Here is a 144179-nt window from a genome sequence, read left to right on the forward strand (position 1 = left end):
CATCTTTGAGAAAGAGGAGAAAATCAAGCTCCACTCTTGCGTCAGATCTCAAAAATCAAAAGGTGTTTCTGTCCATCCTTCCACTGTGAAAAGATAACTCAGCTCTGTGTGTCTGAAAGGATGTGTAGCTGTCAAGAAGCCATTACTGAGAAAAAAGTAAAAACTAGAAGCACATATGCAAATCAAAGAAGCTACTGGTGTTCTCAGAACAATGGACCGGCTACCCCGATGTCCAGATATTAGCATCACCAAATGTGTATAGGATTACTTGGATTGCGAGAAGCAGAAAATACAACCAACTTCTAAGACTGAACTTTGGACATGTGTAATCTCCCTGCATATTTCTTTGAAAAACTGAAAACAAGACTTCTGAAAGGAATGGAACCTGTAATAAAGGCACAGTATATGCTAAAATAAATATTATATTTAGTTGTTTAAGCAATTGTTTTTATTTAGTATATGCTTTCTGCTTTTTTCCGTGATGCTGAAAAACTTGATGGTCACTTTGACTATAAATGAAATAAATGAAAAGTGGTCTGTGCCTTTCACACAGTACTATATTTTGGAAGTGGAAAATTAAGTAAATTCTCTTTTGTACTTTTTAGTGTACAACAGGTACAAAATGGCTCGGTTCTCTTCTCTGTAGTTATATCTCTAACCCCTGGATAGCTTGGTGACCCAGAGATGACTCTGAAGTGAGCCAATAGGTCTGATCATAGGATCATTGAGGAGCCTGAGAACAAAGATGGAAAAAGGCAAGTTTGTTTTGTTGTGTAGCGTTGTTGTTGTGTTTGAGGGAGATGGTTTGAGTCTGAGAACCAAACAAAATGTGCGCCCAGGACAAACTGATCAATGCTCTGAGTTCACACAGGGGCCACAGCAAGGCTCACCAAAGACTGGCTTAACCACCAGAGGAACAAAGACCCACCATACCTTTTCCACTCTGCTGTGGGTGCATGAATGGAAGATGTGATGTATTCACCTGTGAAAATATCCAGAACTGTCTACGTACATTTGCATGTATGTATTCTATGCAGCTGGGAAGACACTGTGTGTATCTATGAGACACCATTTCCAAGTCAATCAAACTACTAACCTACATTGATCATTGGCACATCAAAGTTGCTTTTCTAAATCCAGCCCTTTTTTCAAACATTGTGAGTATTGATACTGAATGCTCCTCCGAGACAGAACTGCAGAATGGAAAGCAATTCTTGGTTTCCAGCGAAACACTGCCATGACCCATCCTTACATTTGGAGAAAACAGGGTTATCTGAGTGAGGAGTTCACACTGGGGAAAAAAGTTAATTGTTATGACTGCAGTTCTTTTTAGCATAAACCTGCATTTTATTTTTTTTTGTTATTGTTTTTTTATTGTTTTTATTCAGTTAGTATAATCTTAAGGCTTATCGTTCTTTAGGCAAATTATCTGGTAACTACTATAACACAAGAATACAAACATAAATATACAGGAAATAATACATATAAAACACATGTAAAATAGTTATAGGAGATAATAAGGGGATAAAGATATTTAATATTAAGTTACATACACAAATTAATTTGCTGGGGTACACTGCAATTTTTAACCCGATCTGTTCTTTTCTATTTTAAAGTTTTGTGCAACTTTGCGAACTCCAAACACTTACGTGTAGGCTTCTTGTTGGTACTAGGAATGACAAGCCTTTGCCTGAAGAACCCTCATGCCTAATGATGTTAGTCATTTGAATGTTTTATGCCCTTTTGTCAAACAGAACATCTGAAAAAGACCATTTATTACCACAAAAAAGACACTGTGGCACTTCATTTCAGCTGTAAAAATAGGTAGTCCAGATCCATTTGAAACTAAACAAAATCTTCTGATATGAAGTAACAACATATTATTAGCTAAAGTCTGCCTGAAATAGTGCTGCATGCAAATCTGCTGCCTAATATAAACATAAAAATTACTCGGGCGTGTGAAGACCAAAACTGCAGTGGAAACATGGCTGTCACATTCACAAACACAACGCTCCTCTCACCCATGAAAAAACACCATCGTATGGTTTAAAAAAAAAGCAAAGCCGTGAACCCGTGCCCCCCTCCGTCACTTGCTCCAGGAGCGTCTGGCCGAAAGTAGCTGTGAGAGTATTTTAGTCGTAGTTCCACTGCGGCTTCCGGGCTGTATTTGTGGTGTTGGTTTCACCCCGTGCTTCCTCTATTGGCCCTGACGTACTTCCTCTCCTGTTTGACTCTTTCCACACACTCTCCAGAAGCGAGATAACACACTAGCCACTCTTTACCATTCTCACCCACTTTTTTCCCCTCTCCGCTTCTCTGTCCGGCCGCCTGAAATCCCCAGAGCAGCTCAACACCAAACCCTTCTTCAGCAGCGCTGACCTCAGTGCAGCCTGTTGCTTTGCTTTCTGAACTTAACTGGAGGAGTTTGGCCTGCCAAAGAAGCAGGAATGCAATGCTGCAGTGGTTTGTAAGTGAGGGGTGGATTATGTAAGAGTGGCAGAGTAGTTTTTAAAACGAATAGTGGCCACAGTGTGCATGGATGTAGTCATTCTCTGCGCGTGTGTATTTGTGTGTATGCCCGTGTGGGACCAGTTTGTATTCAGGCCAGCTGCAACTACTCACCTCTTACATCACTAATGCATGCAAAGAAGCGTTAAATATACCGCCTCAGACTTCATTATAAATACCTTCAGTGGTTTGCTAGTTTCCTTATTTTTATTATTATTTTCCCCTACATACCAAATAATGTTTTAGAGCCCTATTACTCACTCTCAAAGGAAGTGATGAAATCAAAGACTAAGTTTTGCCGATGTTCTTCTAAATACAGGATAGGGTAATCTTTTAAACATACAAATATTTAGTCATCACCGGAAGCCTAAAATACTCTTTTTTTATTCTGGTGGACATGATGGATATTAACAAATTAAAAGTTTCAAATTTTATTTTATTGGACCAGTAATGTAGTCTGTAGTACAGTTACAAAACAAAGTACAATACTGGATCAGAGACAGTGGCGGTCAGAGGTGAAACATGAAAACCAGATCTGAGAGGTCATCTAATCCCTATGGTTTTGGGTAAGGAACTGGAGGGAAGCCACTGGGCCCTCAAGTCCAAACTTCTGCACAAATGCTTGTGGATCCCAGTTCCCTAAGAAGACAAATAAAAAGAAGGAAAAAACTCAATTTAAACAAGTCAGAAATAGCTTTATACATACAAAACATTTTCATATGAAGACCACAATTCACACAAGGATTTATGCATATTTATAGATATTTACAGGGGTTGAGAGAATCGGAGTACAAGTATTCCTCTCTACAACACAGTATTTGTTGTGCTTCACTGATTATTCATCCTTTCTGAGACCGTTTGTGACTTCATTCCAATTCTACTAGTTACTTAATGGGATTTATAAACTGTGTATACTTTAAGCTAAAAAGTTAATGGAGAATCAGTCTTTTTTTCCTTTTGATAAGGAATTTCAAGAAATTCTGTTTGTGATGTGTATATCTTCCACTAAACTGGATAAAAATTACTGACATACTGTTTTTCACATTTACCTTTATCTATAATATAAATATATACAATATACAGTATATATATTTTTTTTCAACTTAGATTCTAGTGCAAGTACTAGGTATCTAGATGGCCGACATTCACATTTAATGGAGTGATATTGCATCATGTTAGTTCTACTTCTACCAAAGAGGAGGATTTGACTACTACTACATTTTAATCATGACTTCTGAAAGTACCATATGTGTTCTTGAAACCACTGTGGTGTCTGTCAGATGGTGAAGATTCCTAAAGAGAACAATAATCTACTTGTTATATCAATGACCAGGCCTTTGCCCATGACGAGATGACAAGTTTGACTTTGATATCAAAAGTAGTAATAATGCTTAATACCAAACAGATACTAATGGCAACAATGTAGGGGCAAACTCGTGGTGTTGCCTGCTTTGCAGTGAAGGGACTGCATTAGTAGACAAAACACGCCCAAATTTCTGCCCTTCCTGCTCACAAGTGGGACAGTGAAATAACTACATCTAGACTAACTAACACAGGAGCTTCACAAGCTGCATGAATTCCTTGTGCCCACTGAAGTCAAATTAGCATGCTAAACTGGCTTTCCCTTTAAACAGAATACAGTGTTAGTGTGGGCTTCTTCAGTCCATCAGTCTTGGCTTCTTGTCATTAAGTCTGAAACCCCACTCCATGTCATGTGCCTTAAATATAGCTGGCTATTAGTACTGCTGATCATTCAATACTGAATCTTCAATGTGAAACTGAACTGTATTTCCTAATGATAGTGTTTCTGAAAATGACAAGTCTTTTCAATTGGAGTGTATTGCTGGGCTTCTCTGGGCTGCAAAACATTGTGATCACATCGTGTCTAAATAAAACACACAGGCTGTTGCAGTGCTGGAGGTGGCAACAGGAGAACGAGGGCTTTTCTGGCAAGACAAGCGGGTAAATACCAGTCACAGCTCCGGCTGCTATGACAATATCTGATTCTCATCACCCCATTCTGTGCTTCCTAACATTAACAAAGAAGTGCATTTGGAACCTTTAAGTTCAGTAATAGATACCGGGTGATTTAATTATTACTGTATACATTTGTAGGCAAAAAGGAAGCATAGGGCCCTATAACATGAGCATAAAGAACACTTAAAGGAATAGTTTGGTGAAAAATCTAAATTACTAAATTAGACTAGGAAAATAAAAATGCCAAAATTACACTAGTTAACCCAGATACAGCTGATCAGTTAAGACGTGTGGTGTTCAAACTTTGCATCTTTAGCGCAGGAGCTACAAGGCTATGTTGCTAAAAACCACTAAAAGTCAAAAGTCACCTAGTCTTGCAAGTCAGACTTCTTCCTGTTGGCTTACAGCCTGATGCTTTTCATCGCACATGGCCAAGAACCGCCTACCTTGTCAGGAGCAGGCTGTTTGACTGACATGCAAAATAACCAATCACAGGCTGCTGTTTTGATGCCTGTAGGGGAAGCTGAAAGTAAAATCTCACAGATGTCGTCAAAATGTATAGACAGCTGTTCACTGTTGCTGACAAGAATTCAGCTAGAAAAACAAAACTATGTTTCCCGTCTAAATGATAAATACACTGCAAGGAAGTGGGTATACATGAACGTGTGGATAACCAGAATCAGAATGCTACTGACTCAACACCATAGTTGTGACAAACTTTGTGTGCAAAATATATCAGATGCTCCATTTCCATGTGAACTGAGTATCTGAGACTGAGATTAAGACAAAAGAACTCTCAACCCGCTCAAACAACATCCAGGTCTTCATTAAGGATGTGGTTTAGGACAGAGTATGACTGTGAACTACAGAAATGAACAAAACTTCACCATGTAGCCAACGCTGCATGTACCCAGTTTAAACGGGTGCTGTGCTAAGGTTCACAATTTCTGTAGCTCCTATTTATAAATAAAGGTTCATCTTGCATTTTCAAACTGAAGATATATGTTTGAAGACAGAAACAACATAATCGGTTTGAGGAGGGTGAGCGAAGGTTTGGGAAAGTTCTTATGGAAAGGATTTGGGTGACTATTGACATCTCTTGTTTGATAGATACGTCTGCCTCTTATCTCCAGCGTAGCCGAAGATGCAAAATTTGGATACCAAACATGTTTTGACTGTGGAAAATTATGTAAATTGGATTTTTTCCTAAACCATTCTGTTACGAAGCCAACCTTTTAAAATATTGTACAAATGATGTATGTAATCTATTGTGAAGTTCAAGTGAAAATTAGCATTTCAAATATTTCTCAGCATTCCATCTGAATAAAAACTACGTATTCGAGGCATCACTGGCCTGGCAAATGGTAAAGACTCATGTTCTTTAACTGGAAAAAATGCATGTGTAATACAAAGAAACCAAATTTGCCCTCAAGGAGAGCAAGAGATAAGACATTGTTAATAAGAAGAGGAGTGGTTCAAAAGTGAAATCTCTACAGCTAGTTTACTCACTGTATGTCAAACATACACACACACACACACACACACGCACACACACACACACATACACACACAACGCAATTCTGAAAACACACATCAGAGACGGAAATGCAACAGTGGTGAAAAGGGAAACCCCGTCAGCTCACACACAGCACAACGCACCACATCCTGGAACGAACAAGGGTGTCTGTGTGGTCGTCTGTGTATGTTTGCATGCAAATAGGTGTGGGAGAGTGTATAAGTGTGAATCTAAAAGAAGAAAGGTCATAGAAATTCTCCGCGGTAGGCCAGTATTACTAGCTTAACTATGACAATAAGTATTACACTGACCAGTTCAGTTATCTCTTACCAATCCACTAGAGAATCAAAAGCATTTAAGTAAAGAGTGAAGCGCACAGCTGGCGTTTTAAGAGAGCTCTACATTTCATTTAGTCAGTTGTTTCAGAGTAAGGTGACTGTATGGGTGGGTAATATAGTAATATGTTAATATTACAGTGATAAATTACATTACAAGATGATGCTTTGCGTATTCCCTGGGAAACTTCACTGATCAACTGCACTTGTCATTAAAAACAGATTTAGACCAATTATAGTGAGCCAGTAGACAACAACCAGTGTAGAGTAACTCCAAACTGCTCAGTTAAATGTAACTGAACCCTTTTAAACTGAACAGCAAATGGCATCAAACCATTATGCCATTATTAGGGATGTGCGTTTTGATATTCAAGTTGATGAATGCGTAATTAGTCAGCCATAGGGAAAGAAGAGAAGAAAAAAGTTTGGCAGAAATAACATAAGGCTGTAGGCTTACTTTTTAGGTCTACGTTCATTTTTTAAAGGTTTCTGTTAATATTTAAACTGATGTGTAAGGCCTTCAGAGCAGCTTCTGAAGGCATAGCCAATGGGAAAGCAGGTTTGGCTGTGTTTACCTAGATACCACAAGACCAAAAAAAAATCTATATTTGGTTGGGTAATTCAAGATTTGTTTCCTACTAAAACAGCGCTGAGCACAGACTAAAAAAATGAGCAGCCCAAAAATGAACAGTATGCAGATAAGAAAATATTTTAAAATATGTATTAGTATTCAAAATACACTGGCTTGCTTATCCCTCTGGGTCGTGGGGGGTGCTGGAGCCTATCCCAGCAGTCATTGGGCAGAAGGCAGGATACACCCTGGACAGGTAGTATTCAAAAATAGCCAAAGGAAATCATAGGTTGCCTGTCAAGTGAGTAACAGTAGCTGCCTCTTCAGAGCTAATGAGCTAACACTAGGGCAAACTAGTACGCTGATGAGGACTCACTGTTTTCTACACGAGGTCTTTTTTGTCTCAGTGGACGATGTGCCAACATGATAGGTTGTCAGAGAAATAACTTTTCATTGTTTCCAGACGTAGCTGACATCAGCAAGTAGTTAGCATAGTTAGCGAAAAAGCTTCGGACTTTTCAGTGAAGTTCTGAACAATGTCTTTTTTGCTACGTGCATGTTAAGGCACTCATGTTTTGTAGAAGCAAACTGTAATACTCGCATACACACATCTTCTAAGCCGCATATCCTTCTGGGTCACGGGGGGGAGCTGGAGCCCAGCAGTCATTGGGTGGAAGGCAGGAAACACCCTGGACAGGTCACCAATCCATTGCAGGGCAAATTGTAATTTAATTGTTATAATTATTTTTAATCTTATTTATTCACAGGTACGAGCAAAACTACCATATTTTACAGTCCTGTTAAAACATAAAATTGACATTTTAATAAACTGTAGGCCTGTATATTTTCTACATGCCCTTTCTAAGCTATTTATCTTTTCTTGCTAACTATCTTATTTTACTGATTTATTTTTGCAAATTCTTATTTTGTTTTCCTCTTCCGTCTTAAAGGAGAAACAGTAAACAAAACTTCCTTGCCAAATAACCTACATATCCCTTGTATCTACCATCTGAAAAGTCATGAAAAGTGAAGTCTCTGCTATTTTACCATATTTCCATTTCACAAAAAGAATATGATTATACAGGCTGTTAGGACGTGCTGCTCGATTCTGTGTCACATCGAGCTAACGTCCCACCCCCCACTCAAACTAACGTGCCCACTCAACTAGGCTGCATATTTTTACTGCTGTCTCTGTCATTTCATTTATGGATGTCTCTGATGGACAGGACTGTATAAAACACTACTGTAATGTCACATATCGCATACATTACATTTCTGTGTCAGTTACTGATTCTGTACACTATGTTTCATTGATGCTAACAGGCTCTCCCTCCACTGAGACCTTCAATGAGAGCACTTGTCACTAATATACAAAATCAACACCCAGAAAATGACCTGTTCTTCACAGAGGAATAAAAGGCAGGATAAATCACATCATACAAAGACTGAAATAAGGTGTTATTTGTTTTATACTCTTCACAGTTCAGTTGTCTTTTAAAGAGCATTGTAACAAAGGGGGCTGAGAGCCAGAACCTATGTGCGAAGTAGCTTTATTAGGGGCTGTGCAACACTTATCATTCAAGCAGGCAGGGGTCAAAAAACAAGTAGCCAGGTACACTAGGCAATTCCATAATCATAAACCTGAAACCAAGCAAGAGCCAAAAAACACAGGAAAATCAAACACAGACGGCTCAGAACTGCACTATAAAATTGGCAAACCAAACTGAGGGACACATATATGTGGGTAAATGAGTCTATGAATAAGCTGCAGGTGTGAATGATAATGGAAAAGTGGAGCAAATGAAGATCTGGAACCGGAGTGGGTCATTATCATTATTACGATACTCATGAAGATATTATATTTTTACTGAATCACTCACCCTTAGGTGAGTGTATTTGAGAGTGTGTGAGGAGTTCTTGTGTGATTAAGTGTGTGAGATGGAGTAAGGGGACCTGGCGTTATGAGGTCACATGACCTTAAGGCCTCCAGGGCCGAGAACAGAAGGAGATAATGTCCCGCCTCTGCACATCCTGAACCGCACCTGACCCTACTAGATTCGGGGCTTCACACACACACACACACCTGTCCCTCCTCTCACTCGACAAATACCAGATATTCACTTTTGCTTCCAGATGCTGGACCACAGGCCCCCAAATGCTTGTAGTTCTTTCTGTAAGGAAAAAACAAGCCTAAAGTCATTAGACACTGGTTTTATTAACCAGCTGCCAGAAGAGCAACTGCCTACCCAAGCTTCAAGCTGCACTGTTGAATCACAATCGATGTGTCAGGACTAAGCTATGCCTGAGTTTAGATTCTGACGTCAGCTAAATACACAGCTAACACTGAGGGGGTGAGAGGGTGGGGAGATTTGAAAATGCTTTCATGCTATTCACACGCCTGACATGAACCTATTCTTCCATCCTGATGTATGTACTGTAAAACACTTCCCTTGGTCTGATTTCAACAATTTAAAGCTAAAGATCAGTGAAAGATAAAATTTACCCCAGATACAGTCATTCAGCCAAGACAACACACACAAGCAAGTATATGGGTTTGTTTAACCACTCAATGTAGTTTGCACAGTCCTAATTGGGGGGTTTAGGCTTTTATTACTTGTTAGCTACATTAGCCTCAAAGCTCTAGTACGAAACGTAACGGCAGCACTTTATTCGGATAACCCACTGTAGAAGACTATCTTGCATTTTACTAACATTCAACTAAATGTCTATTCAATTCACCTTGATCTTTACTAACCCTAACTGTAACCCTAACCCTAACTGAAAACCTAATCCTTATCCAGGTCCTAAACCTAACCCTGGTACTAATCTTAACCCTCTCACTGTTTCAACATAGTTTGTTAATAATTTGAACATCTATAGATAATCTGTTGGGGGCTACTTAAACAAAGTGGGGCCATCTTAAGAAGCAAACTTCATCTTCCGAGCATGTCTTAGCTGAATAACATGTGGAGTAATGAGAACATTATAATGAAATATTGCTTTAGTTCTTGCTGAGCCCTCCCAACAAACTTTTAAATAATGCTGAAAAACCCAATGAACACATATTTAAATTTGGCTGAGCTATGTATGGGTATGTTACACAGATCAGTGCTATGACTTCAGCAATCCATCTGTATATATCACTATTATTGTAGATGTATTCATAAAACTTTTTGACTTTATAAAACTAAGGCTGGCTCCCAGTACCTAGAACCAACAGTTTAGCAAAATGACCTTAAGGGAAAACCCCAGTGGTTTGATATGGAAATCATTTACCAGTTTTAAAGTTCGCTCTCACGTCTGGTTTGTAGCAGGCTGGTGACACTCACTTGTCACTGACCACAATAACGATGTCATCATGGAGTCCGAGGGGCGGAGCGGCAGCTAACACCCAGATTTACACACAGCTCTAAAAATAGTGTCGGTAGTTTGTGTTTGGGCTAATTTCAGCACACAGAGACACACACTTTCCACTTCCCCGATCTGTCGATTCATGGAACACAGAGAGATAGGAAGTGGCCAGTGATGTAGCGCTTTCTTCCTCTCTTCTCCAACGCTCCTCCCTCCTTTCTCTCTTTGTGTTTGAGCAATACAGGAAGTGACATGCCTGCCTAGATGACACTATTACTTTCATGGTACAACAGGGTTGAATGAGGTCATAAACCTCTGAATGTGTGTACACATAAGCATGGAAAGTGCTTTAATGTGAATATACATCACCATTCAAAAGTTTGGAGTCGCTGTTTCATATAAATACATAAAACCAAGCAAATAATTCTAATATGATGGTAATACTCTAAAACCATTCTACATATATACACTAAAGCTAAGGACAGGGATTGTTTTATGTGTTTGTGTGATAAAAACATTGCTTATGTTAATCTGTTAGGTGTTATTTTACAACGCTGTTTTCAAAATATTGGGACACTGTGCAAAATATAGATAAAAAGAACGCAGTGATGTGCAAATAATTTAAATCTTCTATTTAACTGAATACAGAACAAAGACATATCAAATCAAATGTCTCCCATTTTGAATTTGATGCCAACACGTTTCTAAAAAGTTGGGACGGGGGGCATGTTTACCACTGTGTTTCATCACCTCTTCTTTTAACAACATCCTTTAAGCGTTTGGGAACTGAGGAGACACTGCTGTAGTTTTGAAAGTGAAATGTTTTCCCATTCTTGTGTGATATAGGATTTCAGCTGCTCAAGAGTTCTTGGTCTTTTTTGTCATATATTTTATTTTATCATGCGCCAAATGTTCTCAGTGGTGACAGGTCTGGACTGCAGACAGGCCAGTTTAGTGACTCTTTCACTACAGACCAATGCTGTTGTAATACGTGTGGTTTGACATTGTCTTGCTGAAATAGGCAAGGCCTTCCCTGAAAAGATGTCATCTGGACGGCAGCTTATTTTGCTCCAAAACCTGTATATACAATTTAACATTAATGGTGCCTTCGCAGATGTGCAAGTCCCCAATGCCATGTGCACTAATGCACCCTCATACCATCACGGATGCTGGGTTTTGAACTATATGCTGTTAACAAGCTATGTGCAGTTTCAAAATTTGATATGTTGTCTGCACTATTTTCAATTAAATATAGGATTTAAATGATTTTGCACATTATTGCATTGTTATATTTACATTTTGCACAGCTTCCCAACTTTTTTTTTCTGGAAAAAGAGTTGTATTTTGCTTCACTATAATCAAATAATTTATGTAAATTTTTAAAGACTTTTGCATAATTCTATCACATTGGGATGTGAACAAAATATCTCAAGAGTAGTTTGATGTGAAATTGTGCATTGTAGAGAAATTACCAACATATATTTATGAAATACAGACATTTTATTTTGTATCTAAAACAACCAGTGAACCTACACATATCTGAGTTTTTATATGTAATGTTGATTATGGTAAAATACTGAAAAAGACAACATATTTGTAATTATTTTATGTACTAACATGATGTGAAGTAGCTTTTGGAGGCATTAAACACATCAGATGAATGGTTCCTATCACAATTCACATTGGTAAGTTTCTCCAGAACAGAGCACTTCACATTAAACGCTCTGAATGACTTTGTGCAGAAAGTACTGACTTTGCTTTTGCCCTTAGTTGCTTTTGAACTGCTTTTTACCACATTAAGTTTCCACTAAAGCATAACTTCTTGTTGTTCCAAAAACTTGAAATAATGATTGCAGTCTCTAAATTTACACTCTGGTTTAAAATATTTCAATGTACACTGAAATATTACTGTTACAATTACTACTACTACTAATCTGCTTCTACTGTAGAAAACAGGTATCTTCAAACATCTGACTGAGTGTATATAAGGCTGTATGTGTGTAACTGGTATACTGAACATGTGTGTGGATCTGTCCACTGTAAATGTGTGCATATGCTGTGTAAGAGGGTGTGGGTGTATATGCTGGCTCACCTGTTGAAATCCTGAAGCACAGCTCTCTCATCCATCTTGTGTGAAGATGACCTAGTTTGCACCCTCTATGGTAAAGTAACCTTTGTAGGAGTTGTGTGTGTGTGTGTGTTTGTGTGAGAGAAAGCATTCAGGGGGTTTTCAGATGCTAATATAGACCCAGTATGACTCATCAAAACATGGCGGACCACAGTGGCATGCTGCTCTTGCTGCCTACACTCGGCTCCCATTCACTTCAGTGAACAGCTTCAATGCAAGAGCACAGCTGCTCTTTCAACAATACCATTAAGATGGCCAAAGCAGCCTGCAGATCTATCATATGGACTCATTTTTAATGGTTGTATGGAAAAAGCACTTGGATTTAGGCCTTTCAAAACCGAACGGCTTAATATCATGGAAAATCCAATTTTCCTTGTTTTTGAAGTAAAAGTTTGATGTCAACATTAATGTTTCAAATGTTTCAAAACATACTGTTTACTCACTATTATTTTCCATATATGGAAAATAAGAAGCCTATTTTCAGTTCCTAATGTTTGTGATGTCACAACAATGAGCTCATGTATATACAATCACCCATTCAGCCTACAGAGGTTTAGCCCTGCCCAAGGGATAAGGAGTGTTGTTCTGCAAACAGTCTTTAGCAGAGTTTTTGGATGATGTAGGGAAAATGATTACATTTTCAACATTCATTTCAACAAACATTGTGCTGTTCCTGGCTGTTGGGAAGCAAACGTATAATTGCAGCCAAAGTATATGAAAGGAGTGGCTAAGGATTTCAGTCCAAAATTAACTTTGTTCCATACTTCAGCCCAGCCTGCTTTTTGAATGAGGCACAAAACAGGTGAGCCAGTCAGAATTTGCATTTGTCCATATTAAAGGCATGCTAACAAACAGCCTGTTAAATGTCTACTGGATAAAGCAAAATTGGCAAGTTGTCCTGGAAAAACTGTGACTCTTTTAGATACATATACACACACAAATGTTATAAACGGACTGAAAGGAAAAAGCAATAAAATACAAGAAAGATGTATAATAGAATATGGGACATTTTAGAGTTATATTCTGTACGTTTGCTGCACTGATGAAATGTCTTGTCCAGAGAATGCGAGTACCCTCCCAGCACCCTCCCTCAACATAAGACAATTAGTCAACAAGAACACAGAAGGAGCAAAGGGCCACGAGTACATGAGCCCCTGGTGGAATATTGGGACAGGGCCGCTGGGCTGCGCGGTAGAGCCGGGTTTGGCAGTGGCCGTAGCACTTTTGATTAATGGCTGAATCAGTGGGTGGGAGGGAGGCTCCGATCTGCCCATTACCACACTGCACTGCTGCTAATGGCTTCAATTACAGCATAGTCCCTGCTGCTGAGCTCGCAGGATCAGTTTGCTGTGGAGCAGTGCAGGAGTATAAACGGCTAAGGGCTCAGAGTGAAACTACTGGAACACAACTGAACTGCAGATAAATTAGCTACTAGCAACTAAGTCTTCTGAAGGATATCATATTCTGTGAGAATAGGAATGCTTGAAATCAAATTTTTTGGCCAGTGATCTCCTTGTAGATTTAAAGCAGGAATAAATTTACAAGGAGTGCACTGGCCAAAAACTGGTCAAATCTACATGACATAAAAACAATGAAACAAACCATGAATTATAAACACTAGCTGTAGCATGTAATTCAGTAAGCTCTATTTTGAGTATCTATACCTGATATTTGCACAGCTGAAATATCTTACTCTGTGAATCAGCCTCACTAAGAAATGACTCATTCTGAACCGACTATAGCTCCCAAACTAATGACGTCTCTGGGTTTCTGTGCTCCTAAAGCGGAAAAGTGCTGACTTTGAGATGTGCACGCTTGATTATGGGCTAAACGCATTCTTTTGAAGTGCTTACACTTCAAAGACCCGCATTATTCCAACACTTGACTCTGACAGAATCTAGTAGCGGCTCAGCTGCAAGCTCAGAGACGTAGCCAGATGCTGCGGGTTCATAAAGTCAATGTACAGGCTGTGGTATCACTGCAGCCACAGACCAGTTTTCTACACATATTGTTTTTACTTTATGAGATACAGGTCTGTGTTTAACCAAAACATGTAAGATATAAAGACTAAACCTGCTATAATATCAATATCTTTATTGACACTGTACTGCTTCTGGAAACTGACATACTAAAGCACTTGCCTCATTAAAGGCACACTGCATGATATTTCACCCCTAACCACAGAACGTAGGGATGAGCTGGACTGATATTGCTCACTTCCTTGGAAAGTTTGGTAACACTTTATTTGAAGGCTGCCTACCCAAGGATTTCATACATATGTAAGCAATGAATGAATATTTATAAAGTTAGATCAGCAATTGCAAGATGACACAATGTTTTATAAAGTAAATGGCATTGTATTGACATAAAGGGTCTTAAACTGAAGTGAAGGACATTTGCTCTATAATACTGTTATGAAGCATCATTCGCAAGTAATAGAATTTATAATGCAGGGACCTAGTTAAGAACACAATTAAATCCATTAGATGGAACTCCAAAGTTCAGTCTGAAGTTGTTTCCATTTTCTGCTTCTCACAAACCAAGTAATCCCAAATAAATTCAACTGTTTGACAACTATGTCTTGTTCTTCCCAGCAGTGTGCTTGGGGTTGTGATGTTGCTGTAAAATGAACTTCTTCCCATTTAAACATTTTCTAGAGAGTAATGCATTATGTATTAAAATGTTTACACTTTTCAGAATTCATGATGCCTTTAAAAAGAAAAAACAAATCACCATATGATATGTTATCTTGCACTGATCCTTCATCATGCATGATTAGTGTTGCAGTTTTGCAAAATCTTGGTTTTTCTTTTCCTCATTTACAGAAGTGTGGACTCGATGACAAATTTTGACTTGAGACTCGACAAAATCGAGAAAGACTTGTGACTCAACTTTGACTTGAACACCAATGACTCGGACTTGAGCCTCATGACTTGGAAAGACCCAAGACCCAAAGTGGAAGAAACATGTAGAGGAGTCTGAGTGCAGCTGCTTACTTTTCCACTGAATGGATTCATTTCCTGCTGTAAATCTGATATACAGCAATGTTGTCAAATGTCTGTTACTGTGCTTACGCTTGGCTTATGTTATTTCGGAATACACGTTCGCCTCCATAAGCTAGAAACAATTTAAGCATTAACAGCATCAATAAGTCCTCGCTCAGCCTTTAAACTCTTATTAGATAAACTTACCAGGTGAAATGAGCATTTTCCTCATGGTAGCAAAGCAAAAGAAACACAGCTCTCTCCATTTGACTGACTTTAACGGCTTCTGCAGTTACCACAAGCGCAATATTCACCATGAGGCTGAAGTTGACTTGTTACATGCCAATTTCATATTTCAATTTACTGTTCCACCTTAAACGGTGCAGCAGAATGGAACTGCTGCACCATTTAAGGTGGAAGGGAAAATTCATTTAAAAATGAATATACAGCCATACACTACAGGCATGCTGTCATTAACAGGCTATGTTACGGTTGCCATCATTTTTGGTGTTCAATGATGAAATGGCCCTAAATTTGCTTAAGAATGAAGACTAACTTGTTTAGGACTCGAAGATTAGGGCTTGGGACTTGACTTGAGACTTGCATATACTGACTCAAGACTTGAATTGAGTCTCGACTATCTTTACTTGGGACTTGACTTGAGACCCCAGTGTCAGCCTCGAGACCTACTTGTTGCTTGCAACTAAGTGACTTGTTCCCACCTCTGTTTATTTCCCTTTGACTTTCCCCTTCCTCATGCAAGTGGATTATCTTACATCTAATCACCTCAGAAATATGTCCTTTAGCCATTTTAGATGCAAATGAGAAACAAATTCACACAGAGAGTCTGGCCAAGGTGAGTCTGGATAGCTGCTTGTGCGAATGTTAGTGTCAAAACGAACAATGGCATGATACTGTTTGGAACAGCTTTTGCAGGGAGGGCAATGCTGTAACTTGTTGGTTTTAAGACTGGAAAGATGGAGGAGTTAAAGTAGCAGTACAATGCAAAAAAATAAAGAATGGACAAATGACATACTCATAGAGTTGATATACTTAGTGTTGGAGTTTTTGTGTCATTTTCTGCTAAATAGATGTTTCCTGCTTATTTTTACGACACTGAAAAATGAAAAACTTTCTTGCTTCTTCCTGAATCTTCTCTATGCTCCCCTCAAAAATCTGTGCTTGTAGTTGGATTAACCACCCATGAATGACCAGAGAAATGAACAAAAAAGAGCATCAAAATTGGAAAATGCGATTATCTGTAGGCTTTAGACACCACTGGACCTCAAGCTGAGAGGTCGGCAGAGACACCTAGTGAACTCCTTGATGCCTCTTTTAAAGATGCAGCAGTGAGCTGATATCTCACCCCAGACCTCAGGGCCCATTAGATGGTCCACATATTTGCTCCATTCCAGCTCCCAAAACATCTGAGTCAAACCATTAAAAACACTAAATTCATGTTTCAGTTGTACTGGGAGCTATAGTACAGCAAAAATGCAGACTGTCTGATGGACACATGACACTGTTAGAGATACTGTGTTAGCAATATTGTGGTGAGGAAGCAATGGACTCATGCCTCCCTTTTATGTGTTAACTTGGTCAATTCGAGAAGAATTATACACAATATCATGCTGACATGATGTCAAAATTAGCTAATATTCTGGATCTGTGCTTTCAAAGATGGCCTCCGAAGTCTGTGCAATCAAAGCAGCTGTGCTATTGGGTGAATTGGTTAAATTCACATCCAAGTTCCCAGCAAAGTTCACACCAAAGTTCGCAAAACAATTTTTTTTTTGCTACCAAAAATCTGCAGCACGGAAACCTTGATTACGATTTGCATTGAAATATGTGACTGGGCCCTAAGTTAGGAAATGCTCTGGTCAGTGGGCCATTTCCTCAAGCTGTGTATGTATGAATTCTAGCTAAAGACTTAAATTCGGAGTTTATATCCTGTGTTTGTTCAGTTTGTGCCACTAACTGAGTATGGGTGTATGTGGGAGAGAAATACAGCAAGAGCGAGAAAGAGAAAGACACGGTTCCAGCTGGCTTTGAAGGGGACATGAGGCCTTCGTGCTCGTTTTGCCACCTCCGCCTGCCCATGCCCACGGCCTGTGGAACCCCTGGCACTGAGACAGACGCTAACGCACTTGCTATAGAGGCAGTGTGGAGGAGTGGGGATTCCCCACCAACACGTTCTCTCGTGCCTACTGCACACGGCCCGCCTCCGTGCCCCCCACTGCCGCTTACGTAACCACCAGCTGTCAGTGTCCATCCAGTGACCCACATTTCACTTCCTACATACACACACACACACACACACACAGACACGCGCTGCCCTGCAGTCTGGGCGCCAGGCCTGTACTTCACCTCTCGGCGTCTGTGTGGACGGCAGAACATCAAAGCTAAGAGAGCGTCAGTGCTGGAGCTGAAATTGAGTTGAGGGGAAATGGAAATTGACCATTAGGTCCGAACAGACATTATACACACACACACACACCGACTGGGACAGAGACAGAGTGTGTGTTGAGCTCAGCGTCGGGGAAGTGGAACATGATCATTAGACGACTCCACACCCACAACTGAAGGCTCCAAACGCTCCAATCAGATCAATTAAACAATTAATGTCAGAGCAACATAAGAGATGTGTGGTCAGTGACCACACGCAGATGACAAACACTAATCTCCATATATTCTCATTACACAGTGACAGGACTTCCACAACTGCATATGACTTTGTAAAGGCCTGGAAAAGCTAAACCAATTGTGTTTGAGTGACGACTCTCACCTGAAAAGATGCAAAGACAAGGACGTATGATGTATAAAGTTTAGATTACAGTGTGTAACGACCAGGGGTGTAAAAACACACCACATACACTAATGTAATAGGAGGAACTATTTACATAATACAGAAATACTTACATTAGAAACAAAACACCAAGTTTTTATTTATTTTAGCATTTTAAAATGGCTTGAAATTGTTGGGTCAAATAATGGATACATTCTTTACTGAATAATACTACAATTGGACCTGTCAAAGTTAAAGCGTTTATAGCATGTTAGCACGATAAATTCTTAATGATGCTAACACACTTTCCTAGTTTGACTCTGAAGCCCAGCCACTCACGTGCTGCTATGACAGGATCTGCAATTTGTAAATGTAGACCTTACAATCCAAATACAGCCCTAAAAGGATACCTTCAGCACCCTCAGCTAACTACACTGGCCAGTGCTCGTGGGAGACGAATGAGCAGTGAACTAACAAAAGCGAGGCTACAATCACAGAAGAGTCAGAACCACTGACTATATTTATGGTATACCTGATACATAAAGTCAATGGTTGTAACATTCAGTCACTGTTGCTCTCACTGGATATCGGTGATGAAAACTGAAAGCTGTGAAACTCTTTGGAAATCACGTGATTTACATGTTCAGGTTCATGTGAACCCTCATCCACAGAATGAAAATAATATAATTCAACTATTTAAATAATAAACATGTTCTGATGAAGGTTATTTTGTCCACTAACATAACCATAACAAAAAGCACTGCTTTAAAAAAAAAAATGTGTGTAAATAAGACAAATGCAATTAATTACAATTAACTACACCAAATAATGTTGATCAATCATAATTAATCATTTAAAATCTTCAGCTTCAGCTTGATGTATCATGATGCATCAGTGAATTTTTACAGGCCTAGTAATGACGTGAATATTTTAGCTGCTGCCTATCTGAAATATGCATGAATATAGTCTCCATAACGGCTCTAACAGAAACAACAAATTGATAATCTCGCAAATAAAAACAGAAATTTCCATTTGGAAACTTGAGCAGTTCACTAGTAGCACTTTTAGAGTGCTCTAAACTGGGAGAGGACTTTTCTTTCTAAAACGGAGCAAGGCAACGAAGCCTTGTATTTGTAAGACTGAGGCGACAGGGATGAGTCTGTGTGTTTTGGGAATGTCCTGCTATGAATAGCTTCTGGTCAAATGTGGCAACTGCAATTTTTGATGCTATAGGCGTTTGTCTCAATGGTACCTCCACCCTCTTCCCTTGCAAAGATAACTCTCTGCTTAGTATCACAACATCCCTCTAGCCACATCGGGAGACGCAAAGAGCAAACTGCATGCTTTGTATATTACAGGTTGAACATTATTTCACCATGAATATTATTTTTCCTATCAAAAATCATTCCTAAAGAAAAAAAATCACAAAATGAGCTATTATAAATTTACAGTACTATGACACAATGATTAAATAAATAAAAGTTGTTCTTTAAAATTATTGTTATTGTCTGCAGTGAGTCTTGCTTGTTGCAATGAGTTGATAGTTTTTCAACTTCACAATGTATTAGCAATACATTTACTTTGTAATATCACTTAGTATATCCAGGCCCTTTAAAGTATTTTTTTCTTGCTAATTCTTGACAGAATGATCTCAGAATAAACTTTTTTAGCCATACTGTATATATACACTTTCCCTTTTAGTTTGGGATGTCCGGTGGGCTATCAAGGACATCAAATCATTTCCTTCTCTTCAACACTAGACAAAAATAATCAAATTAACAATGATTATCTCAGTGGATTAAAAAAAGTTTAATTGAATTTCCTGCCAAGTGAGTGAGAGAGGAAGAGGAAGAGTTTGGCATTAGATCTGGGTGTTCACCATAAAGTCGTAAAGGGTGGAGGGGTATTATGGGTGCTATTCTAACTTTTTGGACAAATATAAAAGGAAACACAAAAATCATTTGAAAGAAATGCGTGTGAGGGCCAAAGATAAGGTCACAAACTTGATGAAAACATAAACCTTATTAAAAGTTACTGGGAAGATGTGTATTTAGAAATGCAGCAAGTCTTGTTCTTGTGGTGAGGAGCTCAATAATAGTCAATCCCAAGCTTGGAAGGGTGTAAAGTGCATGATATGTTAGCGTTGGACATCATTTGCCAAAAAAAGAAGAAAATGTAACTATTATTATCAGTTTGTTATTTTACAGCTTGTAACTCAGCCCCAACTTGTGCTTACTGAAGTACAAACTAGCTAGCGGTATCCATTTCTGTCCTGTTCAAACTCACTAAAATGGAGCACAGTGTACAACACCACTACCTGACACATAGAAGGCCGGGCTCTTCCATTCCTTGTCAAGGCAAGAGCACCACTATTATAGCAATAAGAGTTCTTGGACACCACACATTACATCCACCTCTGAATGAAAATGTCACATTTCTAGGCCACATATGTCATACACACTGTCCCATTTCAAATTCATGTAAAGTATCCTTTAAATGTGGCAAGGAAATGTGTCCTTCTTTGGCCAATTTATGAGGATGCACAAATGTGTCCTGCTCAGTCTTTGTTTTTAAATGGACATTTGTTTTTAAATGGACGTTGTTCCCATCTGTGAAAATGAGTTACAGTTTAAGCACAATAATTGACTGAAAAGGATGTTATGAAGTGTCCTTTCATTAAATATTAGGTCAGTGGCAGCCATATATGTTTTAGCATTGCTGTCATTGTTATCAGCATATTAGTTAATTTACATATGGAAGGTAAAATGTTAATACTGTAGCAAAGATGAAGAATGAAGTTTGATCCCCGCTGATCTTACAGCCATCCATGGCCAAGTGTCCAAGACAGCACAATTAGCATTGCTCTCTCTGGGTGGATAGGGTGGCCCTCCCTCTCCCCTCGTCAGTGTGATGCATGCTAGCATAGGAGTCAGTTAGCTGATGTAACAGAATTGGCAGTTAGTGTTCTCCTCGAAGCGCACTGAGCTGTCCAATGATGTCAAATTAGCGCCAGTCCGAAAAGATGCAATGGCTGGCTTCACATGACTCATAGGAAGCATATGGTAGCCTTTACCCGCCTAGTGCTGGTAGTACAGGGTGATTCAAAAAGATTCATCCGATTTCAAAATTATTTATTTCACTTGTAAATCATTACAGAATAATGCAGTGAACTGTAAATGGTTTAGTCGAGCATAAAGTTTATTATGTAATTTTACAAGTGGTCAATATGAACCTCCTGCAGCTGTACGGACAACATCAACGCCATAGTCAAATTCATCCCATACTCGATTGAGCATGTCTGGTGTCAACTCAACTCAAGGCTCTTTCAATGTGATTTCAGAGATCATCCAGTGTTGTGGAACCAACGACAAATGCTTCGAGCTGTTGGAGGTTCACTGCTGACGAAAATCATGTTGCACAGTTATGACGGATTCACTCTTATTGAAGTGGAGAACGCACAACGCTTTCTGCTCAGGGGTTGCATCTCCTCGCAGACTGAATGGAGCCATCTTCTGCTGACAATCAGAAACTCTATGACCCCCTCTTGCAATTGGTATGTGATTTGTTCCTAGGCACCACATGGTTGTCAAAATATGGCGCTTTGAAATCGGATGAATCTTTTTGAATCACCCTGTATTGTGTGATTGTGTGAGATCTAGCAAGTGACTGGAACTGGACACAACTAAACAGAAAGGAAACTGGAGAAAATTTTCAAGTTTAACACTTCTGCTCAAATAACATGTTTTGTTCATTTTCTAAGTGAAAATATGTTAACACATACTTTACTGCGAACAAACTTATAAATTTTCTTGTAATTGAAGTTTATTACGCTGAAATAAAACCTAAAACATGCCATAATGTTTTTCATTTGTACTTATTACATCACTCGACCAGGGGTGCCCACACTTTTGCACTCAACCATACGTCATGGCTATGTAAAATTCATCAGTGATCCATTTTTAGACTTTTAATCTGTCTAATGTTCACTGCACTTTATATGTGGATCTCACTGAACTCACTCTGACAGCATTTTTTCCAAAAAGTACACTGCGATGAAAAGATCTTTAACTCATCCTCCCCAAATGCGAATACACCAAACAAAAGCTCTCCAAAGTATATGTGCTTCAACACTTCTTATGGCAGGTCCCACATCAAACAGCCTTCACATTAATATGGTGGGATTGGCTGCTGACGAAGCTGTCAAAACTTCAAACAGAGTGTGGAGTGTGTCTGACAGTGGGCTTCTACCAGTGAGTTAGAAGCCCAAGAAGATATCTGAAAGCCATGCTGAGTGGAGGAGACAGCAGGAAACTCCCCTACTCTGGGCTGGGCTACAGACACCATACACCTGGGAGGGTGTTTCAGGAGTGGGAGTGGAATGCAAAGTCAGGCAAAAAAAAAACAAAACACTGAAGTGAAGGAAGTGGGTTCTAAGTAAAGAAATGTATCAATCTATCAATTAAAGTTTGAAATGGAACAGAAAAGTTTTAAAAAGTCTACAATATAATAAAAAAACTATCAAACGTTTATTATTTAGACTCTTCTAAACGCTTCAGCATGAGCCATGAACAATACAGTTTGCATACTTTATTTGTTTAACAGGGACAATATGCACACATCACTGTTTTATGATGTAAATCTGTTAGAATCAGACAAGTCTGACCACTGATGTCAACACACCTGATAAAATGTTTACCAGCCATGTTTGGTTGAATTTCTAACTTGATTTTCTCACATCCTCTACATGGAATACACAATTACTATTTATTTTTGGAGTTTAACATATTGGACAAAATGCAGCGTAAAGTCTAAAACTTTTGCACAGACCATATTTCATGTTTTATGTTTTGTATTAATATGTTAAATTCAGCAAATAAACATTAATTGTGATATCTCTGCAAGAACTGAAAGAAAATGTTTTGGGGCCATGCAACAGGTATAGAAATTTATTACGTCAACACCTGAAACGAGAAAATAAAATATTAAAGCTAGCCACCAAGCTTATTTAGCTGATACTTTGTTATTGTTACTTGTTAGCCACCTAGCAGATATCCAGCTTAATTAGCTACCTTTTTGCTGCAAAGCAACAAGCTAGCAAGATGTATTAGCTAGCTAGTTAAAGTACTGTCACAAATAATAATATCACTAATTACTAGCTAGCTAAGCTGCCCAACATTATGTAATCAAAAAACTTTGCTTTGGCTTTGTGATTTTCAGATGCATATCCTGGTTCCATATGAATGAGAAATATTACATCGACGAAGTCACTGTCATTCATTTTACTTTCTTTTGGCAAGAATTCTGTTGAGGTAATGTATTTTATTCATATTTATATATTTTAATCAAGAAAATTTAAAGCAACTTTTTTAGTGTATAATGGTGTAGCACAATCTATTTAACCTATCGTCATAGCACTTGTCATACATGTAGTGTGCATAGTACATTAGATTCACAGTATCCCCCAGTACCAAATCTCACTGTAGTACAGTATATTTCTACTATGGCATTAACCCGTTCAGATGTTTATTTCAAGCTTCAAGGAACCTACGTTAATATTTGATAATAAAATCAATATAACACAGGGTACTAGAATGCACTAAACTGAATCAGCTGCCTTTATATTTATTTCCGTTTGATATATTTAGGTGTTTATCACCATAAACTTTAGAGTTTGAATCTCCAACAGTCTGGTGAAGTTTGCATTTCAGTTCGTGTTTACTGGCAGACAGAACCTCATCATCATCATCATCATCGTTAACTGCTTAGTCCAGATAGCGTCGCGGTAGCAGTTGGGAGAGCAGAGAATCCCAGGTGACCCTGTCCCCCGCAACTTCCTCCAGCTCATTCCCGGGGACCCCAAGCCGCTCCCAGGCCAACTTGGAGATATAATCCCTCCAGCGGGTCCTAGGACGACCCCGGGGTCTTATTCCGGTAGGCCGTGCCTGGTACACCCCCCACCGGGAGGCGTCCCGGGGGCATCGGGATCAGATGCCCGAACCACCTCAGCTGGCTCCTCTCAATGCGGAGGAGTAGCGGCTCTACTCCGAGCTCCTCCCGGATGGCCGAGCTCCTCACCCTATCAAATAGAGTGTAGCCTGCCACCCTGCGAAGAAAGCTCATTTCTGCCGCTTGTATTCGCGATCTCATTCTTTCGGTCATTACCCACAGCTCATGACCATAGGTGAGGGTCGGGATGTAGACCGATCGGTAAACAGAGAGCTTCGCCTTACGGCTCAGCTCCCTCTTCACCACTACAGTCCGGTACAGCGACCGCATTACTGCTGCCGCTTGTCCCAGCCTGCGGTCAATCTCACGATCCTTCTTCCCAGACAGAACCTTTTCATTCTAAACACAAAAGGGCTCTCAGACTTAAAAGATTTTATTTGTGTTTGTCCCATTCTGGAAAAGGCTATATATGGCAAAAATGCAATATCACGATACTTCAAAAAGTTTACACAGTACACAGTATATACTTTTATCTGACACCTGACAAGTTGGAAAAGACCATTTTTCTTTAAATACAATACACAATCAGAAAACTACAGTGATATTCATTATTTCACATACTGCACTGCACCAAATCCAGTTAAACAAGACTGACCATGCTCTCTTTGTAATCACACATACAGTAGTTCAGTGTTCATTATGCACTAACGATACCTACAATGTACTAAACTAAGCATATTGTGACACTGTGATGTAATTTATTGCAATAACAATAAAAATCATAACGCCCAGCTCTAGTTAAAAGTATCTCTAAGCAATGACTCTGTTAGGTTATGAAAAGTGAGTGTACAACATGCGAGTTTTGGTACTTAAAATTGTGAAGTCTTTGATCCTCAGTATCTCAAAACTACACTGAACAAAGATAGATCCCTACTAATTCTAAGTCAATTAAATGCTTTAATGATTAAAGGGGAATTCCATCAATTTTTCAGAAGTTCAGAAGTTTTGAGATACAAACAAAACCATTAGATTGGTTTGATGTGAAATGTTCCATTCTAGAGAAACTTAAAGAGCAAGAGTTGTTGACAGTGGTGGTGATAGGACATCTGAATCATTTAATGCCTCTAAAAACTCTTTCACAGAAAGATTTCACATAAATATGCTGTCTGATGCCTGAGACTCTGTTTTAAGCTAGTACTAAAACATTTATAAAATAAATGCCAGGCGGTGAGGTACATAGAGAGCTTTGGGCAAAAGAGTACCGAAAGAAAAGGTATTTTTTCAGATCTTATCATTATCAACATTACATTCAGACTTCTTTTTGCACTGTAGACATAATGACCCCTGGTTCCAGCACTGTAAAGAAATCAGAGTCTGTAACTTTCTCTACAACGAACAATTTTACATCAAAACACTCTGAATGACTTTGTTTACATCATAAATGTCTTCATTGTGCTCTGAGACCGAAGTTCATAAATGTATTAACTGTTATAGATCAGTAATAGTAATTAGGCAACCAAATTAAAATAGTATACAGCATAAGCTAGTCACCATGAATAATGGTAAAGTTATTTATACAGTAATTAAAACAATAATAATAACATATAACACTATTTTTTCTCATCCTGTGTTTTATCATCTGTTTTATCATGTTGTCCATTAAATACTTGGTGAGTGTTTGTACATACAATACAATGCACAGTATAGTCTATCGCTGGAGACTTTTGTTAGACTTTCAACTCTGTGTTTATTTCAATGTGATCAATCAATCAGGTATAAATGCTAAATTATAGTGCAATTATTTATAATAAGTGCTTGGTGGAAATGGCAATGTCTAGCTCTGTGGTAGTTGGCATTGCATGTTGTACAGCTAATTACATGTTATGTTGAAAGGCAAGACTAAGATATTTTCAGGTCAATTTCAAATAGGTGGCCGTGCATGTGTGTGAGCATTGTACAAATGAGTGAGTGGATCATGGTGCAGAATACTTTATATGTCCTCAACACATTAAAATGCTGAGAATTATGCGTATGTGCACACGTGTGTGTGTGTGTGTGTTTTGTGTGTCAATAAGTAAGAAAAACGGAGAAAAAAGAGCAATCCTAAAATATCAGAAACAGAAACATGGCCCTGTCTTTGTAAAGCGCCATTTACAAAAGTTCCAAAGCTTCCTTTTTTATTATTTTTTAAATTTCTTTTTGTTTACTGAAGTTAGGGTTCTCGTTACATTTAGAATATTATTACATTACTCTTTTTTTCATCGTCAAGAACAGAAAACATACATGTAAAAAATTATACAGTAACCTTAACAACTAAATATAATATCAATTGTTTCAGTATTTAGTGTGTCCACCCTTTGCCTTTATTACAGCTGCCATTCTTTTCAGAAGACTCGCTTCTATGGGGCTCAAGTTTTCTCAATAACTTTTAATCTTTTTTCAACCCCAGTTGTAGAAACTTATTTTTCCACTGCAAGTGGATTATCTCATGTCTACTTTCCTCAGGAATATCTCCTGAAAAATTAATGTTCGTAATCAACGGCAGTTTTGACCATTAAATTAATGTAGTAGTCTTTTTCACAGTATTATATATATGATATATATTATTACCAACAGGCAATTACACACACACATATATATATATATATATATATATATATATATATATATATGGGGCATATATTTGACTCCACGTCCTTATGTTGTATAAATACAAGTATGTGTGTGATTTGATATTTTTACTTACCTAGTGAGCTCTTTTCTTGTTCACTGAGTGAGAGGACCTGGTCTGTGGGTTGCTCATAAAGGAGGAACTGGTAACGGTGAAACCCAGTCTGTACAGGCGGCGTAGGACGAGTGTACGCTACAAACATAAGAGAAAAAATGCACGAGTTGCAGTCTCAGAGCTGTGTCACATAACAATAACCAGCAGAGATGTAAATCTCTGACCTTGATTATGTTATGTTTTTTTAGGAAAGGGATCAATGCTTCATTAGATTCAATTATGTTAGTATGATTTAGGATTATTATTAAAAAATACACTTTTTTATTACACTAGAGTGACTGGAGGAAGTATTTACACAGAATATACAAACAATAATAACAACAGACCAAGCTGCTATAGGACTTTTAAATTTGAAAACAGCTTAAGAATTTTATTTTGGTCAAAAACAAAAACAAAATAAAAGAGGAAAAGCAATGTTTATTAAATTATTTGCAATCAATTGTAATTGCAAACATTCCAAAGAAATTATCTATACATCTGTCCATCCATCCATCCATCCATCCCTTCTTTAATTTAATCAAGTAAGCCATTAAGAATTTTTTTTAATAATTGCAGTCTGGCAAGCGCCAGAAGACACTTACGGATAAGGAAACATGGATTTAGAGAAGTTTATTGTAGGTTAGAGTCCCATCTAATGGCCTGATGCCCAGTGAAAAAAATGGCTCTATTAGCATCCAGCATCACTCACCAGATAGTACAGTGCCTTTAACGTCTCCTGCTTTCAGCCCACTGCCCTACAGGTGCAGAAAGAGAGAGTATGTGAGATAGAGAGAGAGAGAGAGAGAGAGAGAGAGAAAGAGAGAGGGAGAGAGAGAGAGAGGGAGGGAGAGAGAGAGAGCGAGAGAGAATGAGAGAGAGAGAGAGAGAGAGAGAGAGAGAGAGAGAGTAAGAAATATTCAGACAACTATTCTACACAGTTCATAATGCACAGAAGGTCTGATGTTCTACGGTGCTGAATTACAACAATGAGGGCCAGGGGAGCCATTGAAGCTTGCTGTCTCTCATTCGTCACCTGGGGGGCTCAAAAACGTGGCTTTACAAGAGCTCAGCCCCAGGCTCAAAGTCAGCCTGTGGTTCTCTCTTTCTCGCTTCCCCACCAAGCCGGGCTTAAACGTGTCAGCCCTGGCCCCGACTGGGATCCGCAATATTTAATATCCTGAGACAAAGCCAATTCCCAGGCAAATTAAGTCAGTGATTGGATTTCAGAATGGCAAATTCCCATATTATTAATTGTATATTAACTTCCTGTTGCCTAGGAACAGGGATTCATGCGGCGCTTGCTAAGAGTTGAACATTTTTTTTACAGTCTCCCCAAAGGGCACTCCTATATTTGTCATGGTTAAACCCATATTCTTTGCCGCTCCTGCACACCAGTGCTTCACTGTAAATAGCCCAGTGGATGTTTGCTTAATGAGGCTGGTTTCTCAATGCTGAAGCCCCACATGCTCTGTGTAGGAGGCTCAAACCTTTAAGAAAAATGCGGTTGGATAGTTGTGCTCAAAACCCAGTTAAAGCAGAGCTCAAAACCCAGGAACAGTGGGAAGTCCCCTGTGTTAAATACCCTTCACATGGTTTTTCAGTGCTCCGTTACGTTGATCAAGCAGTGAGTGGGACACCTTCTTGCTGTCCTAAACTCAGCACTCAGCACTGCCTCCTACAGGCTGAAAGCAGTACTGAAAAGTTCTACAACAACAGATGAGGGAACAAATAATGCATGTGTGGCTGTAATGCTGCAGAAATGTCCCTTGCCATTCTAAAGTATGAATGAATAGCAGTGATTTGCAACTATTATTAAATAAAGTAAACTAAAAGGGTAAGAACTTTGCTTGAAACCTGCTACATAACACTGAAATGTCATGGCAGATGTCGTATGCTGTCATGAGGTGTCATGACAGATTTTGTTCAGCAATATAAAAGTGTCATGCTGCCATAAGCATTAATTGTCAAGACAGTTTAGGCCACATGCTATTTTTTGCTAAATGTACTCTAGTTAGCCAGCATAACATCAATCATGAGGGTATCTGTCATGACAAATAATGTTAAAGGTACATGACACTGATATATTACTGGACATCATCTGTGACGGAAACACATAAGAACATATGGCATCTGCCATGACATGTTTATCGCATGGTCATGTCAATGTCATGTAGCAGGTTTCAAGTAAAGTGCTACCCAATAGAAGTACTGATTTTAATACTTTACTTTTGATTCAAAGCACAGCAATTTGCAGTTGGCATCTTTGGACGAAAATTTCACTTTCAAATATCTAATACGCTCCTGAAAACCCGAGCACTCAACAATTTATGAACACCTACTATGATGTTAACAACTCTTGTATTAGACTAAAAAGTAACATCTGAAAGATTTTTTTTTTTTAAATGACTGATTAATTTTACTGTAAAATTGTCTGGTTTCTGCAATTCTCTATAAAATGCCAAGCAAAACATAGCGATTGTGACTAAATAATGCTCTTTACATACTTTGCTATTTGTTATGAACAGACTGAATGTAATGAATCAAAAAGATCAGTTAAGCAACATAAGCTCCACTAAAATAAAATGGAGATGGCTGCTTTAAAAGAAGCTGCAAGTGGAGACAAAAGAAGAAAAGTCAGTTTCAGCTCTGGACAATCCGAGACAAAAGAACAGCACACTAAAAAGGGAATTTAACATCTGGTGAGCACATAAATATGTATAGACGCCAATGCCCGTCAATGACTTTATTACTTTGCAGGAGTCAGATGTACTGTAAAGTGGCCTTGAGGCAGACAGCCGCAGTGCACAGCCTCTGTCAAAGTTGACGAGGAGCGAGGCATCCGCACTGCTTCATTTGCAACAATTACACTCGAAAGTATGAGGAAGCTTTATTTAGAAAAGCCGAAGAGTTGCATAGCCTGCGGATTCCGGAGCTCCGTTGCCATGACAACAGGTAGTCAACAGTATTTGGAGAGCGAAGCGCGCTCTCTGCTTTCCCACTTGGTCTAGTTGCGTTATTCTTGCTCACCCCCTTTTACAGAATGATCCGCGCCCTTTTGCACTCGTGTATTTTAACATCGCGCAGCGCAGCAGCGAAAGGGCAGAGCCGAAAGGGTTTGGACAGCACAGCGCTGGTAAAGAATCACACAGTATAAGGTCACGGAGCGGAACAGGTCAGAACGATGGTAATGTGGCTGTGAATACAGGAAAGGCAGCAAAAGATGGCATGTGGCTCTGACGCTGTTTTGCAAAATCTGACAGCAATGGTTCGACCGAGAATGACTTTCTGAATGTAGACAATCAGCCACGACATGTTTAGTGTCCGGATTTTGCCTCTTTAACTTTATGCTGAAGCTATGTGGCTAATGTAGCCAACAAGTAATCACAGTTTATACCCCACCATTTAGCATTCTGCACATTGCATGCCTAAATTATCACACAACTATCACAGTGCTTTCTGACACTGTATGTCTGTTATATATAAACATGGACAATGGCTTTAAGATGGCCATTGTTTTTAGCTATGCAACATACTTTTGTATGGCAAGTGACTTGCACAATGCTAACTGGTGAGCTACAAGCTTCCATTGATTGTTAGCTATATAAGCCTCGTAGCTGCAGTACAAAACTAAAATAAGGAAAATTCAGACATCAGCTCTTGGCAGATCAACAACATTGCTGTAAGGGAATTTTTTTTTGGGAAAACCACAGTTTTAAGTGTGTGACTGAACTGAGACGCCAATGATCAGCAAAAGCAGTACAAAGTCAGCACTTTACTCTGAGAGATATGTCACTCTGAGGCCTGCTGTGCAGACTGAGTTTGTAAACCTGAGGCAATAGTCTCCTCAATTCCCCGATCCGACACCCAAGAGGGACTGGGTGGGCGACGTGCTTTTGGGCTAACAAATCCCGGGGTGGCCCCCTGGGGTAAAAGTCACACCTATTTTCCATGACATTTACACCTGAAGGACCGGAATGCCCTGGGGGGAGTGGACATGTGGGTGTCACTCTGAGTGTGAACAAATTGAGTGACTTAACAAGACATGTACTCTCCAAGGGAATTATATCAACTATACAGACAACTATTATTTTAACTCCTACAGTTCAGACCTATCAACAGATGGGCACTGAGGAATTGAGTCAGGAATGTGAACACAAATGTTTCTCAAGAGATATGTAGAAGTGGACACAGTGTGCAAAATGATGCATTTGGCATAAGATATATGTTTGTCAGAGCACCTGTTACATTATATAGGAACATGGTAAAAAGTCAGTAACACAAATAGAGCTGTAATATTTAACTGCAAATTTGTTCAGGCTTTGTGGTAGAGAGAAATAAGCTATTTAATTATTTTAAAACGCATGTAATTGTAATGAGTCTACTGTCTGCATTAGGGCTGCACAATACAGAGAAAAACTGATTATTTTACCACGTTTTGCAATACACCTTGAAATATATTAAAACATTTTGATAAAATAATAATGTGACATATTTAAACAATGACCTGTTTTTATTTTAAATAATTTCATTTGGATTACCAAAATATCTTAATTTATCAAAACATCGTTCAGGAAATGTGACAGGAAGCTCAAAGTAAGGGCTCTGACACACCAAGACTCTGCTGGCTGCTGGTGAGCCCATAGATTGCAAGTTGCGTTTCGCACCTTTGGATCTAGATGGTTCTTGTCAGCATAATTTTGAACTGTTGAACTGGCATTGAGCATGCTGAATCTGCGTAAGCAGTCGGATGAGAGAGGACATGAGAGAGGACAGCAATAAAATGGCATACTCAAGAAGGCTCATGCAAAGTTGCCTTATTTTTCAACGTCAGTGCAGGTACCAAAGTTTTATTACTATTGATGAGATTTGAACTACTTTTGCTATGTCCCGTCCAACCGCGTTTCTCTTTTAAATGTTGTATTACCAACAAGAAAATATAAAATTTTGTTATGAATAAACACAGATGCATGAAAGTTCTGAAGGTGCTCTGTTAACACACTTTTAAGTAGCTTTTTAACCGACTTAGTGCCAAACTAATGATGGTTTACTTTCACTTTAGCTTAAACTCCTGAAACTTGACACATTCAACCAACACCTTCTTCACTTTGTATGTTGAAGGTTTATGGACTACTGCGGCTCCTCCTATATAGAACTGCACACAGCTGTAGTCGTTGCAGAGTGTTTGAGTGCAACTTGCTACAGGAGACGGGGTGCAATGGTGAGCTGATGGTAGGTGATCAGGCGATCATCAGTTGGCCTTGGTGCTAGGTTGTCCTTGTCAGATTGGTGTGTCTGGGCCCGAAGAAACAGTATGACTGATTCAGCAATATCAGCATTGCAAAGGGCAACATTGTGATATCAGTTAACAAACTATATAGTGTACACTCTTAGTCTGGATTATGAATATTCAACATACACAAAATGCTACAAATCATACTTATTCGGCAAGCCATTCACATCATGGAACAAACCCAATGACTTAGCTGCTGAATAACAGCTCAGTTTTTCAGAGTTTATTCAGTCCTTTGAGGGTTATTCTGATAAGCCACGTGCTTATATTTCGAGTGCTCTTAAAATACTCCAAGTCCGCACTGATGCAACACAAAACAATAAACAGCTTGGGAAACACACACCCACCCCCATACAAACGTGCACACACAAACACACACATATACACATATAAACACTGAGCGGATTCTGAATTTCTGGCCTGATTTCTTTCAGTGAAATGTCATACCCTTTTAAACCTTCATAAGGAGTTTGTCCATGTGGAATAACAGTTTTGAGGGCAACCACACTGTGTACAGCACAAGAGCACACAAGTTTCCAAAACAGCACCCCTGAGCTTGACACCAGATCATTACAGAGCTTCTATTAGATCTGGTGAATAAAAAATTGCAGCAGTAGAGCACCTACTCACTTCACGTGGGCCTTTAACTGTTGTGTAAGAGACATGGTTAATCAGAACCCCCTCACTCTCTCTATATGCTAATAAACTTTTGCTTTGTGTCTGTGTGTGGAACGGAATCCTTCACCAGACCTGAACAGGTGGGCGGACTGGGCTGTGGGAGGCTATCAGGGATGCCGGCGATGCCCACCCACCCCCAGTCCTCTTTCTCCTTTCTCTTCCCGTGTGGGAGACAGAGAGAGCATCCCTCTTTCAGCCTGACTTACTCATTCATGCCTCCCTCTTTCATCCTTCTCCTCTTTCCGGCTTCATTCCTGCTGTCTTGCTTGAACATCTCTTCTTCTTAACTAAATCTTGACCATATCCTTCTTTAAAAGAATACTCCATTATTACTCAATCTGACCTCTAAACTTATAAAAATAGAGGCTCCTAAATAAATGTAGGGCTCTGGAAAAAAAATAATTAGTATAGAACTGTGCCTTGCACCCACCCCCCCAGGCCCTGATGATGGCCGCAAGAGCTGCGGGATGGGAGGCGGTACCCAGGAGGCAGGGCTCGGGACTTGTGCGCCGTCCACCACTCCCTCGCAGTTATTCTTTTCTCCCTGCTGTCTTCATGGGGTTTCGTCCTCACTTGGGGTCCAGGCCCTGCCTTCCTGCCGGCTCTTGCGGCCGTCATCGGGGCCCGGGGATGGGCACATAGCAAAAAAACCTTTATAGTATGTGGAGGTTCTCAAAACTTTAAAAGGTTCTTTACATTCACAAATCTAAATTACAAAAATGACTCTCTAAAACACTGACAACCAATTTTTTTTCAGGGAAACATAAATGGTTATTTCATGGCACTGCTCAAAAGAAAACTTTTTAGCAACTTAATTTTAAGCAATTGTATTTCACATCTGTATAATATGGTCAGTTACCATGGATGATCACTTTTAATGCATTTTCCTGCACTTAGAAAAGAACAGAAAACTCAAGAAGCCATGAGGCAGTTGCTGATTTCTGTCAGAACAAGTGAAACATATTTACGTAGAACATTTTCATGACTTTTCCAGTTAAAGGTATTTTATTAGCTGTACATTTGTATAGTTACTTCTTTCAGTCATGGGGTAGCTGTATCTCATTAAAGTCTATTTTAAATTTGAATGAAAACTGCTGTCTATGGCAACACAGATGCGGTAGACTACCACTGCTGGAGCATTCCTTTAGGAAGCCTTTTTTTTCCTGTCGTTTCTGCCTTGCTTTTGCTCCCCTTCATCCCATGGTATGGCCTCTGCTCCTTTGCTTACTGAGGCTGCTGTGTCTTCTCCTTTTTCCTCCAGCAGAGGGAAGAGAGGGGTCCCGCTTGAGCGACACCATAACAGACGGGCAGAGAGAGAGAGAGAGACAGGAAGAGAGAGAGATAGAGATAGAGAAAGAGAGAGAGAGAAAAGGAGAAGAGAAAGAGAGAGAGAGAGGGAGGGGGTAGGGAGAGAACAAGAACGACAGATGGTGTTCACAGCTCTATTTCTGAGGCTGGACCTCCACCATGAGCCTGGTCCCCCCTCCCCCCCTTCTCTCTTACACTTGCTCGCTCCTTCCATCCAAACCCTTCCTCTTCCTAAATGAACTGTTAACTGCTTCCACTCGTGCCCTTTCTCCATCTCTCTTCACATCTCCTCACTCACTCGTTGCTCCAAATCCTTTAAACTGTACCACACTAACTCATTCAAAACTCACAGAGCGCTGCTCTTTCCAACTCTCACACTGCTCCCTCTCTAAATGACCCGTTCCAACGAGCTGTCTGTTTCTCGTTCATCTTGCAAATCACTGCGCTGCTCGCTCGTCTGTGCTAAAGTTTGTCATGTGATTAAATTACATAACCCAAAGCACATGCCAATTAGAATACCATCATTGGCAAGTCTTTGATTCTCATCTTAATGAGATTAGAAGCAACATGGCACGGTGTTAGCATGCCATCTTCTTACATTTCTTCTGTGATCTTTAATGGGTTTATTGGAGGATTAGCTAGCTGGTAGTGCAAGACAACATTCGCAAACTGACGCATTTCCAAAACACATCAACGCACTCTAGCAAACCAAATTCTTTAATTCTAAATATCGTATTCACAATTGAATTCAGCGTATTTTGCCTGCGCTGTAAACCAACAGGATTAGGTGCCACCTCCTAACCTGACGTCAAGTGCAGGCCTGTATTAAAGCGATTTGGTCAAAAAAATAATTCTTTTAAATGTAGTCTACCAGCCAAGACATGTTTGGTGTCTGAAGTTTGCTTCCTCACTGGAGCTACAAGGTTATTAGTTATTAGATAGCTATTAGTTAATGGAAGTTCATGTAAACTGCAAGCCTAAATCATCACACACTGATATCGACAGATATTTGAAAAAAGAAAAATGACTGGCATCGGGCAGAGGTTTAGATTCAACTTTCAGATTTCAAACCCATACGTGATGACATATTTATTGTACGAACATGTGTGGATTTTTTCAGTTTACTGCATTTGCTAATCTTTAGAAGTATATTTTATATTTCTTTGTAATGTTTATCCAGACTAAACTAGCCTCAATGTCTACATTTTATAACTGTTTATGTATCAGCATTGGTATCAGCATCAGCAGACGTGCAAAAAGATATACGAATATAGGCATCAGGCAAAAAATACCCATACTGGTACATCCCAACCTCAAAGACCAAGATTTGTTAAGTAATCTTAAATGGATAAAAAAGCAGCCATGTAAAGAGCCTGTACTTTTGTCCATGTTATTTTTGTCCATATTACAGATTACAGATGCCATACTTTGTTAGAGACCACAGAAGTAAGTCTTTTTGAGGCAAGTGTGTGATGCTTTAGGCATACAGTAGGCACAATGCCAACTCTGGACACCAAGTCTGGCTGAATGGCTACATTTGTGGTAAAGGGAAAATTGTGTGAATGTGTTATTTTTTGCCAAACTGCTCCTTTAAGCTCACAGCATGACCTTTCACTCTGATACAGCTGTGATTCTTTAAATAAATCACCCAGCAAGACAAGCAGCCGAATATTAACCTGACGATGTAACCTCAAGAACTGAACATGCAGACACCGCTACAGTTGCCATAGCGATATTCATTTCCACAATTACCTTATTACTCATATCACTGGCCTCAGAAAATTAATATAAAATCATCAAACTGTGTACTGTAGGAAAGGTCTAAGGAGGGCTCGGGGGCACACTTCTGGACGGTTTTACTCAGACAGCGTGTAGGGGACAGCGGGGGTGTCCAATCTCTGCTCCGCTGACTCCTCATCTAAATTAACTCACCCAACAAGTACTCCAGTAGGCTAATAATTTGGCTGGAGGAAGTCAATTAGCTCAGGTAATAGTCAGAGTTTGGTAGCACAAACAGTTCAGTTCACAAAGCCAAGAGCTCTGAGAAGACCACTTAATGCCTTTCTGGCCCACATGTCGCCCTGGGAGCCCACACACACACACCGTCATCATGGCAGGCTTGGATGAGTCCAGTTATTAACTGTCGAGCTACTTTATTACTCACGCCACTGACTGAAGAAATTAGCACCCAATACACATTAGGGCAGTATTCGGTTTAATGTAAATGGTGAAGAATTAACTAGGTAAAGAAGGTGGACAGTGGATCAGCTGATGCGCCTGACTCTCCATGCCTATTACCGCAAGAGTCTGAGTGTGGCTGAACAAGAAGGCTAATGGGGCGGGGGAGGGGTTGCCAGCACAAAAATTCAATAAATGGTAATTAGGCCCTTGTGTTCCCTAATTACAGCAATAGGCCTTGATTTCTCTCACTGTCTATCTATTGCTATCATATCCTTACATACACACACATTTGTAATCCTATCACTGGGATATTTTTATTGACTTCTGTGTTACTGTAGCTGTGGTCCAACCTAACTTCTGTCTATAAAAGCTATATAAGCAATCTGTGCTTTGGCCTAACCTAACCCTAATCTTAACCATAGAAACTAAAATGAAATCTTTTGGCAAAGCTTTTGACTTTTTCCAACAAACAAACAAACAAGCAAACAAAAAAATGGAGGCTGATAATAACTTATAATCAACACCTTGTTGTGGCCTAGTTTGAACCATTCTTAGCAGTGCATGGTGAAGCTCAGCTGCTTGTGCACTGTTGCTATGACTGAGACTGTAGACCTCTCACTCAAATACAGCTTTAAAACAGCAAATTCCATTGATGTGGAACATCTTCATAAAAGATATTTCCAGCTGCTGTCATGGTAAATTTGTTTAGCATCAAAGTACATCACGTCTGGAGTATCATTTAAAGCAAAACACACTACTAATGCTAGTATTACACACACTCACTCATCATGTAAGCCGCTTGTCCTCCTGGTTTAACGGGGGGTTCTGCAGCCTATCCCAGCGTTCACTGGGCGGAACGCAGGAAACACCATGGACAGGTCGCCTGTCCATCACAGGCCAGACACACAGTCACACCTAGTAGCAATTTAGTATCTCCAACTGGGCTGACTGCATGTCTTTGGACTGTGGGAGGAAACCGGAGCATCCAGAGGAAACCAACGCACAACATGCAAAGTCCTACTATCAGACAGAAATTGCAAATGTAATCAGAATCGTGTTGGAATTTGGCATAACATCGTCAAAATCAGTAATCCGACAGACTATACTAGACAGTGCTTTCAGGATAAACTAATGAGCAGCAAACTTACAAAAACAACAGCAAAATGTAAAGACCTAGTTCTGCTTGAGTGCCTCCACCATAACAAGAAACCAGGAGCTGTACGAATGACACAGAGAGTGGGAATGAGAGGCTACACTCCTGGAGGAGCGGGAATCGTAGACAGTAAATATATATAAAACTTGAATTCACTGGTTGAAACATGCAGCCACTGTTGCCCTCACTGAACGTTGGTGATAAAAATAAGAAACTGTGTTCACTCTGTGGAAAACGTGATTTTCATGTTCAGGTTCATGTGAACTCTGCATTCACACAATGAAAATGTTACTGAATCACTGAAAATAATAAGTACACTATTATGAAGCTTTTTGTCCACTCATAATGCTGTAACAAAATGCACTGCTTTTTAATGAAAAAACATCCTTAAGGGTCAAATTTGAGCAAATAAGCTCATAAAAACTTAACAAAGATGTATAAGTGACTCACTTTAAATACACTGGGGTCAAAAAATCACGAGTGAAAGTGCTTCTATTTTGCATTCCTTTCCAATTCTATACAATATTTTCTATTACAAATTATGTTATCAGTTTAACAATCCGAGTGAACAGTAGAATCTTTGAGATTTTAACATGTATTTCAGAATTTCTTAGTGTTTGTCCAACTTTAGCTTTAATGTCAGCATGCATTCAAGCAGGCACAGACTCTGACTACTAACAGTGGCAAAAGCCTTTGAAAGAATAGAAGGAATTAAAAAATTTGACCTTTTTGTCAAGAGCTTAACATGGTGTCACAAATTTGCTTAATTTTTAATAGTGACCAAAAAAATAGTACAGAATCTTGAATATTTATTCTTCGTTTTACTTGTCATGACTTTTCTTTGTTTTCCTTTTTTTAAGATTCTAAAACTACCTGTTCTTAACTTCCAGGATTAAATGAGAAAAATCCCAAATTTTCAATGCGGTCTCAGCCTTTCAGACCCTACTGTAGCCTTAGCATGGCTAAATAAGACATCATAATTATGGTAAATATTTATGTTTTCCCATCTTTCTGAGAGTAATATATTCTTAGGGATCCACTGCCTGTTTCCTTCCACTGTAAACTTAACAAATATGGGATCACAAGGTTCTTGAATCTTAACTTCAAGTTCTCTTTCAGAAACAGAATTACTTTTGTAATCTTGCTTTTATCATCCCACTCTTTTATAACTATGTTGGATGTACCTCTTCCTCAGCTTCTTCTCCTGTGATAATGTGTGAGCAGGAGCCCAGTGTGTGTGAGTGTAAAAGCTGAGGGAAGCCCCCGGTCTGAGTAACCTAGGTAACCCTGGAGAGAGTGGGCTGAAGAAGGGGGCCGACTGCCTGCCTGCCTGAGTCATTTGGAGGGAATCCTGAAACACGACTACTGCCCACTCCAAAACACCCCTGGCTTCATCAGCAAATAAACACACACACACAGTAAACTGTACAGAGAATCAAACACTCTGGCTTAATCCACACACAGCAGCAGAACACTTTCCTACACAGACATACATTGGCTTTTCATCCCCTAGGTAGCAGCAGGGGAAACCCTGTTGTGTAAGTGTGTGTGTATGTCTGAGTCATACCTGCACAGCTGATGACAAAGATTGAGTGAAGCTGAGAGTGCAGAGGAGTGGCACTGATAAGCTTTGGCTGAGTAACAGGCAACATGAGCTGCAGATGGCTTTGCAGTGTATGATGACTTGACTGCTTTATGAGGCATTGACAAACGTGGGATTTCATCTGAATGGCACAATAAACAGATTAACACGGATGGTCATTCGTCCTTAGGCCTGAAAATGAACGTTTTACACGGAGTCTTACTTGTGCTGCCTTTACATTTCCATTATGTAACATGTAATCCTCATTAATCAGTCTTTAAATACATAGAATAGATTATTTATAATTAATCATAATGCTATTATTTATTTTACAAAAAAAGAACATTTAATACTGTCATTTAAAGTCAGCTAATCTAAGCAAGAGCATTCAACTTACTCTCTGACTTGCTTTCCCTGAACCGATGGCTCTTTTTTGTGGGGGAGGATGAAGTTGTGTGGAAAAAAAGTCTATTTAGAGGCCCAGTACAGCCAATTAAAATGAACAGCAATTAAAAGACCATTATGAGGACTCAACAGGCATGTAATGAACCTTAATTAGTTCAAGGTCAATCAACTTCTTAGGGAGTGTGAAAGGGCATAAGGGGCAAACCTGGCAAAGAAGGTCTTGGGGTAGACTAATGCCTGCAACCATGGAGATAACCTCTAGGCACAGCATGTGATATGCAACCACATAGTGACAAGTAATGAGTAAAGTCACGGAAAAAAGATGATAATTTACCTGATCTATTAATAACATCTTCTTTCTACTTGAAGTGTTATTGTACCAGACAATATTTAATTCTGAACTGGTAGGTTTTAAATTACACCAGCATTATCTTACATTACTTACCTTCACGTTTAATAGCAAACCTCATAGGTTAATTTATGCCAGTGATGAATGGAACAATATAAGCAAAGCTTTGAGTTTTTTAAGTTGCATTAACAGACGTTAAGAATTTTTTTTCCTTCTGCTACAAAGTTTCGAGGTTTTCCTACATCAGCAGCGTTACATTTATCCATTACAGCAGGCTAAAGTGTCACTGTGACTATTTAATCATGCTTTCACAAGGCATCAGCTGGATGACTTCTCATTTGAAATACAAAACATTGCTGTACAGCAGGCACTAAACTGCACTGTGGCTGCGAGTTTTACTCTGTGTCTCTCTAGCTGAAGAGGCACGGAGAGGCACTACTGCCACGTTGCTACAGTCACTGTTTAATTCTTCTATTATAATTGAGATGGAAGCGGCTCAGAGGTTATGGAAACTGTTGGGGAACCGGGCCCACTTCACAGAAAGGTTAACGAACCCCACGGCCCTCTGGGAGATGGAGTATGCTATTAATTTGACGAACGTGGGAAATGAATGCTTTTATGCTTTTATTGACGGTGACCAGAAAACGGCCTTTGCAGGAATGAAAGGTTTTTAGTCTTGCCGGCTTTCTGCTCACCACGGCAAAACAATGACGCTGAATGCATTTGTTGGAAGAAAACTAAGTACATAATTGTTTGAACGGTAATTACGGGGGCAAAATGTTTCTTCATTAATTCCCCTTTTTTCATGGAAATCACACAATGAAAACACACACACACACAAGTATGAGTGGCATGGGTAGTGTGTTCGATTTCCATGTTTTATGCAGTGAATGGGACATTTTTACTTTGATTCTTGTGTGATTTGGCTGGTCTTGCCACAGATGTAAATCTAGATGGGTTATCAAGGGTCAACATATTTCAGTCCTGCATGGGCAGAAGGGTGATTTGGATTCTGGAGAGCTGAGGTAGCATCATCTATCCATGTCATGGTAGTAAAACTCTACTAACACTAAAAGCAATGCGATTCAAACTTTTTGGATATTTTAGAGACTTAATTAAATGAACGACCTACTGTGCTCCAGAGCCAGAGGTGTGTTTACATGGTAACACATCCTGAATTTAATTGCACAGCTTTACTTGATCTGGTATCAGCTCTAGTCTTCATCAGCTTGGACCTATGTGTCTGACTTTTTTTCATTTGGGGTTTGGGGGCAGACAATGTCACACAGAGAATGCAAAATACATTCATACTTTCAATTTGCTAAAGAGCTCAGTTATTCTGAAGTACATGTACTCCAATTTAAACACATCATAGAAGAAAACAATAAATAAATGAATAAATAAAAAGGATGCAGAATGCAGACAAATATGAAACAATCAGTGAGTCACTTACTTTTAATAAAACATTATTATTACTATCATTTTCCCTTCTCCAACTCATATTGTAGTTACTTTCCACGTGTCCAATATTCTCTCAGCCTATAATAGGGTGTAATAGGCTATTTATGTTCCAATAAGTATAAAACACTCTTTTAATGCCATGTTTCATAATCCTTAGAAGCCTTCAGGCTTCAAAATCCAAAACGTTGATGCTCGTAGTGGTAACCTACATCATCGCCGTGGTAACAATCTCTCCATGACGACGCCTTTGTTTCCATTTAGCACTGTGTGAACATTTTTGTACACTGTGGATCAGTGCTGTCCCCCCAGAGATCCCTCTCTACCATCTCCATCTCTTCATGCAGCCCCTTTAACCTTTGGCTCTATGTGTTATTCTTACCTGAGTTATCCTGTGTCTGAAGCTAACAAGCAATGTTTTTATAAATGAGTTACATCCTCCTTGCTTAGCCTTGAAAGCTGGTTCGTGTTTTTTTAGCTGCACGGATGGGGGGAGCGATGAGGGAAAAATAGAGGGAGGTGTGTGTGTGCATGAGGGGTGTTAGCAAAAGAGGGAAATGATTTAATCCCCCCCAAAGGAACTCCCCTCTGAACCCCGTATCGTGAACTCGCAGGCAAAACTCGTCGCCGTAGGCAACACCACACACAATGCGCTGTCTTTTTAATTTCATCAGCTGTGAGAAATCTATACAGCACCCTGGAATTCTAGCATAGCAGCACTCAGGCAAGAGTGAGCAAGAGAGAGAGAGCGCGAGAGAGAGAGAGAGAGAGAGGAGGGGAAGCAAAAGAGACAGAAATAAACTCAAGCCGAGAGAATAAGAAAGTAATCTCTGACTTGTGGTGGTGATAGTTGAGATCACAGTGCAGAGGTTGTGCTAAATATTTCTTTAACTGCATCAACTACTTACAACTTAAACGACAAGCATTTGCATTTGCTATATCACCAGCTAAACATAATTAACTCCTTAAAGGGTCTGTATCTGGGCCTACACTTTAGTTTCTCATGCTACAAGTACATCATTTGCAGACTAGTTTCATAGTAGTTATACTAACCCACATTTGTTCAGAATAGTTGCTACGTGAACTTACAGGTTAATTCCTTGAACTGCAGACTTGCTATTGAGTAACTACTATGGGTTATTTAACACCTGCTATAAAACTTTCTTTACAAAAAAATTGGCAGGTGGCCGTCTTTTGGTTCAAACCTGAAGCTCAATCTACATTGGCCAAATGAACACAAGATACTCACTAGCACATTTCTGGTATTTTCAGTATGGTATTTGCCAAAATAGCAATATAAAAAACATTGTTTTCTCTTAAATTGGCCAAGCTGGAATTTTACATTCTTAGACTAAAAAATGGCTGCCTGTTTAAATAAGATCGATCAAAGTGCTACATCAAAAGTAAGAGGCTATTTAGCTCAGTGAGTCATGCATAAGTATGCCACTTCAGCAGCATTAAGAATGCACTTACCTCAGTCATATGATTTACATCATAAAAATATAAATAATAAATTGGCCAATTGCTGTTTGCATGTTTCAAGCAAAAAAAGTGGGTCAATTCCAGTCTGTCCTAAGCTGGGAAATCAATACTATCTATCTATCACTATAGAGAAGAGGCTATGACAGTGAAATTGTCCTTCCATCAGTTTATTTCTTGTTTAACTGCATGTCAATTTTACATGCTTGCTTGAACATTAACATCTGAAGAGAATCTTCTTCTGTGGTATTTGCTTGTGAGGAAGTAGCTTAAGAATGACACATAGCCATTACACAGACATTAGGGACAATGGCCCATTCTCGCAGGTTCAGGTTAAAGCAAGCTTGCCCCTAGCAGTGAAACAGTACAGGCATAAACTGGTGCCAAAAAGCAGGTTTCTCTGTTGGCACCCATTCAAAAGTCTCAGTGCATTCTGGATAAGTCAGACGGGTAAAAGAGCACAGTAAACACACTTAACCTCTGCATTTCCTTTATGTCAGTATTCATTTACCCATGCATTGATTCATTTTTGACATTTACTTGCATAGAAAAGCATTGCTTTTTGACTGTAATGATTTACATATCAACAGTGAAATGGTGCCATTAGTGCTTGTTCATGTTGCCACATGGAACTTAAGACTCAGATCACATGTCAGACACAGGTTTTTGTTTCATGTGCTGTAAGCTAAAGGCAATTTTTCAGGTATAAACTGCCTGTCCAGACGTTGGGAATGCTTAGCTGTTAAAAATATTTTAAAATAAATTAGCATATTTTCTTTGTAGGTTTGTAATAATTTGTAATAACTTAATATATTAAACACAAAGCTGATTAGATCTTGCAACTGTTTTGCAAAACTAAAGGAACAACAAACAATAGTCCTCTCTTGGAAATATTGTCAGACATCACACATTTCATCCACTTTTCATGATGTCAGTACCTAGCAGCACTTCAATCTTTCAATTGTTTTAAACCAACTCTGGGCTATTAAAAATAGTTTCAATATGCACTTTCAATTATAGATTGGGAAAGAAATCATTATTCACATAAAATGGAAAACAGAAGACACTTCGATAACATTAAGGTATTAGAAAACAGCTGATTTATGTTAACAAAACCCTTTCCAAGTATTGTTCTAACTTAGTGTAAAGTGTTACTGAAAATCAAACATTACTTCTATGATTTCTAAGGGTACTTATCTTAAAAGGCTGCCAGAGAAATATGCCAACCTCTTTTACCAACATACTCGTTGGAGATCTAGAAGAGTAGCCACACAGCAGAAGATGCCAGATTATGACCTGTTTTATCTAGTTTTGTTTCCAGTTGCCATCTCAACCATCACAGTAAAAAACTGGAACCACAAACAGTCGTTTGAACTCGCCCACCTCTGTGGAGAACTCATGGGTGGACTTGCTGGAATGAACAGCTTGAAGCGAGTCTGATGTTCCTCTAGCAACCCAATTAAGCTCAGCAATTTACCCTTACACACTATTCATTTTAGCTTGGGCCATAATGTAGTGGTTTAAGGTATCCATTTTGAAGCTACAGAACAGCTGAGACTTTTGTGGTCACCTATATATAGCTAGATATTGCATAGTATGCATAAAATATATTTAAATACATTGGTGAACCCCCTGATGTAACAAAGGGGAGCCTGTATTATTTACCACATGAATTGAACCACATGAATGCTTTGAATCATCCAAAGAGCCCTCAGGAACTCATCTGGATGATCTGAGGTTTGGTAATGTTTTTCTAATACAACAAAAGAAGCAAATAAAACTGCCGAATGCACTTCATCCAGTTTACACAGCCACATCAGTGTCCTATGACACACACCACAAAGTGAGATGTCTCAGAAAAAAAAATCAGTAACAATGACCTGTTTATAGCAACAGTGTGATTATTTAAGTCACAGTATTATGGTCTTGGTCAGATCTATTAAAAATCACAGTGGAATGGCAAGTTGTCAACTCAAGTCAACAGAAAACAAACCAAACAAAAAAGGACAGCACATAGCTATAGGCTCATACAGCTAGGTGGTTGTCTTGGATGTATAAAGCATCTTATTTTGTGCACTTCTGTGTCATGCAACAATGTTTTAATAAACCTGAAACAAGAGTGAAAGGTCTAAACATCTATGTTACTTGTCACTGATTTTACCATTCAAGAAACTGTCTCTGCCGTTCTGGAGTATTTCCATTTTACAGAAAACAAATGATTCTACAGGCTGTTAGTATTTGTGGCTCGATGCTGTGTCACACCGTACAACTATCCCGGCCCACTGAATAGCCATGCCCAGTCACCCAGCCTTTATACTTTTGAATAGGACAGTGTAAAAGCAGCAATATAATGTCACATATCGCCAACACTACACTTCCAAATGACTGGTTTAGCAGATGTTAACGCTTATCCTTCTGGGTCGGTGGGGAGCTGGAGCCTATCCCTGCTGTCATTGGGCGGAAGGCAGGAAACACAGGTCACCAGTCCATCGCAGAGCAGACACACAGACATATACAATCAGACATAACGACTGTATTACATAATATAATAAAATGGAACAGTCTACTAAGGCCAATTTTCACGTCATCTGAAAGGAGTTGGCACAAAAAAAATATTTAAAGAAAATACTGTTGATGTGAATGGTAAGCTGGAAAGGTGAAGCGCTGACGATGATGATGATGATGTAACCTGGTAGCAAAAAAATTTGTTTGTATTAAAATGCTGTCCTTTAAGCCAAAAACAGTTAAACTTGCCGAAAGCAGGTGCTTTTCACACTCTACATTTAATATACGCCACCTTAAACATACACAACTAAAGAAATATGTTTGTATAATTTTACTGGCCTTTTTAAACAACATGTAGTAGCTGGTTTCATCTGCCAGCTTTTCTCTCAACTTTCATTGAGTCAGATATGTGCACAAAGTATTATGGAACCTAAACCTCAACAGAAGACTGAAAGAATACACACTCCAGTACCATTGAAAATGGTCTGAATGTAGGCTGCATTTGTCCGTTATATTCAAAAGATCCTTCTGATTGGAACAGACTTGTATGACGTAGCGGTCTAGAAATGCAACCCACCTGGACTGCAGCTTAGCTTTTGGAATGCATCTATTCTGTCCTCACTTGAATATGGCTAAGCTAACAGGCTCCAATAATATTCAGAGCCAGGTTTCAAGTTGAAAACTTTACTGAAGGAGACACCAACCAACTGTAACAGCCATATTCAAGTGAGGACAGAATATTGAGGCACTGGCAGAGAGTAAGACACAGAGGCAGCCATGCTTCTGCTGCCAGAAGTGTTCTTCATTGAACACACCGGCAGAAAGGCACATACAGATCACCGAAAACACAGGAGAGGTCACCATTAGCCACATGCTTCACCCTCACAGTGTCCAACCTCCAACACAAAACCCACACCCCTCGACACAGAACAACACAAGTAAAACATACATAACTATAACTATTAAACAAACTACAACAATAAACATCCTGCTAGCTGGTGCTAGCACAATGAGTTACGTGTGGCCGTCTGCCTAGCCACACCTCCAGAGTCTCTTGGTGCTAGCACCAGCTAGCAGCAGGATGCGACAATATGTTGCATGAATATATGTTACAAGCTTCAAATGTCGTGTTTAATATAGTTGTTATAAAATGTAAATATTAACCACTGTTAGCTTGATGCTAATATAACATTGAAATTACTAAGTGGTAGCAAAGCAAAAGCTACGATAGAAATTACAAAATTTCTGCATTAAACATGGCTGTGTATGCCTGGCTGGCACATACCCAAGATTGACAGTAACTGGCTTTCAGCGAAAAACAAGCTTAAAAAGTCAACCGCGTTTGGTCACTTTATTCCAGAGGTCTTCAAATCTGGGTCGTGAATCCAGTTTCCAGTCCTGGATTTTGAAATCACTGGTAGTTAACTGAATCGTTGATGGAATTGATTGGCCACCTAGTGTAATACCTACCATTGATTACAAAATCCAAGACAGGAAATTGGATTCAAGGTCCCGATTTAAGGTCCCTCTACTCTTTACCATGCTCCGCTGTAGCCATGGTTAAGCTTTCCAACACAGCACAGTAACCACACCTCTTATCCCACCTGCTCTACCATAATAGCCAAATGAGAGCTGAGGTGATTAGCATACAAAATCAGCACCCAGAAATAATCTTTTCTTCATAGAGGAGCAAATGGCAGGTTAAACACATCATACAAAGACCAAATCAAGGTGTTCTTTGTTTTATACTGTACAGTTGTCTTTTAATGAGCACTGAGAACTTATATTTAATTGAAAAAGAGCAAAATATGTCTCCTTTAAACTACTTTACAGGACAAAGATGAGCGTCGAGTGATGTAGCTGTCCAAGGTTTCGCTCTATGGTCAGGAGATCACAAATTCAAATTCCGATGATATTGCAAGTCTAAGAGAGCATATCAAATTGAATAATGTTCTTGACCAAATTGTCAATAATGTTTTGCTGGTGCACTGTGTCTGTTTCAACCTCAGAAAACCAAAATATTGTGATATGTACCGTGTATTGTGAATAAGTCACGGATCATTATCTTTTGGCCATATTGCCCCCCATTGCCCCCCATGCTGTCAGGCCTATGTGTAGCTGGTAGGTGAGAAGACCGAGGGCACTGACTAATCCGTGAACAGACAGGCTGTGAGTGTACATGCACTCTTTTAGCAACTAATATCTACAGTACATGAGGGCCAACCTGCTGCCAGTTCTGCTACACCTCTGACTCAGAAGGCCATGTGATGTAAGCCCTGCATATCACTACTGAACAGATTCTACAGTGTCTTAAGATTCTAGTGTCTTAAGTATGCACAGACATGTCTTTTACTGAACTGCACTCTAACTCAAACTAACAAGGATGCTCACAGCCCCTGTACTAATTTGATGCCTGCCTGGTTTAGACATTCAGTTCAATGACAGCCACGAAACATAAATCAGTTAGCGCTGTCCTCCCCCTCCATCCTTTAGTATAACTAGAGTTCCTCTGCTCCCCCTCAGTGGATGGTATTCCTCGACGGCCCTCGCACCTCTCTCTCTCTCTCTCTCTCTCTTCCACGCTCACCACATCCCTCCCTCCTCCAAAGTCAGCAGTCTGTTCATCCCTGCCAGGAATGACCAGCTTATGCAAGAGCAGGTAGGCAGCACCAGCCCACACCAGGCTCCTACTGAGAATCTATCACTTTTGCTCCCCCTCTCTCCTCTCCTCTGTTGCTTTCTCTCCTTTCCTTTTTGTCTTGTAGTTTATCATACTCCGACCTGAATTTACGCTCCCAGATTTTTCCCACACTGTCCCACCATCTTCCTTTCTCGGTCATGTGCCCTTCATCAAAGTCTGAGTAGTTGTTCTTTGCTCTTGGTTTATGCCCGCATTCTCTGCTCAATCTTCCTTATGTACAGAGATCATCCAGCTTTAGGGACTTGTGTGTGCGAGAGAGAGAGTGTGTGAGAGAGAGAGAAAACAGACAAAAAGGACAGCTTGTGAGGGGGTTTCATTGTCTGCAGCAGCGTCTCAGAAATCTACTCGGGGCAGAACAGGATTTGGAGCACAATGGACTGTGGGGGTACTGGAAGAGGGCACGTTTTAGAGACGGGTCTTAACGTATGAGGCTGTGGTGCAAACATGGATGGGCTCCAGTTAGCAGCTCTGCTAGCACTGTCTGGGTAACTGAAGATGTTTTTATTATCCCTCCAAGTCTTCCAGGAGAGGGGGTATATCAAGGATAATAAATGCTGTAATAGATGCTACTTATGTTAAAATATTACAGAGATTATAAGCATTAGGAATTTTAAGATTAGTGGTTTGTTCCAATAATCCTGTTATGGATGACTTCAGGGGCAACAAGTTCATGAAATGGTCTACTCAAAAATATATATAGAAAAAAGCCTCTATAACCAAAGAATGTAATAAAAACGACAATTATAAAGATCTCAAATTACCCTCTTTTTTATAGAGTAGCAGTAACTACTTACAATTACTTCCACTAATATTTACTAGAACACAGGAACCATTTTGGTTCCCTAAAGAACCGTGTTTGAAAGAGGGATTTGTGAGTGTGACAAACCATTTAAAGGTTTAAAGAACCTTCAAATAATGTAAAGGTTCCAAAACAACTTAAGGGTTATTGCTAGAACCCTTACATTATGTGGAGATGCTTTGAAATATGGATCTTCATACTCGCAAATCATTTACAAAAATGGATTGTTAAAGAACCACCCACCAAAAGGTTCTTCAGGCAACCAAATGTGGTTCTTCTGAGGCATCATGCAAAGAACCTTTTGTGGTGCCTTTCCCTTTAAGAGTGTGCTGTGAAAGATACGTTAGGCCTAACTGTTGTGCACCTGACACCTCTGTAATAGTGGATTTAAGGCCAGGCAACCCTGTTACAGCAGAAAACTACTGTCAAAAGTAAGTACCTTAACTTATCGACACCTAGAGCGAAGATGCAGCTACATATGACCAGGCAAACATACTGTGACCAGCTAAGCAGCCTTTACAATACTAAGAGACTAATAGATAGCCATAGTATGATAACCATGCCACTACAGATAGGTGAGTAAGACTATAAACCCGTTAAAATTAACAAGGTAAATGGCAGATTTATATGGCTGGTAAATATACCTCTGAGAGGCCAGACAATCCTAAATATTTCACATGGATTCCTCCACAATGTACACATGCCCACACTACTCCAGAGCAAGGTAAGGCTCGGGAAGCCCCCTTCACTCTGCCTCAGCCGCACACTATTGCATACTGAGTAAGAACAGCAAGAAAGTAAAAATAATAAGTGATCATCTGGTCTATATTGGTGGTTGCTTGTTATTTGCAAACATAATATTCGATATATATTTATTCATATTATCATTATTATGACCACAGTGTTGCTTTAAACACAGTGGTTTGGTGTCTAAGACTTAGAAATACAAATGATCAAATTGATAGCCATAGGCTGTAAAGTGATTAGAAAAATACATACAGTAATAGAAAATGCACACAAGTCTGGATTAACTGATTTTGAGCAGATTCAAACGTACAGTATAAATATCACATAAATGAAAAGAGAAAAAAATCATTTCAAAACCAAAAGCCAGTCAATGTGAGGCCCACACACAGAATTACAGCACTGTGAAGCTCTCTCTCTCTGAAGTTGACTTGGGGGGAAAGGTGAGGGGGAAGCCAGACTAGCCTGATAGAACCTTCTCCCGTTACCTCGCCGTGGCAACAGAATCCGAGCTTGCAGCAAGAGAAACAGTTGTTATAGCGATGGCACGGGGTTGGTAGGCTAAGTGAGGCGAGAGGATGGTGGATGCGTGGATGGAAGATAGAGAGGAGGATTATTATATAACACAGAGAGAGATAACACAGTAACTAAAGCAGCCCACGTTACAAAGGGAGAACCACAGTGACAAGGGCAATCAACACGTGGTAACCATCACAAGATCGCTGCCTCACTGCAAACCATACACAAACACAGAGAACACAAACACATGAACACCCACACAGACAAAGCTGCACCCACGGATATATATAAATGTGTATTAAAGGAACAGCTCAGCCAAAAATCATATTTACACAATTTTCCCAATACAACATAAGCAGTCGATCAGCCAAGATGTTTGGTGCCTGAAGTTTTCTTCTTTAGTTTTGCACTGGGCTAACGTAGCTAACAACAAATGGCAAGTCATGTACACCAACTAGCATTGTGCATACTGCATGCTCTAAAGCATCACATACCTGTCTAAATGTTATCAAGTAATTAAAAAGTAATTAGAAATTCTGACAGGGTTTCTAACACTGACAAAGGTGTCTAATTTTATCCATAAAGTCTTCATTCCAGTCAAGCAGAAGCACGAATTCTACTTGTTTATTCATTTGGTGACAGCCTTCAAACAATCGATCACGTGTGCTCCTGCTAAGCTGGAATGAAAACCTTCAGCCTGGATACCCTGTTGTGTGACATAATGTGAAAAATATTTTAAAAATAGACAGAGGTACAGTCAAAATTCAAGTTTTATGCATTTTTATACATAACAGTATGCCATACAGTGTCAGAAACCACAGAAGCAGATCTATTAGAGATTACTTAATTAATATTCATATCTGAATTTTAAAATTTCCTTTGGTCCATATGGTTCATTCTTTGAACTTGACTGAGCACAAATCTGAAGAATTTCTTCAAATCTATCAAACCATATGGCTATAAAAGTGAGTATTCAACACTTAATTTGTTGTATTAAATTTGGAGAAAATCCCAATTTAATTGTAAATAAAAGTGTGAAAATTCCATGTAATCAAAAATGGATACTGTTAGATATTCATATAAGGTATAACTATACAAAATCTTCTTGGATATTCAGTAGCTCCTAACTGACAACAGAAACAGCTTAATGAAACAAATATATATTTGTCCATAAAGGTGTTACAGCACCAGTGAAAGGTTGGAACTTTCTGTTGTTTTTAACATGCATTTGCCTCAAGACAGTGGATGAAAATGCAACCACCGCACATTCTGTTTGTTGTGACATAAATGTATGAATGTGAAAGCTAATAATTGTTGTATTAAATCCGGAGAAAATCCCAGTTTAATTGTAAATAAAAGTGTGAAAAACCCATCTAATCAAAAATGGATACTGTTAGATATTCATACAAGGTATAACTATACAAATTCTCATTATTTCAGGCCAATCAGAACAGGTTCTGTGGCAATTTTTCGTACTAAATTTAGTTGATGTTGAATGGGTTAACAATTCAACATGGTTTGAGTCAAATGAGTCATGATTTATGCCTGCACTTTAAGTGATGCACTACATTTATTTTTTGGTGCATTAGCCCCGTAACTCTAGTGCAAGGAGTAAAGATGCAACTTCAAATACAAGATGTGCAAAGACGTGCGAATTAGATTTTTGTCTGAGCCATCACTTTAAATATGCATAGTGAACAACTGCAAGTGTGCACACATGTTTTGCAAGTGTACGATAGAGATAACTGTGCACACAGCAGATGGCAAGACAGACAGACCAACATACATGCACATACATCCTCAGCTCGGCTGTAATAATTTCTCCTGCTTCTCCTTTTCGGTCAGGACCTGTGCACGGCTGACCCTGCTTTGTGTGCGTGTGTGTCTATGTGCGTGTATGTGGGGGCGTGCATATGGAAGGAGTGGCAGGTCAGTGAACTGTATATAGCAGCATCTAGCACTGCAGCGGGCCCAGCTGAGTTACACGGCGAGAAACCCCCCTCAGACTGCTTAACAGCTCCAGATGGCCTTCCATGTTAAAGGCCTATTGTCAGCCGTGCTGGGCCAGTCATCAGGGACGAGCCTAAATAGAGACAGCACGAAGAGAGAGCTTTTGAGGGTGTGTGTGAGTGTTTAAGCTCAAGTAGTCTCCCTCCCTATTTAACTTCACTTACATAAACATACAAAAATGTTCCGCTCCTGGTTAAACTCATTCACAAACAAAGAGGTGGTCTCAGCCTTTTCTGTATGACAATACCATGTGCTTATTATTACATACAGCATGGACATACATGCTAGAAATGATATTATACTACTTCTTTTTCAATACCAATACTGAAATACTCGTGTACTGTCAGATACTGATACCATTTCAACATTTTTACTTTAAAAACTGCATCTTTAAAATAAGCTATTGTAATTGAATCACTTCACGCAAGATAATTAGAGCTACAGCTATTTAATATTTTAGTAATAAAATACGATCTTTATTCTATACTTATATATCTTAAGGCCTGTTTTGCTTTAATGACTGAATGATTTTTCTTGTTTTTAATTAAATGTTTGTACTAATGCACACATTATATACATGTATTGTTTTTTTTCTATTTTTCTTTTACTTTTTTTAATTTATTCTGTAGTTCCAGTTAAGTTTCATGAAAATGTAACTTAACTTAAATGTCTATGTACTGAAAAAACACAACTAATAAACAATTGTTTTAATAGGTTGTAACATAAAATGCTATTCCAGCACTTCACATAGCAGCAATAAACCTCAAAAATCAAGAAAATGCTACTGTCAACTTTTCATCTAAACTGGCTAAGCTTGTCATTATCATGACTGTCATTAAAAACGAATGCAATTAACAACTTAATTGTCTTTTTTTTGGTCACTGCATGAAACCAATAAAGTATGAGATTTGTCCATAAAGGTGTTACAGCACCAGTGAAAAGTTGGAAATTTCTGTTATTTTTAACATGCATTTACCTCAAGCCAGTCGGTGAAAATGCACCCACTTACATTCTGTTTGTTGTGACATAAATGTATGAATGTGAAAGCTAATAATTGTGTAAAATAATTGCAGTCAGCTTGAATAACTGTGACCAGCTCAAATAACTGTGATCAGGCATTTATGTAATAATTGCGACTGACCTAACATTGGCTATGAATAAACACATAAATCAGAGACTTTGTGATATTCAGTCAGTTGGGACACTGTATTAGATGGTATAACTATTCATTTTGTGTTTTTTCAAATTATGGTAGACCAATTAGCCAGCTTGCTAACTGCTAGGTTAACTCCTTGGCTGAACAAAGATATACCCCACTGCTGTCAACCACTCCACATATTTGCACTTTTTTTTACTATAACTCAGTGTGCAGTTCTATGCAAGTAAGTAATTATCTGGCATAATTATGTTTTCTTTTGTTCTTTTACTCTTTTTGGTAGGCAAGTTAGCCAGTTTGCTAACTGCTAGGTTAGCTGCTTGGCTAAAAGCAGGTGCACACACTTATTACCCCACTGCTATCAACCTGGTCAGGTATCTATATTTTTTAACTCAATGTGCAGCACTGTGCTGTGGTGAGCTGTAAAAATGATCTGGTATTACGTTTACTATGTTTTTATTGTTTACAGTTAGCGAGTTAGCTAGCTTGCAAACTGCACCAAAATGGTGGATTTTTCTGTTGTCAGTCTTCCAATCCAGCCTTGGCGACGCAAACTGCAAACGTCTAGTGTGACTGCAGCTTAATAGTGCTATGATGCTTAAACCTAATCTATTCTCAGTACCTGAGGCATGTACACACATATACACGTTTGTGTTTGTCTGTCACTCAGCCTACTTTTCCGTCTTTGTATTTAAAGTTTTCGCTTCATTTGATCCGTTATTACTGTTCCTGAGCTGCATGTAGTGTATAATTTCCCTAAGCGCAGCTCTTTTCCTCCTGTTTGATGGACACTTTCCCCTCAGGAAGGCCGCACTCACCTCCATATTTACTCTCTACATGCACGCTTCAAGAAAGGGGAAAAAATAAACTACTTTTCAGACTCATTCCTCGATCGTACACTTCAACAAATGTTCTTTTTGTTTCCTTCACCGTGCATGCACCACAATACCCCCCCACCCCCCCTCGCAGCGACACGCACACCTCAATGGGGGAACATCTGTGTGTGTGTCTGTATGGAGATGCGGGTGCATATGGGCTGGAGGTAGAGGAGCGCGCTTTCAGGCCCGTTAATGATGAGTGCCACTGCCCTCTCTATTTCTTTCTTTCTTTCTCTCAGACGCAGGATGCTGCCACCCTTTCCATTTGCTTTTTCCCCCACTAATGTGCTAACGCCCAACCTGACAGATTTACCGACATATGCAAAGATGTTGTTTTTGTTTATGGGAAAAAAAAATCCAGCGGAGCACGACTAACCTCGAGAGCCACCTGTATCTTCAGCGAGAGAGGGTGGGCGCCGCACGCGAGCGCAGCAAAGTCTGTTTCCCTTCCATTTTTTTATCTAATGCTGTTTTAATTCCACATTTAGGGGATTCGCAGACGTGTGTGAGGTCACAGTGTGTTTGCGAGGTTTTCTGCACAGCTTTGAAAATGAAATGTTTGACGGTGTGTCTACACCCATCACTCTCTCCCCACACACATACACTTAGCTGTGTCTTAATTGGTGATTCGTAGTTAGTTCAGGATCTTTATAATGAAAATAATATCCATCAGATTAAGGCCTCTTCTGGGGTTGAGCAGCTACCTGAAAAAATTTAAGACTGAGTCAAGAACATTGACAACATACAAATTTGAGTGTAGTTACTGTTTAATTTGCACATTAGATTTTAGCATGTTGCAGCTTTAATGTGTGTACAGTACTGTGCAAAAGTCAGAGACCATCTTTCATTTATTTCATTATCAGTAAAACAACTGGTTATTGACTTTTCAGGAAAATAACAAAAAACATATTAAACACAAAAATCTCAAAAACCTCATATATTACATATTTCTTTAACATGTCCAGTCTTTGCCTTTACTACAGATGTAATTTGCATATGCCTTTGTTTTTCAAAGATACCTGTAAGGATTTTTTTCCACACATCCAATGTTCAGTCGTACAAGTTGGTTTTAGCATTTTCTGCTTCTCATAATCCAAGAAATCCCAAACACATTCAATGATGTTGAGGTCTAGACTTTAGGTGGCCAGTCCACTGTTCTGAAAACAGCAGCAGCTTTGCTTGATTTGCAAATCTTATTTTTTCTGTAAAAAAATTTAAAAACTGTTTAAGAACTGCTTCTTGACACCTTTCAGATGCATACTGCTGACTTTCGTTGACTGTTGATTTTTTCATATCTGAAGCAAGGACGGAGCTAGATTTTCTTCTACCTCTCAAAGACGAAAGCTTTCAGTACTGTTTATCTAATGGGGACAGTTTTGGTGGTACCACGTCTTGTACGGTGAGTAGGACTCCTGTTCTGTCTGAATATTTTAATAATTTTTTGGACCTGTTTTATTCAGTTATTTTTCTTTGACAAACCCCCTTTATCTTATATATAATCTTCTCAGAAATATTTCAAGAAAAAATTAATAACATACTTAATGCCTGTTTTGACCAGACATGAAATAAAAGAAAGGGTGGTCTCTGACTTTTGCACAGTACAGTAAACCTAACCTAAACTTCAATAACCAGAAAGAAATCCTTTGTCTCTTTCATCTTTTTTTCCAGGAAGCTGCAAGGTTAAAAAACAGCATGTTTTCAGACAAGGACCAGTTTTTCTATCATTATGAGGACATTTGGATAACACAAAAGACTAAATACACACACACAGTATTCAATGGACTGCCAGACTAAAAGGCTACAATCACTGTAAACAGCACTAAACAGCACCTTGATGTTTTTTTTAATAAGCAACAGTAGCAGTACCCAGTAAGACTTGGCATAACAAACTCCTACAGATTCTCTCCCTGTCAGTGACCTTACAGAGCAGGCCAGGAGTCACTTACAAAGCTTAACAGCTTCTTCAGCACACACATACACACAAAAGAAAAACATTTTGTTTGACATGCCGTTTTCCAGAGAAGCACAGCCCTCCGAGAAAGAAAAACTTAATCCAATCAGCAGTCAAAGGACAAGCAGCAGAGCTACAGCGGGGTATCCCTATAGGCACTCTTCAGAGTGTACTCAGAGACACATAGCGGCACAGAGAAATAAACTATTAAAAAAAGACATACACACAGATGCAGAAATGTGCAAGCTTGAGTCTGACCAATATTTCATTTGGTTGTTAAATCAGGCCGTATTAAGGAATCACAGATTTACTGGCAACGGTGGAAATCCTTCCAGTAAAACACCAATAAAGGTTTGATAAATGTTATAAATAAAAATTCAGGGAAAACAGTGAATCCAATTACAACAACTGAACAGCTTATGTTAGTTTAACATATTTGAAAACTGGGAACTGACACAATCATTTCAGTCGGTAAAGCACTGCTTATCAAAAAAAGTAAGCTAAAATTAGTCCATATAAAATTAGATTGGATTATAGCAGTAGTTATCAATAACTTTATCTCCTTAAATTTATTATTGGTATCCATAACAAAATGATTATATCAGTTAGGTGCTAACACACTTGCTGATGCCGAGTAATACTTTGTCTTGAAATAACAAAGTAAGTGGACGGTTTCATGGCTGCATTCACTATCTTATCCCCACATACCACACACAATGGATTCGGGGCATTGTCATCCCCAGTACATTTTTGTTTTTTGGAGCCGTCATAATATTTCTGTAAAATGATGTTTTATGTTTTTTTTCTTCTTCTTGTCTTCCATGTGTTTTTGTTCAGGGTTGGTAGACCCAGTAAATAGTTTGCTGGTTTCTTCATGTTTGACTTCTTCACTTAAGCAAGCCATCAGATAAAGCAGTCTAGAGCAACCTGCACAAGGCCATACACAGATGTGACACAGGTTGGTCTATTTATAATTACAAAAATATTGTTTATGAACATTCTAGTAATATGAATTAAGCCTAAAATAAAGAATACTTCTATAATAACATTAACTATATTAACAATTATGAAGTTCAGCTTTGGAGCCGAGTTACTTCCCTCACTCATTGGTGCATTCTTGAGGCTGGGTACCAGTCCATGACCTGGTGGTTGGGAACCCCTGGTACCTCCTAGGTACCTCCTGTTTTTCTCTGGTTTTCCTACAATGTCAGGACAGTGTTCTGACAAGGTACAGATACAAACACAGCTGCTTTAACACCAGACACAATACTTCCTCTGTGTGTGACTGAGTGTCCTGAAGATTGCTCTGTCCTGCGAGCCAAGCTGCAGTGAAGCGGATGGACTCTTTCCCTAAGGTGTGCATGTGCAGAATATGTTCAAGCACGAAAACATACACATGGACAATTTCACACACACACACACACCCTCTCTTTCTATGTCCTTTCCCCCTCAAGAGTATCGTAGTATTGTGGAGTTTTGTGTCTGTTAGTGATTAGTGATTAGCCCACTGACAAATTGCTCCACAATGACCCAAAGAAAGGAAGTGAGAAACGGCAATACACTCACACACCCACCTGTCAATGAGCGATCTGTGAGGAAAATCCATAAGAGAGAGAGACAGGGGGAGGGAGGGAGAGAGAGAGAGAGAGAGAGAGAGAGAGAGAAATAAAGTGCAAGAGAGAGTGTATGTCTTGGGCAGTAGGTGTGGACGTCTGGAGCAACACAAGTCAAGACCCACTCAGGATTCCTTCTGTGTGTGTGCGTGTCTGTGTGTTTTCATATACTGTCAGGACAATGTCCGCAGTAAATATGAAAACAAAGAAAAAGAAACAAAACCTCCATGTTTCATTGGTTAAAACTGAAGGTACAAAACCATTGCCTTTTGTTTATTGAGTTAAAGATAAAAATAAGAAATAGGCTTAGGAAATCTTATTGTTATATAAATATACTCGTACATTTAATACATTAAGCTCCACTCCTGCTTTAAATCTGAAAAAATCTGCTGGTGCTTCTGTCCATCTTTCCACTGTGAGAAGACAACTCAGCGCTATGAGTCGGAAAGAATGTGTAGCTGTCAAGAAGTCCCTTACTGAGCACAGAAAATACAAAAAAAAAAGAAGAAAATATGTACTAAAACACTGAAACTGGACTCCTGAGATGAGGATTAAGATTTTATTGACTAATGTGTTTGCCGTTGAGATCTTTGGAAGTAACAGAAGTAGGTAAATCCCCAAAGCAGGCAACAATTCTTGAACCTATGTCTACAACCATCAATCAAGCATGCTGGAAGATCTGTGCAAATTTGGGGAAGTATAACAATATCTGGAGTAGGTGATTTGTTATTGATTGGTGGCATCATGGATGCTGCTAAGTACAAACAAAATTTGATACACCAATACATTTAATACATTGTGCAATACCCTCTGGAAAAATGTTTAATTGTGAAGAAATTCATTTTGCAGCAAGATAACTAACCCAAGAACACTGTTGAGAAGTTGTACTTATCAAACAAAAAACTGCTGGAACAATGGACTGACCACCCCAGAGCCCAGAACATAACATTAACGAATGTGCTGAGATTACTTGAATCTTAAGAAGCAGAAAACGCAACCAACTTCTAAGACTTAACTTTGGAGGTGTGGAAAAAATATCTCTGCTGATGAAAAAACTGATATTATATTTAGTTATCGATGCTTCTGTGTAATTCTGTGTAACATATGTATGACCTCACATCCTGAAAAGATACAAAAACAATTCTGTGTCTGAGTGTGTGTGTGCATGTGTATGTGTGTGTGCTCAAGATGAGTAAAACAAAGCCTCCTGTCTAGTTGCTTCAATTGCACCTCTGGATGGACAGCTGCTCTCAACTGAGATTCAGTGGCAGCTGTGTTTGTATTGCGCTTTCTGAATTTCAGTGAATTAGTTTAACAAAAAGCTTTGTAACAGCTTCGCAATAATACTATAGTGGAGTGGCACATTAGGGACACAACAACATGGTATAGGTAGGTAGAAAGATCAGCATCAGTCTATGCTGAAAAGCCAGTTAAAGCAGACCGGAAAGCAGCAAAATGGATAATTAAACATCCATTAGTGTTTCTTCAACAAACGCTAATGTGAAGTCAGTAAATTACTTTTAGAGACTCAACTGATCAAACACAAGGAAAAATAATTTATAGTCAGTTTAACAACCTTACTCACCACAAAACTTCTCAAGTATTCACATACTTAAGTAATAATGTTCAATTCCTGTGCAAGATTACTGTAAATGATTGTCTAATTTAGGCCCTTCTGCTCTTGAATGATACAATATTGTGATCTGTGGGTGGACCATTAGGGTGAAAAAGTAAATAAGGATTTTTCACCTAGCAGTTTATTTACATAAGTAACTCCTCTCCATTGCTAATGACTCTTCCTCTTCCTCTTCATTACTGTCAACATGGAAAACAAGAACATCTGCATTCGGCGAGAGAGAGAGAGAGAGAGAGAGAGAGAGAGACAGAGAGAGACACAGAGAGAGAAGGTATCGCAGCAAGACGGAGAACAAGAGAGCAAGACAAAAAGAGAGAAACAGACAGGAGTACTAGGAAGGAGGGGGGAGGAGGAAGACAATCTGGAGGGAAAGTTAGTTAGAGGCAGAACAAGCTGTTTGGGGAGCGTTTTTGGTAATGGTCCATGATTGAAGTGAGAGAGTGTGAGAGCAAGAGGGAATTCTGAGCCTGAGCAGGTCAGGCACGCCGGGCGCTAAACTAGGAGGGCATCTCAGCTCCTAAAGCCTCCTCTTTTCATCACCATCTGCTCCACTGGAATTAATAACTTCATTATCAATTCTTGTTTCACTAAATAAAGAATCAACACGCAGGAGTTGTGCAAACATTGCGGACACTGAAGAAGAGAATTTTCAACCTCATTGAGGGTTTTGAGGGAAAAAAATGCTTTTTGGCCAGAGTTATGTGGTTTTGTTGGTTTCTTTAATGTTTACATTTTTCATAGAGCGACATAAAATGTATTAAATTACTAGGATAACTAGCGTTAATATTAAATTACATTAATAAAACAACTAACAATAATAAATAAATAACTGAAGACCCAAGCAGGAAAACTGAAACTGCTCTCTAAGACTAAATAAAGAAGCAACTCGCTGGAGCTGTGCAATCAATGCAGACAGTGAAGAAGAGATTTTTCACGCTCATTGAGGGGTTAAGGGAAAAAATGTGTCATTAAATGTATTCAATTAATAGGATAACACAATGTCTTAATCAAGAAAAGATGAAACTGTGGTAATAATGATTTAGGACTGAGTTTATTAAAATTTCTAAAGGACAGGAAATAGTTGTAGCTGATTTAAAATCACTTGTTTCTGCAAAATGTCTTTTATGAATCAGTTTTCTTTCATGAGTACTAGTGAAAATTTATGAACAATGAAAAAGTGCAAAGTTAACAAAAAGCCAAGAAAGTCTTTAAAGTTCCTTAAAGCACCATGAATGAGTGATGCTCTGCTGGAAGTGGTAGTCAACACATACAAAAGAAAAAGAAAACAGTAAATTGCCAGTATCACCATGCAATATTTTCCCCAGAGATTTGAACCTTACAACAGTCTCTTTAGGCTAGGCACTCTTACGAGAACAAAAAACGAGAAAGGGGTTATCAGAGTATAAATGACAGTGGCAGAGAAAAGAACTGCAGCAACCTCAGAGCAGGTAAGAACTGAAGCACCTTATCTAAAAGTGGTTGCATGGTAACTGTTCCAGATGCAGAGTGGACAAAGAGCTGAAGAGCACGGAGTGATCTGTTAGCAAGGAAAAACATGCCATGAACAATGACACGGGAAATGCTTGGAGTGGGTTTTCTGTTTAGTGATGACTGCCAGAAATCTTGAGTGGTAGCTCGGGCTGGGAGCTGATTGTGAGTGGCGTGTTGGCAGGAAAGTGAGAGAAAGGGTCCATCTGCACAAGATCTGCCAAGCAGAGGAAATCGCTGAATATGGTGTAAATACAGTGATGAAAACACCTCCAATAGGGGAAAAGGTCAGTAATGATACAAAGAGAGAATAACTGAATGGAATAGCAAATGAGTTGGAGTAACTAAGCCAGAGATCGCAAAATGAATGAATGATTGAATGAATGAATGAATGTGCACATTAGGTAAACTAATGAGGAATGAGACTTTTTAACAGATGTTAGCGTAAAGATGCATCAACAAACCACCACAGCCATCATATGAAAAAAAAATTTAAAAGTAGAATGCCTGAGTCCAGCTTTACTATATTCAATTAGAGCTCCAACCAGAACTGCTAACAGCTGCACAGCCAGCCTGTAACTTAGCCTAGAGTTTTCTAACAGAAAGGTTACTGAAGACAGAAAAACAGCCAAGTTACTTATGTCATCAACAAATATAGTATCCCTAGCAGCAACAAAGTAAACACCTACGCACGCATTGTTGCCTACCATTAATTACTTCGACGCGAGCAGTTGTCCTTTACCGAAAGACCACAATCAAACAAGGAAAAAAAACAGACCAAATGTTACAGTGAATGAACATCGCAGCAGATACTGCTGCACTACTATTGCAGCGTTCGTGTTTCAAGACTTCTGTTGCCGAAGAGCCAAAAACAGGCCTGTCTGTTGTAAAGATTCTTGATCAAGGATGTGAGCCAAGGGTTTGGCTAAGAATAAACTGAAAAAATTCAGTGTCACTATGCATTTTTGTGCAATTTTATATTAATTATCTCTCACTCATAGCTCACTTAAAGAAATCATCAAATCTAGGAACTGGACTTGATTAAAAGTTAAGTGCATACAGTCAGACTCCAGAACGTAAACCCAATGTAACTGTAATTCATGGCAAAACTATGTAACCATACTTAAATAGCACAGCATGACAATAAAAACTGTAGTCTTTATACAAATAGACTTACAGTTTTAAGAGTCGTACTGCAAACAAATGTTTCCACTTACATCGTTATCATCTGACATATCTTGAAATTATACATACATATTTTGGTGAAGAACTGGGACATGCTGCAGTGTTCTGCTTCCCTGTTATTTTCCTATGGTGTGGCTCACTGACGTAACAGACATGATCACTTGACCATATATAGTGCCTCTTGTCATTTCTAGCTACAGAGAAGGCTACAACACTGCTGCGCTGTCTTCAAAAATACCCAACCGCAATGCAACAGAAAACGTAGGTGCATAGATACTTATGTCTATCATTGCTTGTGGATCTACAATATAGAATATACAAAGTACAGAGGACAGTTTTATTTGCATCCAGTCCAAGTGTCAACTTTATGTATGAAAAATGAAAAAGTTTTTTAGTGCACAATTTCTGTCTCCTTCACTGCTGAATTCCTAAAGCCTACAAACAAAACTTTCTAATGCCTACAAACAAGAAACAAGCCCTTGTAGAGTGGGCTGTGGTCGGGTGACTTAAAACGATGGAAGTGGACTCTTTGACTCCCACATCATCTCTTTCAGAGAGTCAGACCATGTTTTATGATTTATCTAAGATCCACTATCCAACCACTGGTTACTCAGTTGCTCAGTTTCAAGGTAATACATACAGCACAATAGTAAAATATTCCTGACAGAATTTACCAGTTCCACTTGCTCATGGCACATGCAAAATGTGACTAACTGAAGGAAGCTGTATTTTAAAAAAACCCAAGATCTTCAGTTACGCTTTTTTGGGCCACCCTAAATTTGGCAGCCCTAAATCTGAAGGGTAAAGATTACATCACTTGGAAAGATTTGTACTAGTGATGACACCTAGTCACCACCTAAGTCCATTTTAAGCAAAAATGTAATGGTAAGAACATACTGAAAAGCAACACAATGCCCTATTATGCATGTAAAACAAGTATAATAATACAGCTGTGTCCAGCTGAAAGAAAATTAGAAGATCACTGTACAAGCATCTCATTTGTACTCTTTATTTCAGATCACGGTGTGTATGGTCCAAGGTGTCACCTTTTTTGTTTATTTAATTTCCAGTCAAAACAGCCATTAAGTACAACTTCTTCATTTTTCAGTGTCAGAAAAAAGCAAGAAACATATATTTAAAAGATAATTACATGAAAGCCTCCAATTAAATATAATACTAAGTATAATACCAAATTTATCAGTATTTAATTTGTCCACTCTTTACTTTTATGCTCAAAGCTGCCCTCCCAAAAAAAGCTGTTTGAAGAGGAACATGCCAGTGATTTCTTTGCAAAGAGACACTTTCACACAAGCAACTACACAAACTCACTTTCACTGCCTCGCAAATTTCTTTATCATATGCATCTAAAATGGCTAAAAGAAAAATTTCAGATGAGATTTGATACAAGAGAGTCCACATACTTAATCAAGAGAAAAGTCAATGAAAAATAAATGAAAAAAAAAAAACAGGAGTATCTAAAACTAGTGTTTTGATTTTTTTTTTTTTGTGATTAAACGCAACACAGAAAATGAGACTCCTAACAACTACGCAAGACCTGGTACACCACCAAAACCGTCCCCATCAGATAAACAGTACTTAAAAGCTTTCATCTTTGAGACAGAGGAGAAAATCAAGCTCCACTCTTGCTTCATCTGAAAAAATCCATCTTCATCTGAAAAAAATGTTTTTCCCATCCTTCTGCTGTGAGAAGGTCTGAAAGGATGTGCAGCTGTCAAGAAGCTGTTACAAATGAAAAGACACATGCACAGGAAATGCTTTTTTTGGCTTAGAACACTGAAATTTGCACAAGAATACCTAAACTGTACGGAGCCGAGACCTCAACATCACTGAATGTGTTTGGGATTATTGATCATGAGAAGGAGAAACAGTAACCAAAAAAGACAAGACTATAAGACTGAACTTCCTGCAGATTTCTGTGAAACCTGAAGGCAAGCCTCTTAAAAAGAATAAGAGCTGTGACAATGGTCAATGGTGGACATGCTAAATACTGAAAAGTTTATATTTTAATGTCGGAATTTTCTGTTAAAAATGCTGGAAAATGAACAACTGGTACTTAACGGCTGTTTTGACTGGAAACGAAATAAATGAAAAGGTGGTCTCTGACATTTGCACTGTGCTGTATGTCTCTCCTGCACAAAGAGGAGAACAAACTTTATCTCTATTTACTCACATCTGTTTCCGATGTCAACATAATATATATCTTGTGCTTGGCGAATAAAAAGATATTGATTCTTATTCACTGACATCTGGCACATTAATATTTTTTAGTACTATTTTAGTTTCAGTCTAACCTGCATTTACACCTGTAAGAATAACTGCACTTATCTATGTAGTACACATCTGTACAGTAAAGGTTACAGTATTTGATAAATGTGATAAAAGCCAAAATCAGGTTTACTGTTTCTCTGTAAATGGTCGAGATATGGGTTTCAGCCCTAGATCCATTTAAGACAATGTGTCAACAAACAAACTGGAACAGATGACAGATGTCAGGCCTTGGTTTATCAGCATAAAGCTAGTAAAAGGATCTACGGCTTTACTGGAGATTTGCAAAAAATATTTTTATGTATTAACCCCTTAAAATCTCAGGCTTATTACATACTAAGTGCTATTATAAAGTAACTACAGGGACTTCAATGCAAACTGGTTGAGCTAATCTTAGGTTATAGAAGTGTGTAGTAAAACTTTGGGCCCACCAACCAGCCCAGATAATCAGATACACTTATTATGGTGTGGTTTATAAATTTCTCATGAAAAAAAAACAAACAAACAAACAAAAAAACAACTGAATATCAAATACCTGGCTGTTTTTTTTTGGTTCACAAGTGAAAAACAAATGATGTATGCAATTATTTGCCATACTGTAGACAATGGTCTTTAACACAGTGCTCGGCGTGATATGTAAAAGCACAACTTCTTTTTTTTTACTACAGAGCTAAATAGAAAAAGTAAACATTAAAAACAATAAGTTTCGGTATCCACATGCAATACGCAGCAGACATTACATTTGCTTGTATGGGGGTGTAACAAGTCAAATCATAGTTGTAATTTAATTTCTAAAAAAAGGAATTACAGGGTAGATTTCTAAATAAGGTGTATGAGTGAGAGGGGAAGCGTTCATTTGTGTGGCACCTGAAGCCCAAGAGTATTCCAGGACAGCTAATTCCACACATTCACACGGGACGTTATTATAACTTCAGCGAGGTCAGAGGAAGTCACCGTAGCAATTACTCACCTCCCACCAGCCTCATTAAACCTCTGACCAACCACGGCCACTCATCACACACACAGCACAACCGGCCGGCCAATCAGGGAGCCGACAGGCGGCATGCCGCCGCCCACACAGTGACAGGGTATTGAGAGGTTGTCTGTCTGAGCACCTGAAATACATTTGTTTATTCACAATGTGTCGCCTGGCCAGACGGGGAGGAGACTCGTCTGTGTGTGCGTGTGTGTGTGTGTGTGTGAGAGAGAGAGAGAGAGAGAGAGAGTAAAGCGAGAATAGCAGCAGGGGAAAGATGAGCTTAGTGCTGGAGATGGCCACCGTGAAGGAGTAGTATCGGACACTGCATTTAGACAGGCTATTCGTGTGCTATAGTACTTAGACAGAACAGAATATTTTCCATGGTAACACAGCTATATATTGTTGCTGTCATACTGAAATCTCAAGCTTTTTCTTTTTTTTTTTTGTTTTACACCATTTGTAAAAATGCCATCTGTCCTTGACCTTGTGAGAACATTTTATGATGAACAGACCAATAAAAATGGTCCAACATATCTTGGAATAAAATCTCATTATGTACATTCTAGTTAACAATGTTTTTCTCCTTCCCCAATAAAGTTTCAATTTCTGGCATATGTGGTTTAGTTAAGACAGCGATGACATGACACTGTAAGTTAAAGGGCAAATTCACTTCCAAGTAAAATTAAGTGAATTATAAGTCATTTGCAGTAATTTGTTCATTTAGACATATTTCAAGAAATGAAAACAAGTAGCTAAACACAAAGTGAAATTAAAATAAAATCTAATTAATCTTTCAAGTCCAGCTGATGAACCTTAAATTTCCAGGCTTACTGCATCCTAAGGCTTATTCTTCAGCAACTGTACAGAAAACAATGCAAATGAGAATGCGTTATCTTTAAGTTGAAAGAGAGATAAATGGATGTCTGGACCTGCCGGCGGCTCCTGCCCATTTAAGAGGCTAACAGAAAAAATTAAAGCTATTTCTTCTGTTAATCAATTATTAGTTTCAACTAAAGCCAGTAGGAAATGGAAGAAACAAGTCATATGAGGCCGTATAGGCCTCACAAACATCTTTCCTCCGTTCTGCTGTCTTGCTCCCTCGCTCCACTTTTTTCCAGCATTTGGCTCCCGAGAGCCGACGTGCAATTGTTGCTGTCATGAAGGAGAGACGTACGCCCACTCATTTGTCACAAATGCTTATCATAAAAAATACTCCAGCGTTACGAGTGGGGAAATGTTCCTCAAACTTCATTTTCTTCCCCCTATGAAAGTGATAAGTGTCGTTTTAGGGAGTTTATTTAATCTCTAGGTAAAGATTTGAGGGAACACGTTTGGGTTCTTATATGTATGAATGAGAGTTCCCCATAAAAAGAGAGGGGGGTTTAGAGAGAAAGAGAGAAAGAGAGAGAGAGAGAGAGAGAGAGAGAGAGAGAGAGAGAGAGAGGGAGAGAGAGGGAGAGAGAGAAAAAGAGTGTGTACTGACTGAATGCTGAGTAGTATTTAAAGAGTCTCATCTTGGGCAGCTCAAACAGCAGCTTCCCAAATGCACACAGCCTGCTGAATCTGACTCTACATCCCGGCACAGCGAAGTGCTGATGACTAACGTGATATTTTTATTCAATCATTATGTAACGCATCGGAAACGCAGCACAAGTGTGAAGCACATGGAAGGTGCAGATACAGTCCACACGATCCAGGAATTGTTTGCCCACCAAAGTGTTTTTGACACCTTTTCCTTAGCACATTATGTCCAGGACTGTATGTGCCAAGTCCATGCTTTGAACTGAATCTTTGTCTTTCAGCAATGTAAGGTTTATTTATTACTTTTATTGTTCATTATAAGTGAGATCAATGTTGGTGAGGCCTGAGCATTCAATACTACGGTATTCTCTTCTCACAGCTGACAATTACATAGTAAATGACATAGTATGTAACCTTATTAAACAGAACATGTTACAATACATTCAAAGCCTTTAACAATGGCCCAATTTAAATCTGCTGGCAAAGAATTACAGCGCATGCATGTCTGCATTGGGCAATGTGGAATCAGCGCTTTCTGGGTGAAATTGTATTTTCTATCGCAATATTGAAGAAGCATCATGATCCCTTTATTGTTGGATGGACCGTAATATTTTCCACGCAAACTTATTCAGAGTACAACTGGGATTGGTAAGAGTTTATTATTGTTTTGATTAATCAGTGTAGTGACAAAAACATGTCTGATATGTGACTTGTATTCCTATTCATGCATGTTCTTGTCCAAAAGGCAATTTGTGACACAAACTAAATAAAAATAGACAATTTTTATGCAATAATAGTGTGGTTAAATAACAATCCACCTAGCCACATTTTGGGTCGTCCTTTAAAGGGTCAAAACTCAATAGCAAAAATCCATATAAGAAGCCTAAAGAAGCATGGAAAACATTCTGAGGTTGATCCAGTACAAGTCACGGACAAAAGATGTCTTCCCAAGGTAATGAACCATGCAACTATGAAATTGTAAACTTGGCAGCAAAAGCATAAACTGGTTTCACAGAATTTGAAAGTGGTACCTACACTGACACAGGAAAATATGGCTGGAAACTGATTACTTACCTTTGATTCTAATCAATAGGGATACAAAAAAAAGGCTGGATATACATCTTTATTAAGAGAGTATTTATAAAAAAAAAACTCAGCAGCATCTTATTTTATTCATTTCATCAAATTACATTCAATTAAATATCTATTAAAGTCAACATAACTTTCCTCTAACCTTAAGCACTCACTCTAACCATAACCTAACCTCAACCATAACCCTGATCCTAAGCCTAACACTGTTGATGATCTGATCCCCACCTGAACAGGCCTATTTTTTTTTTTTGTTAATCTTATTAAATCTTACAATTCAGTGAATATTTGAAGGGTAACTACTTTTGGACAACAAGCGATTACAGAGGATCATCACAAAAAAATGTGACCAAAATGTCTCCTACCTCTATGTCAACCAACAACCAGTGTCTCCAGTATGATCTAGTTGGGTTAGTACGTCTTGGGGCATCAGGATCCACCATTATCAGTGTGTATTTCTTCTTCTACAGAGATAAAGAAAAAGAGAGTGAGAGTGTGAGAGAGAGAGAGTACTGAGCATAAATAAAGGAATCCATGTGGAGTATGAATGAAGGAATAAAGGAGACAATAATGAAATGAGGTAAGTGAACTTAGAAAAATAGTAATTTAAATGTTTTCATTACATGGCACTAGTTACACCTGTTTCACATCACCAAAAAACCCATCTACCTCTCCTTTCTTTGTTTCTAAGACAGTAATTTGCTTTGACCACCTGTTACAGAGCTAGCGTTTCTTACATTTGCATCTTGCCCTTGCCATCTTGGTCAGTCTTTATCTTCTGCTTATTGAAACAAGCAGAGAAAAAAATAACAAAACTAAGAAGCGCTTGCAATTCAACTTTTTGGAGAGAGCCAATAGGTTCAACCGAGTTTTATTTTAGCTAAAATCACATCAGCCGAGCCCATTGCAGTGACAGATCAATGGCTCAAGTACAGCTTCCAGTGTCCCCGAGAAACTCATCTAAAATGTGTGATGTACGGGAAAAAAATGCCTTAATTAGCTGCTGATATTTTCAGACCATCTTCCACTCCTCTCACATTCACTACATCTCAATCTGTCCGCAAGTTTTGTTTTTTCCTCTTCCTCTCCTCCTTTCTGTCTTTTTACAACAACACTTTCCCGTAAACAACCTGGCAGACATTTTGGGCGCTATACCACAACAACGACTGACCAGCTTAATTGCTCCAACTACTCAGCTTTTGCATGTCCCCTTAAAGTTGGAGAATTGTGGGAGCAGATTGAATTATTGCGTGAGCACATTTGTCATCCCTGGTGCTGAGCCCAAAATCTGCCAGACCATATGATGGCGTTATTATTATACGCCTCTCTCAGGCAAACAGGCCTGTCAATCACAGCCGTTACCGTGCAACAAGAGCCCCTCCCCACAGTGAGGAGACGAACATGACAATCATGAGTACAGCACACTGTAGTGCAATGATGTGGTACTGTAGAAAAGAAAAGAACTGAAAACTTGAGAAACACGCTGCTTATATATCTATAACTAAATTAAATTTGGAAGTAAAGCCTCACAAATATAGGTATAATAAACTCAAAGAATAGCTTCCAGCTTAAACTATCCTCCAAACACACCATCACAGTTTATTTCACAAGCATGAGATAAAGACAGGGACAAAAAAATGCTTTTCCTAAGGAGGTTCCTTGGTAAACCATTTTTTGTTACTCTATCTTACGCTGCTGAAATAACCCCAAGACTGCTTACGATGAATCATAATCATGCGAATTAAAGCCACTAAAACATGAAAATAAAAAATCCCTTATTTCCCCTCGTCTCCAGAGCCCAAATCCTCTGCTCACCTGACACAAAGCAATAAACCGAAACAACCCTAAGCCTAATAATCGGATGATGTTTTAAGTTTTAGCGATAGTGCCTGCAGGTAATACCCAAACACACAACAACAATGGTGCCTCCTCCACAGCCTGTCACTGGAAACCTTGACTGGAACGTGCTGAGCTGCCACCCCCCATGGGCAGATTAAACACTGTTCTCAGACCTGTTGCCTTAGAGACAGCTACAGCCTTCCGTTCTGAAAGGCAAACTGACTAAAGTGCGTTACATTTATAATTATATGTACGTTACTCATATGCAGTGGATCACTGGACAAATTATTCTACCTGAATGCATACATTACATGCTTGCAAATCAGAGAGCAAATCACAAAATTTCTTGTAACATTTCACCAAGAGAAGTTTGTTATGGAGCGTGCTGTAATCTCAGATATGAACAGATTTAATTCGCATTTAATTTGCGAATAAAATAAAAATAAGATAAATAGCATTATGCATGTGTTTGTCCCTAGAACGCAACATGTATATGTGTGTATAATTAATGTGCATTTAGACAGATGGAGGAAACAAATGTAAGAGAGAGAGAGAAGGGGAGGGGGTGTGAAGCCTCCAGTCTCTCTCTCTCTCTCTGACACCAGCTGGATCAGCAACCACTTTAGGTGCATTTCACAAAGGTGCACAGCAGAAACACGCGCACAGAAATAACTATCCCTGAACAAATGTGGCCGTGGTCATTAAAAATCAATGGTTTTGCCAACAGAAAATAAATTTCTGCCTTATAATTACAGTTTTAAATGCTCATTTTCTGTAAAAAAAAAATACATAGGGTAAGGTTAAGGTTATATAATATAATGTAAATATAGTATATGAGTCTTTAAACTTAGATCTGAATCTTTAAACCCTACAAATTCAGTTCGTCCACATGATCTTGACCCAGTTACTACTTCTCTCCTTAAGATGGTTTTCGAGTGTGTTCACAATGATGTCTTAACTATTGTAAGCTGTTCTCAGTCAACAGGTGCTTTTCCACATGCTTTAAAAACTGCCTTGGTGAAGCCTCTACTAAAAAAGAGTGGCATGGATCCTTCCATACTAAATCATTTCTAACCCTTTTTAGAAAAAAATTTTTAGTTTTCAAACAAGTAAATGTGTATCTAATATTAAACAAGTTATTTAAGAAGTTTCAGTCAGGTTCATGCACTGTAAAATGATTTAATATTTTAATATTTAATATAGTTCAATGAACTTCAAAAAATAAGTTAACAGAATGTAAAACAGCTTATTGTTCTGGTAACTTATTATTAGACTAAACACAATCATTTTTTACATTTTTTACAGTGTGTTATCAATTACCTCAGGCTTAGCGTTGATGCACTAAATCCTTCTATTTTGGTCTTATTGGATCTTAATGCAGCTTTTGATATCGCTGATAACAATATTCTTACCCACTACCTTGAATTCTGGGTTGGCCTCTCAAGCAAAGTTTATATATCATATATATCGTATATAATGAATAGATAGTTCTTGGTTTCACTGGGAAATCATTCATTAAAAAAAATTCTTGTGGAGTCCCACAAGGTTCAGTTTTAGGGCCTTTGCTTTTTACACGTTACAAGTTACTTCTGGGTGATGTCATTAGAAAACATATTAATTTTCATAGCTATGCTGATGACATGCAATTATACTTTTCCATTCCTTTCATAATCAAAACTCAGTTGACAGGATTACCAGCTGTGCGTCAGATATTTCTTAGTGGGTATCACAAAATTTAGATCCGCAGATCCCGGCCTTCTGCAAACACCTTCCACAAAATACAGAAAACGTGGAGAGGCCTCTTTCGGTTATTACGCTCCTAAACTGTGAAACTCAATTCCAACTTTTTTTAGCCAGTTAAGTCAAGTCAAGTCAAATTTATTTATATAGCGCCTTTTACAACAGATGTTGTCACAAAGCAGCTTTACAGAGAATCCGGGTCCACGCCCCCAGTGAGCAAGCCTTGGCGACAGTGGCAAGGAAAAACTCCCTCAACAGGAGGAAGAAACCTTGAGAGGAACCAGACTCAAAAGGGGAACCCATCCTCCTCTGGTCGACACCGGATAACAGCACAGACACAAAACAGTATAAGTGAAGTAACAGTATAAGACAGTTAAGCTCAGTGCACATTTTTAAGAAACATTTAAAACATCTCTTTTACTAAGCATTTAATTAAAATTCTACATCTGTTTTTTTTTATCTTTTTTAATTTGATGTGTCATTGTCATGATTTTAAATGAATACTCATAGTTTCTTCTATTACTGTTAAGCTTTATCACCTGTCTATAAAGCACTTTGTGCTGCCACCAGTATGAAAAGTGCTCTATAAATAAAGATACTATTATTATTATAGGTCAAGACCTAAAGATCAAGATTACGTATTTTGAGTAAATTTCTCTCCATCCAACACATGCTTGGTTTATGTATATGGAAAAAGGTCAAAATGCCTAAGACATCAGGTTTCCATTAACAAACTATTGAAGCCAGCAATAGAAATGAGCAGTGGACTTAATAAGGCCAACAGGGTCAGGTGGGAATTTAGGCATTTTTGTGATTACATAAAATTAACCAATAAAATAAAATATTTTATTGATTATTTTTGTTTAGTAACAAAATAATACAGATTAGCATAAATAATTGCAAGAATTAACCTTAAGGTTTAGCCATGACAGCATACCCTTTAAGCCCACTTTGCAGTGTTTAAACACCAAGATGAGTTTTGAGTACTTCTTTTTAAGAAACAGACCAAAATATCCAACCTGCTATTGGTCACATTAGCCACTAACTCTGGAACGCTATCTTTTGAAATGTGAAGTAATGTCTAAATCTTGAGCACTGCCATCAGAATTTGTTAATCTAAAAATCTGAAAATTAGCACAAGGCTACATCAAAAACAGCTCTCATTGGCAAAGAAGGAATACAGATGTTTAAAAAGTCTTACCGTTATTTGACTCGAAGGCTCGCTGTCAGGGGAGCCATTTAGCCAGCATTGAGAGGACTGCTTAAAATATGTACGAAGTCTGTTGGTAATCTGAATTAAAATATTTTAAATTACTTAAATCTAAAGCCTAGATTTCTAACGCTAGCAATCTCACAAGTTGTTCATCCTAGATCAGGGGTGTCCAAACTTTTTTCAAAGAGGGCCGAAATATTCCGAATGATTCAAAATATCAGCGCACAGAATTGGCTTTCGGTGAGCTACTGCGTTTTCTATCACTGTGTAAAAGATGCATGAGGCTTCTTTTGTTGTTGGATTGTTCTGAGCCATTTGGATCGGTAAGTGCTTATAACAGATAATTACATTGTTTAAGAATAACAATAAAATATGCTTACTGTATTAACTATATGTCTGTCCTTCACATGTCAAATAAAGTTAATATTAACTAAACTACTGAATTTGCTCTGATAAGAAGTTGGTGCTAAGAGATCCGGGTAGCTTGCAGTTGCTTTTCTGCTGTCTCCAGAATATTTATTGCAATGTCCATGCTTTTTTACAGTCCTATGCCTATAATGAATTGAATGTATGAGTCATATATTTGCTGCGGCTCTCGAGAAAAATGATTCAAATTATGGCTGTGGTCTTGACTAAATATCATTCAGTAAATTAAGCTGCATGTCTAGTCAGAGAAGAAAAGCTCTTAGACTTTCGCTAACTTTGTTAACACAGTGCAGTGCATTACATTGTAATTTGTAGTGCAACATGCATCAGTGAGATCCTGCTGGCGTGTTTATTTGCATCTATTCCAGTGATTCCAGTTTCTTTTCCACTTGAAAAAGTTACTTGAGTGCTGTTACATCCCCTTGTTGGGAAAATGGCTTACAAATCAGAGTGAGAGCATGCGAGTTTTCTACATTTACTCTAAAAGTAATCCAGGATTTAAAATGACAAGTTAAATGTATCCCTGATTAATTTTAAACTATGTTTAAAGTTTGGTGCAATAGGATTAATAGATAAACCATAATTTAAACCAGGTTTAAGTTTAATCTCTGTTGGTGCAACCCAACCTAAATCAAACTCTCTCCATCAACCACACCTTCAGAATAAGAAGAATGAGCATCTGTATCCACACATGCCTGCTTTACAGCACTAGAATCTGAGGTTGACTATTCAGAGTTACAGATTTTGGCATTCCACCAGGGTACATCTTAAAATCCACATCAGGGTTTCTGCTTTTGGCCTCAGGGCCTTTTGGAAACTCCACCACAAGAAACGCCATTTGGCGAGTGCGTGCCAGAAGCTCAGCTGTGTGATAAGAGCCGAGCACAAAACGATTTAACAACACAGCAGGGTCTTTGTAGAACAAAGGCGTGTCAGTTCTGAGTATCAAAACATGAGAAGCTCGGCCTTGTCTCTGTGACCTAAAGCCATGGTTATACAAAATGACAGAGAGAGTAGAGTTAACCACAGTTCACAGAGGGTGCCAGTATTGACTACTGTGAATTGCCCCCATGGCTAAAACTTCTACTTTTAAAGTACAAGATGTGATTCCTAAATAAATACAACATATTACATCAACACAATTATTGCCAAATGTAAGCTAACTGAAAGACAAATCTGTATTGATACAATATGTGGAAGTCATGCACATATTTAAATCAAGTAAAAGTCACATTATTCACTGTACTGTTTGTCAGTAAATGCGAAAGAAAGAAAGAAGGAAAGAGAGAAAGAAAGAAATACAGACAAAGACAGAGAAAATGAAAGAATGAAATTAATGTAATTTGCAGAAGAAACAGAAAAGCACAACAGAAAGAGGAAAAGATATATGAGGAGATGCAAAGAACAGTAACATAGAGGGGAAGAAAGCGGGAGAGTGAAAAAGAAAAGAACCAGCAAAAACAAATCCAGTCAGGATGGAAAGAGAGATGGAGAAAGATGGGGAGGAGGTGGAGAGAGAGAGTAAAGAGAGAGCGAGGCCCCTTTGTGAGTTTATAAGTTCATGGTTTATCCCTGACCCGATACCAAACTGTGTCGTCCGTTCAAAAGCCTATAAATATCTCTTCTGCTTTATCCTCTCCTCTTCCTGATTCACACACACACACACACACACACACACACACATACACACAAAACCTGGAGGTAATGGTACGCAATCAATCCCAAATCCCTCTTTAAGCAGTGAAAACACTTGAACTGGTTGGGTAATTAACAGGTATCTGTGTTGTGATTAAGATACAGAGTCGGCTTAAGAGCCATCGACTGTAGCTTAGTGCAAGGTTAGCCGATCGATGAGTAAATACTGTGGAAATCTCCCAGTTAAAAACACAGGAGAGGAATACTGATTTCAAAAGGCAAATGAATGGATTCATCTCCAAAATGTCTGAAAATGGCAAACATACCAAAAAGAATTAGCACAACGACAGCAGGAACAATTTTAAGTATGACAGTGTTAACCCCTTAAATCCTAAGGGTCTGTATATGGGCACACATCTCATTCTTTACTACACAATTTACATATTAGTTAGTAGATAAATGATTAATATTTACTAAATAAGCCTAAGTGAATAATAAACCTAGGTTTCAAGTGGTTAAAGTACATGTGCTGTTATACAGGACTAAGAAAGACGGATTAGAGTAAGAAGAACATGAGATCAGCCACACAGTCTGCAATGAAACGCAAATCTGACGACACACCCATTACAGCACATCCAGGCTTACAGAGAGTAACACTTTGGGGGTGAAAGAGAGGAGAAAATGGAGGAGGTAGAAGGAGGACAACAGAGGGAAAGGGAGAGAGGAATACAGTAGACAGAAACAATAGTCATGTAGTTAACCCCTTGAACTTTATGCTTATTATTCAGTTATTGAACTTCAGATTTTGTATTTTGTAAATACTATGAACAATAATAAATATCAATGAATCCATGGAAGTCAATAGTTATTACTTTCACTTTACTACTCAAAAGTAATTACATTATTACTATTCAGTTTGCATTTCTGACTTCTTTCTATTATTTGATGTCAGGAAATCGCAAAATGCAAAAATATAAAGTAAAACATGACTATGCACAGCAATAACTTTTCATCAAATTCAAGTCAGAACATATCTCCTATTCACAAATGCAAATGTAGTGAATACAAATGACTGAGATGATGAGAAATAATTAACATAAAATCAGGCCATGCTTTTATCATCAACTGATAATGTCTGAGGGTAATATGTAAGTTCCATAGTTATGAGAGTGAGAAATCGAATGATGGACCCACATATAAACTATACAGTTTAAGTAAGGAGCTACATACACATCATATAGTTTAAGTGTGAAGTCACACAGACAATACATTTTAAGTGAGTAGCCACATACAGACCACAGTTTAAGTAAAGACCCACATATAGACACTTAGAGTTTAAGTCACATACACAGCATACAGTTTAAGTGAGAACTCACTCATAGACCATACAGTTTAAGTGAGAACTCACTCACAGACCATACATTTTAAGTGAGGACCCATGCACAGACCCTTAGAGCAGGGGTTCCCAATGCAAGTCCTGGTGACCCTTTGCTTTGCACAATTTTTGGGGTTTCTCTACAGTACACACCAGAGCCAGCCACCTAAGCGCTTGTTAACTGCTTCATGAGCTGAGTTAGGTGTGCTCGACAAGACATAGCACTAAAATGTTCATAGTTGGGTCGCCAGGACTGGGACTGGGAACCCCTGTCTTAGAGTTTAGGTGTGGACGTAGAACGACAAGCAGAAAAAGGGGGAAAGGAGAGATAAAATGGTGGGAAGAGCTGAAGAATGAACAGGACAGCAGCTGAGGAGAAGTGGGGTGCTATCAGAGGGCATACGATGGGGTCAGTCCTGGGGGTCACTGAGGTCATAGGTCAAAGCTTGGGCAGTAATTGAATCCTGACTGAAGAGGAAAAAAGGAATAGTGCAGCTGCTGAGATTAGAGATTAGACTGCTCCCTCTCTCTCTCTCTCACACACACATACACACACACACTTCTGTTTTCCCTCTCTATTTCCCACACACATCACTGTACACACTGCATCACCAGGTCAGTATCTTAGGAGAAGGTGGAAGCGAAGTCTTTCAGGTTAGAGAGGTGTTCTTTACTGCCTTTGTCATCATCAGTGCGCCCTCCTCTATAGCTGAAACAGGCTCACACATACACACGCACACTCAAATGAAACACATCCTCAAACCTCCTTTATATTCTCATTCTCAAAATGTCCGATATTATTAATAGTTAATTAAAAATGTAATCTGCACTGAATTCCCCATACTCCTGACTGCAAATGTAGGTGATTAGTAAAGACGCATCTGGTGTCTGCATATTTTTTCACTGTACCTATGATGCTAATGTAGCTAACCAGTAACGGAAGCTTACAATGTTCACACTTGCCTCAAACTATGTAAAGTTTTAAGTAATTTTAGATATTGTTTTTGACGCTGTATGACACACTGTTATACTGTTAATGTTACCTAAAATGGACAAAGTATGCTGCATAGTAAAAACAGTAGAAGCCAGAGGTTGGAATTTAGGCACCTCCCATTTCATTTTGATTCAGGGTACCAAGTTGCTATTTTAAAATGGTTCTAAACGCATCTTGATCCATCAAAGTGCATCTCCATTTTTGGTTCCTATAACCTACATTATGGATTTTATATCACAATGTAGGTTGTAGAAATACAATTTAATGGAAATCTTGAATTAAAATCACTTAAAATCAATCAAAAATCAAACATTTGTGAGAATTATTTCACCTCTCACTTTGAAAAGTGTGACTACAAACATTTGTTTGTGGATATTTCTTCTCTTTAATTCATGCACACAAAAACGACGTAATGTCTAATTCTGGAGAACCTGGTGAGACTTTAGACTGCAACACATACTCTCCCAAACAAGTGAGTTACATAATAAAAGAAATACATATAAAAAACAATGTGTTTTCTGTTATTCTAGCAGGGCATCTCTAGAATTTGGCTCTAGATGCCAACAGGAAACCACAAAAGATTATATTTTCAAAATGTTATAACTCATCTGAACCATCGGGCTATATAAGATGTTTGGAAAATGCTGAGAATTTTCTCAGGCCATACGTCAAACTCTGGGAAACACCCAACAATTATTTTACTTTGTATGATGCAGCTTTACTGTTAACTTGGCTCTTAATAATACTGGTTCTTAATAATACTGATTAGATTGTTAGCTAGTTAGCGTCTCCTTTGTTATTATCGCCTGTTGCGACTTTGTTGCTGAACAGTCTCATTCCTACTTAGAGTACTTTTGCAATGTTTTTGGACCTTTAACTTCATGTACACCAACATTTGTGACAAATTTATGACTGCAAATAGGTGTGGACTAGAGATTCCTGCATTTCTTTTCTCCTCCAAGCTGGGTTGCGCCAAAGTATCCTACTTTATGATGTATCCGGTAGTGTGTGACTATTTTACAGTGGAAACCCTATATAAAACACAACTATTGAGAACTGCAATGAATATACAAATTTATTATTTTCCCACCACTAGCAGCAGCCATCATTAAGCCTGAATTTTGTCTGTACTTTTATCCATTTTTATAGTTAGAAGTCTGTCAAACTGTGAGATCACTCAACAACTCGACACAGTTTGAGACCAGTGTGAGATAATTTATGCATACAGTTTGAACGATGCTAATTGGTAGTGTATTAGCTTCCATTACTTCTGAGATACTTTAACTTCATAGCTCCAATCCAAGACTACAGAAGCAAACTTTGGACACCAACCACATCTTCACTGACTGAACATATTTGGGGTAAAGATAAAGCGCAAATTCTGCACAAAACTATCACTTTAAAGAACAAAAAAAAGGACAATTCTTCAAGCAGATCAGAGGTGTCTTATGATGATCACTTCAGTATGTGGGTTTTCTATGGCCTGTGCTCAGTAGTTAAAGGCTCACAAAAACACACTACATTCAAATTATGTATGCAACCACTAACAGAAAGAGAGAGAGAGAGAGAGAGAGAGAGAGAGAGAGAGAGAGTGTGTGCAGTCGAGTTGTGTGTGCCAATGTCTGTACAGCTGTAGTGTGTGGGAATACACATAACCATACCCTCATGACTGGAGTTCCCACAGTGCAGCTTCCCACTGTTATAACCTGAACTTAATCTCATCTCATAACGGCTGCACTTCAGCCCATAGCGAGGTGATTACAGTTATTATGGGATGGCTTGTGCTGGCGCTCATGCTGTTCGTTAACGTTCAGCGACGCTGCGAGTGGCATACCTCGAGTCATGCTCCTGCTGCTAACGGACATGTCCCCCGCTACTCGTCTCTCACTAACACAAGTGTGCTGCTTAGAGAAAAGGAACAAACTTCATTACAGACATTACAATAAAAAGTAAATGCCATGAAAATTTCTGGGGTTGAGAGAGAGTAAATACTGCTTTTAAACACTAAAAACCTGTCACTAGGCGCAAAGATTCCTTCTTAACTCGCATAACTGCACACTTTACATGCTATTTCTATACATGCCATTTCATAGTAGTTAATGAATAAAAACAGCTGCAGTTTAAGTGGTTAACAATTTTATTTCTATAAACAATATAAGAAGGATGATCATAAAGAGAAAGAAAAACCTAATTCTAATACATTAATTAGGAGTTTCAAGAAAAATACCAAATTCAAGACAAAGAACTGACAAAGTCAATTCAGGCTATTCTGCAGTAGAACAGACCGTTTATCTACCAAAAATTTATTCAGGAGTAATAGAAAAAAAGAAGGCTTTGTACAAGTTTTTTTGGAATTATGTAACTATATTAGCACAGCTCTGTTTATTGTGCGCATGAGAACATGACAGCTGATAATCAGCTGATTATCTGTGAGGAGATCTACAGGTCCACAAACATCAAACACACAATTCACATTATATCAGCTCTTGTGGCAGCTAGCTTATGTTTTTTGTTTTGAGGCTTGTGTAACTTCAACATTTTCTTGTTTGTTTACTTCAAGCGCCCATAAGGTCTCCGTGCTATGGCCAAACAAACTCCTGCAAAGTGAAATATTATTTTTGTTGCCATGCAACACCTGTCGGGATTTTATTTCCCTCCACTGAATATGGTATTACTACTTTTGATATGTGTTAGGGCCTATAAAATTTCATGAAAAGTTAAAATGACAGAAAGTCATCCTGGAATCAAAACTGACCTTTTTTTTTAACCTTGTTAGTTCATGTTTCTGGAGATGTTAAATAAAATTCATCAAATCGTTTTTAAAAAGTAGTTCCCTGGATTTTTGGATACATAACCATGCACCAGTGCACCAATAACCACCTCTTCCTCCCACAGTCCTCACCTATCTTCAAGTGAAAATGCTCAGCTAGCTCAGAGACCCCTAGCTTAGAGAGCGGATGAATCTGATGATTGGGAGCGTGTTGAAAGACTATCAAAAGAGAGCCCAAGTCAAAGCTTGGTAAAAGATGCGTCTTTTACTTATAAGTAATTGAACAACAATTGTCATCATATCTCCATCAGTATAATGTTGATTCATTTGAGACATAAACATCAATCTGGACCTTGTTTCTGTGCCTGTGCAGGTGATGTTAATACACGAGAGCATATGACGTGGTCTAAAAAACTCCCGCAAAAACCACCCGACACCTCTGACTTTTAATTTATTATTTCAGGCTATACCCCTGCATTTCATGTCTGCACACTTCCAATGTTCAGTCTTAGAAGTTGGTTGCATTTCCTGCTTACAATCCAATTAATCCCAAACACATTCAATGACACTGAGGTCTGGACTCTAGGAAGGTCAGTCCGTTGTTCAGAGAACACCAGAAGCGTCTAGGTTTGTTTGGCAAATTTTCTTTTTTTTCTATTTCCTTTTCTCAGTAATGGCTTCTTGACAGCTACACCTCCTTTCAGTCCCATAGCACTGAGGTGTCTTCTCACAGTGGAAACACGGACAGAAACTCCTGTGGATTTTTTCAGATCTGAAGCAAGAGTGGAGCTTGACGTTCTCCTATATCTCAAAGATGAAAGCGTTAAGTGCTGTTTATCTGATAATGTTTTGGTAGTCTACCAGGCCTTGCACTGGAAAGGTGGAAGTTTTAAAGTGGCACAAATGTGAATGGGTTTTAGGAGTTCCATCTTTTTTATAGAATTTAATCATTTTTTGAACTCCACCTTAAAAACTCTTGTTTTTATTTTCTTATTTTTCTTTGAATTTCCCCTCCCCCTTTTCTTATGTCTCCTCAGAAACATCTCTTAAAAATGTTACTTATTTGCAATTATGACTGGAAATTAAATGAATGAAAAGTGGTTAGATTTTTTCACAGTATAATGTAATACAATATAAAATGTATAAATATATTTTATAAAGCTGGACACCAGAGAAATTATGCAGTTAACATTAAACTTCCTTTGGTTTTGTCAGTTGGCATGACACTGACACACACACACACACACACACACACACAACACAACACAACAATTTCTATTAAGAGGTTGTTCAAAGACCAAAGAAGAATAAGACAAATTCTCCAAGGTACCATGAGGAAGCATGCAGTTAATGTGGCTATGATTTGCTTCAGATAAAACCACTTGAAGAGCGTGATGGGATAAATCTGGCATTCTAAAGTGTGTTACAAAAAGGCGCATGGCACAGATGGAGTGCTTTTCAGTGGTAGATTGAGATGCGACAACTTGGATAAGCTGAATGATCGGCACAGGCAGATAATATATGTAAGAGAACAGAGACTCCCCGATAAGCATGCTAATCCGCAACACTGCCAAACACTCATTGCGTGGACACTGCCAAGTATCTGTGATGAAGCACACACACACACACACACACACACGCAGTAAGAGGGAGAGAGAGAGAGAGAGAGAGAAAGAGAAAGAGAGAGATAGAGAGAGAGAGAGAGCACACACTCTTGCAACGCACTTACAGGCAACCACACACTAACAGAAACACACATACATACACCACAGCTACAGAGAAGCATTAAAGCCACACATTTCTCTGCCACTTTCCAAGTCGTACAATATGAAGAGAAATTACATTTCAAAGCAAAAAAAAATTGCCTGAAGACAATTAAACCAGGTCTATGAAAGGCATCTGATATGCAGCCCCCTTCGAGAGGGATATTCTAAATATAAACACATATTGGAAATGGGATTTTATTTGACTTCAGGCAGCTATATGTGGTTACCACGGCAACGCTTTTTTGTTTTTGATAATGAGGGGGGCATACTGGGTAGAACAGAGCCGTGAAAGAGTATGTACACATTTACAATGCAAGTGTTACACTGGACGGACCACAGAATAGATAATTAATAGTGAAATGCCCAGCGTCTTTTCTCTGCATTCTTTAACTTATTCTTCTCACAGGAGCTAGGTGTAGCATTAGTACATGCAAATGATTAAGTGATCATGATACTTTTTTTTAATTAAGTGCAAGTAGTCAGAGTTAAGGCAGTAAACAACAACATTTGGCGTTTTATCTCCTGAGGTTTCCGAAGTTGTACAAAATAAAAAAAGTTTATGAACTCTGCACAGGCCTACACTAAAGGAGCCAATCTACAAACACATTTAATCTGCATTAACAACAACAATGGCAGATGCAGAGGCATAAGTCCAATTCCCTAGTTAATCACCTACCACATGGTTGATGCAATACCTTTTAACAGCATTTTACTGTTTTAATTCAAACTCAAGCTTTTTTTTTACTCTTGTCAGCTTTTGTCAATAAGGAACGCTTAAAGACTTACATATGCTTATTTGAGAGAGAGCCATGTATGTGTCTTTTGGATTTTATCTTGTTAGTGTTTAACTACATAATTTAGCATTTCATGCAAATCACCCACTTGATCGTCATGGCAGTCTATAAGATGCCTGTATTTCTGTACTATATACAAGCTCACATAATTGACACTTCACAATATGATAATCATGCCTTTGCTGCAGCTGTCTGTGTTCAACTGTATATCCAATTAGGAAAAAAAATTAACCTGCTTTTCTGCCAAGTGAGCTGGAATCATATTAATCCCAATCTACTTTTATTGCTTTATTCTATATAAATAAAAAATTAATCAGAGATCTTGGTGAACCTGGTTAAACCAGTACTCACCAGATGTGTACCCTACGTAATATAAACCTGAATCCCAGCAGCTCCACATGTTGACCATGCCCACGGCCCAGATGTTTCTTAAGCAAACAACTGGCTGCACCCTCATTGAGAGGACACAGTACTAGCAAGCGTACTAGCAAGCTAACATTTGTGCACTTTCCTTTGCGCAAGTAAGGATGACATTATGTTCAGCAGTTAACCCTGAGAAATGGCTGTTAAAGCTCTATGATGTATTTTAATATAAATTATTTCTCACTTGTACTTCAGTGAAACAACCACAGGAACCCTATCAAAAAGTTCAAATTCTAAACTGTACTTAATGTTGTGCATACAGTCCTTATTCCTTTACAGTTCTGCCACAGTTGTGTCACTGCTTGACATTAAAATAAACGGAAATGTCTCAAACTTGTAAATATAGAATGGGAATCAAATGTTCATATAATTCATTTGTTCAACTACGTAATTAATTATGCAATTATGTAATTATATTTAAACAGTAATAACTCTACACTTAGAAGGGTTATTATTTGGTTATTGATCTTAAGCCCTATTACCCAGTAACTTCTATAAATTATTCAGTATGAAACTACTATAAGGTAGACCACTTAAAAATTTGGAATTGCTTGCCACATTGACAATGTTCATTATTTTATATACATTAATAACTTACACCTTGTCCATATTACACCTTTTCCACCATGTTATCCCCATATTTGAAACATGAGGAATTCTGGATATTGATTATAGTATAACTTTCTCAAAATTATACATTTTAGAACAACCTACAGATCAGTTCATCCTTCTGTACACAACCAACATTTCTTTATCTTTTTTCACAGCTTACTAGTATCCTACTAATTATTTGGAACCTGTGAAGTTGCGCATGAATAGCATATTAAAAATATTTTAATCACTTGTATAAGGCGTTGAAGAAGATATGATAGTATTTCTAAAATGTTTGTGAGTTATGAAGTTAAATTTAATTGTAACCAATTCCCCCAACCATTTTATCACATGGTCAAAAGGAAGAGATACAAAAGACGAAAAGCCGCTTAATTCCACGTATCCGATAGCATGTGTTGAGCACACAGATTGCAGAGCGGAGAGAAAGTCTCCCAAACTGATTCTGACACCTCTCCTGCTAGCCCATCAGAGCCGCTAAAGCTAACGCTAGAATTCACAGGCACTGCATGTATCAGCGCAGAGCACATAGCTTCCACTTACTCCTCTCCAGCACGATTAATTATGGCTATTGATGGATGGTGTGTGAGAGAGCGAGTGTCATAAAAAAGAATTTGTCACTCACGGTTATGTCCTCTTTGCGCTCCTCTCTGTGTGGGAAGATGACATTGACGCCATGCGTGGACACAAAACAAAAATGCCCTGTCATTGACACATTGGCCAAATTAAAATCTTACTGAACAGTTTAGCAATGAAAAGTGATGAACAAACAATGTTCTGTTCACTAAAGATCACTGGTACCAATAAAAGGATTGTATCAGATAGTTCACTAGATCTTAAACTGCAGGGTTATTATTTAGTGATTAATCTCAAGACTTGTTATGCTGTAACCACAAATTATCTGGTAACATCTATGAAGATATTATGTTGCTATGAGAGGGAGATATTTAGTTGTGAAACCTCAAATGCACCTGGGGCAATACCTTTTGATGATATACCATACGTATGCCACTATTTCATTTTAATTAGGTTGGATAAACTGGAACAGACATCATGTACCAAGAAAACAGTATTTTCATTTTTAAAATCTATAAGAACCAATTTTTTTTTTACATTTAATGTTTCATTTAGTTAAACAGGGCGAGTTATGCTTTCATAGGCATAGCACAGTTGAGACTTGAACTTGTGCACTGATACCAGCATCCGATACCACCTGATACCTTCTGCCTAGGTATGCTGCTGTGCTAATGCACACACGACTCATACTGGCAGTGAAAAAGGGTCAGCTCTCACAGCGAAGTGTTGCTGTTGCTGAAGTGTTGGTCATTTTAAATACGTTTTTAAACAGACACAAACATGATGACAACTACTTCCCCAGGCTAACAAAACAGAGGCAAAAAAGTCAACATTTGCAGAACCAAAGTCTGTATATACTGACTTTACTCAGTTTGACTGAACGGTTTGAATTGTGAGGTGTAAACATTAATTTATTGATGTTTTTTAAATTGTCTTTGAATAGACAGGCTGTAGAGAGGCTGTACTTTCCTAATCATGTACATCATCACCTGGTTATAGCTGCAATGCACAGTGTGCACAAGTTAGCAAAGGTGCTGTAGCACAGTTTCTCAGTGTGTATGCTCAGCACTCAGATGCAGAGCATGTTATTTTGAATGAAACAGCTTTATTGATAGTTGTTCATGGACAGAGCCATCTGAAGGCCCTGTGTTTCCCACAGCATGTTAATTGGACTGAGCGTTTTCGTACAGTGTGAGCATAAAAGTTGTAGGCTTTGGTTGACCCATATGTATAGTGCAAGTTATAGTGTAAGAACAAGATTTTTAATATGTCACAGTGTATGCCTGGCTTTCGAGGACATTCAAGTACAACTCAACCAACCAAAAAGACTCCAACAAGACATACAACTCAAAACGTGAGCTCCTTAGATTAGCCCCATGTGTAATTCCTGCTGTTGATGTGCTACAGAGACGTATAGAAGAGAAGTATAGAGAGAAGTATAGGATCAAAACTATGACACATAACTTGTCATAACTTAACTTACAGCACAGAAGCACTTGGAACACTTTGACATGGAACAAAACCCTCTGTTCTCCATTGTAAAGCTACTCAATCCAAGGTAATACAGCGAGCTAATGCATTTTATTTAAAATCAGCTAGATTTAAATAATTTAATTGTTAAGGTACACTGTACTCACAGTTACACAACTATATAATTGTTAGTAGGTAAGTCAGTATATATTGGTACTGGCAAGTACAAAAAAAATGTACTCGTATTCATACTCAGCTGGAAAAAAATGGTATTGATCCATCCCTGCTATTGACAGTGTCCATGATTCGCTAAGTAATCCTCACAGTGACAATTTATTGTGCTACTTTGATCATATCATTATCTCCCACCCCTATACAGGCCTGTTTAGTTGAAGAAGGAAAAAAAGGAACAGTCTTCATGGATCACTAGCATGATAAAAAAAGATTTTATCTCAATTGTAGTCTCTTAAGAAACCTATGAACACTTCAGAAAAAAAACTACAACTCCCTGGAATAAGTCTTTTAACTGTAAAGGCGACATGATCCTTCCGCACCCTTGGGTGGCAGTTCACAACACGCCTGGCCCAATGCGCGTGACAGAGGTTCCGTGGAGGCTTTTCGGCAGGCTCGCTTTGACGTATCTGCAGAGCAGATGAGTGCCGTCTGTGTGCCGCTCGCACCAGCCCACCCGTCTGACAAACGGCACCTTACTGATCAGCGAGAGCTAGCGTCAGGGAGCCCTCACGTCTCACCGAGAGCCGGCCTGAGTCAAGACGTCAGAAACACCAGCACTGGCACCATCATTCACAGTTCAGCTCAGCCAAGACCGAGGGGGAACAGATGGAGGCTCGCAGAACATATAATGCATACATTTATATCAGCCTGTGAAACATGTCTTACTGAGAAAATGAAAAGAAGGCACACTATTTAGAGGAACATGGTGTACACTGTGTTGCATACACCAGTTTTAATTTGGTTTGCCATTACTACATTACTGCAAAATCAGTGCGTTATAGTACACAGCAGGCGTACGATAGACTATAAATGGATGTAGACCAAAATACTAGCATTCTTCAATACGCTACATACTGCGATTACAATATGCCTTTTGATGTATTCCAAACACATAAATGAATCAATAATGTGAACTAGTTAAAGACTGGCCTGTATTATTTTGACCAAAACAGTCTACTTTATTGAGTTACATTTACCTTAATTTGTTAAAATACCCCCAGAAACTCACCTGCAACTGGTCAGTATAAGGGATGCAAATTTTGGCAAATTCTTTTGAACAATAACCACTAAATAGCGAGTAATTAATCATTAACTGACACGCCTAAATTAAGGACATAACTCATTCCAAATATCACCAACAAAACAGAAACTCCCAGATCTAAAAGCTCACTCACTGAGCCACATTAAAGCCATCATAATAACCTTGATATAAGCACATGAGAACACACACATTAAATGAATTATGTATTAACGCACAGAGATACTAAAAATGTTCCTTGTATGGACCATGGAATGAAGTAATGACAGGTAAGACCAGGCATAAGCAGGTATATGAAGTAAATGGCCAAAAAAAAAATGTTAAAAATACCCTATGTAAGAATGTTTTAGTTTAAACCAAGACGCTGACAAGTATTTGTTCATGATTATATGACCAAATACTAAAAAGTTAATGAAATGACTGGAGCACATGATGTTCTGCTGAAATATTCTAAAGTTAAAGACATATTCATAACTCATTACGCCAAGTTAAAATAAACATAAACCCCATGATAAGAGCTAGCTTCGGCCCAATGTACCTCAGTAGCTTTCAAAAACCGCTGCCGTTCACCAGCTCTTTTTGTATAATTTTGCATGTTTGATTTCCTCAGACCGCTGTTATTCACACTTTCTCTCAGAGAACATGGAGAAAATATTTGTCTGTGTTATCACTTGCAGATGTTTGCTTTCAATGGGGTACATGACTGTACTTCTGCTATCTTTCTTTTGAAAAGTGGTCATAATTATTTTTAGTTGCGTGCTCCATTAATTAGTAGGCCTGTCTAGCGGAACCAATTGCCTACTACGTCCCCATGCGTACAATTCAAAACAACTTGAATGATAAACCCTCCAATTCACATAGGAACTCTTGTTTATAGAAATACAATAAAATGTACTTTTTATTGTTTGTCATTTAATGGTTAATTGGTTAATCCCTAGTCAGGATGCTCACAGCGAAAAAAATTGCATCCTGCAGCCGTCTGTGACATCAGTACTGGAAAATTATATATTGTTCAAACTCTATTAAACAGTGAATGTTGTATCAAAGGATTTATTCCTAAGGCACAAGTGTGCGAAACACAGAAAAAGAGTGACAAAAATAGGACAGAGAATAAAAAAAAGACAGCAAGGTGGAGAAAGAAGTAAAGAAAAAAGTGTGAACAGCAAATGTAGTGGGTAGGAGGATACATATATACATATATATCCTTGTCTGGTCTGGAGCTAATGATGTCACAACAGTGAGTGTTATCTAGACTTGTTTACTTGTTTTACTAGACCTTTTTACTCCAGACAGACACCCTCTCTGTCATCCATTCTGATAAAGATGCCATAAATAATGCTGACATACACAGTCACACCCTGAAGCACAACCCCAGAGAGCCTATTCAACCAAACCAAGCCTCAGTCTCTTTCCATATGTCCACATCCAAGGCCTCCTCCCATCCCTCCAAGTTAGGCAGCAAACTTCCTCTTTGGATCATGAGCTTAATTTAAGCACACTGACACACAGTCCAAGCAACTATCATTCACGTAGGGGTGATTCCACGATTAGGGGGCCATTTGTCTCCTACTGATATTTCAATAACAAAATGTATGTGAAGTAAAGGTGAAAAACTATTTAAACATAGGCAAAGTCCTCTTCACAGTTTTTTTTGCCTGTCCCAGCCCACTATAACCACACTGTACCTTAAATATCAGGGATGCATCAATACTATTTTTTCAGACCGAGTACATATATTTTTGTACTTGCCGATACAGAGTTCAATACAGTACTGAGTAACCTACTTAAAATTAAGCAGTTGTACATGTAAATACATGCAATGTACCTTAAACTAAAATCGAGCTGATGTAAAACTGCCTTATATAGCTATGCTACATTATTTAATGCCACCTTGGATTGAGTAACCCTACAGTGGAGAGTAGTGGCTTTTCTTCCACATCAGAAAAGCACTTCTGTACCACTGTAGATTTGCTCCTCATCTCTGTCTTTCAACATCAGTCTCAGTAGCTCAGTCTTGTGTTTTGCTGGTTGAGCTGTAGTTGAATGTCCTCTAAAGCCAGATAGACACTGTGCGATTTTAGCAATGTTCTGACTCACACTGTAAGTTTGAATAGACCATCATATATGAACAAAGCCCACAAGTTACATATCTCACGTTGTACGAAAACACTCAGTCCACGCTACATGAAACGCATCCCTTACAGACAGCTCTGTCTACGGACAATTTTAAATAAAGCTTTTTCAATTAAAAATAACATGCTGCGTGCTGAGTACTGCACAAAGAGATATTGAGCAGTGTTGCTAACATTGCGCATTGTAGCTAAAACCAGGCGGTGCTGCACACAGTAGGACAATATGGTCTCTCTACAGTCTATTTTACACAACAGATAATTGTATTAAGGTTTGTACCTTGCTTTTGAATCAAACACAGTATAATGTCATCATACAGACTTTGTTAGCAAATGTTGACTTTTTTCGTCTGAGTTTAGTTGACCTGCGTATCTCTACACATACTGGGGAAGCGGTTGTGATTGTGTGTTTAAAACAGGCTAAAATCACACCGTGTAGGTCTGGTGGGAATCTGTCAAAGCAGTCCGACTTTCACAGGGTCAGTAACACTCGCTGTGTGAGCAGAGCCTCCTTCTCCACATTTGTTCATTAGCACGGCAGCATAAACTCGGGTTACGTCACAGTGGGTATCAAAATGCTGGTATTGGTGAATTTTGATGAGTAAGAGTTAACAAGCACAGTATCAGCCTGATGTATTAAAGCATCCCTATTAAATATAATTATTAAAAAATTTCTTATGCCTGAAACATCATTTTGTATGAGTGATCCAAAGTTCATGACAACGTCCCAAAGTCCCACAACATTCTCTCAACCCTGTTACCTTAACACATTCACTCTTATGAAATATTTTAAATGTTCCACAAGACTCGTGTCCAACAAGAAGTTGCATCATCCCAATTTCCCAAAAGAACATGAGAAGAAGAAAAATGCTGTCATTCCTTTTTTCTTTATTTTTATTTGATACTGTGATACTGACCGGTACGATCACTCTGAAGGCAAAACCCTGTTGCCCATTTTATAGTTTGAAAGTGAACTATTCACTTTAACAAACAGATTTAAAGTTAATTTTAAGTAAATCATTAAATTGTCCTTAATGTCCCCATGCCATTATCATGGATGCTATTTAACTACATCGGTGTATTTGCCAATTCTATGCTATGAAACAAGAATGTTACTCATTTACGCAGCTGTCAGCAAATAACTCTTTTTTTGTTCCTGAGAAGGGTTAACACATTTGTAAACGGTTAATTTTGTTTCCTTGTATTCAATGTGGTAAAAGGTATAAAATAAAGTTTTCACATGCAAAATCTCTCTCATACTGTAGATCTGAAGCAATGGTTTGGCCAAAAATGTAATTTAGACAATTTTCCCCTCACCCCAAAATGCAGACGATCAGCCAAGACATGTCTGTGTCCAAAGTCTGCTTCTCTAGTTCTGCATCAAGTTAAGACTTGCTTATGCCGTGCTACTACTGTTTTTAGTAATTCTTGTAAATTGTAAATTCTTGGTTAAACATGGCTTTGTGGTCATGGCTGTATGTATTTTCTGGATGAATTGCTACAGGTCTATGAAGATTTGGGAGAAATTAAACGGTCAGTTTATTAGCTAAAGATATTAGTCCTTGCACAGACTTTAATGTCTTACTGTTCGGTCACTGCTCTCCTTTAGCTATTTCTGGTGTGGCAATGTCATATATAAAATGTACAGTTCAAATGTAAATAGGTGGTGTTCCATCATCACATTCCAACAAAGACAAAGACCATTTAGGACACAATTAAAGCCACAAGGGACAAAATAAAGATGAAATATGTCACTTTCCCCTTGGCATTATTCTTATTCATTACCCAAGACTGCAACTCGACACATTCAAATCACCATGCCCACGGGGACCTTGAGGCCAGGGGCAGATAGCAGCTTAAGCTGGATTTACATAGACAAAAAAGAGCCATTGCTCAAAAGGACATCTTCTAAGGGCGGCCATACCTGTTGACTATACGTTACTGAGGCTTAAGATGCCTCTCTAGTGGCTGTTTGGTTTGTAATGTTGTTTTATGTTTCTATGGTCTACGCAACAGCTTGAGGTCAATCAAATGACATATTGACACTGACTAACAAGAAACAAACGTCTATTTTAAAAGCCACCATTTTTTATCCCATCGTATTCATCCCATTCTTGTATCTCTCTCATGTCTCACTTTCCTTCTAAAGGTCTCAACAAATGCCTGAGGTCCATAAACTCACTGCATTCTGTGGAACATCTGGGATCTGCTGCTCTGTCAAGGCAAGTTATGGGACAATAACCCCAGCCGTTTTTCTCAGGCTAAGAAAAAAATGTGTTTTTAAAAGCAGAGATTGAATATGTTCCACACAAAAACAGCAGAGAGCCTGAGATCAGCCTAGCGGCAAACACAAGCACTCTGCGTCTCGTACTGTGAAAGGGTTACATCCGCATCTCGGGTTGAAAGAAAAAACGCTCAACATACACATGGAGAAGCACAAATCCTGTTGAGCTGAGCTGAGCTGAGATACCCTACATACTAGCAGCCCTTCAAGGCACAATTAGGATTTTACGGAAGAAATCCACATTCCTGCACACACAGAAAGTCTTCTTTTTATTCTTCCTCACCAACACTGTCAACTCGCACTCTCTCTCACTCTCTCTCTCTCTCCCTCTCAAGGAGAGACCTGAAGCAGCTCTAGATAGGCTTTGGACAAAGAAACAAAAACAAAGCCAAAAAATTATAAATCAAACTGAGCTTCTGTTTTTTGGCAGGAAAAGGATGACTGAGGGTAAAGGGGAAAAAAGGAAAGGTATTTTTCATACGTTCAGCAGCAATCAGTTTATTCATTTCAAAGTGGTGTAAAAACGAAGCATCAGCACTGGGTGATCGAGTTTGTTTTGAGTGCATCAAGCAATGAAACAGAGTGAGATTAAGAAACACAACCGTAGTTAAGATGTTCTTGGCTGAGACTTCTCTTCTACTACTTTAGTTCAAAATGTGTGCCATTCGATCCTAAGACCTTGTGAAAGCTTCAGGGATAAAAAACATATACCAATAAGCTTCTGCGATCACATTTAGGGTAAACTTTCAACATGTTCCAAAATTTAAGGAAACTTTGAAAAGGGGCGCATTAAAAAGTAGCAAAAATGTTGATTCAAGTTTGCAAATGTACAATTAAAGTGGACAAAAATGCAAGGACAGAACTGTAACTCAGTGTGTGTGTCAACCTGAGATGGAGATCATCAGACACAAAAACTCATTAGCAGTGAAAACAGTGACAAGTTCAGAAAACAATCCCCTGTAGTGAGGTCTGGCAGCATCAAATTAGTGATTTTAACATTCAAATTCTGGCGCAATCTGGTGCATTATTAGACTAAAATCTGGAGGTAACTGCTTCGGAATTATTTAGTTCATTGCATTCAACAGCAATGCAAATACAGTAAGAGTTCAAAAGGTATTTTAAGATATTTGTTAAAATCTGTTGCTTACCATACCAAAAGGGTAATGTGTATAAAATTTGGCAGATATCTTCTTCTGAGACCCCACATCTATCACAAACAGAGGTCACTTTCTCTGTCTTCTGTGTCTGTTCTACTGGCTCCAAAATGGCGTGCCATTCTTCGACCGTGACTATCATTATTGGCGATGTAATTTGTAGACGGCCACAAAGCTACATTCAGCAACATTCCGCAGATATAAATAAAATCAATTTGAGGCAAATATATAGAAGCTGGCTGGTTTAAAATAATGACAGTTTTCACATATCAACCTTTTTTGCCCACTGTTCCAAAGCTATTAATTCAACCTTGCGAAAATGAAACCAACTTTACTGCTTATGAAGCGTGGCTCTCTTTTCACCTTTCAGTAATGACATCTTAGTCCTGATTGGTGTATAAAAATTAAATACTGTATCTATGGATTGGCTAAATAATGGCCGTGAGGTTCTGCTGTACTGTGTTTGGATGGAATGGTGGCACTCTCCCTCCGAACTCTCCACAGGCAGTAGATCACCCCTTCCCAAAATTAAAAGCTCATCAAATAGACACAAGTCACATGAATGGCTTATCATACATGCAAACTTCATCAAATTTTCCATTCAAAAAGATGGGTATGTCAGTCAGTCAGTCATCAGTCTGATGGTCACATATCAAAATATGATGCTTACAGTAGGTGACAGACAAAGAGCATGTGGTTACTGTGAGACTGCTTTCAGAATCTCCATTGATTACTGAACTACCCCACGAAAAAAAGCCAATCTGTAAGAGAATAACATAAACCTTGTATGCAGTGTTGCTTCACAAATTTTAAAATCAATAAAATCAGTGCTTTTTAATACCTTTCTTAAGACCTCAACAGACTTGAAGGAAAAATAAAATATCTAGTGCATAACAGTGGACACAAACTCAAATATGTCTTGTATTAATAACTATTTTATTCAAACAGGTTGAGTAAAAAAGTCAAAATTGTGATACTGCTGTGAGATATAAGCATGATATACGTCTTTTCAGTGTTTGAATGTGCTATCAGTTCTGCTGTTCTCTGGCCCTACATCAGTAGTCACTGACCACATTACCACTGTTGGCTGGACATTTTTAGGTGGTGGACTATTCTGAAATAATTTAATGCATACAATAACTCTTTTCAACATGACATCATCTTATAATTCAACACCTCTAACAGTAAGAAATAAAACATTTTCAACATTTTGTATTCAGACTTAAGGATCTAGAGACAAAGCTGCTGAGCAAAGACTGTAAATAAGTCATTTTAAAAAGTGAGCAAGATGGAATAACAAGGAAATGAAGTGAATTGTCGAAAAGTGATTTTACTTATGCATCAAACAGACTGTTTTACCAGAAACAGTTCTGCTAACTTACATTACTCCGTTATTACCTTATAAAGTTTAACTTAATGATAATTTTAATGATAATACTCAGAAATCTGTCTCTAGATTGATGTAATAGGTAATCATTTATATACTAATGTGTCACTAATGTGCATTTATACTACTGAGTTTTTATTTTCTGTTTCGAAAATACCGTATCCAAATGTGAAAGATTTTCCACAGGTTTAGGGAGCAGGTGGCAAAGCCACCTGATCGCACTCACGTAATTTCAGATAGTTTTCAGTGCAGTCTTGTTTCAGAATAATATAAAAAAAGAAACAAGAAAAAGTAACGAAAGTAAACAAGCTGAGATTACTTATCTCACTTGTGCCTCTTTAAAACAACCATGAAAGGAAGGTCCCAAGTGCACTAAAAGTGAGAGAATGAGGAAAAGGTATAAAAATATGTATTCTAATGGAACACACACACATAGCACAGCACAAAAGAATGATAAATTATTGCAGCTACAGATATTAACTTGAAATAACTTATTAGAACAGTAGACATTTTGAGCAGTTTCTATGTTTGACAATGTCATTTCTGCCATCTGCATGACATGCCCTGAGGAGCTCAAAACCTTATTTCTCCTGCCTCTTACTATTTTATCACTAGGCATCTCTCTCTGTTCAATAGAAAAGGTTAAAACCATCCATGTCAATTGAATGTGAAGGCTGTACACGTTAAAGAACAGACAGTAAATGTAACCAAATTTAACCATTCTGTTAAAGATTTCTAGACAAAAACTAAACAATTTTAGTAGGAATATCCAGTAATACAGAAAATAAGACTGGTTGAATTCATACTATCAATTTTAGTTTAATATTAGCATTAGGATGCATTAATAAATTGACAAATTCTGGATGAGTCGATATGCTTTTGATTGTCTCTGTCTTACGAAGAAAAAATAATGTTTAGTTTCATAGCAAATCATTTGGACGTTTTATCATCCAAATTTGTGCTAAAAATAAATCTAAATGGATCCCTGCAGTCAAAGACACATAAGCACTGATTATTGGGATTGGGCCAATATTATCTTATCCCAAATTCATTAATTAATGAGGTCCATGAAAACTCACTAAAATCATACTAAATAAAAAATTTCAAGGTGTTTCAATTTAACTTTACCAGCATCCACAGGAACTTTCTACACAAAGCAACACTAAAGAAAGACTATCGAGAAACCAGTACAGCAACAGTTGGAGCACAGTTTCAAAGACAATGTAAGAAAGAAAGAAAGAAAGAAAGGAAGGAAGAAAAAAAAAAACATCAGCAGGCTATGGCAAAAGCTGTGCATGGAGAAGTGAGCTGACTTCTGCCCACTTGTCTTCTTTTCGCAGACACAAAATGTCCACATGGTGTTCCAAGTCCTTGTGTATTGTGGGGGAAGAGAAACACTAAAGCACCTCAGTCACTTCAGGGTAATGCAAATGACTTTAATATGTTAAGAAGATTAAACTGGATAAATGTCTAGATACATTTTTTTGAAAAGCCACATAAACCTCTAGTGTTTTTATTTTGGCGAAGGGAGGGGTGGATATACGTGAGTCAGTTTAGGATGATCAACACAAAACCCACTGAAATGCTACGCCATTGGCTGAGAGAAATTGGGCTTATTCGAGATTTTGCATTTTAAGCTTCTTGGATGTAAGACCATCCCACTTCTTTCTTATTATTTTTTTTTAACACCAACCCTTAGGACAACAAAAAAGCTACCGGCAGACATAGGTCACAATCTGCTATCTCCACACTCCCTTTCTAAATTAGGCTTGGTTGTCTTCCTTAAAGTAGTCTTAAAGATGATGAGCTCTGAAATACTTTTGCCATTCTCCTTCCAAAGTGGCTACACAAGCAAGCCTGTGGACTCAAATATTCAAGAAAATGGGATACACCTATAATTTCGGTCTACTTTTTAAATGTGTAGAGTTTAATTGTTAAACTATCATCATTAAATTAATTTTATAATTTCTTAATAACTATTAGGTAAACTATATTTGAGAATGGTTCTCTCCATTAGTCTAATCTATAAAGCCCTACATCACCAACTGCTTATGGTTTGTTTAAACAGGGTTTAAACTCTCTGGAAATCTGTGAGGCAATGGTGGAACATCGCTCAAAGATGCACAGATGCCATGGTGGAAATCTGCAAGTGTGAAAAATGGAAGAGAGAAATGGAACAAAATAACGTAAAGGGATTAACAAATGATTTGCATAACATTTCCGATGCTTCCAAAGCACAGGATCAGAGGAATGACAAGGACACGATGACTGCTCAGTCTTATCATGAACCACATTCTCTTTGAGGAACAAAGCCAGTCAAGATCAATCACAGTTAGTTACAAAACGAAACATCGCCATGTGCATATCTCGACCACATTAAGAGGAAATTGATGAGTTTAGCAGTACGTCCCCATCTCAATGTTCATGTAACTTGGTAACGACAACCTACAAATTATAATCAACCTGTTGTCTCACTTTGCAATCTTCAAATGATTCCCGTTGGGTGAATGTTGCAAATAGCATTGTTAAAATAAGGTTAAGAAAAATTTTAACGTTTTAAACAGGGACACATCAATTCCATTTTTTTCAGACCAAGTATGGGTATGTGTACATTTAGTATTTGCCAATACTGAGTCCAGTATCATACAAAGTAACCTGCTTAGAATTAAGTAGTTGTTAGTGTAAATACATTTGATGTACCTTAACAGTTAAATAATTAAAATTCATCTGATTTAAATGAAATGCATTAGCTAGCCATGCTACATCAGTTAGAGTTGTAGTTGAATATGCTCCAAAGCCAGACATAAACTGTGCGATTTTAGAAATTTTGCTCTTTGGTCACTCCCACTGTACGTTTTAATGGACCATCGTGTACAACTGCCAGCTTGAGTCGTTTGTTCATTAGTGCAGCAGTGTACACTCAGCTTATGTCACATGATGGCAAGTGGTATCAAATGTCAGTATCAGTATTTAAGAGGTTGAGTGTGAGCAAATGAGCGTGGTATCGGGCCAGATACCAGTATCGGTATGGATGCATCCCTAGTTTTTAAATTGTTAATAAGGTTCTAAACTCAGCTGTGCCAAGATTCGTGGCTTTTTCCTCTTAGTATTAGCAAAAAAGTGTAATGTGAAAAACACAGCAAAGTCTTTGACTTCAGCACCATTTGACTGATTGAAATCTATCCTAATTGGATGCAGATAAATAACGTGCTCTAGCAATATGATTACACATATCTAATTAAAACATATTGTCCTGTCAAAAAACTGTACCCACAAAACTACTGCTCTGCCAAATATCTCTTTGTGATCATATCCAACTGCCCCCCCCTTACTCTATTCGCTATGGAGAATAGCAATATCATTGCCAAAGCAAAGGAAACGAGGACAGCACTGAGATCCAGAGAGGCTGAAGGAGCTAAGAAGAAAAGCCTCGGGGCTCATTTTAAAGCCAGGTGAATCGGATGGACCAGGAGGAGGAGAGAGATTATAGACTCAGACTAACACCCATCTACCTAAAACACTATCATGAAGACAAATGGCTTCACTCTTCACAGCCAAAACAAGAAAAAGTTTTCAGTCACATCTTATTTTGATCGTCATCTACACATCAAAAGATGCTCAAACTGTCAACAAACTATCTGCTGAAATCTGCTAAAAGTTGAGTGTCAACTGTGTCAGGGTTAGGTGTAAGATTAGGTTTAGGGAAGTTAACTTTAAGGTTAGGTTTAGGGAAAAGGATTAAACTTAAAAGAATATTTTACATTCAATTTAGATTTCAGTTGTGTTTGATAGAAACATTGTTGAATGTTAAACAAGCTGAACATCTAAAAGCATTTAGAGTGGACCAAACCTTCCTACTAGGGATGCACAATGATATCAGAATCATACCGGTATTGGCTGTTTAAATAATGACTGTTTAAAATTCCTATTTCCTATCATGACATCAGTGACCAAAATGATTTCAGTAGCACTAAAGTATTGCTACTAGAGTTGGTCAATATGGCACAAATATCAACATCACAATAATTTGAGACATTTTCACAATACATGATAAGTATCATGATATATAGTTTTTCTGAAGTTGATAAGTTGCAACAGACAAAAAAGAACCCACAGTGCCACAATTTAAAAAAATACTAAAAAACAAAGGCAGAATACAATGATATTTATTCAATGTTTCACAAACTGCACTGAATAAATCCAGTTAAATAGGATCAATTAGGCTCTCTTTTAAATGAAGCATACAGTTGGTCAGTGTTGTTTAAGTACTGACACTTGTATTTCTTCATAACAAAAAAAAACATTATCACCTATACCACTACTGTTTACTGTTGAGTCTACAGCAGTAGGAATTTTACTTCCGCTGTGTTTTTAAAAAGAGGATAAATCATACAAGGAAATGTAAATTATTAAAACTTTAAATGGAACGATTATTGGGTTTACACCACAGTATATCTTCAAATTTGGTAAGTGACTCATCTGTAGTGACTAATGTTTAAATTTCTTTTTTACTATAAAACAAGGAGGGTATTTTCATGTTAAATTTGCCCTAAACTCTGCGACTCTGAGATACGCAAAGCATATAAGTGTCACAGAAAAAAATGTCAGTCTCCAGACAACAGAGGCATCCTGTCAGACAAAAATTTGGAACATCAGCACACTCTAATATCAGCACCCTATTCACGTTAGAGACAGCAGCACGTTTAAGTCACACTTGCCTATACAGACAAGAAAACTCTTTGAAACGGGATTGGGCAGATCCCCCTAAACAGCTTGAAGCCGAGTGACATTTTGTCCTCATTTCAGCAACAGTTCTGCCAGATATGATCCATCATCTCCAGTTAACGCAAGTGTTAATTACTTAGGCTGCTTGAGCCTGGCTCCCGATGCTCTGTGCTGAAGCAATTCTCCAGCAAATGCTCAACAGTTTCCAGGCTTCATATAAATAGAAATTTAATTTCTGTATGTTTATCCTCACATCCACAGTGGCAAAGGCATATTCCTGAGCGAATTGATTATTGCCTCTCTGAACTTCAAAATATCCCCCAATCTCAATGTGCATGAAGACACGAAGTACAGTCTCTACTTTGATGAGGTTTATGCTGTTGTTGATAAAGCTTACCAAAGATTATTGAGCGTAAGTATAGGTAATTCAGTATTTTCTCATTCTTCCATTCTCATTTTTCTCTCATTTGTGCACTACATGTCAAAACATTCCTGCCTGAACAGATCTTCAGAAGGAACTCTAATGAATATTGTTGTAATACAGTTAATACCAAAGATACAAACCAGATCCTAACCTGAAGAAAGTATATTACATATTTTGAGCATGTTTATTTTCAGTTCTAATTCATTCATTGTTTCCAAATAAAATAAAATAAATTAAGGTGAATTTAAAGAAATGTGGTTGGAATATCCAGATAAATAAGATCATGTTGTACCACTGAATTCAGTTTTAAAGCTATTATGCACACCTTTCACAAAATTCACAATGCATGCTTTCACTATGATAAAATTTCATAACAGCTTAAGTTTGCCTGCATTAATTTCCTGTTTTCCATGAAATGTCTTCCTCCTGGCAAAACAGTAAAAAATGGGAAGCAGTAATTAAACTGAGCCAAGAGTGCACTTGTGTGCAGTTTCCTTGAGGAATACAAAATTACAGTACAAGTAAATAAATATGCAACTATCATAAATAATTAACCACAATAGTTTTGTGGCCTTTTTCTATTACGTATTTTTTCTTAAAGCTACATTCTAGTTCAGCCATGCCCAAACACTCAACTCATTCAACAGGTCTACCTTCCACAAATCCATGTATTTAATTTATTTAATTAGTCAATTAAATGTGGTACAACCCTAATTCCACAAAAGTTGGGATGCTCTGCAGAATGTAAATAAAAAAAGAATGCAATGATACACAAATCATGTAAACCATAATACTACGAAGACAACATATCAAATGTTGAAATGAGAAATTTTATTGTTTGTTGAAAAATATATTCCCATTTTGAATTTAATGCCAACAACACGTTCCCAAAAAGTTGGGACGGGGCATGTCTACCACTGTGTTTCATCACCTCTTCTTTTAACAACACTCTGTAAGCGTTTGGGAACTGAGGAGATCAACTGCTGTAGTTTTGAAAGTGAAATGTTTTCCCATTCTTATTTGATATAGAATTTCAGCTGCTCAACAGTTTAGGCTCTCCTTTGTTGTATTTTTAATTTCATAATGCGCCAAATGTTTTCAGTGGTGACAGGTCTGGACTGCAGGCTGGTCAGCTCAGCACCCGGACTGTTTTAATAGGGTGAAATGCTGTTGTAATACACGCAGAATGTGGTTTTACATTGTCTTGCTGAAATAAACAAGGCCTTCCCTGAAAAAGACGTTGTCTGGATGGCAGCATATGTTGCCAAAACATGTATATATCATTCAGCATTAATGGTGCCTTCACAGATGTGCACATCACCCATGCCATGTGCACTAATGCACTCCTATACCATCATGAATACTGACTTTTGAACTGTGCACTGATACTAAGCTGAGTGGTCTTTAGCCCAGAGAACACAGTGTCCATGATTTCCAAAAATAATTTCAAATGTTGATTCGTCAGACCACAGGACACTTTTCCACTTCACTTCAGTCCATTTAAATGAGCTTGGGCCCAGAGAACGCGGCGGTCTTTCTAGGTCCTATTCATGTACAGCTTCTTCTTTGCGTTTTAGAATTTTAACTTGCATTTGTGGATGCAGCGATGAGCTGTTTTCATAGACGGTGTTTTTCAGAAGTGTTCCTGAGCACATGCAGTGATTTCCACTACAGAATCATGCCTGTAAATACTGGTTTTTGGCCTTGTCTCTTGCATAACGAGATTTCTCCAGATTCTCTGAATCTTTTAATGATACTGTAGTTGATGAGTCGCTCAAAATTAGGGGGAAAAAAGACTCCCAATACTCAGTTCGACCAGCTACAATGCTTTAGAACCCTAGGATCTTCCCTTCAGTTGCTAGTCCTCTGGCAAAACAAAACATGGCTACAGTTTTGACAGACAGCATTTGCCATAGCAAATACACGAGTTAAACAACATGCAATGACACTAAAACAATTTTCAAACACAGTCATCAGAAATAACGTGCACTCCATGGTGCATAGGAAAGAGAATGTAAATGACCGGTGATGTTTCTTTTTTGAGAAAGTTGACATGACAGTCACATTACTAGTTTAGAGTAAAGCAGATGCAGGAATGGAGAACTCATTGACAAATTAAGTCTTAGCAGCTTGCTGCAATATCTGGCTTTGTTCTTGTGCAGGCCTTCTTCCCACTTCGCTAACTAATGACCTCCTGTCTTTTACAAAAATAGCCCAAGTGCTGTTCCAGTGAAATATTTTTAGACATTGGAGTTTGATGTATTAAGTATATATTGAAATTAAGCGAATACTGTTTCCTTCAATACCTGGTAGAAACACTATCTGGCAGAACAGTATCGTTTGTTAATCATCATTATAAGATTCACCAGTGCTGATATATCATGCAAATCTAATATCTGTGATAAGTACAAGATTGGGGCCCCTACAGTCTGACACAGGAGAGTTTTTTGAAAGGATGTGCATTTAAGTAGGGTAGGTTTTATTAATGGGCACATAAGTATGGTAATTCATGACAGCAGTACTCATACATCAAAGTACTCAACAAATGAGCCTATTTACACTCACATCAGTGACTTACACTACTTAGTTAATACCCCACTTGAATTTCCTTTATGTTGCGCTTACCCATTCATATTTGAGCACATTAAATGAACATGACCAGTGAATTGCAGTGACGAGTATGAATCTGTTCAGAACTTGCTGTGTTTCAACTTAAGTAACTTACAACAGTTTTAGATATAAAAAGCTTCCATGTTAAACTAGAGAAGCAGAGTCTTCTGGAAATTTGCCAGTAATCTGTACTGTCTGTCCACTAGATCAGTGTATACAGACTGAAATTCATTAGCCATTTTATCAACACTTTTTCGTTTTGTTTTGTCATTGCTCAGCAGGCAATCAAGGATTAAATACACCATCCAGCAGATCCAATCAATGTAGGAATTTAGCTTTTGAGACCCTCCCACATCACATTTCAATACATGGATGGAGCATGTTGCATTGCACTTGTAGCTTCCAGCGTCTGAAAGATTTTGTAAAAAAAAAAGATTTTCTTCAAGATTGGTGTGGAAACACTACAAATGTTTTTCAACTGCATGGATGAGGAGTCTGGAGACAGTCGAGAAATGTTAAGAGTGTGATGTGGCTCTGGATAGTCATACACATCACAAGTAAGACCACAAACTAAAAATGCCTACTGACAGTGCTGAGGAAGATGGTCACAGGCCTGTATATATAGAGATTTCAAGGTATCTATATAAGTTCATACTGTATGGTTTTGTTGTTTTTTCAATTTAAGTGTGAAAGAAATGAACGTCAGTTTTTGTTTTTTGCCTTTTTGTGTTTATTAACTGCCATTACGGATAAGCTGAGTTTACACTGGATCAGATTATATAATACACAAACACAAAATTAAAAAACATGTCCAGGTGGCCAATTCTAGGCTTAGTCCTTAAAGGGTTCAAAATATTCCTTTTTAATTAAATAACTGAATTTTTAATTTTATAATCATGGCAGCCAAACATCACAGGTGTTTCTCAGAGCGAATATTAAGGATATCAAACCAAAAGATAAACATGAATGTGTTCTACAGGAACAGAAATATAAGAAGTCACTGCTCCAAGAGACAAAAAAACCCAAAAAAACATTGAGGAACGCAAAAGAAAGGACTAAGGAAAAAGGGCGGGAGCCAAATGAGGCAGGCAAAACCGAGTACATAGAAGAGGTCAGAGCTACAGGGAAGGCAAGACAGAAAAAGGGAATCTATGATAGGGGTCAAAGTTCAAATGTTGCTAGAGCAAGGAACATCAGTGCAGTCCATGCTTCCCTGCTGACCGCACTTGAGGGGTCCATTTAACCACAGATAAACTTGAGCAGAACCTTCAGCATTCACGCTTGAGGAGCTTCTACACTTCAAAAGCTGTGCAACATTGAGTCCTTACACAACATGTAAATCATCTGTGTGTGTGGAACTCAGGATTATGTGGCTTATTGCCTGTTTCCATTCAAGCAAATATGCATAATCAATCGGGCGCCTCTAGCGAGTGTTAAAGCGAGTCTTGGCAGTTTCAAATCCATGGTGTGATTCATAGACAGTGTCAAGGAAAGGTGGGGGCAATGATGGCTGTATAAAAGGGGTCATGGGTCAGCATTATATAGTTATTATGACAAACAAGGACATTAGTTGAAGAAAGACAAAATCTCGGAAACTCTCCAAAATGAGCTCCTGTAATCCTCCATACAAGAAACACCCACCCCACTGATAGCAGATTTACTGTCAGACATGATATAACTTAATTTATCCATAGGCCATACATAAAAACTGAACTACAGCACATGCTGCTTGAATAAAAAGTGCCTTGAGGCATTTTCATGCACTATTTATGTTTACTCTTGTAATAAATCCTCATAAATTAAAATAAATAAATAAATAAATAAACCCATCCTAATATATTCCTGGAATGGTAACTTTTTAAAAATTTTAGGTCCTTCTTTTATACTTAATGTGAACTGATTTAACAAGACTTTATTCTAGGGCTCACCGCTATAATTGCAACACTCAAGTAATCGGTTGTTACGTTATGTATCTGGTTCTCTATTTAGTATTCAGAAGCTTTTGTAAGCCCCAAAAAATTGCAGCCAAAACTAAATTTCATCAGCAAAAGGCCCCAAATTCACGTTTGAGCACTTTAAATTAGACGATAAAAAAGTTCAGGTTTGTGCTAAAAGGTTGCAGGAAGGCATGTTTGGTGAATGATTTCATATGTGAGTATAGTGATATATAGTGAACCAAGTTCCGCCAAGCATCCAATCCATACTGCCTCTGACTTAGCTTTGTCAGTAACAACTTCAGGCAGAAATATCAGCTATTATCTTGTTTTATTTTTTATTTTAACAGTTATCCACCAGGTTTAAAACTTCATCACAAACAGCAGATCTGTTTATTATAACAACAATCACAATAACAAGTTTTTACCAATGTATTAGACAGCCTCCATACACCATTAGCACAGCACAGGAGCTGCTCTGAAACTACTCCACCAACAAGATCATCACATTTTAGCAAAATATTTTTAATATAGTTTAGAATTTTATAGAAAGTGGGAGTATGTGATTTGACCAGATCTATATGGAGTTTATGCGGCACTTACATAGAAAAAATGTGACATTTAAAAGGCTTGTATTTTGACAGATATAAGACACACACCTAGCGCACAGTATGAAATGCAGATCAAAACAGAAGCAAATTCATTCCGACAGACAGAACGACTAAAACACTTAAAATATTATTATTTCAAGTATTTATGAACCATTCTTATTGGCCCATTCTTCATGAAATATTCTCACAGGAAGTTCCAGTTCTCAAATGGTGTAAGGAAGCAGAAAAAGAAAAATCACATTTCAATCACATACATGCAATTTTCTCTACCTTATTTTAAAAATCACACATCATCTCTATCCTTTTCAACCCCTCCTTTAACCACAACCAAATGACAGATCAGTTGAGGACAGCCGCCCACAATAAAATAAATATATTTTTTAAAAAGATTTTTAAAAAAAGATCAACCTCAAATCCCCCTCTCTTTCTTCCTCCGTTGTTTCAGGAGGCCCAACAGTAAAAGACCCTTCAGGAATCCTGCATGGGTGGACGTGTGGGTTTTCCCTGGGAAAGACATGCAGGGTCTTCCGGAAAGGAACCCCACCCTCGGATGGCAGATAGCACACTGCTACGCTGGTGCCAAGGCTAGCGTGGGTGAGTGGGCAGCGCGGCACAGAGACGACTAGCAGCCGTGGGCACTGCCAGGCTTAGCGATGAAGATGCCGCCCCTGTCGTCATCACAGGCAGAGCAGAAAAAAAAGAAATGCAGAGATTCACCAAAACGGAAAAGAAGAGAAGACTGGGGGGGCGGGGGGGCTCACATTCAAATCCTCTCTCCCTACGCCCCCACACAGGTTTAAGCAGAGCGTACAAAATCATTCGCAGAGAGAGAGAGAGCGAAAGAGAGAGAGACATAGAGGAAGAGGAAAAGGAGCTTGAGCGAGAAAAGACAGTGAGGAAGCAGTTATTACCAGCACAGTAAGCTTGCTCAGGAGATCACATCCAGGCAGTTCTAATCACTGTAATGGTTTAAAAACCTCATGCTCATCTCTCCTAAGCACCAAATAAAACAACAGCAAGTCCTTGCATGAACTGCAGAGATTTTTCAGAGTCTCATAAGCCAAAAGAACACTTTCTATATCCCCTGAGGGAGCAGCACCCAAAACTTAACATGATTTCAGTAAAAGGCAATGTCATGTTCTAGAATACGACCCAGTAAAACTTATGGAAGGATGAGAGATTAAGGAGGAAAAAAGAGTTTAGACCTCTGATGTTCTAAGACGTCTTTATACTGTCAAGTTAAAGGGATGCTTTCAAAATAAACTAATGTGTGTCATCTACAAAATTTGTGTCCAAGTTAAAATAAACATTTAGGCCTCTGACTTCAATGCCAGCAGCTGCTGGAAACCCTGTAACTTAACCCACAGCATAACCAGTTGCTCCTGTTTACAGTGAAATGAACTCCACTTGCTGGTTTCAAGGACCTGAATTAAGCCTAGTCTTGGTCTAAACTGCAATGCCAATTAGGCTTAATCTCTGTATCTGAAATCAGGTGTGATGTTGAATAGGTTTGCCACATAAAAACACAAGAAAGTTTCCTTAAGTGCAGAAAATGTGTGTTTTGATATTTCAGCCATGCCCCTGCATTTTAGAGCAGGTCAGCATTACTTTAACAGCTTTTTCTATAAAGGCTCCAAAACTAAATAAATATATGTTTTTATATAGGCCCACAAGAACAAATACATATTATTGTTTCATTTTTTTTTTGTTTAGTTATTAAATATTGCGGCGTCAGACACGCCAGGTCTGTTCTTGCTGTGTCTCTGGCGTTCTGTAAGAGGTACTTAGATCTGTTCTGTTATCTTTGCTCTAACAATATGTTTATCAAGGAAATCATGATAATGATAATCATGAATAATCATGAAATACGATTTATCTTGCAGCTCACTGTCTTGAAGTAAATGTTGAAGTAAATATTTGTTTCATTATTCATTGTATCTATGTATCTGCATGAAAACACTTTTTAACCAGTCAACAGCAGTTCAAATGCAAGTTTTGATCCACTGTAATCTTTGCTGCACAATGAAAATTTCACTGCAGATTACTTACTGAACACTATAAAGAGAAAAGTATTGAGACACCTACACATTATACCTACAGGAGCTTTTATGACATCTCATTCTAAATACATAGGCATGAATATGGAGTTGGTTCCCCACTGCAACTATAACAGCTGCCACTCTTCTGGGTGGGCCTTCTACAAAATGTTGGAGTGTATCTATGGGGATTTTTGTCCATTCATCTACAAGAGCATTTGTGAGGTCAGGCACTAATCTTGGACAAGAAGCCCTGGCTCACAATTTCTGTTCTAGTTCATCCCAAAGGTGTTGGATGGGGTTGAGGTCAGGGCTCTGTGTGGGTCAGTCAGGTTCTTCCACACCAAACTCACCTAGCCATGCCTTTATGGACCTTGCTTTGTGCACCGGGTCTCAGTCATGCTGGAAAAGGTTCTTCCCCAAACTGTTCCCACAAAGTTGGAAGCATACAGTTGTCCAAAATGTCCTGGCCTGCTCAAGCATTAACATTTCCCTTCACTGGAACTAAGGGGTCTAAAACAACCCCTGGAAAACAACCCCATATCATTATCCCTCCTCCACCAAACTTCACACTTGGCACAATGCGCTGTGGCAGATAGCGTTCTCCTGGCATTCACCAAACCCAGACTAGTCCATCAGACTGCCAGATAGAGAAGCGTGATTCGTCACTTCATAAAATATGTTGTCACTGTTCCAGAGTCCAGTGGTGGCGTGCTTTACACCACTTCCTCTCCACGCTTTGCACTGTGCATTTTGATCTTAGACTTGTATGTAGCTGCTCGTCCATGGAAAGCCATGCTGTGAAGCTCCTAACGTGCAGTTCTTTTGCTGATGTTGCTTTGAGAGGGGAATTTGTAACTCTTTATTGATTGACTCACAGAGTGGGGCCAGTGAGTGCTGAAGCGCTCAGTGCCTACCATTTGTTGAGTCTGTTTGCGTGGTCTACCGCTTCGTGGCTAAGTAGTTGTTGTGTTGAGGTGCGTTCATTTCACAATAATAGCACTTACAGTTGACAGGGTCAGATCTAGGAGGACAGAAATTTTACAAACTAACTTGTGGCAGAGGTGGCATCCTTTGACAGTGCCATGTTTAAAGTCACTGAGCTCATCAGTACCACTTGTTCTACTGCCAGTGTTTGTCTTTTGAGAGTGCAAGACTATGTGCTTATTTTTATTCACCTGTTAGCAACGAGTGTGGCTGAAACACCTGAACTCAACAATTAGAAGGGGTATCCCAATACTTTTGTCCATATAGTGTATCATACAACATACATTAAAACAAAAACTGTGAACTGAAGGAATCTACGTATGAAGTGAAAATGAAAATGCTGCACTCAAGAAAAGCATGTGAGTGGAGGCCATGGGAAATATTAGTTGGCAGAAGATTACAGTATCCACTGACATGCTTTAGTTGTCTTGGGAAAATCAAGCAGTGCTTACTGTTGGACCAGCTATGCACTGGCCCAGCGAAAATACCATGGCTATGCTCCATGCCACTTTTCATGCACACAAAGGAATGTACAACACAAAAACAACAAAATCTAAAAAAATTCTATACACATGCATAGTTGTGGCCATGGAGAAGAACACAGTTCAATGCTGAGGACAGGCTGGTCACAAAATGTGAAGGAATACATATAACTCTATGAGTCATATTACTGTGTCAAAGAACTAAAAACAAGCAAGAAATAAAAAAGATGACAGTGGCACCAGTTATAGCAGTAATAACCAAGCATTTTTCCTCTGTGTTGCTGACCTGAACACTAAGACACTAAGGCACTAAGGTGTAAAAAAAAACAAGTTTATCAACCAATGACAACATGTGTGTGTGTGTAAATATAAAACAGTTGATGTAATATCTGGTTAACTGCAGGGAAGAAAAAACCATGAAAAAAAGCCCAAGAAAAGGCACTTCGACTGAAATTAACATAGGGTTTGAACTGAAGGCTTACTCTTCTAGGTGGTAGCACTGGTGTTAAAAAACATATTTTATTATTCAATAAAGCTGAGAGAAATAGGTAGTTTTCATCTAAAATGAGTAGGGGTGCAACAATTATTCGACTTAGTCGACTAAAATCAAAGACCAAATTAGCTGCCAACTAATTTGGTAGTCGATTAGTTGGTGACGTCACTACGCGTCGCTCACTAGAAACGTTCTGACATTACCGCTTACTGGTGACTTAACAACAGCGCGATGGCAGCCTCAAGAACAAAATCCTCCAAAGTGTGGGAGCTAAGCTTCCAAAAAAAGATGTCAGTTATGCTATTTGTAAAGCCGTCCTTGGCTGGCATGGGAGCACACCCTTGCTAGTTAGCTAATGCTAATGTTAAGAGCCATTGTACTTCATGTTGTGAGCTGAACTGTAACATTTGTATTTCGAAATGCAGGTTCTCTGAAATCGTTAATGGAGTTGGAGCAGAGAAGCAAGTAACTATTATTCACAGCGACCCTGTTCACTTTCCAGATAACGTTTACAGTTTTAAAACACTGCATCGCCTTCTTAACATCGAGGCCACCGGTGCGGTCAGATTCGGCAAACACAGGAGAGCGTTTCCGAACAGTTCTCTGTTTTCCGCGAACATTTAGCTCCACTCACAAACTGTTTAAGGAGGTAGTTCTCCGTGAACACAGAGGGTAGCTGGAAAAAGGGTTACCGTTGAAATGAAGCGTTTTCACAAAACCGTTCACATTTAACTGTTTATAGTAAAATTTGCCACAAACATTCGCCACTTTCCCATCCGCTCCATCAGAGCGCAACTTCTCTACAGCAGGGAGTATCTGCTCTCAGAGGAGAGCAATTCTCTCACAGGTACACACAGAGGTGCTGACCTTCCTCTGTTTCAATAAAGACCTGTGATTGTAAAATTTAGTTGCAGCAGAGCGTAGACAGACAGCAGAATGCACCGAGCACAGACCGCACCGTTTAAACTTAACATTTAAATTTAGATTTATTTTATTACTTGATTAAGGAAAAAAATATTTAGTTTTGTTATATTTTCTTGCTACTACTTTGCACATCCTTGGTTATAAATTTTGGCAGGAAAAATACATTGGAGTTTTATTTTTTTATCTTTTGTATTAGCAGGAAAGTTCATCTATATTGTCTGCATTGTTAGTTAGCAAATGCACTAAACAACCTCAAGCCAAATTTAAAAGATAAAAGCTACACAGAAGTTATTTGGTGAGGTAGTGGTTCATAATCGAATTAAATTATTCGTTTCAGTAATCAATAGATTATTCGACTATTAAATTAGTCGTTTGTTGCAGCCCTAAAAATGAGTAACTGAAGCTGCTTCTTCTGATGTGCCAAAACTACAGCTAATTGGTTACACATTGGATGCCGATGAGGACTCATCATCTTACACAATGTGTTTTCTCCTTGATGGACGATGTACAACATGTTAGTTTGTCAGAGAAATATATTTCCACTGTTTCTGTACCTAGCTAACATAAGTAGAGTAGTTTGCCTAGTTATCAATCAGGCTGTTCTACATCTGCTTTTCTTTCCCACCCTTAACATGTCCTTCGCAACCCACTCACAATGATCATGATTACGCAGAGAACATTCAGCTAAAAGTTCGACCAGCCAATCGAAACACTTTAACGAGATGTGATTCCTGCTGTCACTGTGCTACAGAAATTGTTGGTGAAACTAACAAAAGTTGGTTTTCTGATGTGGAACAAAACCCGCTTCTTTACAGCTACTTGATCCAAGGTAACTAATATAATGAAGCGGGCTAAAACACTTTATTTAAAATAAGCCATATTTTAATGTTTTAACTGTTAAGATACATTGTACTAATGTATACTAACAACTACAGCTGGGCAATAAGAAAGATTTAAAAAAAAAGATTTATCATTATCGTGATGTCATTTATCACAGTATGTGACAATATGCTTTTCTGGGTATACTGTGCATACCGTCAGTACTAAAAATCATTTCCAACTGTATGTTTGATTAAAAAGAGAGCAAAATTTGTCCTGTTTAATTGGATTTAGTGCAGCACAGTGTGTTAAATGTTGAATGTAAGTAATCGGATTGGTAGTTCTGGATAGTATTAAAATGTGCCACAATTACGACTACTCCAACTTGTGACACGCACACACATCTTCTATACCGCTTATGCTTCTGGGTTGCCGGGGTCGTGGGTTGGGGGGGTGCAGGAGCCTACCCCAGCGGTCATAAGGCGGAAGGCAGAAAACACCTCAGACAGGTCAGACACACAGGCATACACAATCACATATACCTAGGGGCGAGCGTGTCCAATTCACCTGACTGCATGTCTCTGGAGTGTGGGAGGAAACTCACACAGACATGGGTAGAACATGCAAACTCCACAAAAAAAGGACCCTGGCCGTCCAGCCAGAGAACCGAACCCAGGCCCTTCTTGCTGTGAGGTGACAGCGCTACCCACTGCACCACCGCCCTGCCCTCCAACTCGTCAGATGTCAAAAAAATATTGTGAAACATCGTGTGTCATTAAAAACTTGAAGTATCTTGATATTACATTCTGCCATATCGCCCACTTCTGCTAACTCATTATGGTATCGGTATAAGCAAGTACTAAAAACATGCACTCGTACTCAGCCTGAAAAAAATGCTATGGATGCATCCAAAATATATATATACACATTTGTTCCCCCCTCACAAATATGAGCAAAACCATAGCATTTTACAATCCTCTGAAAGCATTAAAAAGTGGCGCTTTACTGGATTGTTAGTATGAAGTATGTATGTATGTATATGTCCTCCGTCTTCCTGAGTTAAAACGGAACAAGTACCTGAAGAGTGATTTCAGTAATCTAATTCTGGTATCTTGAACAGTTGACCAAGTATTTGTGTACCTGTGCACATCCCTAGTGATAATGCTGAATGGTCCCATCCCCTGTAGAAATATGACAGAGTGGCCTGAACTCAACCAGCCCCAACTAACTGCCCACAGTGCCTGGTATGGCACTGAAATGTTTTGCATATGTTGCATATGTTGTATTGTTTAAAAAAAAGAGTGAAAGGGACTGCATTGAAATGTTTTATATGTTGCTTCTGTCACACTGTTAAAAAAAAACATAGAGGAAGCAATTCTATACTTTCATAGGCAATGTCACAATTTCTCATTCATTGTGAAAAAAACAGCCAACTGACAAAAGTCATTTTTATTATCTTCATGCGTCAAAGATATTTGAGGATCTGAAACATGGCACAAGCGGAACACCACAAGTGTTGGTACACAGTATGCTGCCAATTATCTGTTCTCCAAACTGAGAACATGTGGTATCATTGCAAGAGACAAACCAAGAGATTTTAACAAGGATTTAATGCATTACCCAGGCTGTTCAGAACGCCACACACTTAATTTACTATTGTTTTTCTTGCATTCAAGCAAACCTGCAATAGCACACCCTACCCGATGGAAAGGATTTACAGATCAGTTTAGCACCATTTCTCTGACGATATGGATCAGTGGCTACTGGCTAGATGCTAAGAAGGAGAGGGTAAGTGATGAAATGCCAAATGCTTAAGTTATTTAAATAAAGAAAACAGAGAAATGAAAAGTGAATGAAAAATATGATGTTGTCAAATAATAACGTTTCACTTGTTTGACATGTAATAAATATGTAAGACATTTGGACTGAAACAAGCCTGTGTCTGAGAAACAACGACCAATTGTTTATGACGGCATCCCAACACAGCTCAGAAAATATAAAAGTCCAAAAAATATCCACATATTTACCAACTCTTATTAAAAGTTGTATTTCTAAAATTGTAGAATTCTGACTTTATAAACCTACTTTACTCAACTAAAATGGCTTGTTAATTCAGAGATGTATCTTATTATTATTTACTCTGGAGTGGGCTGGAAATGCATTTCAGTATCTGTATTTGAAAGACAAACTAATTACTGAAATCTTTTTGGCAAATAAAAGTACAGTCAGAACACTTTTTCTGTTAAGTTTACTCTTAGCTAGAACCTTTCCATAAGTAAATAATAAGTAAATAATTAGCAAACATACTCTAACCACGAAACCATTAATTACTGTGTGAAGCACCAACTTTAACCATTTAACCACTTGTAAACTTTCATCAAGTTCTATAGGTTACTTCACAAAATGCTTAACGACCTGATAACTGTTTAAGAGAAAAATACTTTCAGCACAACATCAAATTGATAGCAGACTTCTTGTGTGGACAAAGCAGGGGGGAGAATTCCTACCAGACTGCACTAAGGGTACTGTAAAGCCCAGAAAAGCAAAAGGTCCAGGTCTGGGGCTGTTTTCCTTATGATGGTGTTGGTGAACGTCGGTAACGTGATCATTAACTCAGCAGTGTACAAAGGCATTCTGGATGCAAAACCTGCAGAGGTCTACAAAGAAACTGCTCAAATGATAACAATCTGAAACAAACCAGCCCCATTTGAAAGAATACTTTATCAACGAGAAAATTACAGTCATGGAGTGGTTCATTTAAAATAAATGCCACTTGGTTCGACATTTTGTTTCCTAACACAATGAACCTCAACACATTTTTAAGTATATCACAAACGTTCAAATGCTTTCTGAGGCCACTGTAACTCATTTGAGATTCTAGTAGTAAATCCACCTCTCCAAATGTCCAATACCCCTAATTTTCCATTGAGTGTGAACTGCATCTTACAACCAGACCTCTTTTTTCCAGAAACTCGAAACGTTTGTTTCGTCATCGAACACATTTGCATTTCATTTATTAGAAGTGTGAGAATCAGTCAGCTATTTGCTGATGGTGTGAAAGCCCAGTCATATACTGCTGTGACACTTACCACAATGATAAAACCTGTTGAGCTGTTTCTACAGGGGTGGTTTCTAAGTTTATGTCTATCTAGATTATTGTTAAAACTGTTTAATTGGATAATTCCTAAAACGCAAAAGAAAACTGTCCACCAAGGGGCTACTGCTGTTACTCCTGTCACTGTAGTTAGTTTTGCATTCCTCAAACTTTCTAACCACAATTTAACCTCACAATAAGTTTGAATTCCACCCGATTACCTTGTTAAGACAACAGTAAGACAAGAATAGAAAAGACTATGGACTTTGAACAACTCTCCTCTGACTACACCCTTGCATCCATCCTTCTATCCCTACCCCTCCCAAAATACAGCTCTACAGAACTCTGCCAAAACACAGCTGAAAAAAAACTGTATGGGAAATGGTAGTACCTCATGTAGTCAACACATTAATGCCATAATGGGCAAAGAATGTATGCAATGACTAAGATGCCAGATTTTAGCATGTGTGGGCTCGTAAAGCTTGTGAAGACATCAACGAAATTAATGTAATTTCATCCTGTTACCATCATAAAATATACAAATTAGAGCCAATATAGAGTAATGGGGAAGGATATAAAATGTACAGTGCAACTCATTACTTTGATGGCACTATTATGACTTCCGAACGCACTGCAATAGCATATGAGCACTCCGAGTGGAAAAGTGGAAAACCAAGTTCATGTCATGTGGAGGGTTCAGTCATTACTTCAAGGGCTGGGAGGGAAATCTGTTGTTTAGCATGGCCCTTTGCTTTTGTTTTGGGTAATGAAAGCCCATTGAGAGGCGGACATGCTGGACCACTGCCCATTCTGCTCTGTTTCAATTACCCAGCATGCTTTCAGCGGGGTAATGAGGTGGGTGTCACCGCAGGGGCAAAGCGACAGCCAGTGACCGCTGCACTGCCACTTGGCCTCTCGTTTCCGTAGTGATCAAGTGCCAATTGGAAGGGTCGGGAGGGCGGAGGAGTGAAAAAGACAAGGAACAACAGGGGAAAAAAAAGAAAAGGGAAGAGACCCACCGCAGACCAACGACTGGCACATACACTTTCCAAGGCTCACTCGCATTCTCACAGCGGACCTCCAGCTACCGTATGTTTTCATAAGAGTCAGATACACAGAAGCAGGAAAACGGGGGAATTACGTTTCAAAGCCCAGTAAATAAAGTTGGTATTGATTTAATCTCACATGTAATCCGTTTTGCTGTCTGACACCAAGTCCAGCAATAAAAGAGAATCATGTAGGACAGCATAACAGATAATACGACCATACATCAATTGGGGTTTGGGAGACATTAGGGCGATAGATCACCTTCAAGCCAGACTGCTTAGCTACGGAATTTATAAACTAGCTCCTAAAACTGAAGTGGCTTTCAATTTTGGTTTTCAATTTATAGATACTGTATTTTGCTGCTGTGCTCCACTAGGGTTGATTCTGTTTTATTTTTAGTTTACTACAATGATTCTACCAAGACAGGCCCTTATAGCTGAGTCTCAGACTAAACTGGACTGATCTAACAGGAGCAAAGTAACTATCATTAGCAATTCATCTGATTTATGATGTCTGTCAGCATGTCATAGTGATAGCAGCAGTACTTCCTCCTCCATTCATCTGAGGTGCCTGACTAATGTTAAACCTTGCTTGTTTGACTGATCCATTAAATTGTACCGTTTTGGATTTTGTTGTTTTTAATAGTTTGAGAGGTTTCATCGGCTTTCTCAAATCAGCAATAACATAAGCACACTTACAGGCTTTTATCACTCAAAGTGTATCACACTGTGAATAGTAGGGATGCGTAACGATATCCGAATCATATTGGTATCGGTATTTGCTTTAAAAAATATGTTTACATTTGACTGATATTTTCAAAACAATATTTAATGATGCATTTCTTGTACTCCAGAAGAGCAGAACATTTAGGCGTTGATGGGCTAGTGTGCTAAAACGTCTGCTATAATCCGGGTTTGTGAATCAGCATCAGAAAATATGTAAAGAAAAATATTGAATACCGGCATCGGCGCACAATTCTCATATCAGTGCATCCCTAATGAATATATTTGTTTCCATATAGTTATACTTCTATTAACTTAACCACGAGGAGTTCTACAGATAGATGAACCTAAGCTCTTTAAGCACACAGGAGAAAAAATAAGCTTTTGTCATTCTGACACAAGGTGACGACATTCTTTGAATTAATTTTTTTCTCCTTAGAATTGCGCTTTGTGGTATAGCAGCTAATTGGATCACCGGGCAGTGTTATCCTAGTTATTTTTTTTTAATAAATTCACAAGTATATGGTGCCACAGGACTTTAAACTCAAATGCCTTTAGAAAAAATCTATGTACTATTTACTTTAAAATTCACTGCACTACATTCTGCATTGCTGCGCTATGGAGTTAAGTAAAGGCTTCACGTTTGTGCTCAACAGCATCACATCTGATGACCAACAGCTAGAGAAATGAAAGCATTGTACCCACTTTGAATTCTGAGAAATGAATACGATTCATATATTGAACCCAATTATTAATAACATAATGATCCAAAGTACTCCAAAAAACCCTCCTCTGGCTGTTTAGCTTTACAAAGTTGTTAAATGTTCATCAAGGATGGCACTTTATTAGTTTGAGGCTGAGGCTGTCCTAAAACGATCACCAAAATGTGTCCAAAATCAGTATCAGGGGAATTAGAACTTTCCACACTTGCTTCACATTCATTAAATGCTAATATGAGGGTCAAACCTGAATTTCAAATAGATTCTGTGGACACCATAAATTCAGTGGCACAGCAAAACATCAGTCAAATGTGCCTAAATACTAGTAAAGTTTGGAAGGGATGCTCAAAAAAATCCAAGATAATTCTAATTAGCATTATGATTCATAAAAATTATAACATTTTGAAACATTAAAATTACAGTGCAGGCCTGGATTGTGTATAACCTGCCTTTATGTGACACTGAACAGACCAGAAACTCTGAGACTGTTGAGTTTCTGCTGAAGGATTTAAGTCTCTATAGATGTGCGAGGTTTATTTGCCTAAGTATAATGGAGTACTTGTGCCACCTTCTGGACACATCATGATATAACACCGTCTGCTAGGACAATAGATCTACAGAAAAACGGCTTGACAAGTGATGGTTTATAAAAAGTAAACAGGTCAAGCAAGCTATTATTCAATTTCACGGAAATGTAATCATATTTATAAATTCCTACATGCAAAAGGACAACAACCTCAAACACACTGATAGCTTTCAGGCTTTAAAGATGCTTTAAAGAGACAAAAATGGTACTGTTGCTAACAGTGAATGAAATCGCATAGCCACCAGTTAGCATTATGGCAATGACATACGTTAACTTGGTGCTAATAGCTTCTATTCATTGTTAGCAACATTAGCATGTTCAGTTAAGCAAATTCTTTAAAAGAACAATGCTGGGTAGTTTCAATGGGGTGTGCCATGTCAACACTTTCTACTTTATTTATTTTTTATGTTAGCTGCCTATTTCTTACTATATGTTATAAAATTGAATGTAGTTTTGAAGTTTCAGACATGTCAAAAACAAAGACTAATCAGGCACACATAAAATCCACATCCCTCAGACAACCTGGAGCTAACTTTTCTTACCTTCTCAGCAGTGGCCAGCTGCACCTTTGGAGGTCCCCAGTCCTTGCTGATCCTCTCTCTGACCTCTTGAGGGACGACCGTGCAGGCTTTTATGTCCAGATCTGGATAACTTAACTCTAATCCTCCTCTAAAATATAGAAACATCACTTAGTAGTATCATCATTGCTATAATGCTTATCGTCTGTCTTCAAACACTTCTGGCAAACTGTACACCTCTGACTAGACCGACTCTGACGCGACACATTTGAAAGCACTTGGTGACTGTCATTTTTATATGCAAGGCTATAACACCAAATATGCCAGGAGTAGCAGAAGCATAGTCCCGTAGAGTCTGCTTATTGGAAAGTTAAGCTATTGAGCATTGGAGATGGTCAGTGCATTGAGTGGGTTTTCTGAGTGGGAAATGCCAGTTAAGCTGCTTTGCATCCATGACTCAGTACTTTGAGGGAATCCTACACATTCAACAAGATACGAGGTGGAACTGGGCAGCCTACAAGCTTGAAATGCTAACCTCGCCCCCTTGCTGGCAGATTTGTGTGGGTATTTGAGAGACGTCTGTGAAGGCTTTCAGTCATCCTAGCCACAGAATTCTCTAGCACATATCTCGTAATGCAACATAGCTGATGTTCAGGATTATACCAGTGGCTGTGGTTTAACTCATTGATGTCCGACAACTATGTTTAGTATGACAAAGACAAATACCCCAGAACCTGTTCTGATTCGAAGGGAATTCAATCTGTATGGCTTTACCTTGTACTAACATTCTACGGTACCTACACAATATTTTATGCCATTTTCACACATTTATTTGCAATCATATTTGGATTGCCTGTTTTGTGAGAAATCACTAGTCCCAAATCAGTAGTGACCAAACGACTAAATTAAGTAAGACAGTTATAAGCTATTACATATAAGAAAAAAACCCACCTTTCATTCACATGGTTTGATCGATTTGAACAATTTCTTCAGATTTTTGCTCAGAGAACATATCGTCGCTGTCCGATGAAAAACATGTATCTCCATTTTTTGCAATTTTTACTTTTCTGCATCGTTTGAGCTCAGAAGCTGTCCTTTACATTGTGTGAAAATGTCAAGAAGATTGGACCAACAGAAATGATCCAACATTGCTTAGAACAAAATCTCTTTCCACTAACTTACATTGAAAGTAAAGAACAATCTCCTGTAAAGTTACTAGTTTGGAGATACATGTTTTTCTTTGGACAGCGACGATATGCATACAAAAGAAATGCAAAAGTGCAGACTTTTATTGGTCAAGTTTCTACTAATACATTGAAAGCCTTGCCGTTATTTGTACTTAAATAATCATGTTATATTTACTATATTTACTTTTCTAGCAATTAGTTGTCATTGCTCAATCCAGGCAGGTTGTTTGTACTGTCGTAACTCAAGGGTACTTATTTTTGTGAGAAGAACTCACTGACAAGTAATGAGAAAGTGCAGGGCGGAGTCATCCAGAATTCCCAGCCGATTTCAGTTTATTAGCTTTTGTTTTTCCTTCAGATGTTGTTTTCAAATAAAAAAACACATTTAGATGTTATATTTAGGTTAAGTATAGGATTGGATGCAATTTATATGTTTTAGGTAGCCTAACCATGAGTGTGTTCAGTGTCTCTGCTTAGCAGTCAGTTTGGTTGTAACAAAAACTTTAATTGCTGCCAAGTCAACGTATGTAACTTTGAAAGCTCTTACTCAAAGAGTTTTTCGTACATCTCAGCTTGTATCACTCTAGTCATTATAATGATGTGAAAGTTAGTAAATTAAATGACGTAGGAGTTACTTTAACTTAAAAGCTTAAGTTTCTGCACACAGACTATACTGTTGATGTACACTTACACTCTTTTAAACTTATAAGTTTGAGTGTATTCAATCCATGTATGATTTCAGACGACTTGAAACACAGAGTCTCAAAACAATTCATTTGAGGCAACGAGTTACCTCTAAAAGTTCGAGTAAACTGAACTTGTCATGGTTTACAGTGTACCAGACTGATTTGCTTGAAAAAAATGGTTATTGACATTTTTATACTATTTGTCAAGGGCTGTAATACCAAAATCCAACTTCATACCAAGAGTAATTCAGCAGAAAGCTGTGTGGTCCAGTCTGGAAATCAGGACTAGCCTGTGCTAGCTTACCACAATTTAGGACGAAATATATCTGAGTGAACCTCAATTCTGTTTATTAACCTATCCCAGGGTGTGACACCAAACCTTTAAGGATTCGGTAAGAAGGTTATTTCTCTCTTTTCATTATCTGTTGAGTGTTTATTTGAGTCTGAATTCACCTGCAGAACGCCTCATCTTCTGCACTCAGTCCATCCGAGTGAGCCGTTTGCCCGGTGAGGGCGACGCTCGCGACCACCAACAGACAAAAGCCCGCGAAAATCATCCCAACGGCCTTCAGGAAAGAAGCAGCGAAAATAATAAATATATAAGTTGTGCTAAGCTGTGTTGTGGAGTCCATTCAGGTATGTCTTCATTTTTTCCCGCAAATTCTAACTTATTTAACAAAATTGGCGTTTTAAATAACTTTCTGACGGTATAATTCAGCAGCTTGACTAGCCTCACTCTTAGCAAACGTCTGACAAGTGATAACTGACGCACATACAAGTTAATGTCAACTAACGCTGAGAACTGCTTGAAATGTCGCATTTTTATGCTCTTTAAGGAGGTTTACCTGGAAATTCAACGTGAGGAAGAAGCAAACTTCAAATACCAGGCTGCTCCGTCGAGTGACAGGTGACTCAAAGGCCTAATAGCTCAAATGACAAGGTTAATTTGGGAAACTAGGCCTGCCATTAAAACCACCCACCCCGGACTCTCGTTGGTTGGGGCTGCTGTAGCCTCGTTAGATTGGCCATAGTAAGTGTTAATCACCGGCCAAGGCCCAATGGCACAGTGGTGTCTACTGAACTCTCCCCTAACAGTCTGTGGTGGGTTCAGCCCTGGTAGGTTTTCTAATTTGCATTATTTACAATTCACAGTGATTTTGCATTGGGATCCTTCAGAAGTATGTTTGTCCTCTCCGTTTGTCTTGGCTGAGCCTGAAGCTTAGCTAGGATTACAAAAGGTGTGGCACATTAGAAGCAGCGAGCTTAACCTTTAAGTACATTTTGCAGACAAGAACAACTCCAGTGAAACTTGGAGCTTAATAACAATAAAAAAAGCTACATTATTCTCCTCATTTCCACTTAGGTTTTTACATTTTATGTTGGGTGAGAACAGAAACATCATCAATATGCAGTATAGTTTGAAAAGGCCCGTTTACTTCTTGAAATGAGAGTTTAATGTTGTGTGTAAACATTGTTAAAGTTTCAAAATGTAAGGTTCATACAGTCCATATATGGAAACTAAGCCGCAAAAAAGTAGACATATATTCTTCACCATTCAGCAGATTAGCCCTGCCCATTCACAATGAAGTTATAAGGAGTGTTTCAGCCAATGCTTATTTTTGAATGAGGCGCAATACAGAGCAGCCACTCAGACCTTTATATATATCAGTCTCACAGCCTATTGAATTCTACTGAATAAAGAGAGGCAGAAAATTTGAAAAAACATGAATTATGATTTTTGGGCCACACAAATATTATAAGTGAACCTCAGGTAGAAAAATAAAATACAAATGTATGATATGGGCCCTTTAAAGATTTCTTGTATGTCACTGCAACAATTTACAATGAGATTTCATTTGAATGTGTTACTCCTAATAAATAAATAGCAAATATAACATTGCAAAATATAAAAAAATCTTAACAGTGGTATTGATTTAGCAGTATGCACAGTGGGTTATATGGTAGCTCCCCAGGGTAAATTGCTAAATGCGTGATGAAATATCATGTACAGTCTTACGTAGTATCATTCACAGTAGTATTCAAAGTAATATAACAGTGCACAGGTTGTTGCACAAGAACAAAAAAAAGTGTTCTTATAAATGTAGTGTACAGTCTTATCAGTATTTAATTTTTAATATTGCATGCATTATAATATACACAATATTAAAACACAGTAGTGCATAGTCCTATTGAATTGCAGGTAACAAATTGCACTTCTAATACACATTATATTGCATTGAAGCTTTAGTTCATACAGAAAATGAAGCAGTGCTCTTACTGGCACACAGGGGTAGTAAGTCATTGAGTTACTTTATGCAGATGTGGTGTGAGGAGTGGGTGCGGGGGGTGGGGGGGGTGTGAGCGCTGCAATGCAGTGTTGGATCATGACAGCTCTGGGGAAGAAGCTGTTCCTCAGTCTGGCGGTGCATGCATACAGAGTTCAGTAACTGGAAGTTTCCTGGAAGGCAGGAGAGTGAAAATGCTGTTGCCAGGTTGGTGGGTTGGGTCTTTGAACATGTTAGTAGCTCTCCTAGTGAAACGTGTGCTGTAATTTTTTTTCAAAGTTGGAAGATGTGCAGCTTGAGCACCAAACTATTGGCCTTGTGTGAGTTTGGACTCAATGGTGCAATGGTAGAAGTTAGAACCCAGCTATTGCTCTGGTATTTTGATTAAAGCTTTGCTGCCAGGTGAAAGACCTTGCTTTCAATTAGCGGATACACGTTTTGAATTTGTTAGACCTGATGGTGTGTCCTGCTCTGCTGTGGTGGAATAAAGCTGCAGCTAAAAGAAAAAAAAATAAAATAAAATAAAATAACATAAAAATAAATAAACAGTTTCTCTCTGAGACAACTGGAGTGATTTCACAAAGGCCCATTTCTACTTTGTGGCACTTGTATGAAATGTTCTGGAGGAAGACTTTTGCTGTATACTGGTGTATTTCAAAAAGTTTTTCCTAGTGTTAAAGCATTAGTGAGTCAGGAGGGGGAAAAACATGCTAAAATATGGTGTGTGCACCACGTAAGGCCTGAAGTAATCATTTATAAATCAGTCTCCAAATGCCCAAATCTGACATAGTGTAGCTTTAACTAAAATATATAAATTTCTCATTATATTCGTAGTTGTCTACTGGAGTCAGTATATGGATATCGAGAATATGCGCTGATAGCCACTGGTGAAAAAATGACCATATAGGCAGATTTTGTGCTGCAACCTGAATGATAAAAGTCATGTGCCACAATGTATTGACTGCATGTCTAAAGTATGTAAGCCTTAGTCCAGAGGGGTGACTCTTAATTTTAGTCTTAGGCACCTAACGCACTGTACATTTTTGTGTTTTCTCCTCTTTGGCATTGTTAGCATGTTATCAACTCCTTTTATCAGCTGGGTCAGGCGCATTAGTGCTGGGACAAACAAACAATGTACAATGCACAGGGTTTCTAGGACTGGGATTGAGAAGCATTCATCTACACGCTATTACAGCATCAAGAAAAGAATGTAGAATATCTAAAGCAATATATTTCAGTTATGACATTTAATAGCATCTGGGAAAAATTGGTAAGCAGTGATGTGCTGTATGTGCTCAAAAAACATAAGTTTAAACCAAACTGACAAAGTAGTATGTAAACCAGTAAGACAGAACATTTTCTCTATAAACACTATAAATATTTATCTATTGTTTATCTCTGTGATCAGTAGTCAATTATGTAACATAACCTGTAAGGAGCTAAGGAAAACTTAAAACACATTGCTGTCTGCTAATTCAGATTTATTAAATAAACACTATTTACACATTTCAAGAACACATGCTACAATTTCAGATTTCCATTTCCTGATGGTACAAACTTTTTTTTTCTCCCCCCCCCAACAAAAAATGTCAGCGTTAGGTTTGTAATACTGAGAAAACATTCAAGTTTTGTATTCAACCGTTTGATTTCAAGGACTCCTTGATAGATCGACTGTGTAGTTGTGATTGTGCAGCAAAAGTACATCTCTTGGCGGTGCTAATTCTCCCTTTGGTTTTGTGCTTCTTTGCAGCGGTGGTACTTTAGCACCAAAAACGCATGAAAGGGCTCCAAAGGTTTCTGAGAGGTCAGCCCACGTTTCATTGTTTCGTTCATTCTTCCATATTTAGTTCTTTTAACACCCGATTTTTTTTTTTTTGTAGTCCTAATGTAATACAAAACATAGTCAGAGCGTGCTTGAGGGTTTAGAACTGCATTGAAGTGCATGGTTGCTTTGGAGGGCCCATTATACAGTAGCCTACCTATATTATGCTGCATAGTGCTCAAGTGTCTACTAGAATCTTTACTTATTAGTTGTATTAAAAAACTAAAGCAGCATTAGATGCAATATCCATAATCAACCAGGAGCATGACTCAAGAAGTCTACAGCATGCACCTAATTGGACGTCCCCATTACCCACTTGCCTCTACGTTCAGCATCTATGGAGTGTTAAATAGCTTTTTCAATGAAATAGAGTTAATAAAACACAAATTGGAAGTGGAATTCCCTGCACTGATTTGATGGGCCGTGGGCTGCCATGGGGGTGTATGAAGTAGCATATCTGCTAATTTCTAAGGTCTGAAAGGCAATTAGTAATGGTACATTCAGGTGACATGGACAATTTTCACTAATTCTAAAGTGCTTTTCTGATAACACCAATTAAGAACAAAAAAGTAAGCAAAATATTCTGATAAAAGCAATCAAAACACACACTATGTCACACACGTATAGCATGAACACTTCCTGTATATAATGTTTACATACACAGTGTACAACATGTTTGGTACTTACAAAGGTTTCTCCATGTTTCAGTACAAACACATACAGTACAGAGTGACAAGAACCCTTTACTGTCACATAAGTATATTTTACATTAAGGCATGGGGTGTCTCTTCTGCAGCAGCGGATGCAGGTTCAGTTGATTTGCTGAGAAATTCCCACACATTTTTACCTGTTTCAAATCATTACTGCCCAAAGAAAACATAATTTTGACAAGTCTCACATTTGTTTTTGCTTGTACATAAACTGCTGACTTTTCTATATATTTTACAACTCTTGGAGCTGAGATGATCAAAACATTCCTGAATGATTGTGTTATTACTTTCCAAAGAGTTGTTCTGGAACTACATCTTTGTTTCCATTTGACAATGACAAAATACTTGTCCAATGAATAAATGGACTGCTGACAAATTTCCAAAATACATTTTGCTAGACCTCTGATAAAATGTGAGGTTAATGAACATTTGTATATGTGCATGGGTACAATTTCAGCCCATATCCATATTCAGTAAAAAAATCTCCAAGACTCCTAGATGTACAGTACAGTCTTGCAGTAATGCCAAACTTCAGAATGAATCAAATACTGAATTATCATTTTTGTTTCTGCAGAATGTTAATCATAAAAGCCGATTTTGTTTTAGTAAAAAATCAACTATATCTCGTAAAGAGACTTAGCAGCTGAGGTCTGACACAGTGGTTCTCAACCAGGCCTCATGCTGAACTCCCAACTCAGAGATACATATAAAAACAAAAATGGAACATCTAGGGCCCATGTGTCAAACACAAGGCCAGCAGGCCATGTCAGGCCCGTGGTACAATCCTATCTGGCCCACGAAAATGTATTTAATTTTCTAATAATGTTAGCCCATTTCACAATGCACTGAACTACAATCCCCAGCATGCACTGCAACATAATATGACCTCCTCCAAATGAAAAGATGCCAGGTGTCTAGTTCAAGCAAAAAGGCAGGTTTTAAAAACCTACCAGCTGGGGACATTTAAAGAGGTTTAAGCCTATATAATGTTTTTTTCTAATACTTAAAGTATTTATGTAATATTTTAATAACTACAAGTGCCTTTATTTTGCTGTTGCAGTTTTGGCATATTTTGAATAAACAGTGGCCAGTTTGGGTCATAGCAAAATGTTCATTAAAATGAAATTAAAACAGGCATTTTCTGGACCACAGAGTTTGACACCCCTGATCTAGGGGGCCCTGAGGGCCACTTTGCAAACCACTGGTCTAGCATCTCGTAGATTTAAGCAGATCCACTGAGCTCTGACACATCCATTGAGTGTTCTCCTCAAAACTCTTTGAAGTATTACACTCATTTCCACAAAGTGCACTAGGACTAAAATGTAAATTTTTTGTTAATCACAGTTTAAAAAAATCATTGTCACAATACCACTCAAAATAACAGCAGTTACAGTTTCCATAATAATCACAGATCCCTAATAAAAAAGTATCATTTTAATGCTTGGGTGGTTTAAATAGATGTGTCTGTGGCCAAAGTCATTTTCAAGCACAATATTTTGGGCTTACTGGCAATTTGTAGGTTTAGAAATTATTTTAACTGTTTCCATAAGGGTTAAAACAGATGAACTAGGGACTGTACAGCAATACTAGATGATGCTCCTTTTAGCATACTGTATTACAGTATATATTTAAATAAGAGACACCCATTTAGCAACCAGTTCAAGCATGATATGAATATTGCGGAACAAAAAATTATCATGGAAACATAACCTAAATGACATTATACAGGATTTAACTACCCATTTTTAAACACATTTAAATACTGTACTGAATACATATTTAAAATTCTTGTAATTTGTTGTGTCAAAGGGTGGAAATGCTGTAATGACCACAGTTAAATTCTATTCAAGTACTCTAAATTAGGACTGGGTATCAAAATTCTATACTTTTATGATACCGACCAGATTACTTCAATACCACAGAGTACTGAAATATTCTTTGTCAATGTCAAAGAGCCTTGCTTGCTCAGTATCATTAAACTTTGATCAATACTCAGCCCTTCCCTTGAGCACTAGGGTGACAGTGTTTTAACAATAAATTATTAATACCACAAAGTCCGAAAAATTCAGGAGCAATTTCCCAAAATTACTGCCAAGTACTCTGCCTGGAATGTTGGAGATGCATCCATCTGCAGATCTGGAGAGTCAGCAGCAGTTCTAAGAGTAAATTTGCAGTATCAGGAGATGGTTTTAGACGTGTATCCACTCATGTCTTGTGTTAGCATATAGCTTTCCAGTCTGCGTCTGCTTAAGATACTTTGACACATCTGATTTTGACACAAATGAGTTCTAAGTTTGTTCTTGGGTTTTAACCCTAGCATCTAGGGGTGCAGACTTTAAACTATTTCATGCCCTGAAACTGCATGACCAGAACTGCTGCTGGCTGGAAATGGGGGGTGACATGGTCCTTGTAGAATCTGACAAATATACGCAGCATGCTCTAGATTTCTCTATAGCAAAACTAAAAAAAGGCCAGACACTAGCTGTCAAGACCAGATGTCAGCTGAAAGCCTAGAGGTCTAGAGGCAAGCAGGAGTTAATCGTTGTTCATATGACAAACCTCACTGTCAAGTTAGATGTGATAGACATGTAAGTGACCGCAATGATCAAGGTAACGTTTCCTGAAACTAATCACGGTACCAAAATCTCTCAAAAGAGATTAAGCAAACCATGCAGTGTGGTATAAATTCCAGGCAGCGATCATAGGATGGCGACCAATATAGCAACTCTACATCACCTTTCCAAAACTTTTCCCTTGCATTAAGTGTGAAGGCTCATTGGTGTAAACAGACTGCCCTGCATTGCTGAGTTTGTGCTGGTACTTGCCATTTGATTCACTCATAGTAGATATGCCATTTCTAAACTCCAACCCCTAGAGTACTAAATGGAATTACAAACTTTACATAGTGTCACAGATACTGGACAGGTTGCTCCATCACTGTACATGCATTCCAGATATGTCTGAATGTCTTGACATGGCACTGAGGAAATATCTCTGGAGCTCCAGGCCATACACATCTTGTAGGAATACAGCACTGACAATTTATGCTTTTACAGCTAAAAGAAACAACCCGGCATCCCTCCGAGGTACACTCTGATCTTGCGCATGCAGGCTTTTTCCGATTATTATTAATACCAGTAAAGCAAACTGACATTCTCGGTATTAAATGAGATAATCATCTGAAAAGTCACGGTGAAATATTTGTGTAAATGCCACCTGGCTGCATGCAGGAAAAGAAGGATTTGTTCTTTGCGTTCACAAAGAGGATGAGAGCCGCCTTATGAATATTGCTGAATGAAAGGGATACAAACCATGTTCCACTCTAATGTGCAACAATAAAGACAGAGTTGTTGCTTTACAGATGCTTTTGTCCTTTTCTGGTTTAAGCAGCGGTCACTCCTACACATCAGTATAATGACCAAGATTACATATTAGATCATGTACAATTGGGTATCAGCTGAACTAGAAGACACGGATTAAAACTTAATTTGCAGAGTAGTTCAGTTCTATACTACTCAGTATGCACCATGCTTGCAATATACCCCTCTCTAAGGGGTTCAATTTAAGCAGAGTAAATGCATTCAATTCAAAAGCGTTTCGCTTAGTGGCATTTTATACTACATTTCCTATACTGCTTTTCTCTGTGTTTAGTGCTGCTTAATTCATTGTATAACATATTTTCATCTGCATGACATTACTTCAGCACTCTAAAACTAAATTCTTAGAAAAGCTAGACATAAGCATCATTTGCTTTCTACATAAATAGGAATACTGTTTGCAAATGACAGCAAACATCCAGATAAAATAAACTAGTCACGGGCCTGCCCGTGAGCCTACACATGCATATCCAGCGTTATAAATCTGAGTGTGCGTGACATGCAGCGTTCACCAAGTAAAACAAGGGTGTCCAGCCCTGCTATTGGAGATCAACTGCGTGGTAAAGCTTATTTCCAACAATAATCAAAACTGGCCCTGTTAACGGATCTCCTCAGGAGTATCTGAATATTTCAGCTAGGGATGTCTCCAAGTTTGTCTTCTTCAACATTGTATCCTTGTGTATGAGACAGCTGCATTGTGCAGATTTCAAACACAAGTTAGTAAAAACAATCCAACACAGATGAGATGTACTCAGTTACCAATTACTTTAAAATGTGCATATTGTGACACACTCTTGAGTTGATACCATTTCATGATATCTTGAATGCCAGATTTCAAGTTACCAAGTTGCACGTTTCACTGTTACCGTGAAGTGTGTAATAGCTGTGCACACAGTTTCTATTTTCCTTTTAACTTGCCATATTGTGCCTCAGTGCTGCAAGTTGTGGATAATGACCACTTATGTCACCTCTACAACAGTGACGTAAATAGATCAGTTAGAACAGCCTTGACAATGGATTAGAATTTGATCAGGCTTGAAATAGCCGATACTGATCTATTACAATATGCATGGATTGGCTCTTTCAGATTGGATTAGGACATCCCTAATTACAGCCTAATGTGGTAGATTAGGCTTGAAACTAAAGCAGCTCGGTATCTCTAGGAGCAGGGCTGGGCACTCTTGAAGTAAAGCATTTCAATTATTTACTTTGGTAAAGACTGCAGCGCGTGGCTACACCCTGGCTACACAGGATCTCTGTGTATTGAGCCATTGTTCATAGGTCATGTAAAGACTCCAAACATCGTGACCGTTCTCTTGGGGCAGGGAGCTGTTTGAGATTTTTTTTTCTTGTGATTAGATTTCACGTTATGATATGGTAGGTATTTAGAGTTTTAGGAGTGCTGGTCTGCACTTGACTATTGCTGCTGAATAATGTCAAATAATGGTTGTGTGCGGTTCCATTATCATCTCAACGTCCAATTCACATTGACCACTTGTCCAGCAAACATGTGAGAGAGGGTCCAATTACAAGAAGAAAATGAGAGCCCTTTTTGTCTGAAAGGTCACAAATAGACCACAGTGAGCAGGATAAACAATTCACTTTCAAAGTCACTGTCAGGGCCAGCTGGGCACAATTAACATTCAACAATACGTTTCCACTAGAGCAGGACAAAAAAAAAAAAGAAACACATAATTTGATTCCAGATAATTCAATTGTGTCACTGGATTGTTTGGACTGAGTAAGCCTAATATAACATTCTGTGGCAGTCAATATCTGCATGCCCCTCCATGCAGCGTTTGACCATCATCATAGTTGTGTATGGAAATCTTTGTTGTACTGGAAAAGCAAAAATATGCTCTTAAATCCTCTCTCTGAAAACAAGGATCGAAGAGGAGCCAAAACATTTTTTGAGGACATTTTGCTTGGTTGTTCTTAGCTGTACTGTGTTGTAGATGAAAAGCACTTTGTTAGCAGTTATCAGTAGTGTCATTTAGCATTTTTCATTTGCTGGGTCTGAGCCAAATACACAGCTTCAGAGAACTTTCATCCTTTAAACCGCTGAGGAAGCAAAGCTTCAGTTGTGTCCTCAATCAGCTGCAACAAAGCGAAATAAAAAAGAAAACAACCCTACAACTCTCTGGCTTTCCTGCCTGTTCCTCTGTTTTCGCGCCTGGGGATTCATACTCAGTGGCTGGATGATGGACAGATAAGCCTGTATATTTGAACCAAATTGGCTGTCAATGCTGAGGTGTGCATTTACATTCCATCTCAGACCAGCAGCAAGGCCTTCGATGGCCAATCACATGACAGCTGAAGAGCCAGGAGAGGAGGGGGAGTTGGAAGAGGGCGAGGACGGAAGGTTCCAGAAGAGCCACTTGCGCTTACACTGACGTTTCTGGTACAAGTAGTCCTCTTTCTCCCTCTCCTTACGGGCCCGCTGATAATGATCGTCTTCTTTCAGATACCACACTGGGGGCCAACGATGTTTCTCAAAGTATTCCTGGTTTTCTGAAAGACACAAGAAAGAATTCTATATCATCGCTGTCGAAAAATCTTTGTATCTCCTATTTTGTCTTTTTAAATGATTTTTTTTTTACATAATTTGAAAATCTGCCATTTACTCTGTTTCAAAGTTGAAGAATGAACCATTAGGGATGGCTGAAAATTAATAAAAAAAAAAGTCCTTACATTAAATTTTTTCTTACTTTTTTAAAGACATGAGGTTGTGTTCCGAAGAGGATATAATCCTCCAGAAATGGTAATGTATTTGACTAAAGATCACCTGCCTATTCGACTCCAAGTCTAGGTCCATGGTCCTAGCCCAGAAAAGGATGGCATGACCACTCCAGGTAAGGGGAGAGGACCTGCCACGTGGGGAAGAGTTCAAGTATGTCGGGGTCTTGATCATGAGTGATGGGAAGAGGGATTGTGAGACTGGCCGCCAGCGGCAACAGTAATGCGGTCGCTGTAACTGGCTGTTTTGGTGAAGAGGGAGCTGAGCCATATGGCAAAGCTCTCTGTTTACCAGTCGGTCCACATCCCCACCCTCACCTATGGTCATGAGCTGTGGGTAACGATCCAAAGAATGAGATCGCGGATACAAGCGGCGGAAATAAGCACAGGGTGGCGGGCTACACTCTACTTAACAGGGTGAGGAGCTCTGTCATCCAGGAGGAGCTCAGAGTAGAGCCGATACTCCTCCAGAGGAGCCAGTTGGGGTGACTCGGGCATCTGATTAGGATCTGATTGGAAGTTTACCAGGCACAGCCAAATGGGACGAGACCCAAGGTCGTCCTAGGAGCTTGCTGGAGGGATTATATGTCCAAGTTGGCCTGGGACCTGCTCAGGGTCCCCTGGACTGAGCTGGAGGAAGTTGCGAGGGACAGGGTCGTCTGGGACTCTCTGCTCTCCCAACTGCCACTACAAGCCTAGCTGGATTAAGCGGTTTAAGAAAATGATAATGATGATAAAGATCACCTGCCACCAACTCCCCTAGGATCTGATAGGTCACATTACATGGATTTTCTAACATAAAATGAAAAGTGAAACCCCCAGCTTGGCCAATCACATCAGACCTCATAAGTTGTAAGCCACTCATATGAGACCTGGTGGGTCATATAGTGTTAATCATAACATAGTTTTGCATCCCTCAATTAATCAACCTAAAGGTGGAAATTAAGAGGCAGCAGCTTTATCTACAGCCAGTCAGATGATTTTTACCAGTTAAAAACAAAAAAAAGGAAAAGACTTTATATTGAGTTTAATAAAAAATGTGTATTACTAAACACAGCCAAGCAGAGGGAGAGAAACAAGCTGAAAGAGACTAATAGGGCTGAAGTAGCAGATCTGATGGAGGCTAGTGATCAAGAAGAAAGAGAGGAAGTCATACTAGACCTGTGCTTAATATAAACTCCAAAGAGACAGATCTACTTGTGCCATTTTGACCAAATAGCCATTCCTGATACATTCTTTGACTGTTGCTACTTTAAACATTCATGGTGAACAGACATTTTGGGGCCATTAAAAATTCTGGACCATGCCCCCAGACCCCCCAGTACAGGCTTAACACCCCTATCCATAAACCTTTAGTGAAACCCCTGCTTTTCAGTGGCTTAATAACCATGCCATTTTGCAAGCTAGTTGTAGTGTTAGCTGAAGCCCGATATCATGTCCCAAAATTACAGCAATAAGCTCCTTGCAGAAGATGACTACTACTGATATATCCTCACTGGAAATAGTTATAGCTATGCGGTGGTAGTGAGTTTTAGGGACTGTGATGAGAAGAGAAGAGGATAGCATCTCTGGGCATAGAAAAGTGTCATCACGCAGTCCAAATTAGCAGTTTTCTTGATGTAAATTAAATAACTGCGCTCTATTATAGCTTTAGGACTTTCAGAGTCATTGATTTTAGTCAAACACACTGACGTGTTGAGAGAATTTACACAACCCATCTGTAATGGTGAATGATAACATGGTGAATGACGGTCAGTGTATTAGGTACCTGTTGACTTGGCCTTCATATCACGAGGGAACTTGCGGCAAACGCTATTGTAATTCGTGCAGATGTGGTGGAGGCACCATCCAGCCAACTGATGAGCGCCATGAAACTGAGAAGACATGCAAACACACAGCAGATAAGACAAGACAAAAATTAGGGTATATACTTTTTGTGGATAGCCAGCTTCTATTCTAGGCATGTCAGTGTCACAACATTTGTCAGGAAGACTATACCTCTACAGTGGTTCACTTAAAGACTCTCTCTAGTTGTCAAGTTAACGCATAATGCTTCTGGCAGACTGGGCACAGTGTTTTACCTGTGCCATTTCCAGATAAACCAGTACGTCTCCATCTATATCAGCTCCCATCATGGCAGCCTCCATAAGCACAGTCACAGTGTACAACTCTGAAACACATTTAACAAACAGCACATGCAACATATTTACATTTATATTTACACTTATTTATTATTGATTATGACATTTATTAACCACTATTTACAAAAGTGGAATATTTCTTTTAGCATTTCTTTCCACTCAAATATTTTTTCTAACCCTGTTTCTTGCTGTCACATTTCTTGCTTTTGTTTTACGATGGAAATTGTAACAAAGCATGTGATGAGCAGTTCATTCAACAAATAGCAGAGAAGAGGTAACTTATTTTAACATGCTGTACATTATCAAATTTAGCCCATTATTGATATGTCAAGGAAAAAATCTTATTGCTTTATTTTGGAAGCATAAAAGCATCAACAGTCATATTTGTTCTTTACTGACTTACATTCACCTTCCGGTCCCAAAAATATCCACTCTATTAGCAGCTCCTGTCTTATCCTGTCTCTCCTCTGCTGTGATAGATAACAAGTCTAAATTTACTGAGCACAGATCTGTGCAGCCCCTGCTGATAAGACTCGGACCCTTAAGTGCATTACTAGCCCAGTAAAGCTCACAGCAACTAAGTCACTTAGCAGAGATTTGGTGTGCGTGCATGTGTGTTCGTGTGTACCTGTCAGTGCAACCAGGTGAGGCAGACAGAGACGGTTTGCGAGGACGATGAGCTCCATTGCGTCCAGGTCTGGGCGAGAACAGAAGCGGCCTGTGTAGAGATACTCCAATACCGCACGCATACAGCTGCGGGTAGTGTTTGGAAACAGCACCTGGGAAACAGAAATCAAATCAATGCTCAAACAACCATTAAGGTTTGGAATTTCAAACCACTGAGCTTTGGAATTCATAAACCAAAACTTTTTTTAGTTTTGAGGCACCTTATGCACTTTATGTAATGGATACCTACCTATCTAGCTCGTTCGCACACACATTTTGAAGGCCAAAGTTTTCCAACAAGGGGGCACTGTCAGAACTCAAGCACCTTTTGCATGCATCAGTGAAAGGGAGGAAACTGGCATCAACCCACACCATCAGAAACTCACAAATGCTTGTACATTTACAATCTGAAACATACAGTGTGTAAGTACCCAATGCAAAGAATGCAATGCTGCTGCCAATGCATACTTCAGCTATGTTGTAGAGCTACCCACAGGCAAACAAGACTAGGCAAATCTAGTTTTGCTGGACCACCAACAGCTGCATGGCATGTCACTGTATTGTTTACAGTACAGGGTATATTAAAAATTAAAAACTTATGTACTGGGTGGCAAATGAATATTTTAGTTCATCTGTCTGTATGTCTGGAGGAAGCTCAAATATTACCAGCTGTCTACAGTTAACCAGAATCATAGTCCAGCATAATGTATATTTTCTCTTGAAACTATAAAGATATGAGCAAACTCATCCTCTAGCTTCCAGCATACATGCTCACAGCATTTGCATTATAACTTGACAAACTCTAAATAGGACAATTCAGAAAAAAAAAAAGAAAAGAAAAAAACATTCTCACATCAAAGGTCATATGTTGGGTTCACTTCCTATGGGCATGCTTGCTGGAAACCCCAAATCAACCACAACTGACTTAGTCACACACTGTATGGAAAAAAAGAACATTTCCTAAGCTCTGGGAATGCAGTTGACTGCTTTATTCCCAGAACTGTGAAAAACTGCATTATCTCTAAACTCCTGGCACATAATTCAAACTTGGATTCAATCTGAACTACAGGGCACATCTGAGGTTTATATATGGCATGAAATGTGTCTTCTTACATTTTGTGTAATTATTTCTCACTCATAGCTCACTGAAACAAGCAGAAACATTCTGTTAAAAGTGTGGACAGGATTCACAATTTGGATCCATCTCACATTTGCATTTGAAAATAAAATAAATCTGGCAAAAGCAGAAGAAAAAATCTGAAGTTGACTCAAATCTGTTTATGAAGAACAGAATTCATTATGTAACTAATGTATGTGAATGTGATTCTGTACTATCATATACATAATTATGGAGTGTAAATTGACTGTATAACAAAAGAACAATAACTTCAGAAACTGAGGAACCTTGATGTACCTCTTTAGTACAGCTCTCTACAAAGGGTCCTCCAAACATGGCCGCCATCCAGTCGCAGCTTGAGATGAGCAGGGGCTTATGGGCCATTATCGTACCATCATCCAGCTTGAACACCACATCTGGCACAGAGAAAAAAACACCCAACAGTAAAAATACATGTCCTTTATTGACATAAAGCCATAATGTACGTATCCATGAGCAGCTTGTCTCTTTGCGACATAAACATACATTGAAAAAATAAACATGTGCCTCTAACTTAAGGTGTCCAACAGAGATGATGACAAGATCTTGCAGCTTTTCTTATTTCATAGCAGTGCTGTTCACTGAGACACTGGTGAGGATCTGATTAAAATGTCGTTATCTTGGCAGTCTACAATTCCCTCAGTCAATACTCCATTTTCCTTAAAAGCTGATGGAGGAGTGAAGCGAAGAATAAATAAATACAAAAGCTCTTTGCTTATGTAAGGACCACAAGAAAGCTAAGTCAGCAGTGGAGGAGCAGCTTGATACCCCCTCAAACCCCGAACGTGCTGAAAAACATCACTGGCTCTCCCGAAAGGCTTCTGATTAAATAAGCTTAAAAAGCCAGCTGGCAAAATACGGAGACCAGTCCGTCGCTGTGGGGGTGGATGACCGAGTTGCTCAATTTCGTGATGAGGTAGAGGGGAAAAAAGCTTGATACAGGAACATTCAGTTTGCTTGTGTCTCAAATGATGTTGACTTCTGCTGAAGGATATGGATAAAAAACACACAGCATAGCAATTTTGCAGTTTATACTGAAAATATACTGTGCAGACATTTCAAAAATGCAATGTCTACACATTTAAGCATTGCAATATAACCAAACACTGCGGAAAGTGAAACACAATAGAGGGACAGAGAGGAAAGATTTCTACACACAGGAAAAGAAAAACCAGAGCACCACAGTATACACTTCTATTTTAAATGTATGCAATCACTGTTCAAAGGTTTAGTGGTTATAGGCAGCAATGTGTTGCAGAAGTGTTTGTGTGATGTTTAAAATTGACGGTTAAAGTTACCAAGTATTTAGTGGTAGATAAATGTACAGAATGATTCTCATTTTCCTATATTAGTTTTTTTGTGGGATGTCAGAAAGACAATATGGTGTCAAAAAACAAAAGCCTCATGTTGTGTGTTATGTATTGACATTCCAAAAAGCTTTCCACACCCAGAGGTGATTCAGTACGGATACACAAATATTAAAATCTGTCATAATGCACATCTCCAGCGTCTAGTGCAGTGGTACACAGCTTGGAGGTTTCTGTAGTCAAACATACCCACTAAACCTGACAATTAATATATGAGTGTGATCAGGTAAATCACCGAACTGTGCTGGACAGTTGTGCACCCCTGGTCTATTTCATACCATCCACTCGCCCAATCTATGCCTGTTGAATGATCATTCATATCCTCAATTTTCTTTGAGTCAGTGAAAGATGATGATGACAAATGATTCCAAACTGTATTATAAATAGTAGGGTACCATTCACATGCCTCTCACCTGAGAAGGTTCCTTTAGCCAGGCACTCTTTAACTCGATTGGTGCGTCTCACATGGAATGCCTTGGTGATCTCCTGGTTCATGAACGCCTCATCGTTCAGGATGTTGGCCACCATCATGCGCAGGTCGAATACCTCCAGCAGTTCAGCGATGTGCGCCACCTGCATCAGCTCCTTCTCCCGTTCATCCAGCTTCCCTGTGTACAAGTACCGCAGCACTGCCCTAAATGGCCCTGGCTGCATTGACGGGTCCATGTGAATCACGGTCATCTGCCTGGAGCTGAAGGTCACTGGGTCATCTACCATTTCTTCCTGGACACTGACAAAAGCCCGGCTAAACGCAGGGAGTAGCCGGCCTCCGCCTTCCCCTCCTTTGAGGGTTCCGTCACTAGTGCAAGCCCGAAGGTTCGCCCTGTCTCTTTCATCTATGCTCTCACAAACGTCAAAACTGGCAGCCCGCATCAGCAGCTCCCGTCCAGAGAGTGGAGGCCGTGGACGCTCCTTCTCTTTCTTATTGTCCTCAGGAGCGCGACGTTCAGCCAGGAAAAGGTCGTAGAACTTAGAGGAGGCCGTAGCTAGATAGATGCGATGGGCAAAGATCCGCTGGCGCTCTTGCAGGACCAGGATAACATCAGCGCACAGTGGATCCTCCAGCAACCGGCCCGGGTGCTCCTCAATGCTGCTGGGTGGCGCAGGGACTGTGATGATGGGAGGAGGCGGTTTTGGAGGGAGGAAAGGGGCCTGGAGGAGAGGCCGCTGCACGTTGCGCAAGTGGGATTTCCAGAACTGTAAGTGGCGGCGCGAGATGAGGGCGGCCCGGATGGCATTGTCAAAAACGTCTTTGACTCCAAACTGAGCAACGACACTGGTTTCGTAGTACGGAACGCCGAGCTCTTTGGCCACCTCACGGCCCTTCTCTGGAGGCAGAATCTCGTTTGATTTTATGGGTCTGAAATACAGAAGCATAAAATGTTCTATATTAAGATTAATGGCCCTCCTAATTACTGTGCTCAGGGGTTTCATCCAGTCTCATAGTTAAAAGGTGAATAATATCAAGCACATAGGCATGCAATCTCCATAAACAAACATTAACAGTAGAATGGGTCATACTGAAGAGCTCAGTGACTTTTAACATGGCACCATTATAGACGTTTTTTTCAGAGTTTGACCTCTGCTCTTAGTTCCAGTGAAGGGTAATGAAAATGCAGCATACAAAGACATTTTAGACAATTATATGTTTCCAACTTTGTGGCAACAGTTAAGGGTAGAACTGGAATGTCGATTATGAGTCAAGCCTTCAGTGCCTGACTTCATAAATGCTCTTTTGACTGACTGGGCACAAGTTTCTACAGACACACTCCCAATTCTTGTGGAAAGCCTTTTCAGAGGAGTGAAGGCTGTTACAGTTACAAGGTGAGGGCTTCATGTTAATATCCATGGTTTTGGAACGGAATGTCCAACAACCTTATATAGGTGTGATGGTCACATACTTTTGGCCATATAGTGTATAATGGAAACTTATGCTAAACCACTCAACATTGTGCAAACTTACACAGAACATACTAACTAAAAATGGACAAAAGATCACTGCATACCTAAAAACAGTAGGAGCCTTAATGAAGCATGAATTTTGTTACTTGTATCCATTTTTATAGAAACGGTATGTCGTATTGTGTCAGAATCCACATAATCAAGTCTAATCAAGATTACTTAACAATCTGATGTGGTCTTTGCTGATTGTTTACATATGAGGTAAGTGGAAAATTGTGTAAATTAGACCCAATGAGCGCTGGCATAAGCTCCAGCACCCCCAGCGACCCAGACGGATAAGCTGTTTAGAAAATGTGTATGTGTGATTTTTTGGCTGAACTATGCCTTAAATGTCACTGTATGAGGCAAGAGGTACAGAAACTGTATTCTTCAACTTGTATTAGTAAACACGTATTGGTGTTGCTAGAATGACTACTTGCGCCAGAAATGGCCAGTGTAAAAGGAGATAGTCTCACCTGGCCAGCGGGCGGCGGGCCCTGTTGACTGCCTCTAGATCAGCGTATCTCAGGTCCAGCTGGCAGCCCACCAGAATGACTGGAGCTCTAGGGCAGAAGTGTTTGATTTCTGGGTACCACATGGTCCTCACATGGTGCAGGGAGTTTGGGTTTGCAATGGAGAAACACAGCACCACTACGTCAGACCTGCCACAAAAACATGATAAGTGGCCATGCATTACTGCAGTGATGCTTTATGAGGCCACACAAAGAAGAGATACCAAGACCAAGACCAAGACTAATATCAGGTGCTGCAAATGCAAAGACAGCTTAAAGCATAACCACTCCAAGTAAATTCTAAAAAGGAATTAACAAACTAAGGAATCAACTTAACTACACTTTTATTATTCAATTTATTTGTAAGTCATGTAGCTGACCTGCCATATGCAAAGCGTCTGTCCTTGTGATGGTCTCCAAAAGTGTCCCAAAGCCGTAAGGACACACTGACATCGTCCACCACATCCCTAGAGCGCTCTAGAACCTGGTTGGAGAAACACACCTATCACATGCATGGAGATTTACCCAGGTAACTGTATACAACATGTTTGCAACATTTCCATGTTTCTGTGACCATGTGCATGAGGCTACTTAAACTGCCTACAATTTAATATTCAATGGGACCCTGATAGTGAGTGTACATGTTCCTCACCTCTTGGCACACTCTGTACTGGTCTATGGCCCAAACAGTAGGCACATGTGTGGCCAGGAGCTGATACTGGGTCAAGGTGGCATTGCAGGCCCGGGCACAGATGAGCCGGGTCTTTCCCACAGCGTTGTCCCCAACAACCACACACTTGATAGTCTCGACATTTGGCCTCTCATAGTCCATATCAGAATCCATAAAATGGGAACTAGAAAGAGAAAAGTAAAATAAATAAAGCAGACATGCTGTTTGACCAATGACTGTATGACTCATACAGTAATTTTCTTAGACCATAATGTTCTTCGGCACACGTTAACTACATTTCTTGGGCAAAAAGAACTGTTTATCACAATTACTGTGCCTAAAATACATTTTTTACTCAGAACCCCCACCCCCTCCCCAAATAAGCAGCGCCCAAATCCTTTGAGACATGTGAAACACCACTGCCTCTGTTCAAACTACAGCTAACAAAACATCAATGGACAGCTCAATAACCTTGGAGAACACTAACTGCCAACTGTGCTACATCAGGTAACAGACACCCACTTTGGCTGGAATCATACTGAGTGTGTTGGGGGGTACCATCCTACCCACCCAGAGAGAGTGAGGCTAGTTCTGCTCTACTGGATTCCCAGCCTTGGATGGCTGTGGCATTGTCAGACTTCTCAACAAGAGATCTCCAGAGCCAGCAGTTAAACACAAAAAACACTCTTAACCATGTACAGTAAAACAAAATTAAATACAGCCTGGAGTGATGTGTTGCTTTAGCGGGAAAAACATACACAAATCACTCGATCAAGACAGTACAAAGGTAAGTGTGACTAAAAAGCATAACCATTCCTAGTAAAGGTGACACATAAATTCCAAAAACTGTTAACTATTAGCTATTCGCACCCTGTCACCTCTGAATGTACGGCAAAGGAAATGTACAGGAATATAACTGAAAATCCAATAGAGATAATGGGATTTTAGAGATCAGGACATCTTTAAAATAATATCAATATGTTCTGATCAAAAGGCTAGCTGGCTGACCTCACCTTTTGACTGCCCTCCAGGACCCCCTCCATAATTGATCTCTATAATAAGCTGGCACTGACCCCCTAAACCAATGCAGCTTATGGAGAAACAGCAGTATAGAGGATCGATTGTAATTACCCTCAGCTCCCTCCGCATTCCACACATTCTGCACTGAAGTCACTGCCAGCTCATATACTTCTAAGAATCTTAAATGGAGCTCTGTGCATGATCATGTGTGTGTGTGTGTGTGTGTGTGTGTGTGTGTGTGTGCTGGTTTGTTTGAAGTCTTCTAGTAGAGACACTGAGGCCCCTAAAAAAGGCCATATTTCAGAGGATGTGTTCCTGAAAATAAATCTAATTCACTACTAAACAGTGTGCTGAGGCCTGCACACCATGCAAAGGGATAAAAATGCATTTGAAACACAAGCAAGAACAAAATGTCTCGTTAACACTGCTTAGTAGTGATACCAGAAAGGCTTTCTAATACATATGGCGATTTTAACAACATGTTTTAGGGGAATTGAACTCTGATTGGACACACTGATTTGGAAAAATGGAAAAAAGAGGAAATAAGTGTTGGGTAAAATAATAAAATATCATGCACATAAACTGCTAATGTCAAGACAAAGTTAGATCAATAGAAGCTTTTTCATGGGTCAGCCAAAGATTTATAAGTGAAACTTACAACTGCCACTATTTGGCCTAACGATGCCCTAAACTTATCTGTTTGCCTTTAATGTATTTAATATTTCAAGTCAATATGTTCTCTCAAACCTATTATAAAACAGTGTCAGAATGTATCAGACAACATATTCATAACCACTTTGAGTAAGAACCTTCCGTGAAGTTGCTTTTAGAGGCACTGAACATTTCACTCGTCTGGTTCCTTAATCACCTGCTTAACACAAATTAGCCTATGCAATTTAATTCAGGCATTCTTTCATGATACAAAGGACTTTTTTTAGGTCTACACTGAGGTAATCTCAGTTACAGAGCTCATGCTTTCTGCAATAACAGTAGATGCAATTTCAGAGCAGAATCGACTGATTCTAATGCATCACACTCGGATGTCGGCTTGATCGAGCTGCACTCCAGCGCCTGGCTGTCATGTTTTAAGTTACTCCTGTGTGGTTATATGATTCCTTCGCACTTCTGTTAAAAATGACCTTTCTTGTCTATAACAGGAGCGAACTAATTCTGGTTTGGTGATGCAGTCAGTCTGGGCAATATCAGATTTAAACAACACCGCAGGCTAGGAAATAATATGCTTTTTAAAGGGTAATTTTTGTCCTTACCTAAATTCGAAGATGTTTTATACATAAATGGGGGCATAACATTTTAACTTAATCAGAATACTAACTAGCAGTTTAATCTCAACGGCAGAATTTACAATCGAGTAATATATATTCAATTTCTTTTCAATTTTACTGAAAAGAATGAAGAATTTAGATAGAAGAAACATATCGCTGTTGTCGGAAGAAAACCTCGTATCTCCAAAATGGTAACTTTACAGGAGAAGGAAAAAACATACTTTACTTTTAATGTAAGTCAATGGAACCAGAATTCTTTCCAAGTCATTTTGGGCCATTTCTTTTGTTCTATTCATCATGAAATTTACAGACAATGTAAAGGGTAACAGGCATTTTCAGATTATGTCAAAAACTGAAAAACAACAAAAATGGAGATACGAGGTTTCCTTCCAAAAATGGCAATAATTTATCACGATAACAATAAAATAGCATCATATTGCACACCCCTATTTGGAGGCGTGGAAAAAATATCCCTCCAGACTTGCAAAAGTGGAGCTTGATTTTATTTCTCTCTCTCAAAGATGAAAGCGTCAAGTGCTGTTAATCTGATGGGGGCAGTTTTGGTGTCTACCAGGTCTTGCAGGTGGTTGTTAGGAGTCACGTTTTCGCTGTAGCGTTTAACTATAGATTTGGAAACTACTTATAACTGAAAAACGACAAAAATGGAGATACAAGGTTTTGTTCTGACAGCAGCGATATACTATCAAATTTTACTTGTGCAATCATTACATTCAGTCTGATTTATTACATTTAGAAGTTCTTTTATACTGATTTGTTACATTTACAACATGTTATTTTGAGGACATTTTGCCCCTATAGCATAGTATAGAATATAGTGACAATGTTTGCCCTTTGCTGCTAGTAACTGTGTTTGAATGCTGCAAACCATCACCACAGCAGAAAACATATTAAAAGCATTATACTTCATTTGTCCATAGAGACTCTAAAGAGAATGAGAGTTTACAAAGTATGTAATGAAGCACAGTAGATATGATGCACAGCAGGAAACTGATTCTTGATCTCTGAGAAGAAGCCTACAGCATGCAAGCTCATCCAATTAAAGGTCACTCCCCATTCATAATTCATGTTTATCCAATTTAATCTGATGAGTCACTTTAAATCACAACAGTCCTACAGTGATGAATGAATACTGAATCTCATTATTCTCCTCCATCAGCCACAGTCTCTGATGCCTTTCAGAACCTCACACAATGAGGAAAGTAAACAAAGTAAGAAAGAATCTGCCTAGAGACTCACTCTCATTGGCCTGAATATTTGCCTTCAACTCCCTGCCGGAGACACGAGCAAATATACACTACAAAACAGGGCTTTTATGTGACGTTTCCACTTTCGCAATAAATCAGTGACAATCAGCATCAGCTCAAAGATTACCTTCTCCAACTGATGCATCAATGAAATATGAGAAATATTCTGAATATTCAGAAATATGCTGACTATTAACTGGCACTGGAATGATCAGTTGAGTATATTTGATTTAAACTTCATGCAGGCTTTCTTTAAAAATGTCGAACATTTATAGTGGCCTTTCATTATCGGCACATTCCTGCCGAAACGATGACTCTGATTAATACATGATCTCCTCACCTCCTGGTCAATACCTCCATTAAATCTCAAAAATATTTAAACATTTCATGACAACTATCACTTCATCACCATCCATCCAAAATCTGCAGATCTTAAAGCTTTCTAATCAAGTTTGATACAAACCTCAAATGAAATCACTCAACACATGGAAACATCTATGATAGCAGTAATTGAAGGATATGACACATAATGCAACTTAACCACAACCATATATGGGAAATGGGCTTTTAGACCAAATAAGACTGATGAAAATGACATTACACAATTCAACACATAATTTCTGTACTATACATATATAAAAAAAGATGGAGTGAATATATGACAAATATTTCTATGAATGCTATTTAGTATGTAACATTACTAGATTATATATTACGCTATATTATGATAGCATATAATATTATAACAGTACATATTCACAGTGTCCAAAGTTTGCACATACCCATTATAAATACACACATTCATATTCTCATACTAGCATCTTTACCTTCATGCAGCTAATCCTGGCAAATTCTTCTCTCACCCGAAAAGCCACAGATACCATAGAGAAACCGTCTCCTTACCTCGTGCCTTATGAAAATGGAGGCTGCTTGTGTTGCAGCCCAGTCTCTGGTTTCCAAGGAGACGGACGGATTTTACTCCTGTCTACTACCAACAGCTCCTCTCCTGCATCCAATCAGTGTCCCTAAACTCTTCTCATTTGGGTGTTTATTCCCCAAGACCACAAGGTCAGTAACATCTGCCTTCCCCTTATATTCTCACTTGACTGAGTACAAGCTGGGCAATATGGTTTATATTCCGCAAACAAACATGTGCAAAATAAGAAAACAACGTGGCCACCAGCTCAGCACCGCCTCCCTCTCATCCCTCTGATTACAATCACAACAAGCACGCAATTACTAATTATCAAAAAAGAACAAATTAATTGCGAGCTCTCATTCTAACAGACAAAAGATATAGATTTTTACAAAGAAAGCTGAGAAGTCATGAAAAAACCCATGCACAGCGAGTAAGAAAACAATAAGCAGGCTAATCTTTTTTATGAATGCTTTTTCGATACTGAGTCTGCACTGACTCTCTGCTCATTTGTCTTTCGGTGGAAATAAGGGATGCAGTCGATGCCAGAAGGCTAAAAACTCTGCTAACTCATCAGTGGGAGGCACTGAAGGTGACACAGACGGGCAGCAGTGCAACAGGTTCTCAGCAGCGTCCATGCGGACAGTGTCACGTTGCCTCTGTGGGTTATTTTTGGTGTGTATGGGCACTAAAGGTGCAGCTATTATTAGAGCAACGCTCTGCTCGCAAGGAGCATCATTCACACAAGATTAAAAGGGCAGCTATCTTAAAGCTTATATCAAGACATTCTGTTTAATGGGCAATCTGCAACAGTAATGATGTTTTCCTTAAAGCATGCAAGCAAAGTTTATGGTTAAGACAAGTGTTTGACTTATTATGTGAGCCTACTTCTTATAGTGCAAAAAAGTAATGCGCTGAATTTACTTTACTCAAACGTCAATCACTTACACATTAATAAACTGTATTACCTCAATGTAATTATTGTCAAAAGCATGTAAATTGAAAGACATAACTGTAATAATGTGATATTTTATTATTATGGAAATGATGTACACATTTGAATCAAATAAATTCCACACATTGCCTTTTTATGAGTGTATCAGCTGTTTTATAAACTTTATATGAGCATTGTAATTTCCTCTTTGAGGTAGTAACACTAGAGCAGGGCTAAACAATTTGGGGAAAATAAATAAATTGCAATTCTTCTGACCCTTTGCAATTCACATTGATTTTCTCTATATTAAGCTGCAGTCCTTTTTTCCGCCAAGAAGGCCAGCATAACCCTTTTTCTGACCTAAAACAGCACTTTGTAATGTTTTTTGTTAAAACTGAAAGAGTGTGGAGAAAAAAAAGAACACAATAAAATATGGTGTACGGGCACTGCTCTGAGTCGCCCTGTAAAGCCTGAAATTAATAATAAATCATAATTAATAAAAATCATTTCAAAGTCAGAGGTCCCAGTATGGATTTGGCGGGAGTTTTTCGGACCATGTCAAACTTCTTTACGTATTAACGTCACACACACAGGCTCAAAAAGAAGGTCCAGCTCGATGTTCAGGTCTCAAATGCAAAATCATCATCATACTGATGAAGATATGATGACAATAGTAGATAATTACTTCACTCATATCCTCAGACGACACGTCCTTCACAGATTTTAACTGAGCTTTCTTTGAACACAACCCACTCACTAAAGAAAAATTCATCTGCTTGTTGGGGTGCAAAGCACAACTGACGATATGATATTTGCACCAGAGAGGTCTCCAAATTCCTAAATCCTACACAGCATTGCTTTAAGGCAGGCATGTCAAACTGGGGACCTTCCGGGCCGAAGTGCTGTGGAGATTAGTGTTTACCCTCATCTGACGGTCCGAATTCAGTTCATGAAGTCCTTGCTAATTAGCTGTTGAGCTGAATCAGGTGTGTTTATTGAGGCAGTGTACTGAAGTCTGCAGTGTTTTGGCACACGAGGACTGGAGCCTGACGCGTGTGCTTTAAGGCTTCAACGCTGAATAACCTGTCAGGCTGCCAGTTCACAGGTTT

At 38.7% G+C, this 144179-nt stretch overlaps 2 protein-coding genes across 3 annotated transcripts in view; both read right to left on the bottom strand.

Moving 5' to 3' along the window:
• Positions 1–2930: 2930 nt before the first annotated feature.
• LOC118813285 (phosphatidylethanolamine-binding protein 4) lies at positions 2931–119235 on the bottom strand. Its single transcript, XM_036578524.1, has 7 exons — positions 119115–119235; positions 118723–118835; positions 116421–116547; positions 68174–68272; positions 27575–27620; positions 26848–26964; positions 2931–3147 (listed from the first exon to the last, which is right to left on the bottom strand). Exons 2-7 carry the CDS (start codon positions 118824–118826, stop codon positions 3056–3058), a joined length of 585 nt encoding a protein of 194 aa, XP_036434417.1. The 5' UTR covers positions 118827–118835; positions 119115–119235; the 3' UTR covers positions 2931–3055.
• An 8802-nt stretch (positions 119236–128037) lies between these two features.
• Positions 128038–144179, bottom strand: part of LOC118813287 (rho-related BTB domain-containing protein 2-like) — an 18556-nt gene continuing 2414 nt past the window's right edge. The window contains exons 2-10 of one of the 2 annotated variants that reach the window (XM_036578526.1): positions 137635–137836; positions 137363–137466; positions 136947–137132; positions 134943–135889; positions 133421–133539; positions 131969–132119; positions 131281–131369; positions 130968–131073; positions 128038–128974 (exon numbers count right to left, since the gene is read on the bottom strand). In XM_036578526.1, the coding sequence (XP_036434419.1) occupies positions 128766–128974; positions 130968–131073; positions 131281–131369; positions 131969–132119; positions 133421–133539; positions 134943–135889; positions 136947–137132; positions 137363–137466; positions 137635–137836 (2113 nt within the window). In that variant the 3' untranslated portion in view covers positions 128038–128765. Of the gene's footprint in view, positions 128975–130967; positions 131074–131280; positions 131370–131968; positions 132120–133420; positions 133540–134942; positions 135890–136946; positions 137133–137362; positions 137485–137634; positions 137837–144179 lie in introns of both variants that reach the window. The other variant, XM_036578525.1, reaches the window with a different exon arrangement.

This window comes from Colossoma macropomum, unplaced genomic scaffold (assembly GCF_904425465.1).
Source record: "Colossoma macropomum unplaced genomic scaffold, Colossoma_macropomum, whole genome shotgun sequence".
Lineage (NCBI taxonomy): Eukaryota > Metazoa > Chordata > Actinopteri > Characiformes > Serrasalmidae > Colossoma > Colossoma macropomum.

Bases quoted from the DNA above. Each gene is read 5' to 3' on its own strand.
- LOC118813285 (XM_036578524.1), bottom strand. From the start codon at position 118,826: ATGATTTTCGCGGGCTTTTGTCTGTTGGTGGTCGCGAGCGTCGCCCTC. The intron at 116,548-118,722 runs GTGAATTCAGAC...TCTATATTTTAG, and splicing joins GAAGATGAGGCGTTCTGCAG to AGGAGGATTAGAGTTAAGTT. The intron at 3,148-26,847 runs GTAAGTAAAAAT...TTGTCTTCTTAG, and splicing joins ACAAGAAAAGAGCTCACTAG to GGAACTGGGATCCACAAGCA.